At 43.0% G+C, this 143,394-nt stretch overlaps 5 protein-coding genes across 11 annotated transcripts in view; 3 read left to right on the top strand and 2 right to left on the bottom strand.

The window, feature by feature from the left end:
• The first annotated feature begins 22,083 nt into the window (after positions 1–22,083).
• On the top strand, positions 22,084–66,394 carry Nmt2 (N-myristoyltransferase 2). 4 transcript variants are annotated; one of them, XM_028895102.2, is made up of 14 exons: positions 22,084–22,297; positions 42,586–42,721; positions 43,143–43,185; positions 44,737–44,786; positions 47,412–47,556; positions 51,059–51,177; positions 51,270–51,361; positions 51,467–51,583; positions 53,195–53,365; positions 55,013–55,121; positions 61,726–61,896; positions 64,266–64,433; positions 64,696–64,833; positions 65,349–66,394. In XM_028895102.2, the coding sequence occupies exons 1-14, from the start codon at positions 22,188–22,190 to the stop codon at positions 65,367–65,369; spliced, it is 1,590 nt and encodes a 529-aa protein (XP_028750935.1). In that variant the 5' UTR covers positions 22,084–22,187; the 3' UTR covers positions 65,370–66,394. The 4 variants fall into 4 exon arrangements, with proteins under 4 accessions (XP_028750935.1, XP_028750937.1, XP_028750938.1 ...); XM_028895104.2 differs by having other exon boundaries at positions 22,103–22,297; positions 44,737–44,754; XM_028895105.2 differs by lacking the exon at positions 44,737–44,786 and having other exon boundaries at positions 22,103–22,297.
• A 1,304-nt stretch (positions 66,395–67,698) lies between these two features.
• Rpp38 (ribonuclease P/MRP subunit p38) lies at positions 67,699–82,286 on the bottom strand. 3 transcript variants are annotated; one of them, XM_037205979.1, is made up of 2 exons: positions 82,178–82,286; positions 67,699–69,243 (listed from the first exon to the last, which is right to left on the bottom strand). In XM_037205979.1, the coding sequence occupies exons 1-2, from the start codon at positions 82,186–82,188 to the stop codon at positions 68,394–68,396; spliced, it is 861 nt and encodes a 286-aa protein (XP_037061874.1). In that variant the 5' UTR covers positions 82,189–82,286; the 3' UTR covers positions 67,699–68,393. The 3 variants fall into 3 exon arrangements, with proteins under 3 accessions (XP_037061874.1, XP_028750939.2, XP_037061875.1); XM_028895106.2 differs by lacking the exon at positions 82,178–82,286 and adding an exon at positions 72,102–72,306; XM_037205980.1 differs by lacking the exon at positions 82,178–82,286 and adding an exon at positions 72,065–72,089.
• On the top strand, positions 76,872–83,217 carry Acbd7 (acyl-CoA binding domain containing 7). Of its 2 annotated transcripts, none has more exons than XM_028895098.2 (4): positions 76,872–76,997; positions 82,521–82,638; positions 82,742–82,804; positions 82,892–83,217. In XM_028895098.2, exons 1-4 carry the CDS (start codon positions 76,986–76,988, stop codon positions 82,963–82,965), a joined length of 267 nt encoding a protein of 88 aa, XP_028750931.1. In that variant the 5' UTR covers positions 76,872–76,985; the 3' UTR covers positions 82,966–83,217. The 2 variants fall into 2 exon arrangements, with proteins under 2 accessions (XP_028750931.1, XP_028750930.1); XM_028895097.2 differs by having other exon boundaries at positions 82,521–82,641.
• Positions 83,218–84,277: 1,060 nt separating this feature from the next.
• Olah (oleoyl-ACP hydrolase) lies at positions 84,278–109,585 on the bottom strand. Its single transcript, XM_028895099.2, has 8 exons — positions 109,290–109,585; positions 107,688–107,783; positions 103,161–103,291; positions 91,942–92,080; positions 89,617–89,716; positions 88,869–89,038; positions 85,259–85,341; positions 84,278–84,911 (listed from the first exon to the last, which is right to left on the bottom strand). Exons 2-8 carry the CDS (start codon positions 107,717–107,719, stop codon positions 84,769–84,771), a joined length of 798 nt encoding a protein of 265 aa, XP_028750932.1. The 5' UTR covers positions 107,720–107,783; positions 109,290–109,585; the 3' UTR covers positions 84,278–84,768.
• Positions 109,586–141,389: 31,804 nt separating this feature from the next.
• LOC114710814 (protein HIRA-like) overlaps positions 141,390–143,394 on the top strand; it is a 3,066-nt gene continuing 1,061 nt past the window's right edge. Inside the window, exon 1 of the mRNA XM_037205614.1 lies at positions 141,390–143,394. This exon is cut by the window's right edge and continues 1,061 nt beyond it. Within this exon, the coding sequence (XP_037061509.1) occupies positions 141,390–143,394 (2,005 nt within the window).

Below are 143,394 nucleotides of genomic sequence, written 5' to 3'. Positions count from 1 at the left end.
AGTTTTTAATGGATTCTTGTCACGTTGGGCGCCAGATGTTGATGTAACCAACCGTCTTATTAAATAAGAAACACAGAAACAATGTAAAAGAGAAAGCCAAGAGGTCAGAGCTCAGAGCTAAATCTCACCCTTCCTTCTGCTGTCCCAGCTTCGTGAAAAGAGACCTACTTCCTGTCGGTTAGTTTTTTTAAAGTATGTTGTTCTGCCTTCTCATTGGTTGTAAACCCAAACACATGACTGCCTCGTCACTGTCTGAATGTACAGCCCCCTAGGTCTTAAAGGTATATGTCTCCAATGCTGACTGTATCCCTGAACACACAGAGATCTTATGGGATTAAAGGCGTGTGCCACCACCGCCACACTCTTGCTATGGCTCTAATAGCTCTGACCCTGAACACACAGAGATCTTATGGGATTAAAGGCGTGTGCCACCACCGCCACACTCTTGCTATGGCTCTAATAGCTCTGACCCCCAGACAACTTTATTTATTAACATACAATCAAAATAATAATTCAGTACAATTAGATTACCACCACAGTGAGGGATGGAAGGGTAGTGGCCTTTAAGGTTTGAATTTCTTAACATTTAGGGAGCATTACATTTTATCACACTATTTGAATATTTTCCCAAGAGTGAGTCTGGTTTTCAATAATTTTTCTAAGGGGTTACATGGGATGGAACAATGAGTACTTTGTGTTACTCTTTCTTTCTTTCTTTCTTTCTTTCTTTCTTTCTTTCTTTCTTTCTTTCTTTCTTTCTTTTTGTCTTTGTTAAAGAAATATAACATCCTTAGAGTTTTCCCTAAATATATATATAGGAAAATATTGGAGGCCTGTTTGATTTCTAAAAGACGCTTCGTTTTTCCAAACAATAAATAATTCTAGGAGAATTAAGTACAAATTGAAACATAAGCCATAACTGTAGGTGTTACGTGATCCAATACAAGGGATGAAAAAGACACGTTTAGTTGTATAAACACTTCATTTAAAATGTCATTCTGAATATTGAATACAATCCTAAACTCCTACACTACTGCATCCATAATCCATGGGGATAAAAAACGTTTCCTAAGCTGTTTGCCCTTATCATAGCCATAAAAAAATTTCTCTAAAGAAGAGGATTATGTTCTTACTCCCCTCACCTCTATCTTTCTTTTTCCTCTCAATAAATTAATCTTTGTGTTTCAAAATCAAGGTCTTCATGTGCACCCAAGGAAGTAACTCATCTTCTGGTCTCAGTCCCTCAAAGAGCTGAGTTTATTGGTATGTGACACCATGTCCAGATGTTCCCTTCTGTCTTAAATGGATGGTTAAAAGATCAGCACTACTGGTCCAATTAGAAAGGTTACTTTCTGTATCATCTTCTATTAAGACTTTCCAAAGTCCCTGAGAAATTCATCTTGCCAGTGGTTGCTTCACCCAATACTTATTTTATTCCTGTTCTGTGTCTCCAGAGTTGGCCCTGAAGTCTCCTCATTACACCCTAAACCACTGTGAGAGTTAGCTTTGTCAACTGGACACAATCTAAAAATCACCGGGGAAAAGACTTTCAGTGAAGGATTTTCTACATTGTGTTGGCTATGGGCATGACAGCGGAGGCATTGTCTTCATTAGGCTAATTGGTGCAGAAAGACACAGTGCACTGTGGGAGGCACCATTCATTCCCAACACAGGACATCCTGAACTGGATAAGAGCAGAGAAATCAAGTTGAGCACCATCAAGCAAACAATTGAGTACACATGCATTGTGTCTCTCTGTACTTGACTATGGATGTATATGATAAATTATCTCAATTTCCATGCAGTGATAAACTATAACTGGAAATTAGAAGCTGAAATAAATCCTTTTACCCTAAGTTGTTTTTTGTTGAGGTATTTTATTCATAAAATGAAAGCATTCCAATTCTGGAAGCTCAGTGTTACATCTCAAATTCTAACATTTTCTGGCTAGGGCACACTTCCCTCCCCATCCTTCTCTCCCAGTGTTCCCCCCTCCCCCACAAAAAAAACCCCAGCAACTTAGGGCCAGCTCATGTATCATCTCTTCTCACACCCCTTGTCTATTTCCTTTGATGGTCATGACATGATGCTTCAAACCATCGTGTGTTTCCGTTCTCTATCCTGCCATCGTAACCATGCTCACGGAGGGAAGAAATCATCTTATCCCTCCTCTAGTTCCTTATTAGGTGAGCAGCTGCGACTGCCAATATGTGATCCAGTTCCGCATGGCTTAGCTCTTCAACATGAAGGAGCACACAGAGGAACACATGTATCCCAGCAGAGATCTCAGCATGTGATCTCAGCTCCCTCCCTCCTCAGCCAGTCTCCTAAGAAACTAAAAATAAAGTTCTGAGCTGGACCAACTGGCTTATTTCTGTAATACCAGCTCTCAGAAGGCTGAAGCAGAAGGACTGTGTGTGAGAGAGGGACCAGCCTAGGCTACACAATGAGTTCCAGGCCAGCCAGAGAAAAGGGATGAATTTAAGAACAGTAGATCATCACCCACAATTCAGCAGTCGAGACCTCAGACCCTCTCTCTATGAAAAGCTTACAGTTGTTGGAAGGACAAGGATGACCCAGACACCCTGTGATCGGTGACCTCTGGCTTCTTCACCAGGGTGTCACTCCATTTGGCTGTGCTTTTCTCTCAGCCTGTTTCTATTTTCTTCCTCGGCTAAATGAACAACCACCCCCCTGTATTACAAGTACAGCTCTCCAAGAAAGAGAGAATCTAACATGGCTTTCAAACTTTCTTTGAAGAACTGCTTTCTTTCAGGACCTCTAGATGGTGTGGACCCATAGAGACTCTCTCCCTGACTTCCTAGAAGTGACATGTGATGGGGCCCTTCCCATCCAAGAGGGCCACGAGAAACTGAGCAGACTGAGGCACTGCCCTGCCAGTGATGAGCAGAATGTTTCCAGCTGTGAGTAACAGACTAAGACACATAGTGGCCCTAAAGCAAATGCTCATTTTCTTAGAGAACAAGGAGTCTGAAGGTGGATGGTCTTAGATTTCAGCATCTCAGTGACCCTCCCAGGGATATCCTTTGTCTATGCACAGTTTCTGAACAGTGGGTGTAGCAGATGAATGAACACATCATTATCTTAAAATGTCTCCTGAAGCCTTCTGGAGGATATCATTCTGTGTCTACAACCAAGTGAGTCACAGTCCCACTTCCAGTTGCAAGGGGGATAGGGAAACTGAGTTGGTAGAATAGTTTTAGCAATGTCACCAGGGGAAAATGGGCTCTAACGACAAGGTCGCAGTGTCACATTGTGTAGACGAGTCCCTGCCCAGGTAGACAACTGCAACACATTGCTGCAAAGGCGACAGTCACTTGCTAAAGCATTGCTTTGTGTAAGTTCCGTGACCTCTTTGAGGTTCAGATTCCTAAAATGGAAAAAGAAGACTCATGACTGATATTAAAGAATGTATTTTTAAATGATATTTTTTTAAATAATATATTTTAAAACTCAGCTTTTGTACTTGATATATATTAGTATATATAGAGAAACTCACATATATACACATACAACAAATACATATACACTTGATATATATCAAGATTTATATATCAAATATATATGTATTTTATGTATATATATTTGTGATATATATGTGGTACATAAGAAATTATGTCAAGCATCAACATTGTTTATCTGGAGTATTATCCTTTTGACTTTTGTTGTTTCTAAAAGAAGGAATAAAGCGAGGTCAATTTGACATGCAAAGTAAAAGTAAACATGGGAAAATTTAAGGGCAGGCGTGATAGGAATTCACTTATAATACAATCATACTTCATTGTAGCTGGCGAAAAGCTCACAACTGCCCGTCAGCATCTATCACACCCTCCTCTGGGTTCGGCTGATTTAGCCACTGTTGCCCTGGGGCTGGGCACTGTGGGGCAATCTTCCCTTGCTTGCTGGACCTGTAGCAGCGTAAACTCTCCTGTTCTGTGCACTCCCCTAACCCCTCCACTGCAGAGTCCCGGGAACCGCAGCTAGGGTCATTTCTCATTTGAAACAGAACACATCAACTCCAATTTTGCCTCCAGGCTTGCTTTTGTCCAATGGTCCAAAACCGTTTAAGATCCACTTCTCGCACCTGCATCTTTGACAGGATAACGGAGTAAATGTTTCTGTAATGGGTTCAACTTATTCACATTTGATTTCAAAAACTCTATCAGATTATCCCGGAATATATCACAGTCTAGCTCCATTTATGGATCCTTTCCCTGCCAATTATGCAAAAGACCTTTCGTCTCTTTCTTTCTCCTGAAACTTGTCATCACAGGCACCTGCTGTCTGCCCAAGATCCAAGAGTTTTTCCTGTGATTCAAAAGTCCTCTCAGAGCCCACCTCCTCCAGGAAACTTGAATCAGCAGGGTGTGGATTTTGCTTCTGATCCATGAAACAAGACCAGATGAATGTTTGCTCTTGAACAAAGCTGAAAAGCAACAGACTATAATAAACTCTTTTCAATGAACTAGAACCCCTTTCAGGCTTGCTATGAGGTCTAGACTACAGTGGTGTTTGTGTGTGTGTGTGTGTGTGTGTGTGTGTGTGTGTGTGTGTGTGTGTTGCTTGGGAATGAGCTGGACAGCTTTATAGCCATCATGTGATAGAGACAGAAAACATCTCATGTTACAATTAAGATAACTGTCACCCTTATGAAAACAGTCTGTAAGTTACTGCGCATTGCATAATGCCCTGGACCTTTCACTGCAGTCCGGCGCTTCCCATCCAACTTAGCTACTCCACATGGGACACGTGCAGCTCTAGAAATGTCTGCCAAGTGTCTTGTCTCACTGGAGGTGTCGCTGCCTTCTCTCCTACGGGCTCGTTACCTGTGAGGGGTGAGAACCAATACAAATTGTTTTCCTTTCTGCAGAGCCCACTGCAGGGATTTACACTCCCAGATATGTATGGAACAGCACGGTGTGAACTATTACACACGCGTTGTTCCCGGACTGACGTGTATTAGCATAGACTCAGTGGCTTTAAACAGTAGAGCCTGTCTGGACAGCGGAAATCCCAAAGTGAAATGCTGCAGGCCTGCAGGCCTCCTGAGGGCCTGAGACTCTTTCCTGGCCGCTCTCCTCAGCTGGGGGTGTGTAACTCTAACTCTATGCCCCTCCCATCTCACATCTTTTCACAAGCTTCTCTCCCATGTGACTGTGGTTTCTTGTCCTTCATCTGTCTAATTCCCTTCTGTTTTACTCTTATTAAGGCCTATCATTGGACTTAGGGAACACTAGGGTCATTTAGTATGACCTCAACTCAAGATCCTTAACTTAATCATATCTGAAAAGACCCTTTTCCTAAATAATTCAAGCACACACACACACAAACACACACATACATACACATGCACACACATACACACATATACACACACATACATACACACACATTCATGCACACATACACATACACACACACACACACACACACACACACACACACACACACACGAGGGGGGGTACCGCTGTTCATTCAGCTCACTGACGTGAGGATGATGATAGAAAACGCATGGTTTGATTGCTGGTTCTAAAATGACAGGGCTGGAGAAGTATACTAGTTACTTTTTTTCATTGCTGTGACCGAATCCCTGACATAAACAACATAGAAAAGATTTTCCAGGCTCACAGTTTCAGACCGTGGGCCGTCATGGCCGAGATGGCCTGGTGGCTAGAGTGAGTCATAGAGCTTCTCACATCACGTCACGGCAGCAGATGAGAAGCAGAGAGTTCAAGGCAGAATCAGAAGAGGATGCAGCACACGAAGGCTCGCCCCTCTTCACTGACTTCTGCCGGCCAGTTCCCACATCTCAGAGGTCCCACAAACTCTCCAAAACCCACCAGTAGCTGGAGACCGAGTGTGGGAGACGCTTCTCACTCATACACTGGTGAGAGGCAATCCTCATTGGTCACTCCTATTTCTTTCTCTCTCTCTCTCTCTCTCTCTCTCTTTTTTTTTTTTTTTTTTTTTGTTTGTTTTTTTGAGACAGGGTTTCTCTGTGGTGTTTTAGTGCCAGTCCTAGATCTCACTCTGTAGAACAGGCTGGCCTTGAACTCAAAGAGATCCGCCTGGCTCTGCCTCCCGAGTGCTGGGATTAAAGGCGTGCACCACCACCACCTGGTCGGTCACTTCTATTTTTATGTGTTCTGTGAGCAAATCTTGTTTCTCTTTGTTCTGGACCTTTTTTTTTTTTTTAAACGATATTTACATAACAAAACAGCCTTGGAAAACAAGATCATGTCTCCTTTCAAAGTAGTCACAGACATGCTCACTTCCCTTTATAAAGATTTGGTTCCACACAACTTCTGCCTTGCTATAGGGATGTAAGATGGTACAGTCATAATGAAAAACAGTGTGGCAGACCTTTGAAAATTTAACATAGCAATTCCTTCTAAAGGAACCAAAATGGGCTCTAAAGAAATATTTACTCACCAGCATTCATTGTGCCATTGTTAATAAAGGCCAAGAGGTGTATACGGCCACCCAAGGGTCCACTGAGGAGTAAATGGATAAACAGAACTGCTGTATAACTAACACACACTAGAATGTATTCAACATGAAAAGGAAATGAACTTCTGACATGTTACAGTATGGACAGAAGTTAATGATATTGTGCTATGAGAAGTAAGTCAAGCACAGGACAAATAGTCTATCATCCTCTCATAGGAAGCATATGGAGTTCCTAGTAGTCAATTTGACAGAGAGAGCGCTATGCAAAAAACAAATGGAATACACTCTTGCCTGTGCGTTTTGATATGGTGACCAAACCCTGTCCAGGTAAACATTTTTCCATTCAGTTAAGACAGCCGAGCCGGGCGTGGTGGCGCACGCCTTTAATCCCAGCACTCGGGAGGCAGAGCCAGGTGGATCTCTGTGAGTTCGAGGCCAGCCTGGGCTACCAAGTGAGCTCCAGGAAAGGCGCAAAGCTACACAGAGAAACCCTGTCTCGAAAAGAAAAAAAAAAAAAAAAAAAAAAAAAAAAAGACAGCCAACCAAACAACAGAGCTCAAAGGATCCCAGTAAGAGCAGAGAACAGGGGCAGGAATATATAAACACCTCTATTACAGAGATGAACTTTTATGCATGCATGCTCTTCATGTGCCCATTAGACTGTGGGGATAAAATAGTTCATTATAGATTAGCCTTCCTCTAGGATCAAGGGCGGTTTCCATGACCACAAACTAAATCTCTGACAGGAAAGCTTCCAGTTACATGGAGGAAGGGAAGGGCAAGTGAGGGTGATGGATGAAACAGCTGCAACCCATGCCCACTGCAGATTAACTGACAAGAGTGGCCGACCTCCATGGGGTTGGCACAGGCCTGTAATCCCGGCTACTCACAAGAGGAAGAGCATAAGTTCAAGGCCTCCTTGGGCTCCAGTATGAGTTCAAGCTTGAGCTATTATGAGACCCCATCTCAAAAGCTGAAGAGACAGAGCTGGGTCAGGAATCATAGACATGCCTAGAATACAGAAGGCCCTGGGTTCAATCCCCAGTACTACATAAGAAGGAAAAGAAAAATAGGACATTAAGAAATGATGGTGGATAAATGGGTGCGTTTAATGAAAAACCATTATTGAAAATGAATCCCCTTTCACAGTTTCTTGAGAATGTTCAACTTAGAAGTTTTGCAAATTTAACAAGACTGTAACTCCCACCCAAGTTTCCTATGGAGGTTTACACACACACACACACACACACACACACACACACACACACACACACGACTTATTTACCATATATTTAAATGGAGACACTGAATGCCCTGGGGAGTCAGAACTCTCCTACCACAGGAGAGTTCTCATCAGCCCCACACTGCTTTGTAAAGAAAACAAAAAACCCACAGAAACATTTTAGCAGGTAGTTTCTATTTATAAACAAATAAAATAGCATGGTTTTCTTTGCTGTTTGATCGAATAAAATACAATGGCTAAGTTGGGCATGCTGGTGTAGGCCTGTAATCTCAGCACGTGGAAACTAATGCAGGAAAATCCAAAGTTCAGGCCAGCCTGGGCTATATGGTTTTTTTTTTTTTTTTTTTTTTTTTTTTTTTTTTTTTTTTTGGTTTTTCGAGACAGGGTTTCTCTGTGTAGCTTTGCGCCTTTCCTGGGACTCACTTGGTAGCCCAGGCTGGCCTCGAACTCACAGAGATCCGCCTGCCTCTGCCTCCCGAGTGCTGGGATTAAAGGCGTGCGCCACCACCGCCCGGCACGGGCTATATGTTTTTAAACCACTGCTTTTCAACGTGATCTCTCAAGTGTCCCTGGCCCCACCCTTAGGGACATTTTGAACAGATGTTTGTCTTCTCTTCCCTCAGGCTTATTGGTCTCTGAGGTTCTTGTGTGTGTGTGTGTGTGTGTGTGTGTGTGTGTGTGTGTGATACGTATGTACATGTCAGTTGCCTTCTGCAATAGCTGTCTACCTTATTTTTTCAAGACCAGGTTTCTTCACTAATCCTGGAACTCACTGTTTTATTTAGGTTGGCTAGTTTCCACTCCCTCCTTGTGAACTTCTAAGGTTACAGATGCTTGTGGTCACAACTAGATTTTTATACGGGTTCTGCAGATCCGAACTCAGGTCCTCATGCTTGTGCAGACTAAGCCTTTTACCCACTGAACCATCTCCCCAGCCCCTGAGGCTCTTAAAGCCCCCATCACGCTGACTCAGAGGAAGGAAGGCTCACTCTCACCTTCTCACCTTGCACCTTAGTGATCTGGCACTCTAAGCTGGGTGGGGGAGGTGACCATTGGTCTCTGGACTGGTCCTGTCACCTTTTGATTAGGCTTCTAGATATGAATGGTCAGCTTCTGCTCAGCTTTGGTGGTAGAGCCTCAATTCCGAGACAGCTGGCAATCTCTCATTAGCATCTTGTTCTTCAAATACTGCTGCAGCAAATGTCTCTGCATGTCTTTCAGAGTATTGTTGTCTCTCTCACCACAGATTGGTCCTGGGACAGCATCCTGATCTCCTGTAGATACCCAACTCCATGGATGGCAAATCTCTTATAGGAAATGATGTAGCATTTACATATAACCCATAAACACCTACCCTACACTTTAAGTCATCTCTAGATGAGCTGTAATGCCCAGTACAAGGTGAAAGATATCTTCGCCTGTCTAAAACACCTGGTAGTCTAAAAGAACTGAATGCCAATGGCAAGGTAGGAGAGAGGATAGGCAGAGCTGGCAGGCAGAGAGAATTAATAGAAGGAGAAATCTGGGAGGAGAGGAGAGATCTAGAAATGAGAGGAGGAGGACATCAGGGGCCAGCCACCCAGCTACACAACCAGCAACAGAGTAAGAAAGAAAGGTATACAAAGATCGAGAAAGGTGGTCGGGTGGTGGTGGCGCATGTCTTTAATGCCAGCAGTCAGGAGGCAGAGCCAGGCAGATTCCTGTGAGTTCAAGGCCAGCCTGGGATACAGAGTGAGTTCTAGGACAGGCGCAAAGCTACACAGAAAAACCCTGTCTCAAAAAACCAAAAAAAAAAAAATTGAGTAAAAGCCCAGAGGCAAAAGACAGATGAGATAATTTAAGAAAAGCTGGCTAGCAATAAGCCAAGCTAAGGCTGATCATTTATAACTAAGAATAAGCTCTCTGTGTGATTTTTTTTTGGGGGGGAGCTGGGTGGCAGGCCCCCCAAAAGAGCAAAAACAACAAACTATACTGTTTTGGTTAGTAAAAGGTACAGTAAAAGTCAACAAGGTCAGGAAACATAGCCCATTTATATCAGTAGATCCAAGATAATAAATATAATGAGTATGAATGATTTGTTGTTGCCACACTATCACAATAGCCAAGGCATGGAATCCATCAAGAGATGACTAGATAAGGAAAACGTAGTTTACACCATGGTATTTTATTGACCATAAAGAATAATGAAATTGCATCATTTGTAGAAAAATAGATAGAGCTGGAAATAACCATGTTTAGTGAAATAAGCCAGATTCAGAATTATTAATGCGCCATGTTTTCTCTCATATGCAGTTACTGTTCTATTGCTATGAGGAGATACCATGACCAAGGCAACTATAGCAGAAAGCATTTAATTGAGGGCTTTCTTACAGTTCCAGAGGGTTAGTCCATGTGGGAAGCACAGAGGAAGGCAAGCAGGCATGGTGCCAGAGCAGTAGCTCAGCGTTCATATCTGATCCATTAGTCGTAGGCAGAGAGAAAGGGAGAGAGACAGACAGAGACAGAGAGACAGAGAGGGAGGGGGAGGGAGAGGGAGAGAAAGAGGAAAAGAGAGAGAGACTAGGGGGGTCATGGGCTTTTGAAACCTCAAAGCCTACCCCCAATGACACACCTCCTCCAACAAAGCCATGCCTCTTAATTCTTCCTAGCAGTCCACCAACTGGGAACCAAACATTCAAATATATGAGTCTAGGAGGGTCATTCTCAGTCAAACCACAATATGTAGTATTCAGATTGGTGTGTGTGTGTGTGTGTGTTATGATTTGAAAGTAGAAATGGAGCTACATGGGGGGATGAAGGGGCTGAAAGGGAGAGACAAACAAGAACAAAAATGTTAACAAGAGGGAAAGAACAACAAATACATCATGTTCTGCCTATTATGCAGAACCTGTATTTAATATATGAGAATATGTGCTTATATATGACATGAAAGCAGAAAGTGGGCCATGTAGGAACTAGCAGAAAGTGGCAAGGGGAATAAGGAAGAGTGATGGGGGAAAATATGAGCAAAGCACAATGATATGAATATATGAAAAATATTATAAAGAAAACTATTATCTTGTATAACCACTAAAAAATATGATGGCTGGTGTGTTGACACAAGCCTTTAATCCCAGCACTTCAGAGGCAAAGGCAGATTTCTGTGAGTTCAAGGCCAGCCTGGTCTACATAGTGAGTTCCAGGATAGTCAGGGAAGTATAGAGAGAGCCTGTCTCAAACAAACACGCAAACAAAACAACATAATGATGATAAAACAGCTGTGGATAGAATGTGGCCCTGCGGTCAGGATCAAAGTCTATATCTGGTTTCACCAAAGATGAACCTATCTTTATCCTAGATAAGGGATGTAATTTTCCCCAGTTTCAGTTATCACCTATTATGGGAAATGCTAATAACCACATGAGCTATATAAAAAAGGAGCTATAGAAATCAAACAAAAAGAGCAGAAATCCTTTGGAGGAAAAAAAGTACTGTGGTAATATATAATCACAATAGAGTAACATCATAATTCCATATAATTCAATTACCAAAGTAATAATTATATAGATATAATTTATTCACTGCATTACATATAATGTGTATTAATATAATATGTTATTGTGATACAATAATTATACATAGAATAGAATGTAAAACTCTTTTTAGAAGAGGTCTGCTTAATAACATTGAAAGGAACATTTTTCTAGGGACGCTAGAAAATACTAGGCATACAGAAGATGGTAAGGATTTAGGGATACACAGACATGGTTTTGAATCCGCTTCATGCATATCTTGGTTGAGTGTAGCTAATTTTTTTAAATTTCCAAATCAAAGTTTTCCCCCTTTTATTGAAATAGATTCCTTTTTTTCATACAGTTTTCCCTCTCTCCACTCCCCCCAGTTCCTCCCCACCTCCCCTCCCACCCGGATCCACTCCCTTTCTGTCTCCCACTGAGAGAAGAACAGGCTTCTAAGAGATAACAACAAAACATAACAAAGTAAAACATAACAAGATAAAACAAAACCCATCATATCAAAGTTAGACAAGGCAAACCAAGAGGAGGAAAAGAGCCCAGCAGGAATCAGAGACCCACTCGTTCGCACACTCAGGAGTCCCTGAACTAAAAGCAAAAGCCACTAATCTGAAAGCCATGCTGTGTATGCAGAGGACCTGTGCGGACCTGTGCGGGCCCTGTGTGTGCTGCTTCAGGCTCTGGGAGTTCACATGAGCTTGGTTCAGTTGGTTTGGAGCACCTTGTTTTCCTGGGGTCCTCCATCCCCTCTGACTCTCACACTCATTTGGAAGCCTCTTCCTCAGGGTCCCTGAGCCCTGAGGGGAGGGATTTGAAGGAGACATCCCATTTACAGCTGTTTGTTCCATGCTTACACACACACTCTCTCTCCTTTACCCTCTCTCTCTCTGTCTTTCTCTGTGTGTCTCTCTTTCTCTGTCTCTCTCTGTTTCTCTGTCTCTGTCTCTCTGTCTCTATCTCTGTCTCTGTCTCTCTCTCTCTCTCTCGTGTGTGTGTGTGTGTGTGTGTGTGTGTGTGTGTGTGTGTGTGAGAGAGAGAGAGAGAGAGAGAGAGAGAGAGAGAGAGAAGAGAGAGAGAGTGTGTGTGTGTGTTTGTGCATGTGCATATGTATGTGTGCATGTATGTGTCTGGCCGTGGATTTCTGTATTTGTTCCCATCTGCTTCAGAAGGAAGCTTCTCTGACGATGGCTGGGCAAGGCACTCACAATCTATGAGTATAGCAGAATATCACTGAGTCATTTTATCATTACTTTTTTTGTTTTGTTTTGTTTGTTTGTTTGTTTGTTTTTCGAGACAGGGTTTCTCTGTGTAGCTTTGCGCCTTTACTGGATCTCGCTCTGTAGACCAGACTGGCCTCGAACTCACAAAGATCCGCCTGAGTGCTGTGGAGTGGACCTTAAATCAAATCAGACATTGGTTGGTTACTCCCACAAGCTTTGTGCTACCATTGCCCTAGCATATTTTGCAGTTAGGACAGCACTGTAGATCAAAAGTTTTGTGGCCAGGTTGGTTGTCTATGTTTTTGTTTTGGTAGCCTGCAGAGTACTTTCCCATACTGAAGACACTAGAACACAGGCATGAACATTCTATGTAGGCACCAGCTCAACCACTCCATGTTCAATGGGTTGTATGGGTATTGTCTTCAACAATTGGGCCTTGCTGTCACTTGTGGGGAGCAACCTGTTGTCTTAGCCACAGCCCGGGTTGTTCAGGGATTTTCATGGGACCCCTTTGGCCAACAACTCAATTGGATGTAACCCAGTCCCAGTACTGGAAGTTTCATTTTGTGACAAGAGATGGCCAGTTGTGACTCTGTCTCCTCAATTATTTGGAGACTTCATTAGGATTGCCTTATATATTTTAAGAAGTTTCCACTGCACTGTTCCCATACCATCCCTCAAATTCCCATGAATTCTGTTTCTCCCTGCATCCCCACCTCACCCCCACCCCAATTCCAGATCCTCCTGTCCCAGTGCCGCCTGCCTCCAGTCCACCCATAGCATCTACTGTATTTCCCCCTCCCAGGAAGATCCATGTGTTTGCCCTACCCCCAGTCCCTTCCTCTGTACCTAATCCTTCTGGGCCTGCAGATTGTAGCTTGCTTATCATTTATTTAACAGCTAAAACCCACATATAAGTGAATACATACCATTTTATCTTTCTGGGTCTGGGTTACCTCACTCAGGATGATTTTTTTCTAGTTTCATCTATTTGCCTGCAAATTTCATGATGTAGTTTTTTTTTTAAGACAGATGAGTAATACTCCATTGTGTAAATGTACCACATTTTTTTTTAATCCATTCTTCAGCTGTGGGACATCTAGGTTGTTTCTAGTTTCTGGCTATTGTGAATAGAGCAGCAATGAGCAAGTGTCTCTTTAGTAAGATGAAACATCCTTTGGGTATGTGCCCAAGAGTACTATAGCTGTATCTTGAGGTAGATGGATTCCCATCTTCCTGAGAAATTGCCTCACTGATTTCCATAGTGACTGGACAAGATTGCACTAGAGTGTGGGTAAATTCCTTTAACATCTCTTACTCTCCATTTTCTCATTGGAAAATAGTACATGCAAAGTAAATGCAAAACATATTTTCCAACATGTTTAGAGGAAGTTCTAGAGATCTGTTATATAGGACTATACTTAGAGTTAATGATACCTTACTGGGCACTTTAAGATTGATTAAGTGGGAAATCTTATATTGAGTTCTTGTCACAATTAAAATTTCAAGTAGTAATATGTACAAAATAGATGTCTGAGTCACCAAGGACTTTAAAAGTGAGCAGTAGTTAGATATTGTTACTGCTAAATTTTGGTTTTATGGGCTGAGGATGTAGCTGAATTGATGGAGTGCTCGCCTAGCCTGCACAAAGGCCTGGATGTAATACCCCAGCATGGAATAACACCTGCCGTGGTGGTGCACACTTGCAACCAATCGATGGGTGGGGACTCAAAACTTCAAGGTCATCCTTGGCTACAAAGCAAACGGTAAGACCAGTCAGGGATATGTGAGATCCTGTCTCAGGAACAAAACAACCACAAAGAAAGGGTTTTGTTTTGTTTCTTTTGGGTTATCTTTCGATAGAAAACAAGGTCAAGATAGAAAGCAAGGTCAAGATTAGCCAGCAACTCCCGTGGCAGGGATTCTGTTCTAAACTGACACATCAGGAGCTGGTGCTTGTTGCAGGGTCTGCATTTGGCTGTTCTGACTGCAGATGGAAGACCCTTCTTGATCACAGTCACCTTCTAAGCACAGTTTAGATGGGAGGTTTGGCCCAGACGTCCAAGTTGGAGAGCTTCTTCTAGCTTCCCTTGTGGAAGCTGGATGCTGTTGTGTCTGGTTTGGGAAACAGCACCGGTGAGCATGGAATCTGAATTGTTAAAAGGACATTATTTACTCCTCTGTGAGTTCAGGGTCTGGTTAGCTGTCTTTTATGTCCTTAGAAGCACTTTCATAGGGAAAAATCCCAATAAAGGGAAGTAAACTGTGTTGCACAGGAAGCCTCCCTAGACCCACCCGTTACATTGGCTCTGGTGGCTTTATCACATGACTGCCCGCTGCCCCCTCATCCACCCAGGACCAGTGGATTTTTAAAGCACAACAGAAGCAATGTGTTGTTAAATGGTGGAAATCTGGCTTCCACTGGGTGGGAGCCTTGATTTGCAGCAAAGGTTGGTTTCTGTCATTTAGATTGTCACCATCAAGCTACAACACCACATCTTGAACTCACAGTTGGGAAGAGACTGGTGTGTCCTAGCTTTGTGCTGAGTCAGCTTTCGTCCAGCACCATAAAAATTTTTTTTTTTGTGGGTTTTTTTTTTTTTTTTTTTTTTTTTTTTTTTTTTTTTTTTTTAGGAGGGGAGGTGGGAGAGCCTGGCGCCATGCATGCTGGAAAAGTGTTCTACAATTGAGAAGCACCCTGGCTCCCTTTTCCATTCTTAGTTTACAGACATAAGTGTCTCAGATGAAGACAGCTGAGTGTCTTCCATGCCTCTTCCCTCCTTCATAGTGTTCTCCCCTTTAAGACCATCTTCTAGGGACAGCCGAAAGTCCCATTTATTCAGAGTAACTCAAGCAGGTACCATACTCAGTCTCCTTCCCTGGGAATAACAAATCCATCCCATCATTTGCTCCAGAGCTACAAAGACAGCATCCTGTCACACACCAACTGAAGGTCTACCAGGAAGAAGCACCTTTGTCTCTATGGCTTCTTAGACAAGCTTCTTCTCCCTTCCATGCCTCCCATCTCTGGCTCCTGGAGGACTAGACCGGAGAACCGGGTGCTCACGTGTAATTCCTTGGAGAAATCTCCATTTAAGAAATGAATCAAACTGCATCTCTCTTTTCTATCACTGTACCGTGAGCTCACAGGAAAATCCACGGTAAGAGAAATGTGACCTCAATGTCTCTACAACTAGACTATGGAAAGGTTTTGTGCTTACAAACCAGGAGAAATGAGGTGGAAGGTAGAGTCACCCATTCGGCAGCTTTCTAGTACTTCTATCGAGAAAATGTAATGAAACCATGTGCTTTCGAGAAACTGTAATGAAATCAAGTGCTTTGTGTATGTCATATGTATTTATTTTGAAATGCGAGCTTTGGAAACACAGTACCCAGTGATGTGCTGGTGGACAATGTCTGTATTTATAAAGATCAAAGAGAAGTGTGGTTTAAAAGTGGCCTTGTTTACAGAAGGAAGGAACCTCCCAGCTCCAAAATAAAAACATCCTTCCTTCTCCATGGCATCATCTCTGTGTCTTCTAGAATTTTCAGTGAGGTTATGCTTAGGCCTGAAGTTGTCCAATGAAGGTCTAACTAGGAACACACTAGCACTGGGGTTTCATAGTGTAGCTAGTCTGTATTATCTACTGTGGCACTAACAATAAAAATAATATACACAGAATAATAAGCAATATGAGGTAAAAGCCATACTTTGACAAATGTACATCTTCATTTTTCCTTTTTATTTTATTTTATTTTTTTTTTGGTTGTTCGAGACAGGGTTTCTCTGTGTAGCTTTGTGCTTTTCCTGGAACTCACTCTGTAGTCCAGGCTGGCCTCGAACTCACAGAGATCCGCCTGCCACTGCCTCCCAAGTGCTGGGATTAAAGGTGTGCACCACCACTGCCCGGCTTCTTTTTCTTTTTTTGGACAGGGTCTTCTAGCTATTTAGCCCAGGCTGGCCTGGAACTAATAATCTTGCCTCAGTCTCTCTAGTATTGGGATTACAGGTATGTTCTCCAAGGCTCAGGTTAAACACATAATTTGCAGAAGTGCAGATATGGTGTGGAATAACTTTTCAAAAGAGATGAAGAAGGTAGACACAAGTCCAAAGAAGATCAGTTGTCAGGATTGGTCAGTAAACTGTTGATTGGAATGAGTTTTTTAGACATTCTCGGGGATCCAGAGAGCAATCACAGTTAGTAGCAAGAAGTGAGTCATTTAAAAAAGAGTTCCTCTTGGTCTTTGCTTTGACTTAGGATGGCGGGTACTGCTATGTAATAAGATACTCAGAAATTCCATGTCTTAATGCCATGCCTACTTATGTTGACTTCTACTGGTCTCTATCATATACCTGTGGTCAGCTGGTGGACTAATCAAGAACTGGAGACCAGATGTGACTAAGCCAAGCTTTTGTTCATGGTAGGGAAGTACTCTAAGAGACAGAGGAGAAGCGTGCAAGGTCTTAGTCATCCCACCTCTTAATTTCCTTTCAACTTTCATACTCTTATTTCTCTCAATGAATTCTGGACCATTTTCTCACATTCTAGGCTCCAGTTCCCTAAACTTCTCTTCAGGTGTTTTAATATTTCCGGTCTTCTAGAGAAACAAGTTAGTTTGGTTAACCTGTAGGCTCAAGATGCATCTTTAAATTTCTAGTTTTAATCAGATATTTCCTTTGGTCTCTTATTGTCATACCTCTTAATTGGTTCTATATAATCCTAGACACCCCCCCCCCCAAAAAAAAAAAACCCTGCTTCTTGTTCACATAGTTTCAGAGAAGGGAAAAAAGAAGAAAACACTCAAACGTATTTTTGAGCTCCAGCACTATGTAGCATTACAATTAATATGTACTTTTCTCCCATAGATAGATTCGCTTGTATACTTTTTCTCATTGTCATTAATGTCATTTGCGAGGTTAGTTTTTGTTTGTTTTTTGTTTTGTTTTGTTTTACTGCTTTTGGGGGGCCCATCACCCATCTCTCAAATAAATACATGGAGACTTATTCTTACTTATGAATGTCTGGCCTTAGCTTGGCTTATTTCTAGCCACCTTTTCTTAAATTATCCTATCTACCTTTTGCCTCTGAGCTTTTACCTTTTTCTATTCTATATACCTTTTTTTTTTAACTTCTTACTCCACAGCTGGCTATGTGGCTGGGTGACCCTGGTACCCTCTCTCCTTCTTATTTTCTCCCTCCTCCCTCTCTTTCTTTTTATTTATTCTCTCTGCATGCCAGCCCTGCCTATTTCTCTCTCCTGCCTAGCTATTGGCTGTTCAGCTCTCTATTAGATCAATCAGGTGTTTTAGACAGGCACAGTAACACAGCTTCACAGATTAAACAAATGCAACATAAAAGAATATAACACATCTTTGCATCATTAAACAAATATTACACAGCATTGCTGTGGGATGTTCTGTATGTTAAATGAGTTACTCTGATTGGTTAATAAATAAAATACTGATTGGCCAGTAGCCAGGCAGGAAGTATAGGCGGGACAAGGAGAAAAGAGAATTCTGGGAACAGGATTCCTGGTGTCAAGAGGTGAGGCAAACTGAGTCAAGAGATGCTGCCAGCCACCGCCATAAGTACCAACATGTAAGATACTAGTAAGTCACGAGCCATGTGACAAGATATAGATTTATAAAAATGGGTTAATTTGAGATGTAAAAACTACATAGCTAAAATCCTGAGCCATTAGGCCAAACAATTTAAATAATATAAGAGTCTGTGTGTTTATTTTATAAGTGGACTGCGGGACTGCCTGTTCTTGGCAGGACCCCGGAGAGAAAAACTCCAACTACACAGCATAAAAGAATGTAACACATCTTTAACTAATATTCCATAACACATTTGAACATTTCCTATTGAATATTCTCCATGCATTTTATGCATTCTACATGGCATCAAAAACTTATTAGTAGGAGAGATAATCCCAGCCATTAAAACACTTGCCTTCTGGGCATGAGGACCCAAGTATGACCCTCCAAAGCTACATAAAAACATGTTAGGAATGGTAACACGTTCTTACAATTGTAGTGCTAAAGAAGCAGAGAGCAGAGGATCCCTGGGGTTCACTGGCCAGTTAGCCTCGTTTACATAGCTGAATTCCAAGCCCATGAGAGCCCCTGTCTCAAAAAAACTGGTGGATGGCATCTGTGGAACGAGGCCCAAAGTTGTCCTCTGGCCTCCAACTACTCAGGCACACCTGTATGTGCATCTGCATACACGAACACGGACACGTGTACCTAATCTTTATAATTGTTTTGGCTTTAAAATGTACTTTATATCTAAAAGTGTTATATGTCTCTGGTGATGTACATGGAGCAGCTGTTATAGACACCAACGACTGTTCCTCAAAAACTCAAACACCATATGATTCAACAACTTTACTTCTGCTTGTATTATCCAACAGAACTGAAAGCAAGGTCTGGCTTTTACCGTACCAAGAGCATGGGAGAAACCCAATGCCCACCAAAGGATGAACTCATAAAGCAAGTACACAACAGAATATTATTTAGCTTTCCAAAGGAAAGGAAAAGCCAACAAATGCTTTAACATACAAGATGTTGAGGCTGCTCTGGTATGTGAAATAAATCAGTCTAAAGAAAGGTGAAGCATTTACATGACTTTTCTACAGTAATCAAATTTGTAGAAACAGAAAGTAGAACAGTAGCTCCCACAGAAGATGGAAACAGGGAACTGTTTAACGGGATAGAGGTGCAGTTCCACTGTTCTAGACATCATAGTGTGAAGGGAAAGCAAATCATATACTTTAAAATCGGTTGACAGTAAGTTCTATGCTGTGTATTTAATGACACTTAAAAACACACTCAAAAACCAAACAAACCATACCAACTACACAATCGTGGTCTTATACTTCTAACAGAAGATGAGCCAAGCGGAAGGAGAAAGTCCCAAGGGCCACTTTTAACACACTGGCGAACACTCTACAGAAGTGTTTTCCCCTCAGCTAAACCTTGGGTTTCATCCTCCAGAGCCGCCTGTTGGCTTTGACTCCCTGGCCTCCGGGCTGGAGCCAGAGAGAAGTAAATCACTTTGGAGACACTGTTTCTGTACATGACGATAGACTTTAGGACTCCTCCAGGGTTGTCCACCAACTTTTATCTCCTACAAAAGATTAATATTCTGCCAAGAAACGTTTGAATTATATAAGGCTTCAATCTAGCACTGTGCAAGCATCTGGCACGGCTCCTTTCCATTCTGCAGAGCAGATGTTCCCCGCTTGTCATTATTTCCTGATGTTTACTTGTTTCTGATGCCCTCTTTATTTCTCCAGGATTGTTTTCTCAGTCTCCCCCACCCCAGGCAATGTTTCTTGAAAGTGTGCTGTATTTCCTTTGCATTGGAGCTTGAAAAATGCTTGAGAGAACATGTTATAGTAACGGATCTGAGTTCGGAGAACACCTGACTCTTGTGTCCCAGGATAAAAGATTGCACCAGGGACACACGGTTAGAAATAGTTTATTAAGAGGAAAAAAAGGCACTTCCAAGAATACAGTGGGCAAGTGGGCCGAGGAAAAAGCCACCAAGCACTAGGCCACAAGGTACATGGCCCTTTGCAGGACATTTACATAGCACCAGACTCTCACATATTTGAATATAATGTGCTTTTCTATTCCATACTCTGTGAGCTAAGATGAAGAAAGGCTTCCACGTTTTCTCTGCCTGCTGGTTTCCTTTATATGTTAATCTTGATGTTGATTTCCCCAGTCTATTCTGCCACAAACTCCTCCGAAGGGTTAAAATGGCTGATCTCATAGGCTACCTCCTGGTTATGTCTCTGTCAGGTTAGTTATTTAGGTATTTATGGTCATTGAGATGAGGGGCAGGAACTTCACTCATCTGTGCCTGCTTTTATCCTAAAGTCTGAATCTAAAGGCCACATTGACCTTGTCTCAGAAATAGTTGCAATTGTTAAGGGCAAAATTGCATTTTCTCCATGTTTGGGTCCCATTTACACTTTTTCCAAGAACATCAGACAAAATGTTGGACTTTGAAATTGCTCTGCAATTTTTGTCTCTGGGTCATTCTAGCTCATTGCATTTTAACCATATTCTCCCTTATGTGTGTGTAGGGGGGGTGTGGTCCTCTCATTACACTAAAATTTTCAGGTGTCTTTTAAGGACTTTTCCCTCTATAAAACTCTATAAAAAGAGTTTTGGTAACTTTCTCAGCAATTGCCAAGGTAAGACCGCTTCACAGACTTCCGGTGGTCTGGCAGGACCTTTGAATTCTTCCTATCTCTGGAAAGCAAAGGGTTGCTGTGGGACCCATTGAACAGCAGTGCGAGTTTCACCTACAAATAGTCTGGCACACACAGGAGAGCCTTTCCCTATCCCCAACCCTTCATTTTCCCTGAGACAAATCTCTTGCAGCCCAAGCCGTCCTTGAATTGTATTTGTAGTGGATGCTGGCCCCGAAAACTCCTTATTTTTCACCTCCCGGAGTGCTGAGATCACAAGAAACTTGAGCCACCTTGCTTGGCTTCCTTGCTCTCCTGTGTCCTGAGAAGAGGATGATTTCAACACCATCCAAACACGTTTGCTGGGAGGTGTAGGTCATGACCTTCACTTAGGAGAAGGCAGATGGCCTGCCTGAAATTACCCAGCCCCCCAGTTTGGAGGTCTTTACCATTTTTCACAAAATGTTCGTTCCGTTCCCAGCTGAACTCCTCTAGGTAAAATAAAAACGGCTCTGGCAATTTTCTGTTTAGGGGGTCTAAGGTTGCTCGCAACAGGGAGGTGGGGAGGTTGGAGCACTCTTGACTCTGGGCTGGATAAGCAGTAGACAGCGAAACACGAAATGGAAAATTTTCAAGTCCATGTGGGAGAGGAGGCAGGGAGGGCTTCGGGAAGTCGCAGGCCGGAGTGGAAAAAAAAAAAAACAAAAAAACAAAACCCCGGGCCGACGTCGAGAGCGCCGAGGACCACATAGACGTACAGAATCGCGTAAGCAGTGCTTGCAAACGCTGACGCACGGCACTGAGCTGCAACGTGCAGTGAGTGACCTAGAGATCCCAGGTGCAGCCGTGAAACTCCGAGCGCATCCCCATGCAGGCCACGCCCCACCCCCTCCAGCCTGGGGCTGCCGCGCTGCAGACGGCCAGGCACACCCAGACCTCCCGGCTCCAGACCGAGGAAGAAGGGCCGGCCTCGCCTCGCCTGGTCCTCCCGCCGGCCGTGGTGGGCGGGGCCGCGCCGGCCGAAAAGGGCCCGTGCCGGCCGGCCAGCGAGGTGGGCGGGGCCCTGCCGGCCGATTTGGGCCAAAGCGGGATAGGCGGGGCCTCGTTAAACTGAGGCGGAAGCCCGAACGCGAGCGGAGCGGCGCCTCACCCGCTAAGATAGGCGGAAGTAGGAAGGCGAGATAGGCGGGGCCATGGCGGCAAAGGTGGGCGGGAGCGGACGGGAGAGGTGGGCGGGGCCGTGGCTGCCGAGGCGGGCGAACAGATGAGGTGGGCGGGAGCGGGCACGGAAATGTGGGCGGGGCCGACGCTGAGTGAGGCGGGCGGGACGGCCGAGACCGGCGGGAGCCGCAAGCGAGGGGGCGGGGCTGCGCCCGCGGTGGTGGGCGGGGCCAGCGGGATGGGCGGGGCCGCCGGCTCCAAACTCGGAGCCCGAGGGTGGGCGGCACTAGAAGGAGCTGCGGCCGCGCCCGCCCTGTCGCGCCTGGCTTGCCGCTCGGAGCGCCGCCTCCCCAGCCGCTCGGAGCCGCCGCGATGGCGGAGGACAGCGAGTCTGCGGCCAGCCAGCAGAGCCTAGAGCTGGACGACCAGGACACGTGCGGGATAGACGGAGACAATGAGGAGGAGACGGAACACGCCAAAGGGTAGGAGGTGGCGCGCGCCGGCGCGACGGGCAGGGCGGGGACCGCGGGCACCGCAGGGCTCCGGCGGCGCCGGCTCGTGGCGCGCGGGGAGCCCCTCGGCCGCCCCGCTCGGCGGTGGCCTCGTCCCGAGACCCATTGTGAGGTGCAGGTCTCCCGGCTCTCTGGGAGCGCGCGGGGTGGGCGAGGCCCGGGGTGGGCGGGGAGACTGCGACTCGGGCCCGGGGACCCGCGTCTGGGCTGTCACCTGCCGCGCGCCCCCGCCGGCCGGCCGGCCTCACCCAGCCACGGCGTGTAGCTCCGGGGAGGGTGGGAACCCAGCAGGGGCGCAAGGCCCTTCCCTTTGTGGCGGCGGCGCCTCGGGCCGCAGGGGCGAGCGGGATGCAAGTAGTGCCGCTTGCGCCTCGGCATCCTTCTAGTACTTTCTCGCTACCCCCCCCCCCAGGCGCCGCTAACCCCCAGTGGAGACGAAACCCGCCAGGCCGGTCGTGGGGGGTGGGATAGGGATGCGCCCTTGGCGGTCTCGGCGCCGCAGCTGCCGAACTGCGCAAAGTTCTGCCTCCTAGGCCCGGCAAAGGACGCCTAGGGGGATCCAGGTCCCGGCCGCGACGCCCGAGGACATTCAGCCTGGCGGCTTCTGAGCGTGTCCCTAGAGCTTTCTAGAGCAGAGCCGACCCGGGAACGGAGTTCCCGCGGCCCCGACCTTATCCCGACTGCAAACCTGGTGTCTGAGCTCCAAAGCCAAATGGACCAAGTACTTTTAGACACTTGATCTGTTTCTCAATCTGTGCCTGCCCTCTTTTCTGCCCTGCAGACTTGATTTGTTCTTCTGTTGGAGAAAAGACTGCTTCTGGCTAAGGCTGGTGTTGAAGTTGTGTTTTAGAGGCGGGGACTGGGGGATCATTTTAAATGAAGACCCGTGTCCTTTTGTAGGTACTGTTTGCCTCAGCCTTTTACCCTGTTGGATTCAAACTATGCCCTGGCACAGAGCCGTTACTGCTGCCCCTTAGAAGTGAGATTCTGCGAACCATGGTGACTGTGTAGAAGTAGGTCAACCCAAAAACACGATAGGGGAGCCTGAGTCACAGATGGCTTATTTATTCAGTTCATGGAGAATCTTTCCAAGTATTTGTATTTTATTCATCGTTTACTTTAAGCTGTATTTAAGAAAGGAGGCTTTATTGGTCTTGAATATGTTATAAAATATTAAATGACAAATGAAGAAAAAAGCTGACTGTGTATATCTCCCCTTGGCACGTTGCTTTTTAATTTTTTTCAGCGAACAGTTCAGTGGCAGCTGCAAGTACTGAATGTTATCATTCAAGTCTAGATTTTTTTTAAGCCAGAAGAGGAAATTCTACAGAAATCTGAGCCTGAGTTCTGTTTATGAGTAATAGAAATTTGCCTGTGATAGCCAAATATAAAAATGTATTTTTGAAACACTGGCTTTCTTGCCAGAAATGGGTCCAAATGAGCGCCGATAGATAGATACCTCAAGTAGCTTCAGCACCTGTCTTACCTTTCTGGGGAGATCCTGGACTTGTCTCTCCAGTTTCTTATTGTTCTGTGTCTGCTCCATATTCTAGGTTGGGGTTTTAATTAAAGTTTCCTTGCCTACACAGTCGAGGATACCCTTGATACAAAAAATTACCCGTGTGGAAATGGGACTATCTGATACCTTGCTATATAATAGGCTGTTGAAGTTCCCAGAAGAGCATCCAGAGGCATTTTGGGGCCCTCTTCAGAGGTTTCCAGATTTATACATCAGTACATTAATTATATGTTACGATGCTTAATCAAAATTTAGAGCTGCCCAGTGGATTGGGTGGTTTTTAACCAGGGATAGGCAATGTGGTAACAACTTGTAGTTGGAAAAGATTAATATAATAGATTGTTAGCTATTAAAATACAGAAAGATTAGTAAAACTCAAGTTGCCGCTCTTTTCTTGTTGAAATGCTTTTTTTTTTAAATTGCAATTTAGCACAATTTGAGGAAGTCATCTTGTTTTATTTGGCTCACGAATTTGATAGTGCTCTGTAGCAACTCAGAGCTATGTTAAGTAGCTCAAGTTTGTCAGTGTTAAAATATGGAAAACTTTTTCTTCCCCACTTGGTCTCTTCCTTCTCCACTAGTTTAAATAAACAACGAATAATGAGCCTTTAGAGAGTGAGTAGATATAATGTTTTACCTCTAATAGGCAAAGTATTGCTTCTGAGCCAGTAGACAATGGTCAGTACTTGGAGCAGTAATTTGTTCAATAGCTCCCCTGTGGCTTGATAGGATTAATATACACCCAGCATTCAGTGTAGTGCATTTACGAGTTGTTTTAGCTTACTGTGTTGAAACTACAGGTTCAAATAAAGGAAAGCTACCCAATAAGATACTGCTATGCTTTTGATTTTGTAAAAGTTTCTTTATTGACCTTTTTACTTCACTTTATGGGTAATATTGAAATCCCATGAGATTTTATGTTTAAAACAATAGCATAAGTATAAAATACTTGAATGTCACCATTTTTGTGTTTTATTTTTATGGAAAATGTGCTCTTTAACTGTTTGGTTCACCCAAATATGGTAACAGCATATCACTCTAAAAATTACATGAATTCTCAAAGCATTGACAAAGGGAGAGATTGCCATTTTTAACTAGTGAGAGGATAGCTCAGTGTAATTTTAATATTTTCAAATAATTTGGAGAAATTAGAAGTAGGATAATTGAAGATTACCTAAAAAGAGATCTCATTGGTAACTTGCTTTACCATGTGATTTAAAATTGGAGTAAAATAAATAGGTATCAGGAAAGAGCTTGAAAAACTTCTTGAAAACTTCCAGGCAAATTAAAAAGTCCAGATGACTGAAGACTCCATTTCTGTCCTGGGTAGCAGTGGCAGGAAAGAGGTTATCTGCAGCATGACTAGGAATTTGCCAACCCAGGTGTGAGCCTACAGAGGTAATACTCCACTCGTTCTTCTTTTGTTCTCCCTTCTCAATTTCTGAAGGAACTTGGTAAAACAGTTGAAAATGGGGCACAATGTTAAGTCCATTAAAACTCAGGGTCTTGCCCCACTGAGGTATGTTTTCTCCACTTGTAAACTACATCCTAGAGGGTTCCTTAAGCTTCACCCTACACTGAGCACTGTGTTAGCTTTTTAATCACTGTGATAAATACCTGAGAGAAACAGTTTAAGGTTGAAAGATCAATTTTGATTCAAAATTCCATGGCTTTCTGGCCATGGCCTGTTAGTTCAGTATTTTAGGACAGAATGATTTGAAGGAGTCAGAGTTGCTCACCTTGTGGCTATCAGGAATGGGGGTGGCAGGTGTAGGGATTTACCTCGCTGGTAGAGCAATTTCCCACAGTGCATTTTGCTCTGGGTTTGATCCCTGCTACCACAAAAATTTTATCCCAAGTATGGTGGCACATGTCTGTAATCCTAGCCTAAGGAAGCTGAGGAGAACCTTGAGTTTGAGACTAGCCTGGCTTCCATAGCCAGATCTTGTTTAAAAAAAAAAAAAAGTGGGGGGGGATCTTGAAACAAAATAAAACATGGTTTTATGTTGATTTAGAGTTCTTCGAGTATATATTTCCAGGAATGATATAGCTGATTCATAAAGTAGTTCTGTTTCTGTTTTATTATTATTATTTAGGAACCTCTATACTGATTTCCATACTGATTAGGCTAATTTACATACCAACCAGCAACAAATACAGGCTCCCCCCCCCCCATCCTCGCTACCATTTTTTTTTAATTTGCTTTCTTAAATAATAGCCTCTCAGTCTGGGGGTTAGATGAAATTTCAGTGTTTTAATTTCTATTTCCTAATGGCCAAGAATGCTGACTTTTTTTTGAAAAATATTTATTGGCTGTTTGTGTTTCATCTTTTGACAGCTGCCTGTTCATTCCCTTAGCCCATTTATTGACTGACTTGTTTGTTTTCTTGGTGGTCTTTTAAGTTCTTTATGGAGTCTGGATACTTCTGTCAGATGCATAGCTAGCAAAGATTTTCTCTCACTGTAAGCTGTCTCTTCACTTGTATAGAAGCCTTTTAATTTCATTAGTTCCATTTACCAGCTCTTGCTGAGTTACTTTCAGAAAGTCCTGCCTTTGCCAGCACCTTTAAGTACTTTCCTTACGTTTTCCTCTAGCAATTTCAAAGTTCCAATCTTACGTTAAAATTTTTGATTTTTATTTTTTTGGGGGGGTATAAAATGAGAGGTACGGATCTAGTATATTGTTCCTTTACATGTAGATATCCAGTCCATTTGTTGAAGAGGCTGGCTTTTCTTCAAAATAGGCTTTTGGCATCTTTGTTAAAAAATCAAGTGACTGTCATTATGGGTTTTATTCTGTATCCTCTGCCCATTCCACTGATGTCCGAGTTTGTTTTTGTGCTGGTACCATGCTGGTTTTATTATGGCCTGTAGTATATCTTGAAATGAGGTACCACCAGTACTGTTCTTTTTGCTCAGTCTTGATTTGGCTATTCAGTGTCTTTTGTGCTTCCATATGAATTTTTGGATTTTTGTTGTTTTTATGGAGAATGTTGGAATTTTGACACTAACTGCATTCAATCTGTAGGTTGCTTTTGGTAAAACACATTAAAAATTCCTTTATAAAAATAAAAGACCTAATATGTTAGGAAGATCGAATCTTTTGTTGTTTGTTTTTGAGACAGGGTCTCAATGTCAATCCAGGCCAGCCTAGCCTGGAATTTACTGTGTATCACGGACTGAAACCAACCCCCACCCCCCCAGCCTTCCTTCCATACCCCCCAGGTATGTACTGTCACATAACTTGGAATTAAGAAACAAAAACAATAAAACAACCACCCTCAAATTGGGGGAGGGGTTGAAGATAACACAGTGTATCTAGCTGTTGTGGAAACGGACTGTGACTACTTCCCTTGGTCAGCTACATGGAATCAGTGAGAAAATGCAGGAGCATACTGTAACTCCACATTCTCATCATAGGAAATTCAGGGCATAATTGAAAGCTGCTCTTTCTGAAACAGGATCTGCTGTCAAACATATAAATTTAAATGGAAAGATGGATTAACAGCCCTGGTCCAAAGAATTCTTGTTCAAGAAATACTTAAAGCAGTGATCAGGTATCCACTAAGAGTTGCATCTTAGGTGGTGACATCACCTTTGGCCCAGAGCAAACTTTCCCTAGAAGCTGGCTGAAATACAGAGTTTCTAAGGACAGGATGCACACTTTGCCATCTTTATTAATCACTATCAATGCATATCACTTGAACAGGATCAAGCTATTCAAGTTCAAAAATACCACTTGGTTTGTCACGATTCCATTTCAAAATATTTTCATCACTTTTACTGGTTATATGAGTAAAACATGCAGATTAAAATTAAAAATAGAGTATACAGAGAGCAAAATTCCTTGGTTATCCTATTAAGATTGATTTATTTATGTTATGTATATGAGTGCTCTATCTGCATGCATGCCTTTATGCCAGAAGAGGGCATCAGATCCCACTAGAGATGGTCACGAGCCATGTTGCTGGGAATTGAACCCAGGACTTCTGGAAGTGCAGCCAGTGCTCTTAACCACTGAGCCATCTCTCCAGCTCCTATCCTATTTCTTTATACCCAGTTTAATTGACAGTGTAACTGATTCTCATTTTAGTATTTGCCCTATCAACATAAATAAGATCATGTTTTATGTGGTTCATTAGCAGCCTTGTATTTTTTTTTACCGTGAATGTTTGCTAGCATGTTCTGAGGCAGTATAAATGCCCATTGCAGTAGTCATTATTCACATGGCACTGTTGGACACTTGAATGTGCCTTGAGTGACTGAGAAACTAAAATTTCAATTCATTTAAATTAACAAAAAAAGCCTTCCACAGATGGTGACTATTATATTACACAACTCAAATAATATGTACCTTTGAATTTCCTGTCTTTATATACTTAAACATTTATTTCCCTTTCTTTTGCAGAATTTAGCATTTTCAATTTTTCTTTCTTCTAGGAATTCTTTAAATTGTTAACAAGCATGTTTTAACCATATTTCTCTATCATTGTCACATTTTAACCACTCCCAGCTAGGCATAGTGACACATGCCTGCAATCTCAGCACTCAGGAGGTAGAGGCAGAAGGATCCAGAATTAAAGGTCATCTGCACCATAGTAAGTTGGAGGTCAGCCTGAGCTCCATGAAACCTCATCTTAGAAAAATAAAAACAAGATTTAAACCACTATCCAAAACATTCTACCATTTTACTTTTTAGTGTTCCTTTCCTCCTTAAATTTTACATCTTGTATTTACCCTGTTCAGGTTGCTCCTTTGCATCATAAGTCTTCGTTAGAGTTACCACTAATAGCCACAAAACAGAGTCTATACTAGACTGCTTTGAAATTTCCTCTACCAACGGAATTAATCCAAAACATTGTAGCCTCAGGCAGACTTTTCAGTCAAGGGCAAAAAGCAGCCACTTCCTTCACCAAAAGAACACAAGAATGATTTCTAGTCAACGTACTAAAATTCTTTTCCTCTGAAACCTCTTGAGCTCCCCCTAACACCCCCCACCCCCCCACCCCGTTCAAATCATTCTCAGCACCTCTGTCTTCCATGTTCACCAAAGTCCAAATTCCTCCAAACAAAAACATCGGGCCCATCAAAGCAATTCCTCAGTCCCTGGTGCCAACTTCTGTCTTAGGGTTTCACAGTGACCACGTCAACTCTTATAATTAAAACATTTAATTGAGGTGGTATCTTACAGTTCCAGAGGTTCAGTCCATTATCATCATGGTGTGACATGGTGGCGTGCAGGCAGACATGGTCGTGGAGAGGTAGCTGAGAGTTCTACATTGTTTGACTGTCTCAGTGGGAGTAGCTTGAGCATAGGAGACCTCAAAGCCCTCCCCCACGGTGACACACTTCCTCCAACAAGACCACACCTCCTAATAATTTCACTATCTTCAGGGGACATTTTCTTTCAAATTACCACACACTATAACCAAGAGTTTGAATATTTCATTTTCTGGCTCACCATTCTTTTGTTTCATTTTTTAAAGCTAAATAAAATGGCACACACTTAATTAATGAATGATACTTTCTTGTGTACTTAAATTTCCATGGATCTCAAGTCTGTCTGTCCAGGCTGCTACCATCTTTTCTTTTAATGGTATCCTAATGGTTTTGGTTCCTTACCAGCATTTGAATCTATGTGAAACAGTTCTCTTGAATTTTCCCATCAAGGACTCCCTAAAAGGGCTACTGTGTATGGCATTTATTGAAGGTGTTGTGCATAATGGCATGTAGGACTATAGCATATGAAAGAGAACAACTCCCAAGTTCATGGTCAGACATTATTGCTCAGCAGAGAGAATTCATCTGTCTCTGTGACTCCCTATAAGCCCTCATTGCTGCTTCTCCTCCATGTCCTCTCCTTGGGAGAATGAGCACTTATGTTTTTCTACTTCTCAAGATTCAAAGCCATTGCAAATTTGTGTTATGTTACGAAACTTTCCATGGTCATAATGACCTCAAGTGATGGTGCCTGTCAAGGCCCTGGAGCCCTTATGAGATGTAGCCTTTCTGTGTTATCTATCCTCCATTCTCTCCCATGCTATCATCCCCCACATTGTCCGCTCATTCAGGCCCTTGTTTTACCATGCCAAGGTAGCCATGGCTCCTAAAGATAAGTTCCTTGAGCAGGGTCACATAGCTGGTAAGTGGGGTGCAGCATAGTTCCTTTAATGTGTGTCTTACTTGTATAAACTGACTCATGTAAAAGATGATTTTGTTTAAACATAGCAATGTGTGACCCGAAAAGTAGGGCTAGTCTTCATTAGAATTGAGGATCTAAGGTCTCTTTATCTCTGTATCTTTTCCTGTTCTGCCTCTTCAGTTAAGTCCTCACTGCCCAAAGGGTGTTTCTTAACTCATATTCTCCAGAACACACCTCACTGGTTCCTGGGCAGCAGGAAAATTATTCAGGCTAGATCAGTCAAGTCAGATGTGGTGGAGAAACAGCAGGTAAGGGGAGGGCATTGTTGTGTGGCATAGCATGGCTATTCAGAAGCACCTTAGGTAAGATTTGTGTTTATTATAATTGGAATCATGAGCAAACCAAAGGCTCATGTGTTAAAGGATTGGTGACCCTAGGAGTGACACTCCTGGGAAGTTGTAGGAACTTAAGAAGCAGGCCTAGAGGGAGACCTCTAGGTCATCAGGGAATGCTCCTAAAGGGGTTTGGGGAACCAGGCTCCCCTCCTCACTTCCTCTTGATTCTTGGCTTGTGATCTAAGCAGTCTTGGACACATGCCTGCTATGATGAGTTGCACAGGCTCAAAGCAACTGGGCTATTTGGTCATGGGCCGAACCTCCACTAATATGACCCAGAATAATCCTTCCCTCTTTAACAGCTAATTTTCTCAGGTTTTGTTTGTTATGGTAATGAAAAACTAACACAGTGGTCAAGAGTAGTTATTAAAGGATATATGAGAAGACCAGAAACTGGCTTTCGACCAGTTTGTGTCTTTCAAATTAATCTATGGAATCCTAAATCTCTATTACCATAGTGATAAGGGAGGGCCTTTGAAAGGTAATTAAATAATGAGAGGGAAGCTGTCACTTCAGTAGGATTAATGAGAAAGACACAAAGAGCTCTTGTCTGTCTACTGGAACTCAATCATGCTGGCAACCTGGTCCATCCTCATAATGGATTTTAGCTCCTAAAACTATGAGAAACAACATACTACTTAAAACAATATACTATTAAATCTATAAAGCATGAACATGTGTTGGTGGAGTCATAGGCAGACTGTAAGTGTGGAGATAGCACTTTGCACCTTTGAGTCTTAGACTGTCTGGTATCTCATATGCATTAAAAGCTTAATAAAAATTGGTCGAATGGAGTTCAGTATTTTTTAAACAATTAAATTTGTGTGTGTGTGTGTGTGTGTGTGTGTGTGTGTGTGTGTGAGAGAGAGAGAGAGAGAGAGAGAGAGAGAGAGACAGAGAGAGAGAGAGAGAGAGAGAGAGAGAGAGAGAGAGAGAGAGAGAGAATGAATGAATGTGAGAATGTGAATATGTGAATATGTGACTATGTGAAGTGGGAGGAGAGGGCCCGGGTGTTTTGTCAGTGACATCCACATCCATCCACACTTGGATGTAGATTCTGGGGAATGGACTGACGTTGCTAGATTTCATTGGGAAGCACTGTTACCCACAAACCTATCTCCACAGCCTTCCAGTGTATCTTTAACCCCAAATGACAGATTCACTTTAGAGTTGGAAGATGTTTGCCTGTGTGCATTATGAATAGGTGCAGATTTTAAAAAGTTAATTATTTCTAAGACAAGATCTTGATATGTATCTCCATTCCTTACTGGCCTTCAGGAGGTAACTGTGGGCTACTGGCCTTCTGGAACTCAGACTTATCAGTAGCTTGCTGCTATGACCACAGATGGTGTGGCTTTAACAATATTCCCTACACCAGTCCCCAGAGGAGATAAAGCTGCAGAATCCACAGTGAAATCTCACTGAAGATGAGGTCTGTAGATGAGGCTATCACCTAGCCCAGCACCAGCAGCTGGGAGGTTGGCTTCTGCTATAGATTGCGGGTTACCCTAGGGGAACAGAGTGAAGAAATTAATGCTAGAAATGCACAGGTGTGCCACTGACAAAAGCAAACCCACATTACTTTTTCAAGAACCTGAACTGCAAAAGTAAAAAAAAATAAAATAAAATAAAATTCATTTCTGAATTTAGTGCCATGACATAACTTACAAAAATGTCCCTGATTCAGGATGAGTACATATTAGTAGCCTGGACAGATGATCACTTGTTTGAACCTTAGCCGACTTGTCCAGCTGAGTTTCAGTTCTTTTTCATCACCAGGGCAATGTGATACGGTTATCTTTCCTGTTATTCTAAGCTGAATGAGAACCTTGGTTCTCTGCCCTTTTCTTGTAAAGGGATTTGTATACCTATGAGTATACCTATGTATACCTATGAGTACTGGAGATGTACAGTAACCTGACATAAAAAGGTATTCAGAGGTCATGAGTGGAGTCATGAAGAAGATCCAGAAGTCATCAATAAATATCTTAAGAAATAGTCAATAGAAATGCAAAAATAAGGAGCAATACAATATAGTACTGGTGTGGATTCTGAGTGTAGACTGGCTAGATTTAAGTCGTGGCTTCGTCATTACTAAAAGTGTTACTTTCAGTGAGTTACTGAGTGGCCCTATATTTCAGTTTCCTTTGCCATAAAGTAGAAATAATGTGTTCTTATTATGACAGTTCATAAGAGCAGATATAAGGCACTTCATACAGCACCTACTACTAGGCGTTTGCGTTGGGTTCTGTAAATTTTAGCTGTTGTGACAGTGACAGGAGGTTGTTGTAGGTGGTGGTGGTGGTGGTAATTGTAATGCCAGTGATAGTGGTAAAATTGACGGTGGTAGTGATGATATTACAGAGATAGTGATGTAGGTGGGGGGTTGTAATGTTAGTGGCTGTGATAATGATGCTGACGATATGGGTGATGGTGTGATATGATATGCTGTGATGGTGGTGATGATAGTTTTGGTTGTGGTAAAGATGTGTGATGTTGGTAATAGTGATAGTTATTATATTTTATCAGCTTATTTTAAAGTTGATGACAGTGGTAGTGGTAATGATGGTTATGACAAAGATGATGTGTGATGTCAGTGATAACAGTGTCGATACTGGTGGTGGTGGTTACGACGATGACAGGAGCCATGACAGACTTTCCCTGTCAGTGGTTGCACTAGCTTACGTTTACCAGAGGTATGTGAGGGTTGTCTTTTCTCACATACTTCTGATGTTACTGAACTTAAAAATACTCGCCAGATCAGTGGACAAAGTAGAGCACATTTTTTTCAAGAATATTGGCTGCCAGGGCTTTTTCTTTGGTGAAGTGCTTATTCATATCTTCAGCCCATGATTCTGTCAGACTTTTGTCTTTTTCTTAATGATTTTAAAAATTGATTTTTCATTCATCCAGAAAACATTCACTGAGGCTCTTTTGTGTACCAGATACTATTTTAGGTGCAGAAAATTAATGCAAAACCCTGTGTTTATGGTTTTTGTGTCTAGTTGGAGGGAGACAGTACAGTTTGAGCTAGCATTGTGTTACATGAATAAAATAAAAGGAGGACTATCACAATGATAGCTAAGTAGATGCTGAGTGACTTCTGTCCTGCTACTAAGTTAAATTCTTCTATGCATTAGTTCACTTAATCCTTAGGATTTTTCTAATACTGTTTTTTGAAAATGTCATCCTTTTGCAGATGTGTAAACTAAGACAGAGGAGTGAAATAATACACTCAATTTGATTGTGATGTTAGGACTAGAACTCAGTGGCCATATCTGATTGCCAGGGCTGGGAACTTGCTATGGACTCAGAGAGAAGCAGGGTGGGGTTTTGTGGGCAGGCATTCTCTAGGACACACTGAAATGTTTCTGAAGCTCTCTAGTCTAGTGTCTCTTCTAATAAGTCCTACCTAGAGTTGTCATTTACAATCTGCTGGAATAGAAAGTTCAGTATTTGATCTTTCCATGTCAGAGATGGAATGAGCTGGTTCCAGTGGCAGGTTTGAACAAGGCCCAGAATCCCATCCCCACCCCACATTTTTCCAGCTCAAGAAAACAAATTTTAGGACTTGTTTGGATCTTTCATGAGTAATCTCAGAGAAGAGGGACATGGAACTCTTCTTAAAGCTGGAGAGATTTTTGTGAAGGCAACATGATTTCCACATTTGCATTACTGGACTAGGCGATCCACCTCCAACAGGAGTCTAAATCATACTCCACTGGATTTCCATGTGTAACCTTTTCCTAAGACGGTTTCTCTTTTACTGTCCAGGTGCCTGCTCAGCATCTTGCCCACCCAGGCTTGTGACATCTCCTTCTGCCATATGTGTTCTTTCAGAGCCTGTGGCCTTCTGTAGGAAGCAAATTCCAATTAAGCAGCGCTTATGGTTCTGGGTCTGTTCAGGCCTCCCTCATCCTGCTATCCCAGGCATAGGAGTTCACTAGTTAATATTTTTTAAAAGGTTTCATGGAAATAAAATTTATATACCATGCAATTTGTCCATTGAAAGCATACAATTTAGTGGCTTTTATAACATCCGCAGAGTTGTACAACCATCACCACAGTCCGTTTTGGAAGTGATTTTCATTATCCCAGGATAAAACCCATATCCCTCAGCAGTCCATTGTAGTTAAATTTTTCTTTGGGCTACCAGCTCAACAAATAATGACACGGAGACTTCTTAATTATGAAACCTGACCTCAGCTTACTTAGGCTTGTCCCACTAGCTCTTAAAACTTAAATTAATTCATTTTTTTAAAATCTTCATTCTGCAATGTTGCTTGTTACCTCATCTCTCCGTTATAACAAGAAATTCAACGTAATCTGTTTAAAGGGCAAAGAATTTATTAAGGAGAAAAACTCACTGTGCAGAACAGAATTGACACAGGTTCTGGAACGCTGTTCTGGTCACCTGGATTGGTCCCACATCCAAGTCCCACGAGGGAGTGGAGGGAGCTAAGAGAGCGCCATACCTACCTGCATCTCAGGTCTTAAGGGTCATAAGAGGTCACACCCCAGGGGCATGTACTTCAATGTCATAGACAGAACAGCTATCCACTACACTCCATACTGCCCATGCTGCTTCCTCCAACTCTGCCTTCTTCCCAGAGTTCTCTCTCTACCTAGAAGATGTGCCTGGAAGTCCTGCCTGTACCTCCTGCCTAGCTCTTGGCCGTTCTGCTTTTTATTACACCAATCACAGCAGTACAATTTCATACAGTGTACAAATATCCCACAACAGTCCATCCCCTAGGCTCACTCTACTAGTCACTTTCTCCTTTCGACAAAAGCAATTCAAGACAGCTTTTCTTTTTAAAGTTTATGGAAGGTAGTCTATTGTGGTGAGGAAGGGGAGGCAGCAGGAGCAGTTGGAGGCTGGTCACACTGCATCTACAGTCAGGAGATCATTGCATGTTTGTGCTCAGTTTGCTTCTCCTCCTTATGCAATTTAGGACCCCAGTCCATGGAGCAGAGCCACCCACGTTTAGGGTGGGCCTTTTTACCCCATTTAGCCTAATCTATTTAATCCTTCACAAAAAGTCTCAGAGGCTTGTCTTTTTGGTGATCCTAGACCATGTCAAGTTGACAGCATTAGCCATCCTAACTTCCTGCTTTGCTCCTGACAACCACGAATCTGTCTTGTATTTCTTGGGTCTGTTTGTTTAGCTATTTCATATAATGAAGCTATATAATATGTGGGCTTTATGACACTGGCTTCTTACACTGAATTCTTCCTTGTTGTGTGTATAAGTGCTGCCATTTTTTATTTTTGAATAACAATCTATTATGGATATGCCATGTTTTTCTTATCTGTTTATCAGTTGATAGGTATTTGGATTGTTTCCATTTGAGGTCTGGTTGCTGTGAATGTTCATATGCAAATTTCTGTATAGATAAATTGTTTGTTTGTTTAGAAACCTGAGAGTATAATTGCTGAATTACATTAGATTATTGTTGAAAGTTCTGAGGAGGGACTAAAGAGATGGCTTTGTAGCTAACAGTGCCTGCTGCTGAGCAGCCACATAAAAATCCAGGTGTGCCTTGCACATCTTTAACCACAGCTCCCATGGAGGAAGAAACAGGAGGATTTGGGGCTTTTCTGGCTTCTAGCCCTAACGTAGAAAATGTGTACTCCAGGTACAGGGAGAGACCCTGGCCTGAAAGGAATGGGCAGAGAGTTCTAGAGAAGGACATCTTGACACCCTCTTCTGGCCTCTGTGTGTTTAGACAAGAGCACACAGTCACAAACACATACATGCACACTCACACAAATAAATCAGTTCCAAAGAACTCAAAAAATCCCAAAATGGATTATTGTTCTGAATTCTCTACAGTCCAGTTTATCTTTGTCCTTGTATTATTATTATTATTATTATTATTATTATTATTATTATTATTATTGTCATCATCATCATCATCGGTGTGTATGTCTGACTACTTGTCTGTAGGTGCACCACATACATGCAGGTGCCCATGGAAGCCAGAAGAGGGTGTCAGAATTCCTGGAACTGGACTTACAGAAGGTTATGAACTGCCTAGTGTGGGTGCTAGTACCCAAACCTGGGTCTTCTGCAAGGGCTCTTAATGTGCTGAGCTATTTTTCAGCCTCTACTTACTGTCATTGCCAGTCGTCATGTTTTGAGGAGCAGCCTGGCCCCAAACGCATGATTTTTTTCAGCCTTGCCCTCCTGAGTGTTTGCATTACAGGTATGTCACACCATTTTGAGCCCTTCTCTGTATTTTTTATTGTGGTTGTCTTAGTAATATGAGACTGTACCCCTGTCAGCTCTCACTCCCTATCTTACCTAGTTTCTTTAAGGCTTCTGAAAAATAGAATAGTAGCTTGTCTTTAGTAAGGGTTGGGAAGGTTGGAATACAAATTTGGAAGAAGAGATAAAGTATTTGGTGCCATTTTCTTTTCTTTTCTTTTCTTTTTTTTTTTTTTTTTTTTTTTTTTTTTTGTAGTTCCTTGCCAATTTTTTGATGTTCAGATAAGCAAGGGAAGGGAGAATTTTATAAACTAAGCCTAGTAAAAGTTGAGTATATTTTCTTCATTATACCAAAGTACAATTTTAACCTGGGTATGGTAGCATTCTTTAAATCTCAGCACTCAGCATGAGTCTGACCGAGGCAGATATGTCTCTGTAAGTTTGAGGCCATTTTGGTCTCCATTGTGAGTTCAAGGCCAGCCAGGGCTATACAGTAGAGACCTTGTCTTTAAATTAAAAAAGAAGAATTTAAGCAGTAGAGTTCAGGGATGGGGGTTTGGGTGAGTAGTAGTAACTAATTCTCAGAATAATACAAAATTTTATCACATATCTATCCTAGTTTATATTATAGGTGATACAAACTTACTTAAGGAATTTTTGATTAAATAATCTGGTGGTTTTGCTTCTAATGTTTCTATCCTTTCCAATGCCTTAAATATATATTTGCTAGAAAGCCACCAGGACAAAATTTTCTGGATTGTACATTGAAAATAATTTCATTAAGTTCCAAGCATGCCCACCTGTCCTGGCTACTCATTCCCTATCCTGCTATAAGAAAGTGCTTTAGGAATCTGGGCTGTTTCAGACTGGCTTTCCAATGGTTTCTAGAAAGGCTTCTGGCAGGAGAAAGGGGCTTGCCTGTCTTAGGAAGCAAGACTGTGTCCTTAATGACTTCAGCCTCGCTATGAACATAACAGTGTTGAACACTTAAGTACAAATTTAGAGAACATTTGGTATTAGTTAGATTCAGTAATCGTTAGTACGAAGGTAGGGGAAATTACTGCTTTTGAGAGGTGTTTTACTGTCTGGTAGTTTGTGACTAGAGCCACCCTGCGAGCCAAAATTATGCACCTGTCACTCATTCAGAAGGTATTTATTATTCCGTCTTACAGTGAGAGGCATCAGGGACCTTTGGGATGCCAGTATGAATTGATTACTTTCACCCCATGCACATATACATGCATATCTATATGTGACTCCCACATCAGCACAGCACTGTCACCACTTTGTAAGGAAACCTAAAGTATCCTTGTTCCAACTCAGAATATCTCAAACCAGGCTAATCCACAGCATGTTTCTAGTTCCAGTACCTGGCTCTGATAAACTCGGTTCAGCCCAGTTGCCAGTCAGATATTTATGGGCACCCTTAGTCACCAGATGATTTTAAATATAAACATGGTGATTGTACAGTTTGATTCTACTGATGAAAATAAACAGCTCATTTTGGGGTGGGAATGCATTACTATTTTTAGGCCACTAGGTTACCACTTGACAAGGTCTTAATAGATCCTCAGCAGTGAGCACTGCTTTCTATTTTAGGGTTAGGAACAGGGAAACATGAATCTATAGCTGTATATGTTTTTGTATTTTGGACTTATGAAAAAATGAATTGTTCATTTAAAATGTAATGCTTATTACTTTAACACATGAATAACTGATAAAAGAAGGAATCCTTCTATAACCTTGATGTTGGGCATAAAGATTACAGTGTGCTAGGGTATGAAGTAGTAAAGGACAACCTCACAGTTGTTGCTTGCGGCCAGTGAAGGTGTATTTCGCTCACATACCGCACAAAGGCAGAGCCAGCCCTTCAGCTTCTGATTCACCCAGAGACCTTGGCTCTAGGACACAAGGCTGCTTGGCATGGAAGTCAGAACAGCCAAAAGAGAATATATGGTTCTGTTTGTAAGGCACAAGCTGAAAAGCCAGCCTGGGATACATATTAAATTTGAGGTCAGCCCAGCCCAAATACTGAGATCCTGTCTTTAAAACAAAAGGGAAGGAAAGAAAAGGAAGTGGGAAAGTAGAACACACTTCTAGTGTGTCTGAAGGCTCTTACCTAATGGTTGAACCTTTGACTGGTTCCTAAGATGGTGGAGAGGTGCTGATAGGTAGGGGTTGGGACTTGGTTGGAAGAAATTGGTCATATGGCCTGAGGGTATCCTTGTGGATAATATCTTGCCCTGGCTCTTTCCCTATTCTCCCCTCTATGTATGTTTGTGGGCCATTGTAATGTTCTGCAGATATTCCCATCACCATGGTGTTCTGCCTACCTGCATTGCATGGTTGCCAAATAGCCATGAATTGAACCCTCTAAAACCATGAGCCCAAACAAATCTTTACTCCCTTATGATGTTTTCATAACAACACCACAAAAGTAACTATTACAAAGACACAGTTGGAGTCTGACTTGGGGGGGACCCCTGAGCTGGATTTATGTGATTCATTTACATAGCTGGTAGTTATGCTGGACCTGAGCCAGGAACTCAGTTTCCGAGTCAGCCAGAGAGTCAACACGAGCCTCACCATCATGGCAAATTCTTAAAGGAGCCAGGCTTTCGAGAGTGTTATAAAAGAAGAAGGGGTGCATGGCCTTTTGTGACCTAGAGGTCACATAGTGCCACTTCCACTGTGGTCAGAGCAAGTAAAAGGCTATCTAGCTCCAAGGGAAGGGAGAACAAGGTCCAGCTCTCCATGAAAGCTATAAAAAAAATTTGTGGACTTGCTCTAAATCTGCTCCCAGCTGTAGCAGCATCTAGAGACACATGGACTTCATTATGGAGTTGTGGAAGGTGTGAATGAGTGTCAGTGAGTAGAGGTGCCAGATTCTGTTTGTCCGTTACTACCAGTTTTTGGATACTACAGTTTGGTTCCTGGACTAACATGTTCTATTGTATGAGGGCCTCTTGTATTTATAACATTTCCCCCTTGCAGCAGTAGATTTTAAACCCATGGCTCTGTGCATGCTAGACAGGTGCTGTACATTGAGATACTATCAAAAGCCCCTCAGGTGCCTGCCAAGAGGAGATTTCTCCCAGGGTCCTGGGGAAGATGCCTTGAGTGGTGTGGTTACTAATCTGAGGGATAACAAATGAATCTACTTACACGAAACTCTTTAGTCCATTCACTTTATTCTTCTAAGACAAAATTCTATCTACACAGCTTTTTTAATACTGTTCTAGTGCATAGCTCCTCTCTGTCCTCTCACAGTTCTAAGTTCTTTCCATCTTGTTCTCATCTTTGTCTTCATTCCTCTCTCCATCCTTGTTTCTTCCTTTCCTCTCCCTGTGACCGGTCTCCATACACCTACAATCAGCAATACTCTGGCCTTGCAGCTTTCTGGTCTGGCAGGGTAAGTCTGCTGGAGCTAGGAAACCTGCATCATAGCTTGAATCACCTGGTATGAAAAAGCTCTTTTGTTTCTAAGTTGCTTGAGGGGAAGTCTAGAGGTGCCACTTAGGCTGTGAGAGAAAGTGGGGGGGGGGGGGGTCCTGACTTAATTTGCACAAGAAGCAAAGCTATGTACCTAATGTCCATCTGGCCTAGTGAGTGTCTCTGTATGGATATTTATTTACCTTAATTCAGGAGATTAGTGGGTGGTCTGGAAAGCTTATTCTGTCTGCTTGTTTGTCCTTGGATGCTTTTGTCCAGAGCTGGCCCTGACTTTGGATGCTTGCTAAAGGAGATAATTGGAGAAGACAGACATCTGATTCTAACGCTAAAAAGAAGAAATAGAAAGCCTGGAAGCAGGAAGCTTTGCCTATGTGACTGTATCCAAATACCTAAATTGTATATGCCCAAGGAATGAGCAATCCACACTCTTTAGAAGTTCTTAGGAAAAAGAATCAATTGGAGAAGCTATGATAGCGCACATAAAGTTTATAGCAGAAAACAGCTGTTATATTAAAAAAGCCAAATAACACCAATACTCCTTGAGCCTTGGCTTCCTCTGGAAAGTCCTTGACCTTCCAGGTAATAGCTTTTGTCATATTTAGCTGAATTCCTACTACATATTTCTGTGGCCCGCAGCAAGATACATACCCATCTGTAATTTTTTTTTTTTCTTTTGAGATGACCTCTTACTTTTGACTTTGGCATTGAATTTATACTGTAGCTCAGGCATTGAATTGATGCTGTAGCTCAGGCAGGTCTCAAACTTGCTATCTTCTTGCTTCAGCTCCCCTGTGTAGCTGAAATTATAGGCCTATTTCTGTAATGTATTTTGGGGATGTTGAAGACAAAAGTATTTCATGTGTATATATTTGGTCCCAAATGGGTTAGAAAGAGAGACTAGAGTAGGTTTCACAGTTTTATGTTTCTGATCTGTTTTTGTTACTAAATGATATGCAAAATGAAAATATGATTAAAGAATACACTTTTGTAAGTGAATATACCAAAAAAAACCCTACTATCTTTGAGAGCCAGTATCATAAGGCTTTGAGTATACATTAATGGCATTAAATCTTGAAGGATGACTGTATATATGCTAATTAGGTAGAAATCAGGAAAGAAAATAATCAGGGACAAATTGATTTACAACAGTGGAGCAAAATCAGTTGTTGCCATTACTTTCCCTACATAGGCAAAAAAATGATAATCTCTGATGTTAAATTTTAATACACCTATGAAATTTATGGTAGAGTAAGATAGTAAGTGAAAATTTTTAATCTTGTGTCTTTTATTCTTTTTCAGAATACAGGATGGAAAGGGTTCCAAACAAAAATATTTTATCCAGTAATATTTTTGATACTTAAGAATTTTTGAGCCGGGCGGTGGTGGCGCACGCCTTTAATCCCAGCACTCGGGAGGCAGAGCCAGGCGGATCTCTGTGAGTTCGAGGCCAGCCTGGGCTACCAAGTGAGTCCCAGGAAAGGCGCAAAACTACACAGAGAAACCCTGTCTCGAAAAAAACCAAAAAAAAAAAAAAAAAAAAGAATTTTTGAAAATATATTACGTTTTTATTTATTTATTTGGTGGTGATGGTGGGGTGTGTGTGTATGTGTGTGTCCACGCACGCGCACATGCTAGAGTGTGCCTGTGGAAGTCGGGACAACTGGAGGATATCGGTTTCTCTCTTCCACCCTGTGAATCCCAGAGATTGAACTTTAGGCTATCAGGCTTAGTAAGTAGCAGGTGCTTTTACCTACTAAGTCATTTCACTGACACAAACCTTAAAGGTTTGTATTGATTATTGTAAAGTTTAATCAAAAGAAACTTCCTCATGTGGAAATGCAGTTTCTGTTGCTTCAAGGTAAATATTTTGATGGGCTAGGGATATAGCTCAGTAGTAGAGTGCTTGTCTAGTATGTGCAAAACCAAATAAACAAAAAGGGTGAATAGTGTCATCTCAAAGAGATATCTATAATTTATATTTTTATACATGTAGGTCTTTTTTTAAAGATTTATTTTTAATACCTATGAGTGTTTTATATGTTTGTGCACCATATGCATGCCCGGTGCCCTTACTGACCTAAAGAAGACATCGGATCCTCTGGAACTGAGTTACAGGCAGTTGTGAATGCCACGTAGATACTTGGAACCAAACTCAGTTTCTTTGCAAGAGCAGCCTGTGCTCTTAACCTCTGAACCATCTCTAACCCCACATGTATCTCTTAAGGGCTAAGTAAAAAGTGGGTTAGCAGAGTAGGAGGAACTGTGGATGTTCTTTGATTTCAGTTATAAGTGTGGTTTGTATCTACAGTTTTTATGTTTAGAAGGCGTCCGAGCACCAGCCATGTGACAGAGCGAGAATGAGTGTTTGCTCGTAGACATTTCAACCTGACACTCTCATATCCCACACATCCTAGCATAGTTGTCCTTCACTGTGCAGATCACATATGTTTTTCTAAGTAATGGCTTTTATGCAACTCAGTTTTATATAATGATTTTTCTCCCTTTGGTTTGTTTTATCCTCCTTACATTTCCTACAGAAGCCCTGGAGGGGATTTGGGAGCAAAAAAGAAAAAGAAGAAACAGAAGAGAAAAAAGGAGAAGCCGAATTCTGGGGGTACCAAGTCCGACTCTGCATCTGACTCCCAAGAGATTAAAATTCAGCAGTCTTCAAAAGTGAGAGCCTGTTTTCTTGCCACAGTTTTGCTTCCCAATGCAGAAGAGAAGATGGGTTTGGGCAGGGTAGCCCTTTGGGCTAGATGTGTAGCTAGTGATTTGTTTGGCTGTGTGTTGAATGGCACTAAGTAACTGGAGGGTATTTATAGCCTCCCTGAAGCTCACTGTGGCACCCACATAACCAAGAGGTACATACTGGGCTTCTCTGTATGTGTATAGCCACCTCATTTCTCCTTCTCTGTGTAGTAGTCTATAGATCATAGTCATAGAAGAATGTCTCCCTGGGAGCCTGGTAGGAGGTTTTTGTTTTGTTTGGTTTTGGTTTTGGTTTTGGTTTGTTACACTTAATCTGTGATTACTTTTAGTTCAGAAGATATTCACATTTTAATTTTTCTGGGTGTCTGTCTAATTACCTGCATAGCACAACGCCATCTGGCAGCAGATTTCAGCGGGAGCAGCCATGGGTAAGTCTTCTGTTGACTTTGAATCAGCCTGGTCTGCAGTGGCTGTCCCTCATGCCATTGCTAAGGGTGGGGAACACCTCCTCATGTTTTCCCTTAGGACCCCCCTATTTTAGACCAAACTTTTTGTTCTCTGGGTCCCATGTTGGCAGATAGCCTGCTGAACAGAGGGCTAGTTGTGCTGTACATAGGTCTGGTGATACAATTGGCAGTTACCCCTGTTTGTGGAGATTCCTCCTTCCTGTCACACAGGAGAACACAGCCCTGGTGGTACAGGAAACCAGAGCCAATGGAGCTGAATAGAAAATAACAAGATGACTTTGATGGCTGTAGCTTCAAGTAAATCTTTCTGGGCAAGTAGCACCAAGACCTGGCACATGGCCTTAACTCCATTACTCACAGTGTACTGCATCTCTTTGAGCCTATTTCCTTACCCTGGAGAGCCCATTTCCCCCAGTCTGTAGAGCCGTCATGACGTTAAAATGAGATCCTTTTTCATGAAGGTTGCCTTGTTTGCTGAAGGACAGAGCACATGGCAGGAGGCAGCACCTGCAAATGTTGTGGATTTCAGGTTTTTTTTATATGAAGTTTATGTCATATAAATCAGTCTGCGGGTATTTTTTGTTGTTGGTGGTGCCTGCTTTATGTGAAAGGACCAGGAGTTTCTGCGAAGGGTAATGCCTTGCCCCAGTTTTGCCTTGAATGACTAAGGGAGAAAACAAAGTTGAATCTTTCTCCCTAGCTTTCCTCTTGGTCTCAGGTGACAGTGTTCCACTAGACATAACTTCCAAGGTATATCAGGAAACAACCATCAGCTTGCAAATATTTTCCCCATTTCTTGGTGTTGCTTCAGCAGATAAATGCATCACTTACCTGCAGTTGTGGGCAGCTCTTTGCTTCTACCATGCCATTGGCTTTACCCATCCCTTTACCCTCAGGGATTCTTAGCACTTCACCTCCACTCTGGGCACTGAAACTACAGCCAACTGAGTGGGAGGAACTACTGCTAGTGTATATGGTAGAGAGTTTGTTTTTTAAACATTAGAAGCTAATGTTTACTAAAACAGTGTTTTAATGTGGGCTTTCGTCTATTGTATTTTTTTTTTAAGCTGGGGTTTCTCACTCCCACCTCCCCCCCCCCTGTAAATTTATGGCAGCTATACATAATGCCATACTGTTACAGTGGACTATATTTAGAGAATTATCTGGTCTACATTCAAGGATTAAAATTAAAATATTTATCCGGGTTCTTAACAGATTTCTATATGTGGTGCTGGGGATTGAACCCAGGGCCTTGTGCATGCCAGGCAGGCACTTTACCGCCTGAGCCACAACCTCAACACTTTGGTTACAGATATTCTAGTGGCAGAAGACTTGGACAGATTTTTTCCTAAGGTATTCAATATGGAAAATAATAGACAAAGAATGTAGCTGATATTTAGTATTCTTTAGGAAACAGATATGGAAAGAAAGAGGAATTCCTGCCTCTTAGGTAAGAACATAATAGTGGGCAGTTAATTGGGGGCTAATGCAAATTCTCGCCTTTCTCCCCAGGTGGTGATACTATGGAAGGTGAATGGATAGATTTAAGAATGTATCATAAGGTGAGCGTGGTGGCGCCCGCCTGTAATCCCAGCACCCAAGAGGCCTAGGCAGGAGGATTGTGAGTTGGAGGTCAGCCTGAGCTACATAGGGAGACCTTGTCTCAAAAAAGAAAAGATTAATAATCCTAGGGCTGGGGGTGTGGCCCAGTGGTTGAGTATTTGCCAAGCATGATGTGCAAGGTTTTGCATTTATTCCCTGGCATCTCAGAAATGATCAGAAGGCCTAAAAAAAAAAAAAGATTGACTGTGAATTTCCTTACTTTGACATAAGTTTAAAAATTGTACTTACTTGTACCTATTTTTGGAAAGCACTTAAATAGTGAGCATTGGGATATAAATGTGTCACAAATGGCCATTATTTTAGCACATGAGTCAGCTTGGTAACATTGAGTAGGTAGCACATATAAACTACTCTAGGGTCTTCCTGGAGCTGGAATATCATTGGCTCCTTCAGAACCAAGATGCTGCTTCATGATTACTGCAAAATAATTCCCTTTTGGTGTGTCTTGGAAGATTTAACTCAACTGTAAGAAAAGAAAATTCACTGTAACAAAGTCAGTACAGGCTCTGTAGACAGGTTTATTTTTTAAGCTTAGATTCTACTTTGCATTTCCAAGTCAGGTTAAATGTATCTTCAAGCATTATTAGTTGAACTATGTTATAAGCTTGATTAGTTGAACTATGTTATAATCTTGGTTCCTGTTGTAGGTCTCTTAGTAGACTGGTGGAAGTTCAAGTAGTTATTTAATTTCTTGTCTTAGAAATCAGTTACTTATAAAGTGTTGGAAAATAAAACAGACCCAAGTTGTTGTTTTTTTAATGCAAGAAAAGTTTGAATTAAAACTAATTCACATGAGGTTATGGATTTGAAATTAAAACAATTGACATACATCAGCTAAGAATAGCTAGATACATACTATTTTGTGGTTATAAGAGAATTACATTACATTTGAGTATTTGTGCTTAGTAAAATGAAAAACACGACTGAAAAAAACAGGCAGGGCCACGTACTGTGGTTCATGCTTGTAACAGTTCCTATGTTGAGAGGCTGATGCAAGATCTCAAATTCAAGGTCAGCATCAGCAACTTAGTGAAACCTGTCTCAAATTAATTTTTTAAAGGCTGAGACTATAACTCACTGGTAGAGCATTGCATGTCTAACATGTATGTAGCTTTGGGTTCAATTCCTAATACCACTTCCAAAAATGAAAGAAGGGAGGGAGGAAGAGGAGAGAGAGAAGGAATACAATGATTAGAACAGGAAAGTATTCTCTTTAATTTATATGAGTCATTAAGATATATGGCTCTATTTTTTAAAACAGCTTCCAGAATCAGCAGTAATAGAGCTGTACTGGTGGGAGCTGAGTGGAGGCAGTAAGCTGTTGGCCTGCTCCAGTTAGACTTCATAGCTTTGTCTACTAGGTAATGTCAATGTCGAGAACCTGAAGAAACCCAGTAAATAAGACCACCACGGGACAGCCTGTGTTTTGTACTTTAATTAGAGAAGTTTCTCGGGTTATAAAGGGCTTGTTCAGAGCACAGCCTTCAGACTCAAAATTGAGCAGAAGTCCAAAGTTGCTGCTTATAAATCATGGAGAGTCTGTTGTCCCTTTGTTTCATGTTCAGAGTACTGATACATAGCAAAACCTAACGACTCTGAAGTTTCTTAAAATCACAATGGAAAGTATTATTTGAGTGGTATCAAAATCCTTAAACTCAGTTGTTTTACATATGGGTGGGGGGGGGCACTGAGTTCTATATCTAGTCTCAGGTCCAGTGTCTCATTTTGAATGTAGTCCCAGTGTATTATTACAACTGAAGATTAAATAGATGGAGAATCTGCAAGAGAAAACCAGGAATATTGGCTTTGAGAAAGGAATTTTGGAATTTAAAAATATTGCCCACTTTATTGCTAAGAATATGTTTTACCTAAAAATGAGGCTAGTTTCCCACACTTCTGTTGGGAGAACAAGCAGTGGTTGTTAAGGATCATGATTTGCAGAGAAAAGCTTCTCTTCTGCCTTCTGTCTCAGGGTTCCTCTAGTGTGAGAAGGGTTAGGTGTAGTCCAGGAGGGAGCAGTATCCGGGTTAGTGGTTTCTTCTTAACCATTTCCTTCCCAGCGTAGCCCTGAGGTTCTCTTTCTTTCTCTTCCCCTCTTTCCCTTCTAATCATCTCTTGTCTGTCTAGTTTCTGTTCTAGAAATTGTTTCCTCTGCCCCTCCATTGCTGCCGCAGAGCATTAACGCTAACAGCGCAACCGAGGCTCCTGGCTGCCTGGCTGCTGTGTGACAGTAATGCATGTCCTGCATGTCACTCTTTGCCTTCTTTTCCCAAAGGAACAGTGGGACCGGCACAGATGGGCGGGATCCTGAAGCAAAGGGTGCTTCTGTGTACTTAGCATTCCCAACCCTCCAGAGTCCCCTTGACACCACAGCACAGTGATAATCTGCAACAGTGCAGTTGTTTCATCTTCATGTATTCACAGACAGCCTTCAGCAGGCTTCCAGGAGGTGGGGGCAGTGTTTAGGTGTTGCAGCCTCTGAGGCCAGTACACAAAGTTGCCCTGTGTTCGAAAGTGGTGACAGCTTCTTCCTATCATGTGTCTCTGTGTCTCTGCTGTTCTAGAATCCCACCATACCTATTCAGAAGCTACAGGACATCCAGAGAGCAATGGAGCTGCTGTCTGCATGCCAAGGCCCAGCCAGGAACATTGATGAGGCCACAAAGCGCAGATACCAGTTCTGGGACACACAGCCAGTGCCCAAATTGAGTAAGCTCATATGCGTGTTTCCACAACCCAGGGTGAAGAGACCTCACTTAGTCTTGTGTCATACACTCAAAATGGACACAAAAGCTAGTATCTGTCTTCTTAAAGTATAGATACTAGATAGGAACATGTGTTTTCAATAACACTGATTGTAGCCTAATTGCTGTTTCTGTTACATTATCCAGTTTTCCTGAATTTGAAATGTGTATTATATATATTATAATTTCCTATTAAACTTTTCTATGTGTATGTGTGTAATATATACAACAGACCGTATGCTAGGATATGCTGTATATGATACATAACTATATATACTATATTCTTATAGTATGACTAATATATAGTATATATAATATATAACCTACATATACTATACAGAAAGAGATTTGGGTTTTTTCTCTTCATTCCTGTTCTTCGCTTTTGATCTTCATGAAGTTGTTTTTTCCTATGTATTATTGTACTTTTAAGATTTTTTAAAATTTTTATTGGATGCTTAATGACTGTTTAGCTTGCGTGCATGTATGTGAACCATATGTATGATTGGTGTCCATGGAGGCCAGAAGAAGGCAATGGATCCCCTGAAACAGTAGTTAAAGATAGTTGTGAAGTACCATATGGGTACTGAGAACCAAATTTGGGTCCTCTGCAAGAGCAGCCAGTACTCTTAACCTCTGAGCCATCTACTCTAGCAACCCCCTCTGTCTCCCACTACATTATTTTTTTTTTTGCATTTCTTATACCTCAGGTATTCTAAAGGACTCAGAGAAAAAGTTCCCAATAATATCTCACTAAATAGATAATTGTGTACTTCTTCAGGATTCTGAACACACTCTAGGGTGTACTAGTTCAGTATCATATGTGAGTTAGGGTGCCCTTGAAAGTAAAGGCCTTTATGGATCTCTGTTCATGTAAAGAAGTAACGGAGTCTTATTCCTAGCACCAGGCCTGCTCCATCAAATACTACTTAAGACTTTTCCCAGTTAACTTGCTACAGATGTTATTAATTACTTTTCTTTCCCATTTTGCAAAGGTGAGATTATAAATAATATAAAAGTGTTCAAAGTACATGAAAGTATGCTTTGATTTAGAATTGTGCCTGCTTACATTTTGATTATTTAGGTTCCAAACAGCATAGAAAGGGTCACTTACCATCTAAAACTCTAAGCAGCCCAGTTATATACAGATAATCCATTTTATTGTGATAACACAAGAATAATTTTTTCTGAGCATTGAAGTATCAGTCATATGTTTTCCAATCCTTTCCCACATATATCTACCCCAACAGCTAAAAGAGATGGCATCTAAGTAGGAAAGAAAGGAATAAGAGTGGAAAGTGCTAGAGCACTTGCCTAGAATGTGTGAAGCCCTGGATTCACCCCTTGTGGTGGGATGGGGTGGGCATCTTTTTTTTTCTTTCAGTGTCTAGAAATGTGTCTGATAATGGAGGAATATTCTTTAGAATGAATTTACAAAGTCTTTAATGGCACTTAATTAAATGAGTATTAGCTAAAGGATCTAGATTTATTGATTTTGGTGAATGTGGTTCACTAAGCTTTTTGCCCTCCAGAGAAAACACCTAACCACAGGGCTGCTTTTGGGAAAGATTGCTTGGGGTGCATCCTGCTTTCCCTTTTGCTCTAAATCTTTTCAAGGTTCTCGGCATCCTAGAGCTCAGTGCACTTCAGTTCAGTCAAAGACCATATCTGGTGAGGGAGCCATAGAGATGCCTCTCTAGTTCTGTCTGGGGTGTGGCACGGTCCAGGCTAAACACACCCAGCTCTTCCAAGTTACCTGCATGGCTCATCTTGTAAGAACCAAGTGTTGTACAAGTTTCATTGGGGACACTGTATAGGAGTGACCAGGAATTGGGCCATATGGGCTCCTGGGAGAAAGTCTGAGGAGCTAGTGAAAGTTGTGGACTTCTTGTAGAAGGATTCTGTGACCAGATGTACAGATCCTTACTCAGCAGATGGTAAATGCTGGGTACAGCATGGGGTCAAGAAGTGGTGGTGGAAAGCGGGACAGAGGTGGAAGGAGTTGTATAAGGTAATCAAGCACAGCAGAGGGCTTTTAGATCTTTCATAGGAAAAGGCTTTAGTTATTGAAAGATGCTGTGAGAAAATGACTTATGAACTGAGAAATTCCCAGGGACCAACATCTTAATGACCAGAGGACAAGGCCTCAGCAAAAGGGAATGCTCTGAACTAGGACAAACAATACAAAGGCTATAATACTGGGAACAAGGACTGTGGAGGGTATGAGAAGATGCCAGGCAGGCTGGAGCCACAGGGAAACATGCATTTTATTCCAATTCAAGACATTTAATGTAAAGAAAGAATTGGAAAAGAGAAATTAAGGGCTGGGCTTAACTCAGTTTGTAGAGCGCTTGCCTGCAACAAACAAAGGGTTTGATTCGTACCATTTTATCAACCAGATATGGTACATGGCTATAATCCTAGTACCCAATAAGTAGAGACAAGAGGATCAGAAGTTCAAGGTCATCATGGGCTACATAACAAGTTCAAGGCCAACCTGGCATACATGAGACACTACCCCTCCCCCCAAAAGAGTAGGAGAACTCACAAGTTACTAGACATGGACTGTAGTACAGACGTGGCTAGCAGTAAAGGTGGTGTGGTAGTTTGAATGTAATTGGCCCCATAATCTCAGGGAGTGGCATTATTAGGAGGTGTGGCCTTGTTGGAGTAGGTGTGGTCTTGTTGGAGGAAGTATGTCACTGTGGAAGTGGGCTTTGAGGTCTCATAGATGCTCGAGATACTGGGCAGTGTGTCTCAGACCACTTCCTGTTGCTTGTAAGATGTAGAACTCTCAGCTACTTCTCTAGCACTGTGTGTGCCTGCACGGCGCCATGTTCCACTGTGATAATGGACTGAACCTCTGAACTGTGAGCAAGCCATCCCAATTAAATGTTTTCCGTTATAAGAGTTGCCTTGATCATGGTGTCTCTTTAAAGCAATATAAACCCTAACTAAGACAGGTATGGAAAAATAATCAATTTAGAAATTTGTGTTAGGCTTTGCTGCTGGGAGGGTCAGAAGTCAACTATGGCCTCCACACCCTCAATCTCTGGAAATGAAATAAAAAAGAGAGACCATTTCCAAAGCTGTTGTATCAAGCCTCTATCTATCACTTAGAGTTGTGGTAGTGGACTGCAACCTAGGGCTCAGGCTAAGAAATCATTTTATAATGTCACTGGGTGACATTCAGTTCCTCCTCCATTTTAACTGATGAGATAAATAGTCCAAAGGAATCCACAATAATAATGTGTTAGTTATTTCTACATGTGATTATTAATAAAGTTAATGCTATTGTTATATAATAAAGCATATACTAATATAGCTGCTATTACTGTTATTATTATTAACTGGATTATTTTGAGCCCAAATGTCCTAAGTCTGAAAGTGTCCTTTAACCTCTGTTGCTAACTGTGGAATTCTCAGACTACTGTGAAATGTAATATCCTCTCCTTTTCTTTTTTCTCCAGATGAAGTCATAACATCTCATGGTGCAATTGAACCAGACAAGGACAATATCCGCCAGGAACCGTATTCTTTGCCACAAGGTTTTATGTGGGACACTTTAGACTTGAGTAATGCTGAAGTGGTAAGACTTTAATTCAACACCTGCATTTACAAACATTGTGTCTAAGGTGCTTTCTTAGACACCTTAGACAGTACACTTGCTTTTTCTTGTAGCTGAAGGAGTTGTACACATTGCTGAATGAGAATTATGTGGAAGATGATGACAATATGTTCCGCTTCGACTATTCGCCTGAGTTTCTCTTGTGGTATGCCTGGCTGGTCATGGGTCCTTGATGGATTGTTGAATCAGGAGGTTTTGTTTTGTCCCTGTGTTCTTGGATACTGACTGGTGTGTCTTTTCTCTACCTCAGGGCACTGCGTCCCCCAGGGTGGCTTCTGCAATGGCACTGTGGGGTCCGAGTGTCTTCAAATAAAAAGCTAGTAGGTTTCATAAGTGCCATTCCAGCAAACATCCGGATTTATGACAGGTATGGGTTGAAGCCTGTGTGCGCCCTCCAAAATACAATTAAAACAGGCTTTAAAAAAAGACATAGTGCAGAGCTAAGGTGGTGGAGCTCAGTAAAAAGCTGTTGGTATGTAAGCATAAGGACCTGAGGACGGATCCCCACCACCCGTATTAAAAGCCAGGTGCCATGATAGATGCCTGTAATCCTAGAAGTAGGGGAGCAGAGACAAGAGGGTGGGTGGGGGGGTACCAGGAGCTTCTTGATTGGCCAAGTTCCCTGAATCAGCAAGCTCCAAGTTCAGTGCTCAATCCTGCCTCAAAAAAAAATTGTGGAGAGCCATTGAGAAAGACACTAGATGTTTACCTTTGGTGTTTCCAGCTTGTGCTGTGTAGTAAAATTCTGACTCAAAAACCAAAAGACAAAATGTAGCTCAATTGTAGAGTACTTCTCTAACACGTGTGTGGCTTTAGGCCCCCGGTGCCAAAGTGAGTTAAGTCAGTGATAACTCAATGTAGCTGTTGATAGTAAGATTACTTGGGAGAGCTGTTTTGGAGCTTTTTGTACACTGATGCTGTAAAACTTAAAAAATTCTAATAATTAGACTTATTTAGTCCTTCTTTTTTTCTCTTTCTTTCTTTCTTTCTTTCTTTCTTTCTTTCTTTTCTTTCTTTCTTTCTTTCTTTCTTTCTTTCTTTCTTTCTTTCTCTCTTTCTCTCTTTCTCTCTTTCTGTCCTACTATACCTCCCTCCACTTTCCTATCCATCCTGTCCCTCTCTATTTTTCTTTTACTCTCTCTGCCTCTCAGTCTTATACATGCACACACCTGTATTTATGTATATATCATGTACATAGAATAAATAAACCATCAACAGGTATTTGAGGAAAAAATAGCAATTTTAAAGGATATCATAAACTCTCTCCAGAGGATAAGTGTGTTATTTTTTTGCTCTGGGTTGTCAGCTCCAAAAGTCAGCTATCCAGCTTTGAAAGCCAGAGGTCCAATAGCTAATGTGTCTGTTTACCATAGCGGGCTGCCAAGCTGACTGATAAAAGCGTTTACTCTCAACAACACTGTGATTTAAATAAAATGCATGCATACCTAGAGTCAGAATTGAGCTTTGAAGCTCTGGGACGCTTAGGGTAGCTTGAAATAGTGTCATTTCTGGTCTTGGGCAATCTGTGTCATGTTTGGAACAATACTTTGCCATTTCTACACTGGGTTATCCAGGAGTGGGTGGGATACTGTTTAGTTGTGTTTTTGTGTGTGGGGGGTGTTGTTATGGTTTGAGGTTTTTTTGTTTGTTTTTTCCATAGTTTTATGTGTTGCAGGAAAAAACAAATGTAGGAACACTTGAGGCATATCAGATCTAACATCTAAAATTATAATAATAGACCAAAGTTTCAAATTCTAATTGAATTCAAGAGGCCAAGTCTCCCTGGCCTAGAGTTGATCATTTTGACAGTGGGTCTAGAAAATAGTGTCTGGTCTGATTTTGTGAAATGCCTGTACAATGCAGTATTTTTCTTGAATATATGTTTTGGGATGCTTTTTACGATCTTATTCTTTGGAACTTTATGGAAGTATTGCCTTGCTTTTTTAAGTGTGCTCTAATTGTCCTATCTGCTTATCAGTGTGAAGAGGATGGTAGAAATCAACTTTCTTTGTGTCCATAAGAAACTGAGATCAAAACGGGTAGCCCCAGTGTTAATTCGAGAAATAACTAGAAGAGTGAACCTAGAAGGAATCTTTCAGGCTGTGTATACTGCCGGAGTGGTTCTTCCTAAGCCTGTGGCCACATGCAGGTAATAGCACCACACAAACATCAGAAGTTTCCCCTTTGCCAGAGGTGATGAGCTTACTACCATCTTGCTAGAAATGTTCTCCTTTGATACAGTCCACATGGATTGGGCTTGTGAGGATAGGAGGGTTTTATTGTTTTGTTTTGTTTTTTTTGGTTTTTCGAGACAGGGTTTCTCTGTGTAGCTTTGCGCCTTTCCTGGAACTCACTTGGTAGCCCAGGCTGGCCTCGAACTCACAGAGATCCGCCTGGCTCTGCCTCCCGAGTGCTGGGATTAAAGGCGTGCGCCACCACCGCCCGGCCCCGAGGATAGGAGTTTGTTGGTAACTGAGATGTAGACAAAACTAGAACCACTGAGTCCAGTATTTATTGTACCATGTAGCCCTCTTGGGTATTAAAAGTAAAATTTACCCACTAATGATGCTAGGTTTATATTTCTATGTCTGCTCCATTTGATGTCTGTGCATGGGGAAACCTGTGGTGTTGCAGTCTTGAAATGCCCATACACTGTCACACTGTTTCCTTTGAGCATCTAAACTCCGTTCTCTGCTGCTTCACAGCACTGCTGAATGTGATGGGTCGTATCAGTTTAGGAGTCCAGGTGTTCTTGTTGGCTAAGAAAGTTGAAGCTATTTTCATGACTGCTTAACTAACCAGGCTCTCAGAGGTTCCTCTAGAGGGAATGCAATCAGACTATTACTGATTAAACATGCTTTCAAGACTTCAAAAAAGAATCCCTCCACAGTTTCTCTTGACTCGAGCAGGATGAAACTTGAAATGAACATAGTACAAAAATATAAAATTACTATAACTTAATAAATTATTATATTAGTAAATAAACAGAAAAGGGCATCACATGTATATTTCAGGACAAATAATGTATTGTATACCAAAACTGAAATCATAAATTCAAGAATTTTCTCAGAGTAGTTTTCTTTGATGGGTATCTGTTATAACAAATACTGTTTATTTTGCAGGAGTATATTCATGATCTTAAACTTCTTGGTTTGGTTTGCCTCACATAAAATCATGAAGCTCATTAAAAATTCACATACCTCTTATTAAAGAAAATACAAAATATTAAAAATTTAATATTCTGCTAGGCGGTGGTGGTTCACGCCTTTAATCCCAGCACTCGGGAGGCAGAGGCAGGCGGATCTTTGTGAGCTCGAGGCCAGCCTGGTCTACAGAGCGAGATCCAGGAAAGGTGCAAAGCTACACAGAGAAAAACCCTGTCTCGAAAAACCAAAAAAAAAAAAAAAATTAATATTCTTATTTAGGGGAAGAGATGAAAGTTCACAAACTCCAAAGGAACATAACTAGCAATGCAAGTCAATTTTAATCAGTTTTTGTCTTTCTTTTTTTTTTTGGTTTTTCGAGACAGGGTTTCTCTGCGTAGTTTTGCGCCTTTCCTGGAGCTCACTTGGTAGACCAGGCTGGCCTCGAACTCACAGCGATCCGCCTGGCTCTGCCTCTTGAGTGCTGGGATTAAAGGCGTGCGCCACCACCGCCCGTCAGTTTTTGTCTTTCTTTAAAGCTTCAAATTAATGCATAGGAAAGGGTCAGTGCCATTAGTGCTTTTGGTATAGCATAAGTATTAAATAGATGCTTCTGGAACAGCTAAGACAGTGAAACTTCCATTGTTTTCCAGGTATTGGCACCGATCTCTAAACCCCAGGAAACTGGTAGAGGTGAAATTTTCTCACTTGAGTAGAAACATGACCTTACAGAGAACGATGAAGCTGTATAGACTTCCGGATGTAAGTAAGAGGCATGTTCAGCTTTCTGAGTCTGTAACCACTGAAGCTTTGAATGCAGAAGAGCTGTATTGACGTCAGACTGAAGCTATACTTACACCTGGGAAAGGAGAATGCCGTAACAAGAATGGACAATGTGGGACTCCAGAGCTAGGAAAGTGGGGAATTTACTCAGAAAAGCTTTGTTTTTCAGTCCTTTTTAAGTTCGTGGGTTTAGAGTTGTGTGTGACTAAATACAAGCCAAGGGAGTTTGTCATTTTTTTTGAGTGTTGTCCCCTTAATGAGGGAGAAAAGTCCAAGCCGCCCCTGACTTTTTTTTTAATTGTTCTTACTGTTTTTGTTTGTTTGTTTTTGAGACAGGGTTTCTCTGGGTAGCCCTGGCTGTCATGGACCTTGCTCTGTAGATCAGGCTGGCCTCAAACTCAGAGATCCACCTGCCTCTTCCTCCCAAGGGCTGGGATTAAAGGTGTGCGCCACCATGCCCCGCTTTGCCCCATAGAATTCAGAGTTCAAGTTTAAAGAAAAGTTTTGGGCAATGAAAATAATGTATTCATTTACTTCTTTTTTTCTGGTTTAGTAATTTTTTAAAAACTCTCTTTAGACATTCTGTATAGCTCAAAGTGACTTAGAACTGGCTGTGTAGCCTACACTAGACTTAAAATCTTAAAATCTATCTGCTTTAGTGTCTCAGGCTTGGGTCACAGGCATAAGCACCATTCCTGGAAGTTAACTTGTTTTGTTTTGTTTGGTGTATGTAGTGTGCAAACATGTTCATAATGTCTGTGGGTGCCCATGGGGTAAATATGCATGTGAAGTCAGGGACTGATGTCATTGTCTTCCTCTGTCACCCCATTGTATTTATTTAGGGAGTCTCTCACTGAACCCACATTTGGTTAGACTAGCTAGCAAGCTTACCCTAGAGGTTCCTTATCTCTGCCTTCTGAATGCTGGGATTACAAGTGGGCCGTCAGACACATGGGGTGCCGAGGAACCAAACTCCACTTCTCAGATTTGTTCAGCAAGCGCTTTATGCTCTTCCCCTTCATCCTTTTAAGCTACTAGAGTCACAATATTAAAGATTGTCATAGTATAAAAAATTTAACTATAGTTAAATTATATATTGTGTATCATTTTTGCTGATTGTCACAAACTGAGCAGCTACAAACAGTACGGTTTTGTTTGTTTTTCAGAGACAGAGTTTCTCTGTGTAACAGTCCTGGCTGTCCTGGAACTCACTCTGTAGACCAGTAGCCTCAACAGAACTCAACAGAGATCTGCTTGCCTCTGCCTCCTGGGATTAAAGGTGTGCGCCACCACTGCCTGGCTTTTTTTTTAACCAGTTAAGTTTAGGGACTGGAGAGATGGCTCAGAGGTTAAGAGCGCTGGCTGCTCTTCCAGAGGTCCTGAATTCAATGCCCAGCAACCACATGGTGGCTCACAACTATCCATAATGAAATCTGGTGCCCTCTTCTGGCCTGCAGGCATACATGCAGGCAGAACACTATACATAATAAATAAATAAAATCTTTAAAAAAAAAAAAAAGTTAAGTTTAAACCAGTCATAGTGACACATTCCTGTAATCCTAGCACTCAGAAGACTGAGGCAAGAAAATAAGAAGTTGAAGGCCAGCCTGGGTTACATAAAAATATCATGTCTTGGGACTGGAGAGATGGCTTAGTGTTTAAGAGCACTGGCCTCCACATGGTAGCGCATGGCCATCTAACTTCTGGCTTCTGAAGCTGCCGTACACATAGTGCAAAAATAGTGCATGCAGGCAAAACCCTCATGTAAACGATTAATGAAAAAGACTGTCCTGTCTAAACAGAACAGCACGCACATTGATTTTCATGTGTGTCTAAGGAGCAGGCATCATTTAACTGAATCTTCTTCTAACCATCTGGGTGTCAGTCAGCGAGGGCCAGAGTTTTATACACATTGGGGAAAGATCCACTTCTCTCTTGGCTCATAGGATTGTTACAAGGATTGACTCAACCTTCTGGCTGGTGAGCTGAGAGCCATTTTTGCTTGTCAGGTGCCATGGACTGTTCTCAGTTCCTTGCCACGGGGTCTTCTCCATAGTGCACCCCATAGCCTGGCAGCTTATTTATCTCAAAGCCAGTAAGAACAGTTTAGAAAAGGGGGAGTGGGGGCTGCCAGTTAGATGAAAACCAGAACTCTGTGCAGCCAAGTCCTGAAAGAGACCTCCAGTCACTACTATTGATTGGTTAGTAGCAAATCACAAGTCCCTCTGTGCCCAGTAGGAACAGTTCACACCAGGCATGATCTATAGAAGTAGACTGTCCAGACACTGTCAGCTGTGGATAAGCTCTTCGATTTTATGTTTTGCTATATGTGAATTGAAATTAAAACTGCAGCCATACCTGATATTTTTTCACCAGGAAGAAATGTTCCACATTAGTCTCCAGGCCTCTGAATTAGGCACAAAGCAGTCTAGCATATGTGTAAGGAAAATAGTCACTTACATAGAGGCTGCCTAAAATGAAACAAAGGAAAAACAATTCTGTTACCTAGCCCAAGTTTTTTTTTGGGGGGGGGGGCAGGGGGGGCTAGTAAAAATATAAGGTGCTGAAAGTACTTTAGACTAACTTGGCCTTTATATTTTTTTGTACAAAAATGACACAGATAGCAAAGTTTGGTAAATGATGCTGAATCACTAGCGAAGCTTTTGTTCTAAAAGCAGGCTTTGGCATGTTCTTTACAGTTGGCAGGGCTCTTTGTGTAGCAGCCATGTCTTCAAAGGGTTGGCCTTTTTGCCGAGTAAGCTTAGGTTTATAAAATGCTTTTACATACATAAATCAATTTATTCTTACAGCTTCATAAAGTTAGTACTTCTTATTCCTGTCATATACATGAAAAACTGAGGCTTAGGAAGGTTGACATGTAGCCCAGGCCATAAAACCAAAAAGGGTAAGACCGGCGATGTCCCGTCCTTGACTGCATAGATTTCCGTTAGCCCCCTTTCCTCATGCTGCTTGCCCTCACTCACACAGCCTTGTAGGGTGCTATGGACCAGGCCCACAGATGTCCTACTGTGCAGTCAGTACTGTACACATTAGAACAGAAAAGAACAGTCCTCAAGGTCCAGGCAGATCTCTTTGACATACATGGTCTAAGCATCTTTCTTTTTCAGGTATAGGAAAGAGGAATGAAGAGTAGTCTAGTTTCATTCTGTTGCTGCGGAAAAAAAAAAAAAAAATTGACTAGAAAGAGCTTTGGAAGGAAAGGGCTTATTTGCTCAGACTTGCAGGTCACAGCCCATCATTGAGGAAAGTCAGGGCAGGAACTTGAAGCAGGAATGTTGAAGCAAGACTCATAGAAGAATGTTGCTTACTGGCTCATTCTGTGCCTCATGTTCAGTTAGCTTTCTTATACAGCCCAGGCCAGCCTCCCTGGGGATGATGCTGCCCGCAGTTTACTGTGGTCAGGTCCCTCCCACCTCAGTCATCAATCAAAATAATCCCTCAGTTACAGATACAAGCCAACATGATCTGGGCAATTCCTTGATTGAGGTTACCTCATCCCAGGTAACTCTAGCTTGTGACTGGTTGATCATATAAACTAATTAGCATAGTAGTTGGTAGAAAAAGAGGGAAGAGAGCAAAAGAGATAAAAGTACAGATAATAGAAAATTGAAAGATGACAAGGGCAGTTACCCTGGAGCCTCTTGATTAAAGATAGATGGTACAGCTGCTAATAGTCATGCCACTTGTACTGTTCAGCATAAGGGAGCCTTCTGGAATAAAACTGGCTCCATGGCTGTTTCATTTTTACCATTCCCATCACATACCCCCCTCCCCAGACAGGGTTTCTCTGTGTAGCTTTGCGCCGCCCTTCCTGGAACTCACTCTGTAGCACAGGCTGGCCTCAAACTTGCAGAGATCCGCCTGGCTCTGCCTCCCAAGTGCTAGGATTAAAGGCATGTGCCACCACTGCCCTGCTCATGACCATTTTCTTACAGTTCTTGTTTCTGTGTTTTAGGCATAGACTTCCAAACCTAGGTACTGACATTTATCAGGCCAACATTGTGCTAGAGAATGAACATTTATAATCTCATGCAGTTGCCTGAGCAGTCACAGGATGGCAGGTTATTTTCCCTATCATAGAAGTTGACATGGAAATACAAGATTGACATGTGACATGCTTTGTAGGAGCAGAGCCAGCCTGATAACTCATTGTGGCTACTATTCCCCAAAGGCTAGGCTTACCCAAGAAATATATCTTTATATGTTTCCCTGCCCTTTAGTGTGATTGTTTATTTGAAATTGAATATTAACAAAGTTAGAGGGAGGAGGCTTAAAAATAAAGGAATTGGAAGTAGTTAAAAAGCAGGTGTTAATCAACCAGCATGTCTATGCTTTGTGCTATTAAAAGGGATATGCTTGCTAGGGCACAATAAAGCATGTGGCGTGTTGTATGTTTAATAACACCAGATGATCTTAGTACTTAGAAACTCCCTTCTTAATCATATTAGTAACCATAACCATTGCAGCCACCTCTGCTCTAAATCGACATGGCATGTTTGACAGATAACACTTCTGTTTTTCAGTGGAACTCTTGAGTTTTCCTTATACAATTAAACGAGCTGCACATTACATGGAGTTCAAAAAGTAATTGATACTAGTTGACGCTGAGAACATATCTGATTCAGACACAGAATTTGCTTAGGAAATGTAACATGCTCCCATTAACCAGGAAAATTGCTTTATATTGAACCCCCCAAAAACAAGTGTTTTATTCAGTTATACAAAACCATCCTATTTTTAACCTCAATTTGGGTCTCCCCACTTACTCTTGAGGACATCTATAATTGTCTCATCTATGAAGCATCATAGCTGAAAATACTTTGTTTTTCTGTGCCACTGAAGCAGGGCCTTTTTTGTGCTGTTCAAGCCTTCTTACTGAGTGAATAACCTGGCCCAAGAGAAAGGAAATTTAAGTGACTTTGGTCTCAAGGCACACTTTAGATGGTTTTGGTCTTTAACTAGCATTCAGAATTTCCAGGTGGGACTAGATGTTTCTTTTTGCAGTACTAGGATTTAATCCAGGGTCTTATGTGCAAGTTAGGCAAGCACTTGACTGGACTGGATGTTTCTAATAATTTGAGAGTCACAAAAAGTTTCAGATAAGTGTGAGCAGTTTATTCAGTATTGGAAATTTAGTTCTCCAGCTTTAGATAATTAAATGGTGTTTTAGTTGAGGTTCTGTATGTTTATAAGCTGTGTACCCCATCTTTGAACAGTTCATTGTAAATGCTCAGCTGAGAATCCTTGGGCCTGAGTGTAAAGCATGCATTGCTAGCTTCCCTGCCTTCCCCTACTAACCAGTAATCAGTCAACACTGTTGGTCTCAGAGCCTTGGAAACCCCCCCCCCCCAGTAGTAATTGATTGTAGCTGGTTTTCCTTCTTAGACTTCTGCATAGGGTCCTTCAGAAATTATAATGATCTTATTCTAGGAGTTTTATTGTTTAGATTTTTTTTAAATTTACTTTAGAGTATGTGTGTGTGTGTGTGTGTGTGTGCGCGCGCGCGCTCGCAGAGATCAGAGAGCAACTTTGTAGAGTTGGTTACAGATAGACACCACTACGTCTGATTTTTAGGAAAATGTGGGTTCCGGGGATCAAATCCAGGTTGGCAGACTTCTTTGGCAAGTGTTCTTACTGCTGAGTCTTCTCCCAGGCTCGAGGGATTTTTAGTTTAGAAATATTTACAAGTAATTGAGAGCAAAAAAGTGTATTAGCAGTATTATGCTACTTCTTAAAATTATCCAATATTTTTTCAAGGGTCAGCATAAGGTTTGATGCTATTACTCATATCTGTTAAATTCTTGGTATAAGAGCTTGTAATGTTCATTTGGTTTGTTTGGATAAGATGATAGGATGCAAGCTGGGCAGTAGTGGCACATGCCTTTAGACCCAACACCTGGGAGGCAGGCAGATCTCTGAGTTCAAGACCAGCCTGGTCTACAGAGCAAGTTACAGGACAGCCAGGAATACACAGAGAAACCTTGTCTCAAAAAACCAAAACAACAACAACCAAAAAAAGAAGATAGAACACATTGCTTATCAACTTTATCTTTGTGGAAGTGTAGGCTGTCAATCATTTGCCAGGTACACTGGTGGAATTCAGAGGATAATTTGTGAGAGTCACTTCTCCTTCCACCATGTGGGTCCTGGGGGTTGAACTCAGGTGCTCAGAGTTGGCAGTGGGCTTCTTTGCCCCCTTGAACCATCTCACCAGCCCTCATCATCTTACTTTTTATTTTGACAGCCAGACTCATTAAATTGCCCAGACTGGCTTTGAACTCACTGTATATCCCAGTCAGGCCTTGAACTTGCAATCAATTCCCATGCCTCATCCTCTCAAGTAGCTGGGATTCTGTAGGCCCAGCCTTTAGACCAGCTTTGGGTTTTAATGGAGTCATGGTATACTTTAGGTTCTGATTCACTAAAGCCGGTCTGGAGCCTCCAGTTCTTAAAAGTTCCCAAAGGTGCTGCAGGCCTGTGGGCCACACTTTGAGCACAAAGTAACATCATTTTACTGCTCTTCATTGTGCTTGTGTCTTTTCTTTGTTTTTCTTCTAACAAGGTTACAAAGACTTCAGGTTTGAGACCAATGGAACCTAAAGACATCACAGCAGTCCGAGAACTCATTAACAGCTACTTGAAGCAGTTTCATCTAGCTCCAGTGATGGATGATGAGGAAGTGGCCCACTGGTTCCTCCCCAGGGAGCACATCATTGACACATTTGTGGTGGAGGTAAAGATAGCTGATAAAATAGTCCCGAGAACAGGTTAAAGCTTTAAAGCTCACTGTGCTGGTGGCTTTCCTCCATGACTCACTGCCTCTGCTGGCCCTGCACAGCTGCTTTAGTCCAGGATGGAGCATTCACCAGTTGCTACCCGGAAGTTAAGGTGCTCTTCTTTGCTGCGCATTTGTTCTATTTTGAAAAGCAAGTAATTAGTCTGTGCCTCCTCCTAGATAGCTATGTTCCAGAGTTGAATGTTGGGGCTTTTATAGAGCTGGCTGGATCTGAACTGCCATGAGTTGACCGAGTCCCTTAACTTCTGTTGAATATAGGGAAGGAAAAGGAGCCATCTAAATACTCGGACTGTTACTTAGATGGACGTAACATGGTTTTTCAACCTTTTTTACAAAACTTGGACTTGGTTGTTTAGATGATGTCTCACTTGGAAGCCCAGTGGGTTGAAGTGGAGTTGAACTGAGAAAATGGAATTTAATTTGGCAAGCAATTTGAAGACAGTGGAGAAGGCCAATTAGAAGTGACTGTAGGGGTTTGTTTACATTACTTGTAAACAGAACTATTACTTAGCATTGTCAAGCAGTGTCATAACTTAGGATGACAGGTCCAGTTAGGGCAGTCTCGGAGAGACTGACCCATGGTAAGGATGATCCACAAGACGTTTCTGAAGAACCAAATGAGCAGCAGGCAGTTTTAATAGTTATATTTCTAAAAACTCTTTGTACACAAATCTATTTGTACCTGTGTGTCTCCAGAGCCTCATGAACTGTCCAATCTCAGGACTTACTGTCTAAAGAATTACTCAGAACTCAGAGCTTCTACTCAGATGGATTATATCAGTAGCTTTTTACCATACTCAGTAATACAACAATAGTAAATCTGTTGCATGTTACCTAAAGAACATCCATACATGAAAACTAATTTTTCTCAAACCACAAAAATCAGTGAAAGGATAATTTCACATTAAAAATAGTGTGCCCTTTCCTTGGTTTTGCTTTCAATTCATTGTGACATACTGCCTTGATTGAATTACATAAAATCCCATGAAATACTGAAGATTTGAAAATCAGTGAGTAATTTTAACTCTTCAGATAATTGTTGTTTTTTCCCTTGTGAGATGGGGTCTCAGTATGTAGCTAACTGGGGCCAGCTGTGTAGCTCAGGCTGACTTTTAGATTCTTCTTATCTTATGTGTGTAAGTGTTTTGCCTGTGTGCATGTCTGTGCCTTTGAAAGCCAGAGGAGGACATCATATCCCCTGAACTGGAGTTACAAAAGGTGGTGAGCTTCCATGTGGATGCTGAGAAGAAAATCTGGGCCTCTGGCTTTAGACTGTTGATCCTCCTGCCTGAGCTTCCTGGTTGCTGGGATTAGTGATGTGCACTATCACACACAACTCTTTTCAGATCATTATAAATACTGTTGATTATCAGTGAACTTTCTGTTCTCTTGATCCAAAACTCATTGGTATGTCGTCTCCCATCTTTGTCCTCTTCCTCCTCTCTCTGTGTGCCCCCGCTCCCCAGCACAGTTTTTATACACACTAAGCAGATTCCCTACCACTAACTTATGTCTGGTTCTTCGAATGAATTTTATTTACATACAAGGTTGCAACATCATGCATTGGCCACTTGGGAAATACTGACTTACTGGGTTTCACAGAACTTTCAAATATTGACATTTCATTAGATAATATTTAAAAATTACATTCATGGATAAGACCTTTGTCATCAGAAAAATTATAAGGTACCATATGGTAGAGGATATGATGGTTTTTTTTCCTTCTTTAAAACTTCAATGTAGACCCTGAAAGCTGAAGTAAATGTTATTAACAAACAAGTCTTGTCAGTTGTTTCCTAAAGTAACCAGCTCTCATTATTCGCTTTTAAGAAAAGGTGCCAGATACCAAGGCTGAGTGACCATGTGCTTTGAAATGGTGTTCCATTTACCACTGAGTAGCCAGCTCGGCGTACAGCTCTGTCTCCTCCTGTTAGCAGCCCATATATGCTTCAGTGTGAGTGGGGAAGCCAGCCTCTGGTCCGCAGCTAGAGGCTGCAAATCTGTTTCTGTCACTGTCCTGTCAGCATGGGCATGGACTCATCTGTTGGCCTGGAGAGGCTTTTCATTAGGACCTGCTTTGGAAGCTTGCACATCTCCCACTAGCACTTTGCATAAACTTCTGTCCACTTGTTGGTCTCTCCCCAGCATAAAGGGCTCAAACTGGGTTACAGAGAGGAAAATCTCAGTTGTTGCTCCTTATTTGGACAGAAAGTTGGGTGTAAGTCATAAGTCAGCATCAGTTAGCCAAAGAAAGAATGCTTGTTCGAGGAAACACTTACTTGCTGTTGCTTACCTCTGTCCCTCAGAGCCCCAGTGGGAAGCTGACTGATTTCCTGAGCTTCTACACACTCCCCTCCACGGTTATGCACCACCCAGCTCACAAGAGCCTCAAGGCTGCCTATTCCTTCTACAACATTCACACAGAGACACCCCTGCTGGACCTCATGAATGATGCGCTCATTATAGCCAAGTTGGTGAGTGTCATTTCTTTCTCTACTGCATGGTTCTCCCTAAGCAAGTTAACTTACAGAAAGGTCCCCTGCATGAACAGTGTGACTCTAACCATGGAGCCACCTTTCTAGCTCCCTTCCCTAGATGTCTTCATAATAGTCTTCTAAGATGGTTCTTAGTCTGTGGATTTATATATTTAAGTTACTGGAGAGGAATTGAATGTTATACAGGAATATATACACAATACACTAAGCCCTTGGTATTTTAAACTTTTTATATTGGCAGAAAGGGTTTGATGTATTCAATGCACTAGACTTGATGGAAAATAAGACCTTCTTGGAAAAACTCAAGTTTGGTATAGGAGACGGGAACTTACAGTATTATTTGTACAACTGGAGGTGTCCAGGGACAGACTCGGAAAAAGTGAGTAAGCTTATTTTGATAGCCCCATACCAGCTTCCTTCAAGATAAAGGGGCTTTTATATATTTCTAGTGTTTTTAATCTCTCTCTCTGGGTATGTGTCAGGGGTGTGTGTGTGGTGTGTCTGTGTGTATGTGTGTGGGTGTGAGAGACAGATTATAAATGGAATCTGTTAACTCAGACATACTGTAGGATGAAGGGGACTTTTTATTTGTTTTTTATTGTCATTGTTTTGTTGGTGGTGGCTTTTTGTTTTTTTTCTCTGTGTGTATGTATATATAATATGTAGTCACATATGTGCTACAGCATATATGGAGATCAGCGGACAGCTTTGAGGAGTCAGTAAACTCCTTCTACCAGGGCTCCAGGGACTGAACTAAGGTCAAGGCTTGTGTGGCAAGTGCCTTTACCCTCATAACCAGCATCGCAGCCAAGGGGACTTTTAAAAACACAGATATAGTATTGTAACTCAATTTCTTCTTCCATTTGGTCTTATCCCATTTTTTCCTTTCTTTAGGTTGGACTTGTTCTACAGTAGATGGATATGTTACTTCTAGAAGGCTGACATTCTCATTTGTTAATACTCTATTTAGTGAGTCCTGGAACTGCCATTCCAAAGAAGAATAAAAGCACAAGTTGAGTGAAATTGCAGTAGTTGCTAACAATCAGAACAGATGGCCAATAGTATACATTTCTAGTTAGGATGTTGAAGCCAACTCTGCTGTTGACTGATGTGTGGGAGGGATGAAGGTGTCCACAGAGCTCTCATGGTAAAGAGAGGATGTTGTCCTTCCACTCTAGAAGTGAGACTGCTTCTCTATGAACCAAACAGAAGTGATGGCATCTTGTTAAGAAAACCTTTGCTGTTAGGAGAGTCACTGCTGCTTTTCTGTTTGTTAAGTGGTGATATACTCGTATAACAGAACAAGGATCCATATGTATATCACCTTACATGCTACTGGGAATGTTTATAGAATTGACATGTGGTAGATAATTACGTATGGAGCAATATGAAAATGTACCAGTGACTTAGCACATTTATTATTCCATAAGCATAGTAGCCAAATCAGTAAATATGCAGGTTTGTCCTTTGCTCTTCAGCAGGTTAGTGGATTGTTTCAAAAGCAAAGTTGGGGCAAATGTTCAGCATACTCACTGAAGAGTACACACCTGACTGACCAGACCTTGCGGCTGCTTGCAGTCTCATTTCTCAGCAATGACAAGGATGTGTGAGGGAAAGGAAGTAACAGCTCTAAAGTCAGATCTAATGCCCAGAGGAGTGTGGGAGTGCTGTCAGCACACAGATGGTCTGAATGTTTTTATTATGCACAATTGCACATGTTCCTTTATGCTGACTTTAATTTATCATGAAAATTGTCATGCTAATGGAAAATGTCTTACTTGTAAATACGTATTCATAATTTTGTTACTGATGTTGTTTTTACCTAGAATTTGAAAAACAAGTTTCACAGTGTACATATATGTATATGCTGCCACTATCCAAGGGAAAAATAAAATACTAAACAAGGCCATTGTATAGACTGGCCTTTGAGTCAGATGCCACTAAGTAGATACTTCTTCCTGCCTTTACTCCAGTGCCTCTGCTCCAGTCCAGAATGCTACTTCAGACAACATAGCATTTCCTTCCCAGCTAGAAAGGACTCACCAAATGTTACTTTTAGGTCAAGTCTCACCTGTTGGCTGTTCTGTACAACTCACAAGCTGACAGTGGTCGTTAATGTTTTGAATGGTTGGGGGAAATGGCCCAAAGAATGACATTTGTAGCATGCAAATCTTATGAAGTTCAAGTTTTATCAGAATACAGCCACATTTTCATTTATGACCTACCTGTGGCTGCCTCATGCTATGAAAGGAAATCAAGTTGTGACAGACTGGAATGTATTGCCTGCAAAGTTAAAATACTTGCTATCTGGCCTCTACCATGTTTGTGGACTAAGGTCCTAAGAAGTAGGCCACAAATTGTGCCATCCCTGATAGCACCACTAGGGGGGGCACCTGGGCCTCACAAGTGGTGCAGAAGTGGGACCAGTACTGTTCCTAAAGACACATGGCAGATTTCTCATTTCATATGGTCCACGCCCAACTATGTGACATTTGTAACAGAACACCTTCAGGAAATAAAACTACCTATTCATTGGAACACTGTTTAGAAAGACAGCATTAGGTAAGCAAGTTTAGTGAATCTGGATTTACAGCTCTTTGGGAATTGTCTCACTCATTTTTTATCTTATACAAATTGAGTTTTCCGATTTAAGAATTGCCAGTCAGGAATTTTTTTCATGGGCTTCTTTACCTCATGAGGAAAATGTTAAACCATCCCTTTAGAGATTTGTTTACTGCACATTGCAGTTGTTACAGAACTCATCACTTTAAATACACTAGTAGTTCACATTGATGTATTCATAACTTAAGCACATGACCACTCGATATTTTAGAAAATCAGTAACCAGTGCAACTGCTCAGATATAAAATAGCTGTTAAAACCAAATATAAATGCGACAGTCTCCAGAGTTGTTTTTAAGTTACACTGCCCTGTCTTTATATCCAAAATGTGCTATAAGGTTTCTTTTCTTCACAAAATGGAAATTTGTCAGTAAATGAACAAAGGTGGCACAGCCCATGAGTTCAGCCAGAACTTAGTGACAGTGTTTTCATATCCTGTGTACTTGCTCCTAAATTACAGATGACTTTCCAGACACATGGTAGATTTCACATCCAAAGCACTGACAGCTCCATTTCTTAGCCTGAAAAACCAATTGAATCTCTCTTGCTACATTTCACCTAAGTTGCTACTGTAATTTTTGCTGTTAGTTTTGGAGGGTGTTTTTTTTTTTTTGTGTGTGTGTGTGTGTGTGTGTGTGTGTTGTTTTGGTGCTGGGGATCAAGCCAGGGATTGTGTGCTAATAAGTACATGTTCTACCACAGAGCTGTACCCCTACTGTACTTTTGATAATGTTCAATATTGCAAGGAACTTGATGTGCAGGGAGGGAATTCTTATTGAAATAACCCTATCAGGCTTTTTTTTTCTGTATCAGTCAAGCCTTTCTCTATGCCTGTCAATGCTTACCTACAAAGCCAAATTACTACAACGTAAAAATGGTATGCCGCTTTTGAAGACAGTGTGCTGCTTAGCATTTAGTGTCTCTCCCTTACAACTAGGACCTTCTCTAGTTGTTTCATCCACCTTATTAGACCATGTCTGTGGCCCATTTTCCAAGTTTGGTAGAGAAATGTTAAGTGCTGTAGGAAACTGATGTTCTTGCAAGCAAACATTGTACCAGCCTTGAAAGCAGTGAATTTATACACGCATGGACATTAGTCTCAATAAACTTCGGTTTTGTTAATCATTGTTTTTGAGTGTTTTCCCTACTTCATGGTTTTAAGTTTCAGCATATCTGTCCCACCCAGTTAGAAAGACTTGCCATTCTGAAAGAAGACCTCCATGCAGGATCCTAAGAATATACGTAAACATACTCTACTTTATTTGTTTTAAAGCTTATTTAGACCATATCCTTTCATGAAATGACAAGTTCATATAAACTACTTTGAAATGGATTTTTTACTTTTGGGTGGTTTCCTTATCTTATTAGGGTTGGGAATAAGTTTCTTTATTTTAAGGGGTTGTAGTGTTACAGAAGCCTGCCCACCTTCAGCAAGCTTTCTTTTATTAAGTTTTGTAAGGTCATCAAATGATGTGTCCAAAATCTCTTTGTCCTGGCTTTCCAAAGATTCAGTCTCTAAATTGTCTTTGAGATCTTGGGTTCTGTCTTGAAGCCATGGCACATGTAAGCTGGGCACCCTGGGAATGATGGCTCTTACTTCCTCAGCGAAGTCCGTGGTGTTCTTTCTGAAGCCCAAGGCTAGCACACATTTTAAGCCAATGGCAGGAGCAATTCTCTGGCTGAGCTGAGGAACCTGACAAGCAGGAACAGTTCTGCTTATACTCAGCTGAATCAAGTGTGAGGTGATGACGGCAGGCTTGACGGACTTGCACACTAGAACCAGGAGCAGTTCATTCCTCTCCAGGGCTCTAGTGACTTCATTAACGCCAATGACCAGCTGTTTTCTGACATGTATGGGTGTCCAGCCTGACACCTGCAGGTTCCCATCATGCTCCTCTTTCAGATCCTCACTCGTCTCAACATCAGGGCTGCACCTTTGCTTTTTTACCAAAGGTGTTTTTTTCTTTTTCTTATCTTCAATTTTCTGAAGGCCAATCAATTTAAACTTGTCTTCGAGTGTCTGTAATATAAAATGTATGTCCTCTCTCTCCAAGGTGCTCCAGGAAATGACATACGGGTTGTTCAGTGATGTCTTTACAACCAGAGGTCTAGTCTTCCGAATAGATCCCCTCTTTGGTGCTTGAGGGGCTGCGGCCATCTTGAAAACCCTTCAGAAAGAAACAAGATGAAAAATTCTCATGTTAGTTAGCAATGCATGTTCTGAGAATATTTTGGTTATATTCTCTAGTTTTGTCTTTTACTCCTGGTTGATGTGCTACAGCAGGTCTAATTATATATGCCCAACCAGGTAACCATTCACATAACTTCTCTGGTAAAATGAACTGATTTTAATTTTCCCTGTCTTTTCATGATACACAGGCAATGTGAGAATGACTGATGTTAATCTTAAGAGATTTGTTAGCATCTTCTAAACTCTGGACTTCTCATTTTTTAAAAATTAGTAACACAAGGTTTGGGGATCATATATAGAGCACATGTGGAGGTCAGAGTAGGTCTATTGAACTAGGTTCTCTCCTTCCACCATTGGAATCTGGGGTAGAACTCATGTCACAGGCCTGGTGGTAACTGCCTTTACCCTCTGAACCATCTCAAGGGCCCCTCATTCATTCATTAACAGCACATAATCACTTGAGCTCCTCCATTGGGAAGATGGTGTTCTAGGCACAGCTGCTGGTAGGCAACAAGACCCTGTGTCCGCCCGCAGAGCTTACCTGTAGTCTCTGAGATTTAAAATTAACCAGATCAGATTTTCAGAACCAAATCTATGTAATCTCTGTCCATGGCTAAAACTTCTATTTTGTATCCCTTTGTAAGTCTCCTTCCCATGATCCCCAAGTTCTTCCTAAAACATTTTAAACATACAGGCACATTTTCCCTTCACATGATTACAAGAATGACTGCTTTGGTGGGCAATTTCATGAAAACTTAAAATTTTGTGGTGAAATTGAGAGATTAATCCATTAGAGAGAAATAAAAGGGTTGGGCTCCTTCTGAAAGCATATTAGAAGCCAGTGGCCTATTCATAATCTTCCTAGAGACTATGGTATCAATCTTAGACTTACTAGGATGCTCTCGATTGCTCTCTAGTTGGGCATTCTTTCACTTAGATCCAGTTTGTCCTAACCAAAGGCAGCTACATACTTCCTTCTCTCGGTTTTCTCCTTCCTAGAATTCAACTATAACGACCCAGTTGACAAATTTTAAGCAAGTCTCCTCTAATTAAGGTTCCTCTAATTCAGGGCACTTTCTCCACATACCCAATTCCCTAACAAGCCAGGAAACAGACTCACAGCCTAAACTCAGACTTAGTTTTTCTGAAGACTCCTTTTAATCATGGCTCCATCTTAGAAATAATCTGGTAAAAAGATGCCCAGGTGAACTGGGAAAAGAACCAACATTTGGAAATACTGGTGTGGAACAGGTCACTTTTCCAAACTGGACAGCCCTAAGAAATGCTGTTGCAGACTCACTCCTGGACCCTGATCTTTCTAGTCACCTTCCATATAATGCCAGAATTCCAGTGAGAGCTACAACCTTGGTCCCATCAGTGCTGACACTGTCTATGAATACTTCTTCCTTTCCCACACTGGACTGCACTCTTCCAATCCATCCCTCATTACCTCTATGCTCCCCACAAGCTCAGAGATTGAAGAACAGAAGACCATTAAAATCTAGTGAGGTGACTGCCAGAAACTGGTATCTGGCTATAAGTGGCCCAGACAAAATGACCAGGAAGCAAGACAATGGCATGGCACACCACTGTTCTTACTAAACTGCAGATCAGTTTTTGTATCTGCCTAGCCCATTGGTGTAAGAGAGACATTCACACTTGGATGCTCTGCAACCAAGGGGCAGCAAGATTGGGATCACTCCTCTGAGGCAGAACCTGGAAGAGGAGATGAAAAAAGCCAAATCTGCATAAGGTAGCCGCCATGCAGAATGAATTTTTTGTTGTTTTTTTGAGACAGGGTTTCTTTGTGTAGTTTTGGTGCCTGTCCTGGATTTTGCTATGTAGAACAGGCTGGCCTCGAACTCACTGAGATCCGCCTGGCTCTGCCTCCCGAGTGCTGGGATTGAAGGCCTGCGCCGCCACCCTTGCCCGGCTGCAGTATGAATTTTTAAAAATGCTGATTAGTAAGAAATGCTTCACAGACAGTGTGGACTTGCCAAGTGCCTTGCCATCTATGTCTGCAAGCTGCTACTGCCTACAAGATCATCTGCAAACTCAAAGGTTTACCTTTTACCCTCCCACTTCTCAGCCATCACGCATATTATAGACTCGGGCTATCTAATGAAGCCTCTGGTATCAAATGTCCTTATTCACCGTATACCCTGCCTAGGATACTACTCACAGACCACATCGTTTCTTCATCAAATTCTTAGGGATTATCCTTGATGCCCTGGGCCATTGGGCGTTGTGCAAAGTCAAAGCCTCTGCAGGTAATAAAAATGGCTCACTTTACAGACAGTGAGGTATATTAGGGAGCAGAGAGGAGCGGCCTTAGTTGAGAGGGTCAGGAAAAGGCGGCTCTCTGGAGGAAATGAACGCTATGGAAAGAATTCCTTCCCAACGAAGTAGGAAGCGGGCAGCGGGGTATCTCGGAAGAGTATTAAAGCAAGTTGAGTGTCGCTGGGCCAGAGACGCTAGGGTTGGAGTTCCCGGGTAAGGACAGGATGGTGGAGTGGCGCGATTAGAAAGGCATCCCGGAAAGACCTCGATTCTGGGAAGGGCCCTGGGAAAGGCTGTCGGCAGCAGAGAAGCTCCGGTGCTCTCGGGAGACGCAGGGGTGGGTACCCACGTTACCCCACACGAGGCAAACCCCCGGAAGTAGACTGAGAGGAGCCGGGGAGGGCCTCAGGGGGGCCTGGCACTGGGTGGCCGCAGCCCCCTTCCCACCTGGCACCGACCCCGCCCGCGGCGGCCCGGGTGCCCACGGGCTGGGCCTCGGACCGCAGGCGCGCGCCCACCTTTGCAGGAGCGCCCTGCGGAGACCGCGTGACGTACCGATTCAGTCCAGCGACTCCACCACCACGGAGGGTCCGAACGCCGGCTCCACGTGCGCTTGCGCTGCGCCTGCGCAGAAGGCTAGCCCTGCCTGCCTGCCTCCTGCATGACGCCACGCCCACTAAGGGACCTGAGGGGCAGCTTGGTGACAGCGGGAGGTCCCGCTGCAGAATCCCTAAGCGCGGGACAAAGCTCCGGGGCCGCATCGCGCAGGCGTATGGTCTGTCTCGCGAGAGTTTGTGGTTGCCGTAGTAACCAGCCGCTCTCGGCCTGGACTAGTAGTGTAAAGATGCTGTCCTAACCGGTGGTTGGGTTCTGGCTGTGTCTGGTTTTAGCCGAGTGTAGCCCAGTTGCTTCTGGCATGGAACTCTGGCCTGCTCTCTCTTTTCGTTCTCGGATCGCAAAGCTCCAGCCTTTATAGCCATTCCATTCTCTGCACATGTCGCCGCGCCACGAAAATCAAATAAATAGGGGTGGGAGGGTTGGATGTCTTTACAATTTATGTGGAGAATTTTGAGCCAACTCAAAGGGAAACTAAGGGCTGCTTTCAATTCCACAGCAGTATTCCAGAATATTCCAGCGGTATCTGTTGAACCTGCTGCACCAATGCTTATAAAGCCCGGCGGTGGTGGTGCACGCCTTTAATCCCAGCACTCTGTGAGTTCGAGGCCTGTCTGGGCTACAGAAGTGAGTCCCAGGGCAGCTAGGGCTACACAAAGAAAACTTGTCTCGAAAAACCAAAAGGAAAAAAAAAATGTATGAATGGGATCATTGGGGAGTTATGGACAACTGACTAAACAATGGAATAACGTATTGAAGATTAAAGCCTAAATCTGTTGGCTACATTTGACCAAATGTCTTTATCCTTTCTGTCCTTTTCTAATGAATTTGGGAGGAGTCAAGTCCTGTCTTCCTCCTTTTCTCGGTGTCTTCATTGCTCATTTTAGACTCTAAAATTTAGAATCTAGCATTTTCATTATTCACCACCTAGTGGACATAAATTAAAACAAAAAGGATTGCTTGTGGTCCAAGATTGTTGCAGTGTTTACAGGGAAAGCGCGCTGTGGATTTTTATCACAAGTAGATGAACAAGAATGAAGCCAGGACGGGTTCTGAGTGTACCGACAGACTTTTTGTTTAAAAAAATGTTCTTTATAACTTGGAGTCATGTAGCGCTAAAGACAAATTGAAATACTAAAGGTTCACATAAAATCCTGGCACTTGGGAGACTGAGTCGGGAGGATCTAGAATTCAAGGTCAGCCTGGACTGCTTCCTTCCGGCCACCAATCTTAGCTACGGGGACACACACACACACACACACACACACACACACACACACACGCAAACACATACACATACACAAACAACGCACATACACACGGAAGGAGGGAGGGAGAGAGAGAGAGAGAAGGAAAGAAAGAAAACAAAGAAAAGAAAGAAAGAAAGAGAGGGAGGGAGGGAGGGAGGAAGAAAGGAAGAAAGAAAAGGAAACCAAGAAAAATGAGAGAAAAAGAAGAGGGTAAAGGGAAAGAAGGAAATGGCTGCGTGTTGTCTCACTATAGTTCCAGACTTAAAGTTTACCCATGACCTGACCTTTCACCTCCTACATTACAAGGCTTTGGGGCCAGGCTGCTAAGTTCGAACCCTGACCTTCCCAGGGACTAGTGTGCCTACGCCCGGGCAAGTGATGAAGTGACAAAAATAGTGCCTGTCCTGAGGATTAGGAGAGAGTTCTGTCTAAGATGCTTACCACAGTCCTGCCACACAGCAAGTGCCAGGCAGACTGAGCCATGGTGGCCCAGTGACATCTGTGGCAGAATTAAGTTCATAAAAATTAAATATATCCTCTACTATTTTAGTCCTTGTTTACTGCATGAAAGTTGGCAACATTTCCACAAGAATTTTATCCAAAAGAACATTCTAAATCTCAAAGGTAATTTCTTCCATTTGTGTGACACAAACGTTACAACAAAAATAAGTTATTTTAGCTGGGCGGTGGTGGCACTCGCCTTTAATCCCATCTCTGTGAGTTCAAGGCCAGCCTGGGCTACCAAGTGAGTCCCAGGAAAGGCGAAAAGCTACACAGAGAAACCCTGTCTCAAAAAACAAAACAAAACAAAAAAGTTATTTTAAAGTTTTTTAATCCTTTGTGATGATGCAGTCACCCCCACATACTTTTGTTCAGTTATCTACTAACATTTCATATAGATGTGTGCTAAAAACAAAACAAAACAGTAATATCAATTCAGTTTGTGTTCAGAATTTTTTCTACAAAACATTTTCTAGTATGTCTCAAAACATCCTTCCTGTAGTTTTCTTAATTACTATATATTTGGTATCCTATACCAAATGGTCAATTTTACTTTTCAGGGACTTGCTGTTATTTTAAAATAATGGTTAAGTTTATGAACATCTCATAGAAGCTTTTAGTAACTTATAAGGTTTATAGAAGCTTTCTTTTGTGTTAATTCTTGAACTGTTAGATTAAAAGGTTACAACAATATAACATTAGTTTCAGATTCTGGGTAAGAAATTGTAGCAGTAGACTGACAAAAGCCTTATCAATAAAAAAAAAGTGCAACAAGTGAACACCAGATTCTTCTTTTCTTCCATGGAATCCTGACCTTTGTTCTCTATTTGTGTGCTATTGTGATTTTTGTGGTTTCTGCAAAGAAAACTGTTAATAATAATGATTTTATTTTTAGTTTTTTTTTTGTTTATTTCTTTTTGTTTTTGTTTTTTTTTTTTTTTTTTTTTTTTGGTTTTTTGAGACAGGGTTTCTCTGTGTAGCTTTGCACCTTTTCCTGGAACTCACTTGGTAGCCCAGGCTGGCCTCGAACTCACAGAGATCCGCCTGGCTCTGCCTCCCGAGTGCTGGGATTAAAGGCGAGTGCCACCACCGCCCGGCCAATCTTTAGTTTTTTTTTTTTTATTAGTGTGTAGTAATTGTCTAAAATACTGGTTTCATTATGGCTTTTCCTGCATGTCTTCAATTAGTCCAACATTTAAAAATTCATTAACTGAGAATGGACTTTAATGATGTGCTGCCACTTCAAGGAACAGACTTCAAGTCTGTGCTCTCGGAAAGTCCACTGGACACCCCAATGGACATCTGTGTCTGTGGCAGCAATGGGAATGGAAGGTGTCATGTGCAGGCATTTCCCAGGCAATGGTATGGTAGCGGTACCACCCTTCCATGGCTCAGGCCAGAAAGGAGAAAAAGCACCTGATTAGACTGAGACCATCTGTTTATACTCGAGTAAGCACAAAACAAGATGATGTCAGTTCCCTGTACCTCAGCTTCCCAAGGACAATAATATCCTTAATCCCTGAGGTCAGACAACAGGTGTCTCGTGTATTCTCTGTGTTTAAGAACCAATTTTGAACTTCTGCATACAGTGCTTTAATCTTAACGCAGGAACCCACTACGCCCAAGGTGGAACAGACGGCAGGGAAAGGGAAGGGAACAGCCACAGGCCCGACTGAAATTAGAGAAATGGATGAACGGCAGCCTCGGAGAGTCGTGCAGAGCTCTGGCATCTGAGTGGAGGACAGCAGCTAAGAAAGGAGATCTCGAACATTCTGGGGATGCCTATCATCCCAGCACTTGGGAAACTGAGGCAGGAGGATCACAAGGTGGAGGCCAGCCTGAGATGGAATTCAAGGGCAACTTGGGATACATGAGACTCTATCTTAAAAACAGTAAACATTCCAGCATAAAAGAGAGCCGTATGGCTTCCCTTTACTAATGTCTTACAACGACTACAGTGTCAAAAGGTCTCAGCTGAGGCTGCAGATGGACACTTTGAGCAGCCACTACTAGACAGACTAACAGAGCATGCTCACTGTTCTGAAGCTAACCTTTGCTCTTGGATCCCACCATGCACTTCCCATGTGCAAGACCACGTGCTGCCCAGACACTGCTCCAAAACTGCCTTTTGTCCCGTAGTTAGAAATTAATGTCACCACCAAAAACTAATCAGAAAGGGGAAAAAAGCAAGATTCACACGAATGAAGTAGCAAAATTTTTCTAAAATACATTTTACACAAAAACCAAGTTAGAAAGCTTGGGGGCCTTTTATCCTCCATCACCGGTTCTATTGTTCTGTGTTTAAACTCGGTCTCTCTAAAAACGGGGTGTCTTTTCTCCTCTCCACATCTCCACAAATCTGTTTTAATCCGTCAGACACAAAATTCTCCTCCTGAACTGGAATCTTTGTCCAGTTCTCCAGAAGCATAGCAAAATGCGGTTCATAGCTTCATCCCCAGACCTTGCAAACTCCAAGTGATGGTGAATTCGCACCCGGGGAGATCTAGGTCCCACGACACAGGCTGCAGCCTTTGCTGTATTTAAATGCCAGTGGAGATGAGTGCAGCTCGAGTTTAGAACTTATATTTTTGCTTTCGTAAGGTTCACAAGCCCCTGGTCCCTTTTCACTCCTGATGAGTCTGAGAGGTGGTACTTGAGAGATTCCAGTAATCGCCACTCAATCCCCAGATTTCTAAAATCACAGAGGAAGGATCAAGGACTCCCAGGTGAGGTCCAAGTCCTGGGGAGACCTATCTTAGCTTCCTGCAAACAACCTCTTGAGGAAAAAAAAAAATTTTTTTTTTTTTTTTGAAGTTTGAGCCAGGAGCGGAGTGGTAATCTAGCAAACTTCTCCAAGGAGAGACAACCCAGGCAGACTCTCCCAGAGACTGGGCGGGTACAGGCTACCGCCCGGCTCCGCCCTCCAGCTCCCGTGACCAATTAGAGTTGTTCATGCCCAGAGCCTGACCTACAGGAGAGACCGGAGGAGGAGCGCTTCTCTTTAAGAAAGTGGCCAAGCCCTGGGCACTGGGACCCAGAGCCTGAGAGCCACAGCATACCTTACCTCGTCACTATGTCCCTGCAGGTAAGCTAGATCTGGGAAGGCTTTGCCGGCGCGATGCTCCGAGAAGGGAGCGCTCTAATGGGGCGAGAAGAGCCATGATAGCTCCGGGGCAGGGCAGGGGTAAGTGGAGCGCTCCGCAGCGCCCGGCTGCGACCCCGCAGTCACTCCTCACACCTGCGGAAGCGCCTTGCTGTTGCACCGCAGACTGAACCGCATTATCTGTTGACAAAGACCCAGGCTCCCCATAGCAACCCTTCTGGACCCCAGGGATGGTACAAATTACCCAGATCTAAAAAACTGACAAGCTCCTGGCAACCCTCCTTCATCACTCTCTTAACAAGTCAGGGAAGCAGGTGACATCCACTGGGGTCTCCACGTCCCCTTGCTCTTGGGGTCTTGGGAGGTTCTCACAGGCAAGTGTTTTGTTGAATAGCAGAGCTAGTTACTCTATGAAGCTCTGACCTTACCGTTTTATTGATAGAAGTGGAAAAAAATATGAATAAATTAAAAACCAGGAGAACCTCCCCTGGTAGATAACCACATGATAGATCGCTTCCTTATATGTCTTTTTTTCCATATGTATATAATTATAGGTATGTGAGCATAATACATCCGTGATTTGTTTTTATATGTAACAGTTATATTAGGAGCATTTTCTCATTAGATCACCTTCTAAGACACACATCTCTAACGCTTAACATTTTATATCAAGACTATAGCCAACTTCTTTAACTATTTCTTCAGGCAAGATGTTATCATGGGTGAATGACATACCCCAGAGACATGGAGGCTTGCAACTCCCAATTAGTCTGTAGCATGTTGATTTCTCTGTGTGTGCCTCAGCTGTCTTATTTCAGGGTGGAGGAGAGGGGCCTGATGCCTGCTAGCAAACCTGGTAATCTAAGTTCAACTCTCGGCACACACATGATAGATGGAGAGAGCTGACTCTTGCAATTGTTCCCTAACCTCGCATGCTCGCATGCACGCATGCACCCGCACACGCACAATAGTAAATGTAGAGTAAATAAAAGCAGAGGAGAGAGGCCATTAGATGAGCCGCATGGACGGCGTTTAAAACAACAGTGGGTAAGAGTATCTTTGGTTGCCTTAAAAATATTTTCATTGAGGATTTAAAGGTTAAGGAACATCACGAGGGGGCAAGAGACTAAGGCATGTGAATAGTAACCATGACAACAGGGCAGCGCTGGAAAAGTAGTTCAAGGAATCAGAACTGATACAAGGGCATGGGTTTCCAGTATGATCAATGTTAAAATGCAGTAAGCCTATTATTGCTGGGACAAAACTTACTTTCACTTTGCTAAAATAAGATTCTAGTTTTAGCCAGGCAGTGGTGGCACACACCTCTCAGTACTTGGGCAGGCAGATCTCTGTAGGTTGAGGCCAGCCTGGTCTACAGAGTGAGCCAGTGAGGACAGCCAGTATTGTTACACAAAGAAAACCTTGTCTCAAAAAGCCAAAAAAAAAAAAAAAAAAGGATTCTAGTTTTAAAGAACATGCTTGCTTAACTCAGCATCAGTCAGATCAAGGAAGGTTTGACTTATAATCACTGCAATTATTTATACTTAAAGAATAAAGTAGGTGTTACAAATGAAATTTTTCTTGAAACATATGCTTATTATTTCAATTTTAAATTCTTACTAATTAAATAATATAATAAAAATTACAATATATTCTAGAGGGGGATAGTCCAAGCCAGGTATGGCAGTACACACCAGTCATCCCAGCACTCAGGACGTGGAGACAGGAGGATCAGGGGTCCACGGCCATCCTTAGCTATATGGCAGATTCAAAGCAGTACTGTGCTACATGAGGCCCTGTCTCAGAAAAAAACATACCAAAACAAAAAGTAGCTCAAGCAGAGAAGGACAAAGGCAGGTTGGAAGTCCATTTAAGAAACTAAGGGGATTTGCCATGTGCGGACCAGTCAGTAGGGCACTTACTTAGAATGCAGGAATCCTGGATTCACTTGCCACCACTGGAAAAACTGAAGTAGGAGGATCATCTAAGTGTAGCACGAACCTTAAAAGTTCTTATTAATAAAATCAAATCTGAGCCAGGTATTGGAGTGAACTGGAAGATCAGAGAACCAGAACAAGCCACAGCTACCTCACCGCTCTGGATCCTCAGCAGGTCTTGTTTTCTCAGACTGGAGGCCTCTAAGTCTTCATCCAGAATGGGTCTCAGCTGAACTGTTCTGCTCAAAAGCCTGAATGCTTAACCAAGCCAAATGCTTAACCAGGCCAAATGCTCCTAGTTTCTGGTCCTCACGCCTTATATACCTTTCTGCTTTCTACCACCACTCCCTGGGATTAAAGGCTCGCTTTCTGGGATTAAAGGTGTGTCATCATGCCTGGCTGTTTCCATTGTGGCCTTGAACTCACAGAGATCCAGAGGGATTTCTGCCTCTGGAGTGCTAGGATTAAAGGTGTGAGTGCCACCATTTTCTAGCCTTTGTATCTAGTGGCTGTTCTGTCTCTGACCCCAGATAAGTTTATTAGTGTGCACAATATTTTGGGGAACACAATACACATTTAAGCCTGAATATTCCAGGATAGCCTGGACAACATAGTGAAACCCTAACACACACACACACACACACACACACACACACACACACACATCTATTATCGGGGACTATAGGGGTTCAGCCCCTCATAGTCCCCTCCCAGGGTCCAGGAAGAATCTACAACCAGCTGATAATCTTTGGTGAAAAGAAATGAATATATGTACACGAAACTCCTTAGTTCATACACTTTATTATTATTCTGTGATAGTTCTCTCTACACAGCTTCTGTTCTGCTCTCATGCCTAGCTCCTTCCTTGCCTGATTTCTCTGTATTTGTCTACTGTCCCCTCTAGGTTCTATCTTAATTCCTTCATCTAGTTCTGTCCCTTCTAGGTTCTTATCTATCTAGTTCTTTCCCCTATCAGCTCCTCTCCTGTCTCCTTCTCTCTCATCTGGCTCTTCCTCATCTTGTTCTTCCCCATCTGGCTCTTCCTCATCTTCCATCTCGTTCCTCTAGTCCTCTCTTCTAGCCCTTCAGTCTAGTTCTTCCCCATCTCAGTTCTTTCCTCTCAAGTTCTTACCCATCTAGTTCTTCCATTCTCTTTTCTCTTCTCCTCTCTGTGCCCTGGAAGTCCCGGTATATAAAGGGAGGGTCCGAGCTAAATTGTGTAAAGCTATTACTTAACGTCCACCTCTCCTAGGTGGTGTCTCCTTGTGAAATTTACCGTAAGTCAGGAGACTTGCAGGTGGGCTGTTATCATTGTTAGTCCTCGGAAGTTGGGCGCCCACCTGGGTGGTGTTTCCTGTAGTCCTTGAAAGTGGCTAAGGGAGATAATCTGATTCCAGAGAAAGCCTTTCTTGAGGCTGTTCTCCAAATACCTGGAATGTGTATGTCCAGAGAGTGATCAGTCTACACTGTTAGTCCTTCTTAGGAGAAAGTCAATTGGAAAAACTATGAAGGCACACATGATTTTCATAACAGAATACAGCTGATATATAACAAGCCAAGTAACACCAAAAACTCCTTGGAATTTGGCTTCCTCTGGAGGAATTCCCTGATCCCTCCAGGTAGTGACTTTGCCATAACCAGCTGAGTTCTTATGATATATTTCTGCAGCCTGCAGCAATCTATACTGGTGATTCCTTTGCACACTGAGAGAAGTGTAGGTAAGTGCTTGTTACAGAGACTATACCCAGGGAAGCCTGATAGATACAAAAGATGAGGTGTTTTTATGACTTGTACCTGGGTCTAAAATGATTTCAAAAATCAAAATTTTAACTTATAGAAAAACTAAAAAAGTATATTCAAACCTCTTCTCTCTTCAGAATGCAAATGGCATTGGGATGGAAATCATGAACCTCCTGGGTGCTGTTAGTGGCTCACGAGTGGAAGTGACAGGGAGGGCACATTCACCATTGTCCTGGAAGTGAAGACAGAGATGGAACTCCTAATTCAGTTATCTCCCAACTTTATTTGCAAATTGTAATATAGGTCTTTTGTTTTGTTTGGGTTAACTTTTTTTTTTTTTTTAAGGAGTCTTGCTATGTAGCTCAGGCTAGCCTCAAACTTCAGCTGACCCTGCTGCCTCAGACTCTCTCGTGCTAGGACTCCAGGTGTTCACTTTCACACCTGGCCTGACAGTCATCTCACTTAGACCCATTTCCTTGTTAGGTGATGAAGGGACCGCAGTGGACTGGGTGATGGATGTGTCTCTTCCGGGCTGGAGATGCAGCTCAGTGGTAGAATGCGTGCAAGAGGCCCTGGGTTTGATCCCAAAACACCACAGAAAGTGGTGAGGCGGAAGGAGAGGGTGATTTTACAGTCAGAACACACGCGCGCACGCGCGCACACACGCGCGCGCGCACACACACACACACACACACACACACACACACGATTCAAATAATTTCAGTGCCTTGACTGAGGGATTTATCTTCCTAATTCAGTCCTTCAACAAGGAAGAATCGCTCAAAGGGCTTTTGATTATCAAGGTCGTATGTAAGCTGACTGACTGTTCAATTCACTTGCTCCAGAAAGTGAAGGTAAATTGTGAGTCACCCTCAGAGGCCAACTTCAGAGGGGTGAAATTTGAACAGAAGTATCCAGAGGCCCCAAGTCGTTCTTTGAGATGGTGTTCTGTGCTCATTGTGGGTTCTTCCCTGCCACAGGACGAGTGGGAACAGGAGGGCCTTGGAGCACAGTCATGAGCAGGGAAGGCATTGTTCACAAGAAAGAGGGAGATCACAAGGACAAACATCCAACAAGGATGCTGAAAACTCAGTTAGCCAAAACAGAAATGCCTGCCACAGGAGCCCAGCTCTCAGGGCACAGGAATTAGGGAAGGTGGCATTCCTTTGGCCCAGAATGTTTTGAAATTCACTGTCAACGGCTGCACATGTAAAGACGTGCCAACTGTGATAATGTTCTGATCCACCCACCAAGGATATACCTAACGGTCCTTGTTCAGGCTCTTGCCATGGGTCAGTAGACAAGGACTTGACAATAGGGATTAAGGTGACTAGTTATGCCTGCCGTTGATTGTAAATATATGGGGAAAAGAAACCGATGTGATTTGACCCACCCTGTGTGTTCAACACTAGTGAATTCTGCCTGGGTTGTCAGGAGCAGCTTTTCTAGCTTGTGTCTTCCAACTGGATACCTGCACACTCTTACCCAAGATGCATTGCCAATGCCAGCTTCTTGAGGCAGGCTCCTTCTGAGATGCTTCTCTTTAGCTACCGCTCCACCTCTGTGGTCACACCCATGGCTGCTCACCAGCTTTTCTCTTGGTAAAGTGATTTCTCTTCAGCATTTGTTATCCACGGAGGGAGGAGAGGAGAGGGAGAGATTACAACCATTTTCCAGAGTAAGCTAACCAACGTCTCTCTACTGGAAATCAGTTGACATGAGACTTATGATAAAAAAAAAATTAGATTTTATGGGTATGTCTTACTTGCAGGTGTGTGTTCACACCACATGTGTGTGTTTAGTGTGTCCTTGATGTCTTTTGCCCTAGGCTGATTTTGACCAGGCCACACAAGACGTGAGGAAGCTGAAAAGCAGACCTGAAGATGAAGAGCTCAAAGAACTCTATGGGCTCTACAAACAGTCCATCATTGGAGACATCAACATTGGTGGTACCCAATCACTGTTTTAGACAGATCGATATACTTGTTTGCACAGTGTTTGTAGACGGGCACAGTGAGAAGTAACATTAAATCTCTCTCCTTTTGGCAGCATGTCCAGCAATGTTAGATTTGAAGGGCAAGGCCAAGTGGGAAGCATGGAGCCTCCAGAAAGGTTGTTAACCCTTAAATAAGGCTAGAAGAGACCCTTTTCACATCCCACCGTACCCGTCAGTGCGATAACGTGTTTGTCTCTCTCTAGGGTTGTCGAAGGAAGATGCCATGAGTGCCTATATTTCTAAAGCAAGAGAGCTGATTGAGAAATATGGGATTTAGAATTTGACAGGGGAGACAGATCTCCTTTGGAAGCCTTCATACAGCATCATGACATTTAGGGGAAAATGCATTAGTAACTCTAAAAATCATGTGTATTTTTCTTATTAGCATGAATTCTAATACTTAGGACTGTGTCAGCATAGTTACCTAGTTTTACTTGCTTGTGCAAGGTGACTTTTTAAAAGTTCCTTTTCAAAAATTGTTTTGTAGTATGCATATAAACTTGAATAAATATCTGTTCCTTTTTTTGCATTTGTATCTGTGTATGGGTGTTCATATGTGTGTGTTACACGTGTTTGCATGCATGTGGAGGACAGAGAACAACCTTGGGTGGTTTTTCTAAGGCATGCTATTTACTTCCTGTGAGGGAGGGTCTCTCATCGGCTTGGAGCTCAGCAAGTACACTAGACCAACTAGCCCCAGATACCTCTTACCTCTGCCTCCCTAGCAGTGGGATTCCATATGTGTTCCACCATGCTTGGTGGTCTGGGGCTTGAACTCGGGTCTTCATGCTTATGAGGCAAGCACTTAACTGACTGAGCCATCTCCCCAGCCCCAGTATTTGTTTGCTTGACTTAATCTGTTCTTGTACAATGAGTTAGTGCTACTGGGCAACAAGAACAGTTTGTTGAGAATTAATAGCAGCTAGACTATTCCCAGTGCTTCAGGAAGTAAAGCGGGCGGGGGGGGGGGTCATGAGTTTAAGGACAGCCGGGCTACGTGGTGATACCCTGTCTCAAAAAAGAAAAGCCTGAAACGGAAGAACGGAAGGCGAGGGTGAGTGGGCTGGACAGACAGGAACAGTTCAGTTCCTTTGCTACACCATGTAGCTTTGGACCCCCAGGAATGTGGGCACTGTGGAATGCCAGGGAGACTCGCCTCCGGGCCGCTTCCTGACTTCCTATGTGATATGGACAAGTTACCTAATCAGGCTGTGGTTTAGTGGCCCATGGAGAGGCTCTGAGTTCCAGCCAATCACTGCCAGGGCAGCAGGACCACAAGACACCTGGGGTTGTAAGCACCCTGAGGTCTTCCTATCACAGTGGACAGTTGTTTAGCATTGTATTTTGATAAAGCAGCAATTATTCTTTCTTATGAAATAGGTCTAATGTATATTTCTAAAGATTAAACTTTGAGCCACAGTGTGGTATTGGAGAAATGATAATTTCCCTCTGTCAGTCACTCTTGCCATTAAAATAGTGCAAGAGGCTGCCGGTGTAACCCCACCTGGAGGCACTTGGCTGAAAAAGCTTTGTATAAATGTCAATCAAATTAGATTCTAATAAGATAAAGGACTCTAGCAGAAGTTTTCTTCCTTTAACAATATTTTTATTTATCCTTTGAAATTCTCCTAAATGTACACATTATGTTTTGATCACATCCACCCCTCACTTGCCTTCCCAACCCCCCTGACGGATGTCCTCCACCATGTACCCCTCCCAACTTTATACCCTCTTCTCATCTTCTTCTTCTTCTTTTTAAATAGCTCACTAAGTCCAATTAGTGCTGCCTGCATGTGCCACAAGTGTGCAGTGGCATTCACTGGAGCATGAGTAACATACTAGTGGTGACATCCCACCCCCCAAAAAAAACCCTCTCCCTGCTGCACCTATCAACTACAATAGCTCCTCTGCCTCCCTGGCTTTTAGCATTCGTCTCTTCCCCAGATAAAGAAATGTCCCATGAAGACATTCGTTAATATGCATCTTTCCGGTCTCTGAAAACTAAAGAGCTACATCTCCATGACCCCATGATCACAGCTTGTGATCCGTTTGCACGTTGGAAAGACCGAAGAAAGCCCATCTAAAAGCAATCAAGTGACGACAGCTCCAGACACCTGGCTATGTAGTTCTTGATGAATTTCTCGTTGTTGGGTTCAAACAGATAAAAGTGATCACCTGGCAGCGTGTGGACATCAGTCTTCCCACTGGTCATGTCTTCCCAGCCTAAGAAATATACAGAATTTTATTCAGCAATAGATGGCCTCAGCCAATGACAACAAAAGACTTACTTCCAGGTATTATTTCACCAAAAGCTGACACTCAGTGATAGAGTTACTTCCCGGGTCTCAGGTTCTCTGTATCCTGTGTTGTTTAATCTCTTTATGACCTATCAGTTGTCAGTGGTGTGACCTGTATCTTAAATTTTACAGGAGACCAACATCTCTTTGTTTACACCCAGCAAAACCTGGGCTGGTTTTTCTATCTGTTTCAGTGACTACTGGTTGACATTTGCTGAGAACCATCCAATGCCTATTTCAACAAAATTCCCAGAATTATAAAAGCAATTTCACCTTCTATGTCCGTTACCGTATCTTCAGATCCAATAAAACATGTTATGTCCCGAGAAAGAAGGGCTTCTGAGGGTGTGTCGAAGCTGCAAAGTGAACGAGCTCATTTGTCATTTCATCCTTTGCATTCCAGTCTTTTCCTCTCCCTGGCTTCACTGAAATGAAACAGGGTGTATAGCCTTGCTTCTTGTCTGTCTTCCACTAGTCCCCACAAGGAAGATGTTCACAGGGAATGTCTCTCCACTAGAAATGATCTGAGGTTCATGGGGGCCAGACTGTTTTCCAATCATGAAGTGAGTGCTAGACTTGAATGTAACTTTTAGAAATGTATACAGAAAAGGAGAATTTGCTTGGCAGCCTGGTCAACAGACTTGACACAGCTGGAGAGAGAATCAGTGAACTTGAAAATGGTCATATCTCAAAATTCCAAGAGCTGGAGAAGCACCACAGTAGTAGAACACCTACTTAGGCTGCACAAAGCCCTGGGCTCTGTACCTACCATATCAACGACACCTTTTCAGTTGACAAGTGTAACTGACACAGTGTGATATTTTGATAGCTAGGAAGAGTATAGTGATTAAGGGAAGCTATACACTATCTCACATGGTTACTTCTTTTGATGGTGTGAACATTTAGAAGCTGCGGTCCTATTAGCAACTCACCATGATGCCCAATGGATGTCAAAATTGTCTTCTCGACAACCGAAACCCTGCTCTGCCTAGTACCCCCCCCCCATTCCTCCCCTCCCTTCTGGCAAATGGAAACTTCCATTCTGCTCTCTATGTCTATCTGTTGACTTTTATAGATTCCATATATGTAAGGCTGTGTGGTGTTATCAGATGTATAATTTGTAAATATTTTCTCCAAATCTATACATCTCTTTGTTGATTATTTTCTTTGCTCTTTTTTTGGGATCATATAAAAAAATTCATCACCTAGAGAAAGTCAGGAAATTTCCCTTTATATTTCCTTCTAGAAGTTTTATAGCATCAGATCTATGGTTGCCTTTAATTCATTTTGAATTACATATATATAATTCATATGATGATTTTTGTACACATATAAACATATACTCTATATTATTGTATGATGTGTGTGTAAAGTAAAAAAAAATCCAGTTTCCTTCTTTTACTTTGGATATCCAGTTTCTCAAAACTCTTTATTAATTAAAAAGACTGTCCTGGGCCAAAGATGGCTGAGTGGGCCAAGATGCTAGCCACCAAGACGCTTCCGCCAAGCTTCATTACCTGAGTTCAATTTCTGGGACGCACATGGCGGAAGGAAAGAACCAGCTCCCCAAGCTGTCCTCTGACCTCCACTTGAACACTTTAGCATGCTCTACACTCAGCCCCCGCCCCCACTCTAAATAAACAAGGAGAATGTCCTTTTCCCCAGAGTATATTCTTGGCATTTTGCTAGTTAGCATAAATACATGACTGTATTTGTGAGCTCTCTAATTCTATATGTTAGTTGGTATGTCTCTTATTACATCCGCTCTATGCTGTTTCACTCTCTAAAGCTTAGTTTTCAATTAATACATTTTAAGAGTTTTTCTATTCTAAGGAAATCTTAGCATCCAGAGCTGGCTCACGTGCGCCTGCTCCTGGCAGCCTTTGCTATCCCTGAGAACGTGTCTTCTTACGTTACTGCTGGAACTGACGAATAAAAACGGCTAAATGAAGACAGCTGCACACCAACTGGTCTTTTTGTAACAAGAACACTTTAAAACACTTATCTTAGCGACCCTCAAGACTGCGACACATCGCTACCCACCGCAGCTGCCGTTGGCACGGAGTTCCCGCAGATCTGTCTGGCCTGCTTCCTACACAGTTTCAATAATTTTGGTCTTGATCCACCTCTCACTGATTTTTTTCAGACAATGTAGGAAGGACCTAGTTTATTTATCCACATATGGATATCTAGTTTGTCAAAACTCAGATACCTGCAGCTGCGAGGATTCATTTTTAGCCCTCTTTCCATTCCAGGGGTCTGCATCTGTTTTTAAGTTGCTTTCTTTCCTATGGCTCTATAGTATGATTTGAAGTCAGGTGTGGTGATACCACTCGAATTGTTTGGATGTTTGTTTGTTTTTGTTCAGGATTGCTTTGGCAATTTGGTCTTTTGTGCTCCCATATGAATTTTAAGAATTTTTCTTCTATTCCTATGAAGACTATCATTAGAATGTTAATGGGCACTAAATTGATTTTCTTAGATTGTTATTGCATACTAGCTCTTCAAAAATGTGTTCTCTCTCTTCTCTCTCTCTCTCTCTGTCTCTCTGTCTCTCTGTCTCTCTGTCTCTCTCTCTCTCTCTCTCTCTCTCTCTCATTCTGGCCTTTTTCAGAAACACAAAACAGCTTATCCTGGTGAGATGATCAATCAGATAGAAACAGTGAGAAGAGGATGGACCTGGAATATCTGTAGGGGTGGGTGGGTGGGGGATGGGAGGGTGACACTGTGAACTTTGTGGCAGACCGAAGAATGATGGAATTGTGGTGCTTCTCAAGATGACTGCCCCATTTTTATAACTGTCAACTTCCACTGGCAAGTAGCATGACACACACACACACACACACTGTCCCAATGCTAGTTCTGGGCTTTGCATAAGAAACAAATATGGCCAGGCAGTGGTGGCACACGCCTTCAATCCCAGCACTCGGGAGGCAGAGCCAGGCAGATCTCAGTGAATTGGGGGCCAATTTGGTCTACAGAGCGAGATTCAGGACAGAAATCAAAACTACACAGAGAAACCTTGTCTCGAAAAATACCAAAAAAATAAAAAATTAAAAAAAAGAGAGAAACAAATATGCTTTTAAAGGTCCTAGCCCAGGGAAGCCAGGCCTAGCCAGGCATGAGAATGCAGGAGGCTAAATGCTGACCCCAAAGTGATTTCTCTGGGGAAGCTAAGACTAGGAAGCCCCGCCCCCACTTGACTCAGGGTCTCAGGAAGGATTTGGCTTTTTAACATTTCAGTCTGATCAGAAAAACCAAGCATGGAGACAAATGCCCTCCAAGAGAAGGGGATGGAGAGGTGGTGTGGAGTTCTGCAATTCACTCACTGAACAGTGAACCTGGCCAACTTCTGCTCCCTGCTCTGTGCCTTCCACACTTAAGTAGCCCATCCACTCCTGCTGATACCTAGACTGGGAATTGTAATAGTTTATTCAATACATTTTATTATAAATATATATAAATGTATATAAATATATAAATATTTTTAAAGAAAACATCTGCCTGTCATCTTTCACAGATACAATTTCTGTGCCCAAAATCCATTCTAAGCTAGTCAAAATATCACAGGAGGCCTCAGAAGAAATGAACACCTTGCAACCTTTAGAATCTCACATACACAGTCTCTGTGAACTGCCAGTCTATATTTTTCTTTTCTTTTGGGATGGGGTTTTGAGACAGGGTCTTTCTGTGTAGCCCTGTTTGTTCTGGACCTCACTCTGTAGACCAGGCTAGCTTCCAACTCACAGAGATCCACCTGGCCCTGACTGTTGAGTGTTGGGATTAAAGACATGCACCACCACCATCTGGCTAATATTTTTTCTATAAATATCAACACAGAGAGAGAGGGGGGAGGGAGGGAGGGAGGGAGGAAATTACTTACACGAAGTTTTTCAAAACGATAACATCTGCCTTCAGAATGGGAATGTACTGACTGAGAAAATCCTTGTCATCTATGAGATGCTTGGGGGTGCCTCCAAAATTCTTAAGGTAGTATCTGATTTGTTCTTCTGACAGTTTGTTAATTTCAGGAACTTGAGGCCGGGATTTTGACTTGAAACATCAACAAACACAAGGCTGATCATTCATGAGACACGCTAGCCCCCAAACTCAAACCTGCCTCCTTAAATCAAAGAGGGAGAGGAAAGTGCCATAATAACCTTAGCATCAGAATGCCACTCCAATGGCATTCTCGATTTAGAATGCTAGGCCCGTTCCAGTCTGTACAGAGGAAGCAAAGAAGGTCGAAGTTGGCAAGAAGGGACCCGGAATCACGGAACTGGCTTCAAAAGCCACAGCTGATCCAAAAGTTTGGCATCATTTTAAGATTCTTCCCCAGCACTGATTGGTTCCTCTCCTGAAAGTTGATTAAGTTCCCAACTCAGACAACATGCTTAGGACGGAAAGCAGAGAAGGACAGCACCCGCTCAGAGGGGCAGAAACAATGAGCCACTACTCAGAAGCCGAAGTTCATTTCGGAGGGACCACGAGAAATACGGGGAAGGATCTCAGGGGTTTTCAATAGCACATGGTATCCACGTCTTCATCCCAAAGGAGCACAATGACTCAGTCATCAGTACCCCATTTCCCTCTTTTCCATCCCCCCACCCAAAGAAAACCAGAGCACTTACGTGGGGGGCGTATGCACTGGACACGAAGAAGTGCAGCGGCTCCATTTTGTGTTTCTCCTTGAGGCGCAGTGCGGTCAGAAAGGCAATGTAGGATCCCAAACTAAACCAGGGAAGAGGTCAACGTGACAAACAGGGGTGGGCAAACCTCACGGGGACCAGGTGTCACAAGCACAGCGGCGACCGAGGGTCGGGCAAAAGCTAAGTGGCTGATAACTGGCTTGTAAAAAGTATATGTCACATAGTAAGAGTTCCAGGGCCGAGAGACAGCTCAGTCAGGAAAACACTGGCCGCACATATGTGCTGACCCAAGTTCTGATCCCCGGAACCAATGTAAAAAGCTCAGTCCTGCTGCTCAGGCCTGAAATTTCAACAATGCAAAAATGAGGGACAAAAATAAGAAGATCCCTGAAAGATGTTGGGCCTGCTAGCTTGGCGTATGTGGCCAGGTTTCAGGCCACCTGGAGATCCCCACCTTGAACAAAAGATGGATGGGGACTAAGAGCCAACATTCAAGTTCATTCTCCGACTTTCCCGTGTATTTCCTCCACCACATACACCCATCCATTCACACATACACATGTGTACACACATACACATACACACACACACACACACACACACACACACACACACACGGGTCGGGGGCAGGGGACTTGCTCTCTCTTGAAACTGATGGTCAGGTATTTGGCTACAGTAGTGGGCAGTTGACTAACACAAGGAATGGCTTAATTTCTGTTTCTTTTCTCCGCTAAAGCTGCATGTTACTTTGTTCTTACGATACATATCAACAGTTCTCAAACTGTGCTCTGGGGGCACCCAGGGACTCCCAAGACCCCATCTGTGCTGGCTAGTTTTATGTCAATTAGACACAAGCTAATGTCACTTGAGAAGAGGGAACCTTAATTAAGAAAATGCCTCCGTAGGGCATTGATAGGGGAGGGCCCAGCCCGTGGTGGCTGGTGTCTCCCCTGGACGGCTGGTGCTGGGTTCTATAAGAAAGCAGGCTGAGCAAGCCATGGGGGGAAGCCATGTAAGCAGTGCTCCTCCATGGCTTCTGTATCAGCTCCTGTCTCCAGGTTCCTGCCTTGTTTGAGTTCCTGGCCTGGCTACCTTCAGTGATGGACTGTAGTGTGGAAGTGTGAGCGGAATAAACCTTTTCCTTCCCAAGTTGCTTTGGATATGGTGTTTCGTCACAGCAATAGTACTCTAAGACACCATTCGATGACCTATGAAGTCAAAAGTATTTTCCGACCAATACTAACATGTTATCTGTAGCGCCAGTGAGATGGCTCAGCAGATACCAGCACTTGCTACATAAGCCTGATGACCTAATTTGATCTCTGCCTCTCACGGTGGAAGGAAAGAAACAACTTCTGAAGGTTGGCCTCTGACCTCCACATTCACACCACGGCACACGTGTCTTGCACTTACGCACACCACAGTTCTTTGTGATCACTATTCATTTAAAATGTTTATCTGCTTTTAATTATGTGTGTGCACGTGCATCTGTATGGGGGTATGCTCACGTTAAGTGCAGGCGCCTATGGAGACCAGAGGCATCAGATTCCTAGGAGCTGGAGTTACAGGCAGTTGGGAACTGCCTGACAGGAGTGGTGGGAACCCAACTCAAGTCTGAAGCAAGAGCAGTGTGCCCTGTTTACTGCTGAGCTCTCTCTCCAGCCTCGTGATCTCTATTCATTTCATCACCGTAGGTAAGAACTACTCCTTCCAGTTTCATGGAGGTGGAAACTAGTTTAGAAGCCTAAGAAATTTGCCCAAGGTCATGGCCATGTATCTTCGAGGGGGTCTGCAATTAGGTCTATGCCCTTGGGAAGTAAATACTATTTCTGTATTTTTTTTTTTAAAGATTTATTTATTTATTATGTATACAGAAGAGGGCACCAGATCTCATTACAGATGGTTGTGAGCCACCATGTGGTTGCTGGGAATTGAACTCAGGACCTCTGGAAGAGCAGTAGGTGCTCTTAATCTCTGAGCCATCTCTCCAGCCCTTGTATTTTTTAATTAGAAAAGTAAATAGAAGCTTCTGGTAGATTCTTCATTTTAGGAGTAACTCCTACACAAATTAGAGAACTGTAAAAGTTTTGATTGGAGATAATTACTCAACATTCTGTTTAACCAGGAGAAGTTGTATCTCACAAAACACAAAACACACACACACACACACACACACACACACACACACACACGCACACACACACTTGTGGTTAAAGAACCTCTCTAGGGCCGTGCATGTGATAGGCAAGTGCTCTATCATGCCCATCCTAAACCCCACACATGCTGTGTACAACAAAATTGAAATACCTGTGGCCAAAAAATGCAAATGCTTTATCCTGGATGATGGGGAGCAGAGCAGACACAATTTCATCAGCTATCTGGTAGATGTCGCTTGCAAATGGTTCATGAAGTCGAGTTTCTCTTCCAGCCAGCCTTACAGCATGAACTGGAAGTTAAGAGACAAGTCACTCACACACAAAGAAGACCCTGAGATGCTGTAAACAGGTTAACACGGATGGATGAGATGCCTTGCTGTTGTAAAAGACCTTATATTTACATGATGCAACTAATTTCAAAGAAGCAAATAATCGTGGTCAAACTCGCCATGATGGCTGTGAGGTCAAGCTTGGTTGTTACTTGATTGGATCTGGGGTCCACTAAGAGACATACTTCTGATGGGCATGTGACAGTATTTCCTCTGTGGTTCCTGCCTGAATTCCTGTTTGAGTTCTGCCCTGACTTTGCTCAACAATGGACTCTGATCAGGAAGTATAAACTAAATAAACCCTTTTCTCCCCAGGTTGCTTTTTTTGTTTTGTTTTGTTTTTGTTTTTTCAAGACAGGGTTTCTCTGTGTAACTTTGGCGCCTTTCCTGGATCTTGCTCCATAGACCAGGCTGGCCTCAAACTCACAAAGATCCGCCTGCCTCTGTCTCCCGAGTGCTGGGATTAAAGGCGTGCGCTACCACCACCCGGCTCCCAGGGTGCTTTTGATCATGGTCTTTATCACAGAAACAGAAAGCAAACTAAACAGGCCTCATCTCAAATAAATGAGGGTACTTACGACGACGATGTCATTAAAATCCATTCATGCATGGAAATCAGGGGGTTTCTTCTTCTAGTGAATGAACAATTTGAGAGCTGAGGTAAGTATGGCTGGAGCCACAAGAACAGGATTCAGGATTTGTGTGTGTGTGTGTCAGGGGGGAGTTCCAAGATAGGGATTCTCTGTGTAGTCCCAGCTGTCCTGGAACTAGCTCTGTGGACCCGGCTGATCTCAAACTCACAGAGATCCGCCTGCTTCTGCCTTCCGAGTGCTGGGATCAAAGGCATAGGCCACCACTGCCCAGAAGGATTTGAAATTCTTAAGGGGACAGAGAAAAGCTGGGGAGACAGTTCCAAGGAGACACCTTATAAAGAGAAAATGTCTGAAGAAAGGGAACATTCTATAGACACATGAAAATACGAAAGCGTAAGAAGACTATAGAATCAGCAACCAACACAAACCAGGTGCCAATGTTTTCCCTAAGCTGCACTTCACTGTATCAACACAAGAGGGCACTAGCAAAGTACCACCCCATCCCCAGCCCTGCTGTTTAGGAGGAAAACCCAACGTCAAGGGCAACACCTAACACAGAATACAGAAAAGGTAGATCAGACATCTCTGGCCAGTGAACATATTTACTAAGGAACTCATGGAGGAGAAAAAACAATGCTCCCAAGTGAATTAACTCCAGTAAAAAATGGAAAAATAATCACTGCAATTTGAACATTTAAAATGCTGACTAGAAAGAGACAAATAATTGCACAGATTGCCAGAAAAAAAAAATTGAATAAAAAGACAAAAGTTATTCTAAAACTGAAAAAGAAAAATCCTTTCCTTGTGATAAGACAGGGCAAAGCATTTGTGGATGTAGGGAACAGGAATGAAGGAACTAGGAGAAGGAAGGAAAACAAAGGGGCGTAAAGGGGGCTGGAGAGACAGCGCAGCTGTTAAGAGCACCGGCTGCTCTTCCAGAGGACCCAGGCTCGATTCCCAGCACCCGAACAGGGGCTCATAACCATCTGTAACTCCAGTCCTACGGGAGCCAACACCCCGTTCAGACTTCCATGGGTACACAGACACCCATACAAATAAAATAAAAAGACATCTTAAACCAAAAGGAAGATGGAAAAAAAAAGTCATGGAAGTCAGAAAAACTCGTATCATGAGAAATCACGTAAAACTTCTCTGGAATAAGACGGGGACCTTCACAGAGAAGGAACACCCGGGTCCTCAAGATGGCTCAGAGCGTAAAGGCAACTTCTGCCTGATGACTTGAGTTTGACCCCAGAACCCACGTGTTAGGAGAGAAGTGACTCCTGATAATTGTCCTCTGACCGCCACACAAGCTCTGCTGTGGGTGCACTCCCCAAAAATAATTGTTTAAAAAAATTAAAAACAAAAGAAGCCTTCTTCAGTGATTGCCTGGCATCTAAGATCATGCTTCTAGGTACTGAGAAAACTGACTCCTGACAGTTAAGTTACGATGTTAGATCTAGGGGCTAGAAATATAGTTCATTTAGTAAAGTTCTCGGTGTGCTTTGCCAGCCAGGCAGCAACCCAGGATCCATGGGACTCGCTGTCTATTGGCACAGCCTAATCAGTGAACCCCGGGTCCTAATGAGAGACCCTGTCTCAAAAACAAGGGGAACCGTTCTGAGGAACAACCTAAAGGTTGACTTCTGGCCTACACACACACACACACACACACACACACACACACACACACACACGAGCACATGTTGGAATTTAAAGATAGAAAAATTAAAAAAAAAACTCAAATTAATACATCACTTATAAGAGAGAGACAATCAGGGTGGTGTTTGACGTTGCTGACAAATTTGAAGCTGGACAACAGCAAAGCAAACGCTTCAAGGACCTCAGGTAGCACACAGACAGCAGTAACGCATGCCCAGTGTGCGAACGGGTTCTGCAGAGGAAGGCTGTAGCGAGAGTTCGTGCAGAGCTCTGCCACTGGTTTGATTCCAGAGTGTTAGCTCCTGGCTTTGATCTGCCTTTTCCACTGCTGCCTTTTGTGTCAGGTACCTTCCCTTTGAAGTATGTGAATCTTACCTGAGAGTTTCCTAGAGGCTCAAAATCTATGCAAGACTTGGTTGTGAGAGGACTCAGAAAACTGAGATGTCCTGTGACTGAGAATTGCTTTGGCATTTGTCTCTTTGGGGAGCTTAGGATAGGAGGTTTTGGTATGTGGAAATTGACGCAATAAAGGTGTAAATTATGTAACAATAAAAAAAAAGCCTTTTGCGCCGGGTGGTGGTGGCTCACGCCTTTAATCCCAGCACTCGGGAGGCAGAGGCAGGTGGATCTCTGTGAGTTCGAGGCCAGCCTGGTCTACGGGGCGAGAGCCAGGACAGGCACCAAAACTACACAGAGAAACCTTGTCTCAAAAAACAAAACAAAACAACAACAACAAAAAGCCTTTTGCAAAGCTACACTTGGTCAGTTCGCCAGAGGCTGACTCCCCTGTGGCTGTGAAGGCTAAAATTCATCCTAGAGTGACCCAGTTTCTTCCAGGGACTGGCGTGAACTGAACACAACAGCAGGGACCTGACTGGTCTAAGCAGTATACTAAAACAGGCAGCGCCTGCTCAGTTTTCATTCTTTATTTATTTGGAGGGTTATAGTTTCAAGAAAAGACTTTTATTTTAGATGGTGGAATACCACATGACCAAGTTCTATGTTGTAATAGAAGAGTTTCTGCCGGTTGGTGGTGGCACACACCTTCAATCCCAGCACTCAGGAGGCAGAGCCAGGAGGATCTCTGTGAGTTCAAGGCCAGCCTGGTCTACAGAGCGACATCTAGGGAAGGCACCAAAACTACACGGAAAAACCCTGTCTTGAAAAAAAACAAAGAAAAGATCAACAAAAAGTAGAGTCTCACTTGACATGCAGTGATTCTGAAAGAGTTGGGGAAGTCAACCAAAATATAAATGGAGGGTGTGGTAGCTGATTTTGGTTATCAACTTGACGCATCTGAAAAGGGGGACCCTCCACTGAGGATTTGCTTTCATCACACTGGCCCGTGGGTGTCTCTGTGGGACATTTTCTTGATTGCTAATCACTGTAGCATGGCTCAGTCCAGTCTGGACAGTACCATTCCTAGGCATGTGAGCCTGGGCTGTACAAGAAAGGTAGCTAAACCTTGTTCTGGGCCTGGGAATAAGCCAGGAAGTAGCTTCACTCCGGAGGTTTCTGCCTCCAGTACCTGCCTTGGCTTCTCTTGGTAATAGATTATAGAGTCCTATAAGCTAAAATAAGCCCTTTCCTCCCCAAGTTGTTTTTGGTCATTGTGTTTATCATAGCAACAGGGAGCAAAACAGAACAGAAGCTTAATATAAAGATATAGATGGAAATAAGAAGAAATCACGGGTTGTGTTTTAATCTCTGACAAGGTACCATTTGGAGACAGAAAACATCAAACAACCACAATGGACTCAGTGGTTCTAAAGGCTACATGTCACATAGCAATTGCCTCTAGATTAAAATGTTCCATCCTGGAGAAGGTCAGCAACTCACAAGTCTCATAAAGTTCCTTAAACTTGCAAGACTCAGAAGGCCTGTCCCAGAGGTTCTATAAACAGTTACTGTTGCTAGGAAGAAGAGACTTTTAAGCCAGCAGAGTTCCCTGTGAGCCACAGAGGGAGCCCAGATATGCAGCTTTCATCATTTATGTTGCAATGAGTGTTTCGGTAACATGTTATGCATGTTCTAGAAAGTAACCTCTCACACTCATGTAAGTAACTTCCCAAAACTCACTAGCTGATTAAATTAGACTTGGGTGGAATTTTTTATTGGATCTGACATTAGTTTACATCTCTCCAGGAAAAGTCACAAGCCACTAAGATTCTTTTTTTCCCCCCTGAGACAGGGTTTCTCTGTTTATAGCCCTGGCTACCCTGGAACTCTGGCTATAGACCAGGCTGGCCTCTAATTTATAGAGATCCACCTGCCTCTGCCTCCCAAGTGCTGGGGCCAAAGGCGTGCACCATCACCTCCTGGTTGCCACTAAGATTTTTAATGAATAAATAGCCTCAGTTACAAATGTCTATTCACTGCATTCATTTTTGTAACATAGACATACAGGATGTGCAAGAAAAAGAGACAAGTGCACCATTGAGAGTTCACATGTGAAATGGAGAAAAAGATAAACTTGACAATGTAAATCTTGTAGCTATATAATAAAATTTGTACTTGATATAGAGAATGTATATATTCACAGCCACAGAACACCTGTGACCACTCATCATAGTGAGGAGGAAAAAATATCACAGAAAATCCCACAAAGTGGAAGCAGAATCATGAGAAGGAAGCCCAGGCTGAAGTCTCCTGCAGCTGAGAAAGTTAACACTGAGAGTCAATATGTAATTTTGCAAGACTTTCTCGCTTGTTAGAACCCGTTTTATGATTTGGGATGAGCTACAAGTTCCAATGGCAAGAATTTGTCTGTCATTCATTTTATGACTTATTAAGTTGTGAAATTTAAGCAAAGAAGGGCAGGTCGAGTTAGGTGGATGAGTCACTTTAGCAGAAAGATTGGGTCCATGAGATGTGTTGAAGAGGACACACTGGGGATCTTTAAGTGGATTTGTCTTGGGTTTTCTCAGAAGTGCTTGAGGCAGCAGACACAGTGGCCTTGCTACTCCTCCAGAGGACCCAGGTTTGTTAGACAGTACCCACACTGTGCCTGAGGACAATTTGAGATCTGATGCTCTCTTCCAGTCTCCATGAGAACTGTACGTACATGGTGTACATACCTACATGCAGGCAAACACTCATGTACATTTTAAAAATACAATAGTCTTTTAAATTACCTTTAAAATACAAAATTAGAGACCTTGGTCAAAAATAAAGAGATAATCTAGGGCTGGAGAGATGGCTCAGAGGTTAAGAGCACTGCCTGTTCTTCCAGAGGTCCTGATTTCAATTCCCAGCAACCACATGGTGGCTCACAACCATCTGTAATGAGATCTGGTGCCCTCTTCTGGCATGCAGGCATGCATGCAGATAGAACACTGTATACATAAATAAATAAATCTTTTAAAAAAAAGAAAGGAAGTACAGAAATAATCTAAATATGTCAAAATGTAATATGTGAAATGCCTGATAGTTTGTTATATGACCAGCCTTCTGCTTGTGGCCATTGAGGACTTTCTAAAATCTTCATTCTGTCTTCCGAACTGACTGGACTGGACTGGTTTACAGCCCGCCCTCGGTGTAAACAGGTTCCAGCTGTCCCACTCCTGGGTGTGTACCCCACAGGCTCCAAGCGTACCCCTCTCAGGAACACTCACACATTAGTGTATTTTTCAGCGCCATTCACAACAGAAAAACTGTAGAACCAACCCGGGTGTTCAGCAAAAGAGTAACGGAAAATAAAACGTGGTCTGCACACACAGTGGGAACATTTTCCATAAAGTGGGAAGTCGTAATGTTTGTGGGAAAATGAATACACTGGGGATAAGCATGCTCAGTGAATTCAGCTGGCCTCAGAAGACACATAGCGCATGTTTTCTCCCATTTGTGATTCTTTGTTCTGTGTAGATATGGAAAACCACACATGTATCTAAATCATACATGTCTCCACAGCAGCAGTAGAATTTCCTACTGGAACAAAGTAGGAATTTTGTTTGGGGTTGGGGGAGGAACAAAGGTAGAGGATATAAAAGGGAATATGCATGACCTACAAAATAGACTTGCATGAGAGCTTAAAATACCAGTTATTTAAAGAGAAGTACCTTGTAGTATATCAACACTTACCAAAAACAGAAACAAAGGTAGGAATTATGAAGCTACACACACAGGTCAGTGTTCAGACATCTGGGAACAGCGAGGAAGGGAGGGCTGAGAATTCTGTAACGAAGGAACTGAGTTTTTCCAGTTGCCTCCTGGATTAGAGCTGTGTCCGTGATTTTGTACAGTGCAGAATTCTCAATCCTGGCTGAAATGTACTTTCTAAACGTGTGTGTGTGTGTGTGTGTGTGTGTGTGTGTGTGTGTGCGTGCGCGCGCGTGCTGGAGGACCATTTCTGGTGTCATCCTCGGCAGTTTGACCTACCTCCTCTGAGACAGGGTGTCACCTAGACTTTCTTGCTGTGGACCTCAGGGATCCTGCTGTTTCTTCTGCCCCAGCACGGGGATTACCAGTGTGTACCACAAAGCCTGCTATTTTTAGGTGTGTTCTGGGGATAAAACTCAGGTCCTAGTGCTTGCAAGGCAAGTGTGCTCTAACTCAGCCATCTGGCCAGCTCCTGAGACCTACTTTTAAGAGAACAAAAAGCCACATTGTGTGGGCATTCTCACAGAACCAGAGTACAAAATTGCAACACAGAACCGTAAACAATCCTAAATTAGAAGGGCAAGATTGCAGCAAGAACATAAAACTTTCTCACTTGTCTTTTTAAATCATTTGACTACACTAAATATGTCAAGATATTAAGAGGACAGAGGTAATAGCCAGGGGTGGCGGAGGCAGGTGAATTCCAATGAGTTTGGGGCCAGCCTGATCTACATAGTGAGTTGTAGGCCAGCCAAGGCTACATAGTGAGACCTTGTCTCAAAGACAACAGCAAAAGGAGAACAAAGTATAGGTAATCAAGGCATGGTGATTCACATCCGTAATTCTCAGCACTCAGAGGGATGGGAAGGAGGGTCATGAATTAGTAGCTGTCCAGAGTAACATAACAAGACTCCTATCTTTCTATGTATGTATGTATGTATGTATGTATGTATGTATCTATCTATCTATCTATCTATCTATCTATCTATCTATCTATCTATTTTTAGGTAGGAATTTACAGAGAGAGAAGATGGCAGATTCTAGACACCCAGAACATACCCGAATCTCCACAAGTCTGAAAGATAACAAAAAGTGCAGAGCTGTAGGGAGGGATGGGTAACATGGAGTATACAGCACAGGAGTATGACTGTAAACAATACAGACAGACTAGGTGAGACCCAGAAACCTTAGATCTCTACAGTGAACACAGGAGTCTAACATCAGACAGCATGGTAGAGAGGGAAGAGACATTTCCCCAGTGAGACATTAGCGAATAAGAAACAGCATGGGTCACAGTCTGTAAAATGTAGTTTAGCAGAGGTATCTGTGACCCGTGCAACAGGAGCTGCAAAGGTCCCCTGTGCTTCCAGCACGCCCACTGACACTACAATGAAGAACACTCTGAGTCTTTCCAGCAAATCCTTCAGCAGGAGCCCCTGGGTATAGACCTCTCAAGTACCAAAAGCCACTCTTCTCCACTAGGTAAGTGGGTGATAGCCCAAGACTCAGGAGACTGGCTGTGCCCTCCACACCGCCTTGTAGACACTCTGCTTTGGGAAGTGTGGACCAAGCTGAGAGGGGAGTAGAGGGTGCTTACAGCTGGGGACTGAGGCCCTTACCTCCGGGAAGGGGATCAAGGAGAACGGCACACAACATGGAACAAGGGTTGGAGCTGAGACTAGCGCGGCCAGGAACTGAGAGTACAAGTCTGTCCCTGCTCTATCAGCAGAGCCTGATTCAGCTTGATCACTTCTGATCCTCAGACTCCCAGAGATTGCAAGTGGAAACACCGTGCTTGGGCATTTTCCACTCCCGTGACCACAAAGGCAGAGTGTTGATGTCAGGCAAAACCCAAGTAACTGGTCCTCCATGTTGGCTAATAACAACAGCCCAAGGCAGCCCCTACACACCCCTGTAGCTCTGTGGGAATAAATATGGAGAACTCTGACAGGAAGTCAGCCTGGCTGTTACAATAGTGCACACCTCAGCAGGGTGGAGTACAATCTGCAACAGTCCTTTGGCTCTAACTTGTGTGCCTCCTAAACCAAGTAAACTTCAAAGAGATGTTGGCTGTGGGAAGGCATGCCATCCAAACCCTCTTTCTTTTCAGCAAAGGAATAATAATGTGGGGTTTTTTTCTGGCTCTGTATTGTTTCTACTGAGTTTTCCCTTCACTGTTCTTTCTTTAAATTCAGAAATTTCTTTTTTTTTTTAAACTTTTTAAAATTTTTACTTATATTTTATGTGTGAGTGCTTTGCATGCATGCCTGCATGTCAGAAGAGGGCACCAGATCTCATTACAGATGGTTGTGAGCCACCATGTGGTTGCTGGGAATTGAACTTGGGACCTCTGGAAGAGCAGCCAGTGCTCTTAACTCCTGAGCATGCTCTCCAGCCCCTCACTGTTATTTCTTATACCTTCATTTTGTAATCTTTCCCACCTTGATTCCCTTTGTTTCTTTTCCCTCTCTCCATTTCTCTTCTAATTTAATTATTAATGCTTTCACCTTTACTAATTTTTAAACTCCTAGTTCACCTGAGAATTATTCTCACTCTTTTTTCCCTAGTTGCTTGTTGGAGATGTAGCTGATGTCTTTAGTTATTTTTCTATCACATTTAGACATTGGCCTTGTTTCTCAATTGTCATTATTGAGATCGACATTGTCTCCTCTGAATGGCAGTGAGGACTGAGACCTAAAACTGAAAGTAACACACATACCAAAAGATGCCCAATTGCAATGTAGAAATTGAATAAATAGGAAAGGCAAGGCAATCCGACTTTTAAAAAAGCTTGTAACCCTCAGTAATTAAATCAAAATGTATCAAAATAGTTGGAATGTGTGGTGGTTTGAATAGGTATGCCCCTCCCCCATAGACTCATAGATTTACATGCTTGAATGCTTGGCCCATAGGGAATGGCACTATTAGGAGGTGTGGTTTTGTTGGAGGAAGTGTGTCACGGTGGAAGTGGGCTTTGAGGTCTTATGCTCAAGCTACACCCAGTACACAGTTCACTTCCTGTTGCCTGTGGATCAAGATGTAGAACTCTCAGCTACCTCTCCAGCACCATGTCTGCCTGTGTGCGGCCACACTTCTCGCCATGATAACAGACTAAACTTCTGAACTGTAAGGCAGCCCCAGTTGAATGTTTTCTTTTCTAAGAGTTGCCGTGGTCATGGTGTTTCTTCACAGCAGTAGAAACCCTGACTAAGATGGCATGCCAGACAAATACTTCCAAGTCTACTGCAGAAAAATGATCTCAAAGAATACGTACATAAACAGATGAATGGAGCAAGGAAGACAGTTCAAAGGAACACTGGTAATGATGTTGGAACTCTGCATGTGTGTGAAGTTTTGGAAACGAAAAAGGAAAAAACAAATAGAATAAATCAACAACAACAACAACAAAAAAAAACCCTCAGTAGAAAGCATCATCAATGAACATCAGTGATTGGAGACTGAGGTGTCATCCCATTCATTTAAAAATTTAAAAAGCAAACAACCATGATCAGAACTTTAAGAACTTCAGCACACAAGCAGGGGGCCTCTCCTAAGAAACTACGGAACATTTCAAGACCTAGGTTCAGACATGTAACTTTCTTATTTTTTTAATACAGATTTCTTCCTTTCTATTTTATTTTATTTTATTTTGAGACATGGCCTCTATTATGTATCTCTGACTGTCCTCGAACTCACAGAGATCCACCTGTCTCTGCCTCCCAAGTGTTGGGATTAAAGATGTGCACCACCACACCCAGCTTCTAAATATAACTTTCTTAATGCAACTCTAATACCTCCATGAATAACAGGAAATTTGACAAATGGGATTACATTGAAATAAAGTGCCCCTGCACTTCAAGAGTCTCCAGCTCCATACATTCTCCTGTAAATGACGACATTCAGGTGAGATGGCTTATCAGGTAAGGGCATTTGCCACCAAGTCTGATGATCTGAGTTCGATCCCCCACACCCACATGGTGGAAAGAGAGAGCTGAGTTCTGCAAGTTACCCTCTGACCTCTGGTTTCTGCCCATACATAGAGAGACAGAATAGGTTGACTCTCATTTCCTTCGCAGCACAGAAGCACTTCATTTTTTAATGTATTGAGGAAAAGAAGTACCCTACGCTTCCTCTAATATGTGGGATTTAGGATGGGAGATCCCCCACAAAAGCAAGTGGGAACTGTAAATGCTGTGGAAAGAGGGTGGAGGACTAAGAGAGGGTGAGAAGGGGGTGGGACATGATCAAAGAATTGTTCGCATGTAGGGAAGCACTGTAGTGGAGCCACACTGTACAGTTAAATCTAGACCAATTAAAGAAAGAATTGTTTTAGGAAGAAATCACAGGAGGGAAAACAGAACTGAAAGTCACCAAGAAGATGGGGCTGCAAGATAAAATCCACCGAGAACCCTAAGAAGTCAGATCAAGGATTGTGAACGGAAGTGCATGGAGAGGTGGCCCGACACTGAAGAGCATTTATGACCCATGGTGCAACGTCCCATGATATCAAAAATAATAGGGGAGGAAGACAGGTGAAAAATATATTTTTGAAGAAATAATGACTGAAAATTTCCCAGTTTAATAAAGGTTAGATCCACAAATCCAGGAAACCTAATGAACTCAAGTTTCTCTACATGGCTGCTACTGGGCTTCTTAACTTACTTAGATTAGGATGAACGTCAACATACCTTCCAGTAAGTCATTAATTGTTTGACCCCACTTGGCAAAATGAGCAGAGCCGCCTCCAGCCCAGGGAAAGCAAATCAGCCTAAAAACTGCATCGGGCTTTCGATACAAGCAGTTCAAAACATTTTCATTCCTAGGAGGAAAATTCAAATATATTTAGCATTACATGATGATACGGGATAAGAGTTCAAAATTGAATTAGGTGCGTTTTAATGATAATTCTCAATTTACCTACACAGTGCATGTGTTCAAATATGAAGAAATTACTTTCTTTTTCCGAGAAGCAAGGCCCCAAAGGTTTGAATAGTATGTTTTACGATTTGAATTTATAGGGACATAGATGGAACTCCTAGGGACACAGATGGAATGATGAAGTGTCTATGTGTTTTGTGCGTCCAGTAAAAATGATATGGCTATTAACTCAGACATACCTTCTTTCACAGTTGAGGAAATAGTTTTATTCAAACACTTCATAGGCTTCACTCTTAGTGTCTCCATTACTGAGACACTTCTCAAATCATCTACAAATTTTCCACAACATAAACTTTACTCTCTTTTTTTTGTTTTGTTTTGTTTTTTGAGACAGGATTTCTCTGTGTAGTTTTGGTGCCTGTCCTGGATCTCACTCTGTAGACCAGGCTGGCCTTGAACTCACAGAGATCCGCCTGGCTCTACCTCCCGAGTGCTAGGATTAAAGGCATGCACCACCGCTGCCCGGCAAAATTTTACTCTTTTATAAGTGTTTGAAAAACAAATACTTTTGAATCTGTGCATGGTGTCATTAGAAATTTTATACCAAGATCCAGCATTAAAAACAACTGATCTTAGGCCCTCTGAATAGGTGAGACAGTTGATTGGCTTGATCAGTTTGGGAGGCATCTAGGCAGTGGGACCAAGTCCTGTGCTCATTGCATGAGTTGGCTGTCTGAAACCTGGAACTTATGCAGGGACACTTGGCTTAGTCTGGGAGGAAGGGACTGGACCTCCCTGGACTGAGTCTACCAAGTTGATCACAGTCCTCGGGGGAGGACTTGTCCTGGAGGAGGTGGGAATGGAGGGTGGGCTGGGGTTAAGGGGAGGGCGTGGGAGGGGGGAGAATAGGGGAACCCATGGCTGATATGTAGAACTGAATGATATTGTAAAATAAAAAACATATATCACAAGAAAAAACAAAAAAACAACTGATCTTAAAAATTGATATTAGACAGCCATCCTGTATGGATGTATTTGTATTCTCCACAACGTAAACCTCTCTTGGCAAGTTTCCAAATTGATCCTTAAATTTCTTACAAAGATATGGAATTGTCCCAAATGAGAAACCATAAGCCATATGATAATGATTTTAAGTCTGTTTGTCTTCTTAAAAAGTATCAATATTATAGTTTGGGTTATAAGTGTCCCTCACAATTCATGTATTAAAGGCTTGGTCCACAACTGACGGTGTTAGTGGGAGCTGGAGGAACATTTGAGAAGTGGGAACTGGCAGAAGAAAGTGAGGTGACTAGGAGCATTCCACTGAAGGGGGTCTTGGAGTTTCGGCCTGCTCTTTCTCAGCCTTTTTCCTCTTCCTCTTCCTCCCTCCTAAGGGGTCTGTAACTAAACACCTTCACTCTGCCATGCATTCCCTGGCATGTCCACTTTCCTACAGGACCAACACAACAGGACTCAAGGACTATGGATTGAATTTGATATGAATGAATGTTTTCCGTGCATGCGTGTGTGCCACATGCATGCAGTCCCCACAGAGGCCAGGAGAGGGCATCAGAACTACTGGAACTGGAGTCATAGGTTCTGAGCGTTATCTGGGTGCTGAGCACTAAACCTGGCTTCTCTGCAAGAATGACAGTGCCCTTGACTGCTGAGCCACCCCGCCAGGCCCCCACTCAAATCTTTCCTCCTTTAAGTTTATGTTTTGACATTTGATCTTGATAAAAAGCAAAACTACAACAACAAAAAACCCAACCCCCCAAAAAAACACCAAAAACCCCACAACAACAACAATAAAACAAAAACAAAGACAAAACAAACAAACAAAAAAAAAAACAGATTGAGGTCTTTCTTCATACTCTGTTCTCATAAGGAGACTTTTAACTTTATAATAAAATAACTGAGAACATGCATACTGTGAGACACTTAATACATGGTCACGGGTGAAAGTTTCTTTGGGATAAAGATAGTTTTAAAAGAAAAAGAATTTTTTTGTATTGGGACTTGTCAGATATTACACCTAGGACTTCAAACATGCTGGGCAAACTCTCCACTACTGAGCTGCATTCCCAGCCAAGAAACATTGCTTGACTTACAGCTGAGCATTTAAAGTTAGATCAAAGTTTTTCCCTTTGAGAAAGAATGTTTCTTCCTGGAGCTGTGTTCACACTCATCAACCCCATCTGCACCGAACTCACAGAGACTAGCTGGACCCTGAATAGGAATTTCCCGGACACATAGCATCTCAAAAAATCCCAAAGCTGTTCAATCTAGGGATGAAAACCTTCTGTGGAGCCTGCCCTCAACTCAGTTAAAAACTACAGAAGAAAGGGACGACTTTTATGATTTTAATTTTTGGGGGGCTATAGAAGATTCTAGAAGAACTAACTGGGTCTAACAATTCTTTAAATTTTATTTATTTAATTTGGCTTTTTGAGGCAGGGTCTCTCTATGTAGCCCTGCTTGTCCTGGAACTCACTATGCAGACTAGGCTAGTGCTCGATTAAAGACATGCACCACCATGCCCAGCTTAAAAAAATGTTTTAAAGTCAAGATTCCATCTAATGATTTAACTATATATATTCTAATAGACAAAAAAAAATGTGTTAGGACAAGATTATCTGTGAGTTTGAGAGCATTGGGTGGGGGGTCTTTGAAAAATAGTACAACTTTACTAATACAAAATTAGGAACCAAACCTTTGACTCCCTAGTTTTTAAAAGTAAAACCATGATTTCTAGGCCAGCAGTGAGGACAGGGCCTGCCATTACTTGGTTTAAGTCAATGTCAATCTCCAGAATCCACTATGATGAGGCACTAATACCAATAGTGGCCGCATGGCCATTGGTTTAAGTCAATGTCAGTCTCCAGAATCCACTATGATGAGGCACTAATACCAACAGTGGCCTCATGGTCAAGCTCTCATGACAGGGTAGAGCCAATGGCTGGTCGCCGTGTGACTGAGTCTAGACTACAGAAGCATACCCACCCTGAGGAGGTTCTGCCTATGCCCCTCACATCCAGCCTCGTCTTGCCACTTTAAAGAGACACCCAAAGACCACCGACGACTGAATACACCTTCTTTTTCTCTTCCTTCTATGTTTTTATTTAAATCATCTACAACTTTAGAGTTGAGAGTGACCAGAGAAAGTATTTAATCCATTTGTACAGTGTAGTGATCAAGGCAGTAGAGGAAAGAAAGACTCGGATTTCAATCCTAAATACACCTCCTACCGCAGAGGACCATGCCTGAGGTTCCTCACTAGTTAGCTGTGAAAGCAAAGCACTAAGACTCCCACTTATAGTTTTAGGCACTTGTTATCTGTTACGTCTTAACAGCTGACAAAAATGAGACTCAAAGACACTAAGTTAGGCCGGCAGTGGTGGCACTCGGAAGACAGAGGCAGGAGGATCTCTGTGAGTTCAATGACAGCCTGGGCTACAGAACGAGATCCAGGACAGGTGCCAAAGCTACACAGAGAAACCCTGTCTCCAAAAACCAAAAAAAAAAACAAAAAAAAACAAAAAAAAACATTAAGTCACCAAACCAGTTAGTGATAAATCAGAATCAGAGCACGGATTCTGCTCATTAGTAAAGCTCTTTGTCTATTAACCCTTTCCCCACATTCTCCCCATCAACGTCACTAAGTAGCAGGAAGTAGGGCACATATCTGAGAAGCTTTGGATTAGGGATGGGGCAAGAATGGGTACTTTATGTTAGTGTGTTCTTCCAAACCCTGCAGGTTTTTCAGGCAAGCCAGAGATATACAATTTAACTCAAAAAGTGCTGCTGGGCGGTGGAGGCACACACCTTTAATCCCAGTACTCGGGAGGCAGAGGCAGGCAGATCTCTGTGAGTTCGAGGCCAGCCTGGGCTACAGAATGAGTTCCAGGACAGGAACAAAGCTACACAGAGAAACCCTGTCTCGAAAAACAAAAAACAAAACATGCTGCCAAGGGGCCAGCAAGATGGCCCAGTGAGTAAAGGCACCTGACGGCGAGCCGAATGACTTGAGCTTGATCCTCGGGACCCACATGATAGAAGAAAAGCAACGCTTGCCAGTTATCCTCTGACCTCCACATAGTCATAGTGGCACACACAATCATCAATCAATTCATTCATTAAATGTAAATTTTTGAAACTCCAAGTAAGTAGCATTTTATATACAAGTAATTGGTACCATCTTGCACTAAAAGCATTGGGCACCAAACTCAATTTCAGTGAAGAGTCTCTCTAAACTAACAAGGCAATCTGACCAAGTCGGGGTGCTGATGCACTGAAGATGTGGTGAGGGGAGCTAGGAGTTCCCAGAAGTAGCCTACCTGGTTCTCTTGTCATAATTTGCTGTCTCCATGCTGTGAGTTGATTAGAAATTGCTGTTCTCAGCAATCTGCTGTGTCCTTGAATTCAACTTGCCCCTAGGCATAAAAATCTCCAGTAAGCTTTATGTGCACAGAGTGACCAGAATTCCTTTAAACCCGTTGACTATGGTGGTCATTCCAAAACCTGCTTTTAAAAGGCAATGAAGGAGAGGAGGAGGGCAGGAGGAAAAGGAAGAAGTGGAGGAGGAAATGTATGGAGAAGAAGAGGAAGGAAGGGAAGACAGATCAGAGGCAGCACAGTTTATGGCAGCCTGGTGTTAGTGGCCTCTGTGTATCACTGCAAACATGAACCTGACTTTCAGATAATGTCCATGAAGGCAGACACTCATCCTTTTGAACAATTTAAACAGTGCCCAGGTCAGTAGATAGAAAACACTCGGAACCTACTGGGAAGTGGGAACAGAGACACTTGTTTTGAAAATGGATGTCTTAGCTTTCTGGGTATTTACAAAGTTTTGACCTTTTAAATAGTAAGAGAGTATTAGGAATTCTTTTAAAAGGAGTAGGGGGAAATTTATTACTAGATCTGATACTTTGACTACTTGGGTCCCCAAGATAACTAAAAACAAGATTAAAAAACAAAACAACAGCCAGGCTGTGGTGGCTCACACTTTTAATACCAGCACTCGGGAGGTGGATCTCTGTGAGTTCAAGGCTAGTCTGGTCTACAGAGTGAATTCCAGGACAGCCAAAGCTACATACAGAAACCTGGTCTCTAAAAACAAAACGAAGCCAAAACAAAACAAACAAAGACCACCACAACAGAAGACCTGGCGCCTCCACCTTCTCTTTGTGTCTACCTTCTTTCCTTTGGGTCCTACGCCCACCTGGCTGCATAAGCATTTAGCTGTATTAGCCATTCAGAGTGTCCATTTACAATCTGTGGCGAACTAAACCGCTTTATCTCCCTCCCAGGCTGACGGCCGCAAGAGTCATTGTTTGAAACCAGCAGTCTGTGGGTATCAGAACCAGCAAAGCCCACGGGACAGAATGGCAGCCAATCGAGGAGAACTAGATGCCAGTGAGGACTACTGGGAAGCAGCTGCAGCCATCTCAAGGGAGCCAGCTGGTCTGCTCAGCCGAATGCAAGTGACTTCTCGGAACTGTCCAGAAGAACCAGAATGGAGACGGTGAACAAGCACCCTCACCAGAACTCCCTGTTACCATGTCTCCCCTGCCCCAATTCTTCCTTTGTTTACACACCACACTCTGTCCACACCCTGAAGGCAGACATGGGGTCACTGGATCCCTTTGGTCCACATGAGTGGAATCTCCGTCCTCTGCCTTTCAGTGCCACTCAGTTCTCACTGTCGCTTTAGTTGGCACAGTGGTTTTGATAGTACAGCCTAACCTGTCTGGGCTCCTGAAACCCTGGGTTTTATCCTTAAGATTCCAGGAATGCTAGCATAAGACTCAGATAATGCCAGCATATCAAACTTCTAATCTTTTAAGCTTCCCTCATTCAGTAAAGAACATAAAGTTTACTGTAGTTTATCAACATATAAATGACGCATAATTAATAAGGATTTTTAAATGACTTACCTCCTAGGAGTCCCCTGAACCCCTGGCAGTCATGTTAAGCCTATGGTTTAATTCACAGCCTCAGTGGTGATCCTCAGGAATGTTGGGTAGAACTGAGACTCAGCCTTCAGCTAGGCTCCTTACGGCGGACAGGACGGCACTGAGAGAAACAGAGAACCTGCTCGCAGAGGGCAGAGAGCTAGCCTTTTATCTGTAAGGACTCAGAGTCATCCTAAGGTCTCAGATGACTCACCCTGATAATTCACTAGGCAGTCACTGACTCTGTGAGGAAGTTTTTGCTCCTTAGATAACAATATGAAATGCAGCTTGGCATGGTGCCTGCCTGCCATCCCAGCACACAGGAAACTGAAGTATAGTGACTGTGAGTGTGAAGTTAGCCAGAGCTAGAGGGAAAGATTATCTCCAAACAAAAGCAAAAGAGCTTTCTTTGAGGAGATCAAGCGTTCCTCGGGGCTCACATTTATGACTCAACAAATATTTTCCTAAAGTCAAATTCGGATGCATCATTTCTCAAGAGTGTCAGGATCCAAAGGCAAAGCAATAAGGATTCTCTGTAAGGGAAACCCCAGGAAATATTCATTTGCGGCCACAGTGGAGGAACAAAGGCAGGTGGGTTATGCTCAAGAAGCCAGAGCTCGGATTTGACCAGGACCGATACATGACACCAGGCTAAAAGTGAACCGTGCCCAGCAGATTTTAAGGGAGACAAGAAGGAAATCTGCTTACATCTGTACAGCAGGAAAACTGAAGACAAAACCAACAACAGACACTGACAAAGGTAAAGTGAACAGAGGAGGCGAGAACAGGACACAGGGTACAGATGTTATCTTGGAGGAGCAGCAGTTAAGCTGCTAGAATGTAGAAGAGCCATAGAAATAAAAAGTAGTTAATTTTCAAGCAAAAGAGAACCACATGTGTGTGTGTGTGTGTGTGTGTGTGTGTGTGTGTGTGTGTGTGTGTGTGTTAAACCCAGGGCCTTGCTAATGTTACGTGCTTTAGCACTCAGCTACAAAAACATCTCAGATAACATGGAATTCTCAGACCCAGCAAAAATGTCTTTTAAAAACCTGAGTAACTGGTAGGATTCCATTGTTCCCATGCTTGGCCCCACAGCCATGCACATATGGGAAGACTAACAGGACTTAGTGGGTTACAACAAAAAAGACATGAAGTTGGGAGAGGGAGATGTTGGAATATGGGGAGAGGTGAAGAGGGGAAATGATGGGGGCAGATGTGGTCTGCTGTGGAATAATCCTCTTGTACACTGTAAAGATTTGTCACTTGAATTGGTGTGATAAAATGCTGATTGGCCAGTAGTCTGGTGGGTGACCAGACTAAGGATGATGGGAAGGAAAAGGGTGGAGTCAGAGAGTTACTGGTAAATGCAGAGAAGCAAGATGAGAATGTCATACTGAGAAAAGGTACCAAGCCACATGACTAAACATAGATAAGAATTATGGGTTAAATTAAGTGTAAGAGTTAACTAGTAACAAGCCTGAGCTATTGGCTGAGCATTTATAATTAATATAAGCCTCTGTGTTGTAATTTGGGAAGTGGCTGATGGGTATTCAGGAACTGGAGGGTGGGAGAGAATCATCCGTTTATGGTGGTTATATTTCATTGTATATCTATATGAAATTTTAATAATAAAGAAAAAATTTAAAACAAACACATGGAATAGTAAACCATTGTCTACACAAAATAATACTAGTTAAAAATATGATTTATAATTTTCATTGTAGTTTAGAAGAAATTGTGAAGTATTGAAAATTGACTGCAAATGTAACAGAACAGAACACTGGGGGAATTAAAAAAGAAAATTACATTTGTTTGAAAGGATAAACAAACAAACAAAATAAAAAACCCAGCCAATATAGAAACATTTTCACAGCGGTGGAAACTAGACTGTCACTAAGTGGAAGACTGGTCTGAAGGCAAAGTAACTCAGGAACGATGTGAGATGCATGGAGGAATGAAAGACATGAACAGTGGTAAATAACTGAGTGATTGGGGACAGTGATGGCGTAAACTATAATTGTAATGTGTACTGAGTCTAAGTTGCATTTAAAATATCAGATTAAACATGTAAGTCAGTAGTACTTGAAGAAAGAGCCCTCCCTACATTATAAAATACTTGGACTTTGGTAAGTTTGTAAGTTTCCATTTCTAAAGCAAGCCCTCAAAACAACAACAAAAGATGACAAGTCACCAAAAGTTGAAGAGAAAAATATTTAGTCAGTCAAAAGGGAAAGGAAGAAGAAACATAAAGTGGGTAAAAGGGATAGAAAGCCCAAACCAAGATCAGATTTAAACCTGAATTCCATCCCTGGAACTGATGGAAAGGTAAGAGAGGAATGTTCCACAAAGTTGTCCTCTAACCTCTCCATGGCCACCATGGCACACTAAGCCTACATACACACTCATGTGTATACACACACAGTAATAATAACAAGTAAAAGTTAAAAAATGAAAGGAAGTTAATATCAGATTGAGGCACCTCCCCAGGTCATTTAATTGCTTTTAATTACATTTATTTACTTGTGTGTGGGTGTCTGGGGTGGGAGGAGTGTATGTTCAGGTGCCACAACATTTGTGGACCTCACCTTTGGCCTGGTCTCCGTTGTTAATGTGGCCTACTCAGCTGCCACCTGTTTGTCTGTCTGGATCCAGTCCTGCACATCACCTCCACGGTCCTACGGATCTGCTCTCTATGCCTGGGGACTCCACAGTTCTACACTTGGCCTTTTCACCTCAACTCAACCTTGATGCTCAATTCAAACTTGCAACCTCCTGGCTTGGATCTGTAACAGCTGCATTTGCTGACATCTTATCTAGTCCCAGCTCTCTCCCTCTGCTCCACTAAAGCCTCTTTGAATTCTGCTGTGGCCTTCTTAACCTGTTTGTAGTCATTCTGTGACCTACATATACATACATATTACTGCATGTTGTGGATTATGTAGTCCAAGAGTTAATTTTTTTTTTTTTTACTCTTAATGAAAACTAACTCTCCTTCCTCCCAGAAGCCATTAAGTGTCCACAGAGCCTCACTTAGGACTGGGGGCTCTTGAGCTCCTTCTCATTCTATGCTCAAATGGAATCAGCATAATCCCTTCCTTGTGTAAGATGGCCTAAGATTTATGTTGGCCATAAAGATTGTGATAAAATATGACTGCCAACGGCCATTTGGCAGAGAAACCGGGACTGCTTGGCAAGTTGCAGCTAATGAAAACAGCCTACCTTTGAATTCATTGTTACTCAATATGTTCTGACATTTTGGAAAAAGTAAAAATAGCCATCTATGATTCTAACATCAAGAACTCCTGACTGTCAGGAAGCTCCACATCGCACTTGGATGATTTTGTGCTGTGAAACTAGACAGGGGGGAGCAACCAGCTACTCCAAGTAACCATGTTAATGACTCAAGATGGCTACAGACATGTCAACTGAATTCTTATAATAACTTGGAAAGCACATAGTGTTGATACTGACTGATATAATGGTACAGTGTGAGCTTCTGGTTTTTGAATTCTAGAATAAAAAAAAAGGAGTAGAGATAGATAGTTACAGTAGAAGAAGCAAGGGCAACTCATTAGGAAAAAATGTGCTCCCCAGTGAGGAAAATAGGTCATAGCAAAGAGAATAGGGTTAGCTCGAGATGCCCCCCCCCCGGTATACAAAGAATTAGGGCTTTAAAGCTACCTCAGCATAAGCTTGGCTCATTTGTACAGCATGAATTTTTTTTTTGCCTCCTTTGTATAACATGTTTTGTTTTTCTGTGCAAGCTCTGTTACAAGTAGAAGCTCCTGCATCACATGATTCATTAGCGTCTGAAATCTACATTATAGTCTGCATGGTTGGCCTGGGGTGAGTAGGTGTCCATATTTCCTCTTCTTCCTCTTGGCTAACTTGATTTTTTTTTTTTTCACACACTGTGTACGGCTTTACACAAAGCTTTCCAGACCTCACGCTTGGCCCCATTCTCCTCCCTGAACATTAAGAGGTTTGGACTTGATCTTAAGAATGAGAATTCAAGATGGTGAGCACCTGCTGCTCTCCTGTAAGACGGGTGAACTTGGGCGAGCGAGCACTGAGGTTTGGATAAGCAGAAGATGGACATGGCCACAAGGCCAGTCACAAGACCACGACCAGGCTCCAGAAGGAAAAAACAATTTCCAGTTGAAGTTTATTCTAAGTAAACATGGGGAGGGGAAATATATTCCAAGCCATCCATTGGGAGGCCGAAAAAGAAGGGCTATAAGCAAGAGCAGGTAGAATAGACCAAAGAGAGGAGCCTGGGGCCCTCGGGGCCAGTCCTGCTGATGACAGGCTGCCTCCTTTCCTTTCCTCTCCTCTCCTCTCCTCTCCTCTCCTCTCCTCTCCTCTGGGCTGATGGCTCTGCCTCTGTTGTTCCTTGATTATGGCTGATGCTTTCTGTCTTCTCCCTCCCTGTTGTGGCTGACAGTGGCTGCCTCAGACTGCTTTCCCCTGTTTACTCCTCCATCCTCCACCTTGCCTGTGTTCCTCTAGCCTCGGGCTCTTCCTGTTCACTCAACTCTCACCAAGGCCAACTCCAGCTTTGTGGGTGCCTCCTCCTCCTCTTCTAAAAGCTGCCTCTGCCACAGGCGTGTGAGACAAGAATTTTGAATATTTTCTTTCCTTTTCAAGCAAAGATGGAACTGTGTTGTTGTGTTTTAAAACATCTTTGCGGGGGGGGGGGGGCACACACTACTCACAGGAACAGGCCTCTTTCTACTAGCCCTGTTGGTATGAGGTGTCCCATGACCCTGTAAGACTTTGTCATATCAGTTTTAGAAACTTTAGGGACACCTACTTTGTTCCAATCTCCTGGATGTCCTTGTTTAAGCTGAAGATGTCTCTATGGGACCAGAATACCAACCAAATTAATACTAAATTAAGGGGAAAGACCTCATTTGTCCACATGAGCAGAAAGAATGAGGAAACTGCTTACCATGGGAATGTCGCCTTTGGTTCACACAAGCTGCCCTCCTATGAGATTGTACTGACTCCTCTCTTTCATCAGCTTATTTATTCATTTGTTTATCAGAATGACTGCAGACTTATTCAGGAGAAGTAAGAAAGGACTCCTGAGAGTGGGCGCGGGGGGGGGGGGAGTTCTAAGAGGAGAATCCTAGCAGTTCATTTTAAACCCTCAGATCTGAATTGTATTTCCCAGTCAGTCTCCTCCCTTGGTCCAAATACATGATTAACAAAATTCACTTGGGGATGAGCATCATGAGAAGTGTTTTTTTGAACTGCCCAATCTCCAGATGCTGAGTTGCAGAATATAAAGTGGCTTCTGTGCCACACAAATCTTCTGAAAGCCACTAAGGAAGTACAGGAAGGAATTAGGGTCCAGACAAACTGCTTACTCCTGATATTTGGGATCCCACAGGCATCTCAGTTATCACAACCAGTTCTGGAGAAGCCCAAACTACAGTAGGAACTAGATGCAACCTGAAGGACCAATATGGCACTCGAGGGTAGCTGTGAGCTTTATCCCTGATGTTCTTCCAGATGGAAATCAGCTTTCTGTACCAGTGGACACCCCTTTAAGAAGCATCCCAAGGAATTGAGACCTATCTGATGTTTAACCCCTATACCCGCCCCCCAAATTTTATTCTTTTGTGACATCTGAGTCTCTATACTATCTAGAGCACAGTGAAGCATGTTCCCCTAAAGGCAACCTGAACTATAACAGTGCTCTTCAGGGAGATCTTTTCTATAACTGAGATGGAAAATGGTCTGATGTTAAAGTTGAAACCTTCCTTTATGATTAGGAAGAAAGGGGAAGTGCTGAGGGATGTCGTTCTGTATGCTGTGAATATATGTTGCTCTGATTGGTTGATAAATAAAGCTGTTTGGACAATGGTGAGGCAGAATAAGGTTAGGTGGGACATTCCAACTAGAGAGAGAGAGAAAGGAGAACAGCAGAGCTGAGGAGACGCTGCCAGCCGCCATCAGGAAAAGCAAGAAGTAAAAGTATCGGTAAGCCACGAGCCACATGGCAAAGTGTAGATTTATAGAAATGGGTTAACTTAAGATGTAAGAGCTAGCTAGCAAGAAGCCTGAGCCTTCAGCCATATAGTTTGAGAATAATATAAGCCTCTGTGTGTTTATTTGAGTCTGAGTGGCCACAGGTCCGGGTGGGACACAGGAAAACTTTCAGCTACAAGAATAGGCCTCTTATTTCTAGAGACATGGGACCCACACTCCAACCTGTTTGTCAAACAATGTCTTCTAGACTCTAAAGCTATAAAACTTCAGATGATGACGACTTTGGAGTATCAGTCACTGTCTGCTGCTACCAATTTCCTTTTAAAAACAGTGCCCATGAATCATCTAGACTCCACTAACAGGCAACAAAACTGGAAACCTCACACCCCAAGCCTATGACCCATTTCAGGAGGGAAGAGTCACAAAGATATTATTGTGTGACTTCCTGGAGATTTTAGGGTTTCCAGTTCCAGAGAGTAAATGTAAGGTAGAAAATAAGCACGAGGTAAGCTGGTGGGAGACCAACCATGAGATCAGTTATAAGACACTGAGTAGTGTCGAAAGAGGGGAAATGATTTCCAGGGAGCAGAAGGACTGAGAAGAAAGCTTCAGGAAACATAAATGGTAGTTTCAGTTGCAAAGAGAAATGATTGCTATTTTTATTAAAAAGAAGTTTCTAGGATCTTTCCATCTATTGCAGTTTTTTTTTTCAATTTATTGGAATATAAGTTTTAAAAATATTGCTTGATAAGTGGCTTGGCAGAGAGAACCCAAAAGAGCATACCATCCAAGCTATGGCATGGTTATTATTTACTGCTCTTAGTCAGAGCTCCAGTGAGAAAGAGCAGAAGATACGAAAAATACGCTGTTGAGTAAGGAAAGGACTGTAAGTCTAAAGTTGCAGGCAAGGGGGCGGGGGTTCAGAGAGAACAGCTGTATTGTTAATCAGATTGGTACCATTATGGAGAAATCTTATACTCTATAGCAGGACCATATTCAAAGGCATGCTGAAGACAAGATCCTATCAAAAGCTCTAGTTTACACCAGTACACATTCATTTGGGAGGGCATAGTTGAACCGAGAGTGCAGCCACAGGAGTTCCCTGCTCAAAAATGGCTATTTAAAGAAGTGTTTTCCCAGGGTAAATCTCAAAGGCACACAGAATCCTGCAGCTGTAGTCCAAGGGACCAGGGTACATTCTGACTGGCAATAGGATTTGGCAACATCATCCACATGCTACAGGTTTTTCAGGAATAGGAAAATGAAAATGTGAGGGAATCCTGGAGGTTTGCATGAAGATTCTAGAATGCAGCTGAGGACCGTCAATATGTGGTGGAGTGGAATCCCTTGGAAGGAGGCCTAGAGGGGTCATTGTATGAAGCAGTGAAGGTGAAACACCAGCTACAATGGAAACCCCAGGATTCTGGAGACTCTAGGACTATGGGATGTCCACCCATGAAAGCTGCAGTCATGAAGAGCATAACATTTGCTATAAATGGGTCTGCACCTAGATGATAATGCCAAGATGATTCCAACACAAGTCCTTAATACCAGATATGGAACTTCATGGATTTTTGTTTGCCCTGCTGGGTTCCAGTATTTCTTTGGTTTGATCCTTCCTTGATATTTTTCTATTCTTTCTTTTTGGAATAGGAATGCTTATTCTGTGCCCTTGTATAAGTGGGAGTATATAACTTGGGTTTTCATCTTATAGAGGTTCACAGCTAAGAGTTTGCTGGGAGTCTCAGAAGAGACTGAATATGATAAGATAAAAAGGTCAAATTTTGAATTTACTTTTAAAAAGGAACTACTTGTTTTAAATAGGATAAGTAATGAAATTTTTTTGTCTGAGTTTATCAAATGTTACTGGACTGGACATTGTTATATATTAATGGAGTTATTCATCTATATCTGTCAAATGTTAATGGACTCAACATCGTTAATATTCTTGACTATATATTGTATATACTTATTGAATAGTTTTTCTTGTATTAGTTATAAGCTTTTTTAAATTTTAGGGAAAAAAATGGGAAATGTAGTGGTATTGTGTTCCCCAAAATATTGTGCACCCTAATAAACTTTTCTGGGGTCAGAGAATAGAACAGCCACAATATTAAACATAGAGGTTAGGCAGTGGTAGCACACGCCTTTAATCCTAGCATTCCAGAGGCAGAAATCCCTCTGGATCTCTGTGAGTTCAAGGCCACATTGGAAACAGCCAGGCATGGTGACACACGCTTTTAATTCTAAGAAGTGAGCCTTTAATCCCAGGGAGTGATGGCAGATAGCTGAAAGGTATATAAGGCGTGAAGACCAGGAACTAGAAGCATTTGGCTGGTTAAGCTTTCAGGTTTTCGAGCAGCAGTTCAGCTGAGATTCATTCTGGATGAGGACTCAGAGGCATCCAGTTTGAAGAAACAGGATCAGCTGAGGAACTGGCAATGTGAGGTAGCTGTGGCTTGTTCTGCTTCTCTGATCTTCCAGCATTTACCCCAATAACTGGCCTCAGGTTTGATTTTATTAATAAGATTCTCTAAGATTCCTGCTACAAAAGACTCTGGACTTTTGAACAGTTTGGGGACTATTGAAAGACTGGGAGGACTTTTGAAGGTGGACTGAATATATTTTTGCATTATGAGATGGCTGTGAACCTGTGGATATCAGGTTGACAGGGAGTGGACTTGTGATGGTTAATCTTGATTGTCAGGTTGATGGGTTTTAGAATTACCTAGGAGATACAATTCTGGAAATGTCTGTAAGGGCATTACCAGGAAGGTTTAACTGATTAGTAAGATAAACCCTAAATATGGGAGGCACTACTCCATGAGGTGGGGTATTAGACTGAATAAAAAGAAAAAGGAGAAATCACTCTCAGTACTGGAGTTCACCTCTCTCTGTTTCCTGACTCAGATGCAGTATACCAGTCACCATACACCCCTGCTGCTGTGCCTTGTCTGCCATGATGGACTGTACCCTCAAATTGTGAGCCAAAAATAGACCTTTCCTTCTTGACTGCAGTGGATTCTCCCCCCCACTCCGCTCCCCCCACCCCCTCCGACATTGTCATAGCAATGATAAAGTAACTAATAAGAGTTCCAAGTCATGAATAAATGTTTAAGATCTTTGGCCAGTGTGGAAATGTGAATCAAACCTATGCTTACTTAGGTCCATGACATCCCACTCAGAATGGTTGTTAAGAAGAAATAATAAAAAAAAAAAACCCACAAGACAATAACAAATGCTGGTGAGGATAGTGAGGACAAGGAACCTTTATAGACTCTTGGCGGAAATGCAAGAGTACAGACACAATGGAGGTTCTTCAGAACATTAAAAATAGACTCTTTGTATGATCATCCACATCACTTTTGGGTACACAACCAGAAGAATAAAAATGTCAGAGATACCTGCATACCCATATTTATCATGGCACTATTTATGATAGTCAAATTATGGAATTATCCTAGGTGTTCATTAATGAAAAGTGGTACACACACACACACACACACACACACACACACACACACACACACTGGGGCTTCACTCAACCATAAAGAAAAAAATAAATCAAGTTAGTTATAGGAACAATGATTGAAACTGGAGTTCACCATGTTCAGTGAAATGAGCCAGATACAGAAGTCACGAGTTGCAAGGATTTTCTCCTCCTAGGGAACGCCACACATGAAAGTAAAAGGTAGTCACACCAAGGACCTGGACAAGAAAGGGGAGAAGGGGTGAGAAAGGAAAGATGAGAAAGAGTAGTTGAGGGGCTAGATACAGTCAAATATAGTCAACACATAGATCGTGCATGTATGGAACTGACACCTTAGTTTGTAAAGTTAATATGCACTAATTAAAAAATGAACTGCAGGGCTGGAGAGATGGCTCAGAGGTTAAGAGTACTGACTGCTCTTCCAGAGGTCCTGAGTTCAATTCCCAGCACCCACATGGTTGCTCACAACCATCTGTAATGAGATCTGGCGCCCTCTTCTGTGTACATAATAAATAAATAAATAAATAAATCTTTAAAAAAAATAAATAAACTACATACACATCCAAAAAAAAATAATGGGGAGAATCTAGGAGCTGAGGAATATTCTTCTTTGCTAGAATTCTCACCTACCAGTACAAGTCCCTGGATTTTATCCACAGCAATAGGAGTGGGGAGCATAAGAAATCATTGAGAGGTCAATGATAAACAGCTACAAAGTGGAAACAGGTCTGATTTTGTAAGTTTTCTTTGTAAAACTAGGACAAGAAAGCAGAGCAATATAAAAATAATGTACTGAACACTATCTTGTCATTTACCATCATTTCTTTTGAAAACATTAAAGCATGATTGCCTAACTAAGGTTGACCTGTGAGGCCGAGAGAGAGAGAGAGAGAGAGAGAGAGAGAGAGAGAGAGAGAGAGAGAGAGAGAGAGAGAGAGAAGAGCGCAGAAGGGAGCAAAGTTGGAGGAAGTTGAGGGGGAGTTAGGAAAAGAAGGCAGAAGTCTGGCTATTACCTCTGTCTCCTGATATCATGGAAGCTCAAACCACAAATTGATTTTCATTTAATAACTTGGAACCTTAGCATGAGCGACTCTAATTTAACCTTTAATTCAGTCAGTTGGGGACCAGTGCAGGAGCCTAACTTTAAACAATGGCCTGTAATGTTCATTTAACAATTCTAAGAAATCAAATACAACAAGAATTGAAAGTGCTCCATTGTGATGCTGATAAAGAAGGAAGTAGGTTTTAGGTATTAGTCTTTTGCTCACGGGCAAAGCTCCAATAACCTGGAGGCCTGGCTCCCAAACACACCCTCATCTCACATACACACGTGGAAAGGGGTAAGAGGAAGTTTGGGTAGAGCACCAATACTGATTACTATGTCTAAAAGGACCATTTTAGGAGGCTAAGAAGAATAGATCAGACACTTACATGATCAATTAAAAAAAAAAAAACCTACAATAATTTGATGGTCCAGGGAAGGAGAAGGTACTTACAAAAGAGGCAAAGTTAAAGAAAACCATGGTTTGAAAGCAAGAGGAATCAATGGATGAAGAAAAGTCCTTGAATAAAGGGAGGATTTTGTAGTCTCTATTACTATTCTCCCCTGACAGATGGTACACTCTTTGGAGGTAAAGGCCTCTGTGAACTCTTTCACTGTGGTGTTCTTCACTGCGTTCTACCACGGAGTTGTGCGGTCAGTTGACTGAACAATAAAAAGTAGGTTAGGAGGCAGGTTTCCTGGTTATCATGAGAAAAGGACACAGAGGTGATATGGAGACATAGGATATAGATCTGATAGGATAAAAGGATGGATTGTTGAACTTACTTTTAAGGAGCAAATTATTTGAAATGTTTTATATTGGTATAATTTTTAGTTTATTGATACAAATTTAAAGTTAATTTTGTTATACTGTATATATATTTTTCCACTCTTGTTTAAGATATTATGTTTATATAACTCATTTAAATGTAATGTATAGTTGAGAAATACAGATTAACAATTAGTCTTCTATGATTAGACTTCAATTAGTATTCTAGTCAAACTTATAGTCATTTTAAGTTTTCTAGGAATACGTAGATCATTCAGTTTGGTAGGTAATCTTCAAACACTTCAAAGACCTGCAGAATATGGCATTTAAAATGTTTTAAAAACAGCTCTTTCTGAGGGGAGGGATGACAGTGACAGCAAGGGGTAAAAAGGTGGTCTTGGTCTTAGCTCTTGGCGGTGCTCTGACCTCTTGTGCTTTTAACTCTGCATTTGGCTCTGTGTTTCTTATTTAATAAAACTGTTCAGAATTACAAAAAACAAAACAACAAAAAACAAAAAGCAACAGCAACAACAATAACAACAACCACCAAAACCAAAAACCAAATCCAAAACAAAACTTAGACTTTCTGAACAGTGAGACATATCTGCTCCTGGTAGCACTGATTTACTTGAGAGAAAGATGGGCATTGAAGACACTCCATATAGAGTTTATCTTCTTCTTGGCCAAATAGCCATTTGGGCAAGAAACTGTTCTTGCCTGGACTTCTTGAAAAATGTTGTATAAACTAGACATGCAGGACCCAAAGGAAGGTGACCACTGAACTTTACAAGGCAAGATGTTCCTTCAGGTTCCTGCTTCACAGAAGAAACTGCCAAACATTCTACAGGACAGAGGAAGAAGCAACTGAGAGACTCTAGGCCTGTGGGCTGAAGAAAAGATGCCCCAACTTTGCAGAAGAACTTTGGGTGACTGTCCAGGTAGCCAGTTGTCTCTGTCATTCTAGATTTTTGGAAGTTGCTTACAATGCTTTTCCTGTTTACTTAGGTAATATTATATCCTTCTCAGGTCTTTGATGTAGCTGAAGAGTAGATAGTTATAATTTTCCTTGGTTATGATAAAAGATAAATTAGATATGCAACTTTAGACTCACAAATATAGGATAGATAGGATAACTTCTTTAATTTTGCCAAATATAAATAGACTAGCTATTATAACTATAATTCTTGCTTGATAACTGTTTTGTTATATGTAATTTTACTATGTTAAAGTCAAAAACCTTCCTTTTGAATAGAAAAAAGGGGAAATGATAGGAGTGTCTTTTTGTATGCTGTGAAAATATGTTTGTTTGATAAATATCTGATTGGTTGATAAATAAAGCTGTTTGGCCAATGGTGAGACAGAATAGGGTTACACAGGACATTCTAACTAGAGAGGGGAAAGGAGAAAGGCAGAACAGAGAGATGCTGCTAGCCGCCGCCATGAAAAACAAGATGTAAAGGTACTGGTAAGCCATGAGCCATGTGGCAAGGTATAGATTTATAAAAATGGGTTAATTTAAGATGTAAGATCTAGCTAGCAAGAAACCTGAGCCATTAGGCCATGCAGCTTTAATTACTATAAGCCTCTGTGTGTTTATTTGGGTCTGAGTGGCTGCGGGCCCGGGTGGAACTGGAGAAAACTCCAGCTATACAGAGGTCTACTTCTCTAGATAAGAGAGAAGAGAAAATGGAAAGCATGAAACATGGGTCCATTTTGAGGTTGGAGAAAAGAAAGCTAGGGATTAGATTTGTGATCCTTCTCCTCAGTGAAGCTGAAGAAAACACAGGAGCAGTAGAGAGGCTGATGATGAGGGTGAGTTGGGGATGCTAACAACAGCTTCTCTGGTGGGGTACAGGTATTGCTGCTTGTACCCGGAGAATTCCCACCTTAGAGCGTGATCAGGCAAAGCCAGGCCCTGGGCTACATACAACGCAGAAGAGAGCATCAGGCTGTGTTCAACTGAAGCAGCATTAGTGGGTTTATAAAGCAGAGACACGACAGAATATGCTTTAGATTTGTGTGTGAGAGCGAGACAGAGGCAGAGAGGCAGAGAGACAGAGAGAGAACACATTAAGAAAAGGAACACAGTGTACACCACAGCATGGGTACGGGCTAATCAAGAGGAAGACGGTCACACCTTAGTGACTTAGCGAGAGCTTTATGCACAACTTTGTGGCTTTTGAAGTCACACCACTTAAAGGATATAACTTACAATCAGGTTCAAAGATTATGAAAAAAACAAAGGCCCAAGAATAACTTCAAAAGTAAGTATAGAATATACAAACTAGTTCTCTTATCCTAAATAATTTCAGTAAAACTGTCAAGTAGTCTTAGGAAGTACGTCGCTCAGGTTTAGGGATACGAGAGGAGTGGTGATAAAGTTCAGATCATACATATTCTGTTCCTAAGTAAGCACAGTTCATTCGTTTCTAGTTCAATTTCTTTTTTTTTTTAAACTTGTTGACGCTCTCATAATGCGTACAGTGTGTTTTTGTCATTTTATGCCCCCGTTATCCTCTCACCCCCTTCTACCTGCACTGAACCCCTCTTCTCCTCAACAAGCCCCTTCCTGCTTTCATCTCCTTAGTTTGTTTTTGGTTTAGTGTGTGTGTGTGTGTGTGTGTGTGAGAGAGAGAGAGAGAGAGAGAGAGAGAGAGAGAGAGAGAGAGAGAGAGAGAGAGAGCCCGAGTATAATGAGAGTTGCTGGGGGACACGGGTGGGAAGTTATTTACTGGTGTATAGGCAGTTTATCATGGCAGCATCGCTGCGGAATTGTTTGTTCTATTTATTTGTTTGGTGTGTGTGTGTGTGTGTGTGTGTGTGTGTGTGTGTGTGTGTGTACATGATGTGGCATGGGGGAGGGCATCAAAGAACACGTCTGTGAGGTCTTTTCTCTCCTCTCCTCTTTACATGGGTCCCAGGGATGGAACTCAGGCCATCGGGCTTGCACAACCACCACATTTACCAACTGAACTGTCTTGCCAGGCCCATGTGCCATCTCTAGCATCCTTAATTATCTTTAGAAAAATAAGCATCGTCCCTAGCTAGGAAATCTTTACCAATCTTATCAGCTGTGTTGAAATGCTTTTTTTTTTTTTTTTTGGTTTTTCGAGACAGGGTTTCTCTGTGTAGCTTTGCGCCTTTCCTGGAACTCACTTGGTAGCCCAGGCTGGCCTCGAACTCACAGAGATCTGCCTGACTCTGCCTCCTGAAATGCTTTTTAACAGTACTGAGCATTGAACCTAAGACCTTGTGCATGCTGGTCAAAGGCTCACCACCAGCTACACTCACAACAGGGGCCTGAACTCCTTGGTTCTCAGCTGGCTTGAGATGTAACCAGACTCTAGAGGAAGGGACTTCTTTTTCTTCTCACATCCCCCTAAATTTTTCTGTCTTCCTAACATTCTTCACTGAGGGGGACTAAAAGGGCTGAGTTCAGAGTTACCAATACCCTGGAACTACAAGGCTGCATCTCTTACTGATGCTCAGGTTTCTGGAGCTTCTGGAGTAAGAAACAGAATATATATGGAGGCATGAGCCTGAAAACTGGCAGGTCAGAAGGTCAGAGAGCCAAAGAAGAGCAAGAATTAAGGATGTCCTGAGAGGACAGAAAATACCACGGGAGTGTAACTAGAGAATACCAAATGACAGCAAATGGAGTCTGACCATCAGGGGACAGGTCTCAGAGCTGGAACTTGTAATAGAAATAAACAGCAAGTTTCAATAGGAAGGAAGGGAGGGAGGGAGGGAGGGAGGGAGGGAGGGAGGGAGGGAGGGAGGGAGGGAGGGTGAAGAAATTGTCATGAGGCATCTGCAATAATAAGATAAAACCTCAGGTTTTGAGACTTGGAGGTGAGGTCCCTCTAAATATCAATCAAAGCAATCAAAATAATATTGATGGCGCCTTATGAAGCTTTTGAGGTTTGAGGGTTGATCAAAGTGAGTTAAAGACAACAGACAACACATAAACACTGCAGACTCTTAGTTTCTCAAGAGCTAAGGAGTAATTCTGCTAAACACACCATACTAAAGGACACTCTTCTTTCTACAACTCAATGCAAAGTGAGCTTTAAGGCTATGTTTGTTCACCGCTGCAGAGACAGGGGGGCTCTCTCTTCAGGCATTCTCTCCCACACTGACTTACTCTCTAGTATTGCTCTTGGCCAGCTCTTGAATAACTCCCCTTCTTCCTAGACAAAGAACATGCAGGCTGTGTTTTACTCCACTTTCTGTTTGCTAAAACAAAATATCTTGGGCTGAGTAATTTATAAAGAATAGAGGCTTATTTAGCTCATGGGTCTGGAAAAGGTTCTCTCTCACTATCACAGCAAGGAAGACTGTAGCAAGACTGTTGCATGAATCCTAAGTGGTCTTATAATAGAAACCCAGAGCCAGATACCAGGGTGAAAGCTGAAAGATCAGAGAAGCAGAGCAAGCCACAGCCACTTCTCACCTCGCCAACTCCACGAATCCTCAGACTGAATGCCTCTGAGTCCTCAGCTGAAAGGGTCTCTAGTTCCTGTCTCCTCCTGCCTTATATTCCTTTCTCCACCCAGCCATATCACTTCCTGTCTCAACCTTTCTAGTGCTGGGATTAATGGCATGTGCTTCCCAAATACTGGGGTTAAAGGTGTGTGCCACCACTGCCTGGCTCTGTTTCTCTCCTAGACTGGATCAATTTCATGTAGGCCAGCTGGCCTTGAACTCACAGAGATCCAGACGGATCTCTGCCTCTGGAGTGCTAAGATTAAAGGTATGTGCCACCACTGCCTGACTTCTATGTTTAATCTGTCCTCTGCTCTTCAGGCAAACTTTATTAGAGTAAAACAAAATAGGACCATACAGAACCATCACAGGTCATCTCAGGTTTCTCCTGGAGACGTCAACCTGATCAATCTGCTAATGCTAATGACCTCACTAAGTTCTCACCTTAAAAGTGATCAATTTGTGAGTTTAGAGACTTGATTTCATTCAAACCAGAGGTAAGGTCTTTGGCTCTCCACTCTTCAATGGAAGACAATGGTAGGAGAGCTGGTTCATTACTTCAAAAATCACCTATGAAGTTATTCTTATGGGGACATGAGAAAATTCAGCTTTTCTTAATGAGTTGCCATCAATCAAGATGCTGAGGTTAATCCCATGCATTTAGGACAACTGTTTTACCATCCTTTAAATTATTAATGGTCACAGAACCTCCATATGCTCTGTTTCCCATATTCCTCCCCAGTGAGTTTTAACACAACCCACCTTTACTCCTGATATCTCCTACATCTCTTCAGTTGCCCAAGACTCTGACAATGTATTTCCTGATCCATCTGGCAAAGTGCCTAGCCTTTGGCTTTCTATCTTGCCAACACAGAAGATACACTCCACTATATTGGTTTCTGGGTTGAAGTTCTTCCCAAAGATATAAAGAGCGGTGTGTCCAATGATGAGACTACTTGGTTCAATGCCCTCTGTACTCCAAATGTAGAGGATTTGGGTCAATGCAGGATTTCTCATACCATCCTTTGCCCTTCTCAGACACTGTCACCTGTGGGGAGTGCTGTGGGATAATGCTTTTGTACACTGGTTTAATAAAATGCTGATTGGCCAGTAGCCAGGCTGGAAGTATAGGTGGGACAAGCAGACTAAAAGAATTCTGAGAAGAGGAAGGACAGAGTCAGGAGTTGCTAGCCAGACACAGAGGAAGCAAGATGACAAGGCAGAACTGAGAAAAGGTACCAAGCCACGTGGCTAAACTTAAATAAGAATTATGGGCTAATTTAAGTGTAAGAGCTAGTAATAAGCCTGAGATAATGGCCAAACAGTTTTAATTAATACAAGCCTTTATATTTTTACTTGGGGGATTCGAGTGGGCAAGATTTGTCCTGACCGCTGGCCAGCTGGCTGGGACACAGGGAAACTTAGGACCATAGGGGAGCTCATGAAAAAGGCTATGTACAATCTAGGAAGACACTACATATCCGCTCAGCCCATATATAGGCCGTGACCCCAATAGCTGCATTTTCAATGAGTAACTAGTACATCTTACTATCAAAGAGTCATCGAGGGGGCTGGAGAGATGGACCATTGGTTAGAGCACATACTGTTCTTGAAGGGGACCCAATTTTGGATCCCAGCACTCATGTTGGGCAGCTCACCTAGAATTCTAGCTCTGGCTGGACTCAACATTCTCTCCTAACCTCTGAAGGCGCCTGCACATGTATGTACAACCCCACCACTGGCATAAATGTAATTAAAAATCAAAACAAATCTTTTAAAAAGTCATAGAGGACTCAGCTTTCTAGGAAACCATTGTGATCATAATGTAATGTAAGGCAATGACATGATATCCATGTGTACGTAGGCTCTGAGCTGAGGCCTCCCCAGGGCTCCTGTGTAGTTCTTTCTTAGATGGTTTCTCACCGCAGACAGACAGTACTGTGCTTGGATTCTCACCACTTCCAGGGTTGGTGTGAGGCCAGAGGGTGTCAGGCCACAAGAACGGCAACATGTGTGCTATAAACCCTGTGGTTTAGTGACCTTCTGAGGTGGGAAATGGCAAGTCATCCTCTTGCTCCCCTTCCTCGTCTTGGTTAGGGTTTCTATTGCTGTGAAGAGACATCATTTATAAAGGAAATATTTCACTGGAGCCAGCTCATAGTTTAGGGATTTAGTCCATTATCATCATGGTGGGAAGCATGGTGGCATGCAGACAAACACGGTGCTGGAGAGGTGGTTGAGAGTTCTACATTTGAACTGGCAGGCAGCAGGAGAAGAGAGAGAGACTGGGCCTGGCTTGGGGTTCTGAAACCTCAAAGCCCATCCCCAGTGACACACTTCCTCCAACATGACCACACCTCCCAATAGTGCCGCTCCCTATGATCCTATGGGGGCCGTTTTCATTCAAACCACCACACTCCACTCCCTGGCCCCATGCACTTGCAGTCATGTAATAATGCAAAAAGCATTCAACTCCAAATGTCCCCATAGTCTATCCATCTCAACCCCGTTTAAAAGTCCAAAGTTCAAAGTCTCCTTTGCGCCTCATGTCAGTCTCTCAACTCTCACCCAAAAAAACTGCAAGACTAGGGGTTTTCCAAGTGTCTTTGGTCATGTAGGAACTTAGCAGGACTTCTGAAGATTACTTGGCAGAACATGCTATCAGAGTATAAACCTATATTTCTATTATAGGGTATGGAACATATTACATTCCAGAAAATGGGTGCCCAGCCAAGACTTCAAGTGGTGGGAGTGGGAAACCAAACCAGCCACAGAACCTTCCACCTACAGTCTGTCCTGCCTATGGGATGTGCTGGGATTGGTTGGTGCCTAACCCAATTGTCATCAGAGAGGCTTCTTCATCCAGCAACTGATGGAAACAGATGCAGACCCACAGCCAAACATTAAGTGGAACTCAGGGAATCCTGCAGAAGAGGGAGAGGAAGGATTGTAAGAGCCAGAGGGGTCAAGGACACCACAAGAAAACTCACAGAATCAACTAACCGAGGCTCATCACAGCTCAGAGACTGAACCGACAACCAGGGAGCCTGCGTGGGACTGACCTGGGTACTCTGCATATATGTTACAGTTGTGTAGCTTGGTCCTCCTGTGGGACTCCTAACAGTGAAAACAGCGGCTGTCTCTGACTCTGGCTTTTGGGACCCTACTCCTCATACTGAGTTGCCTTACCCAGCCTTAATACATGGGGAGGTGCTTAGTCTTACTGCAACTTGATATGCCATGTTTTGTTGATACTCATGGGAGACCTGCCCTCTCCTAAACAGAAACTGAGGAGGAGTGTGTTGGAGTGGGGAATAGAAGGGGTGGGGGAGAAGGAGGAGAGGAGGGAGGGGGAAACTGATCAGTATGTAAAAAAAAAATAAACTAATTAAAAACATTGACCAAACCCAAGTTTTACATAAAACAGGAATGGACTTTTTTTTTTTTTTTTTTTTTTTTTTTTTTGGTTTTTCGAGACAGGGTTTCTCTGTGTAGCTTTGCGCCTTTTCCTGGAATTCACTTGGTAGCCCAGACTGGCCTCGAACTCACAGAGATCCGCCTGGCTCTGCCTCCCGAGTGCTGGGATTAAAGGTGTGCGCCACCACCGCCCGGCATAGGAATGGACGTATTTTGACCTTGTAACAAAATGGCTTTTAATCTTAAGATGGAGTCAGGTTGGTCCATCATTCTCCCCTTTCAAACCCTTAATAGAGAACATTCATTTCTATCTGTTTTATGGGCTGATAATTTTGGCAGGAGGGCAAGTATTTTTATCACTTTTTATTTGGTGAGGGACAAAATTTGTATCATGGTACCAACATCTGTCTTAGTTAGGATTTCTACTGCTGTGAAGAGACACCATGACCATGGAAACTTTTATAAAGGAAAACATTTCATTGGAGCTGGCTTACAGTTCAGAGGTTTAGGTTATTATCATCAGGTCAGGGTGCATAGTGGCACACAGACAGACATGGTGCTGGAGAGGTAGCTGAGAGTTCTACATTTGGATCGGCAGGCAGCAGGGACAGAGGGTGACACTGGGCCTGGCTTGAGCTTGTGAAACATCAAAGCCTTCCCACAGTGACAAACTTCCTTCAACAAGGCCACACCTCCCAATAGTGCCACCCCCAATGAGTCTATGGGGGCCATTTTCATCAAACCACCACGTTTCTTAAAGGAGAAGTCCTTCTTCTGTATCTCTTCACGGCATCCCAATGCAGCAAAACAGAAAGCATGAAAATCTCTTGGTTCAGAATTATAGCTAAAGCAAAGGGCATAATGTCCTTTGTAGCATTCCAAGGATTGTGAATGCCACAGTTCAGTGTCTGCCTACCTTCTCTATGTTGTGCATTCCTTTTCTCTTTGTTTCCCCATGCTCCTACAGTGCACCTGCCCCACCTCCACTGCTTTCTCTCCTAGGAGGTACAGCTAACAACTCTCATCCCTACCATCTTTAAGGATATTTTATTACATTTTAATTTAGTGGGGGGGGAATGGGAGTCAGAAGACAACTTTCAGAAGTTGATCCTTCTATCATCTAGGTATCCTGGGCATCAAACTTGGGTTGTCAGGCTCAGCAGCAGGGGCTTTTACCCACTAGCAATCTCATTAGTCCTCACCCTCATCATCAGGTTCATTTTGGAAGACTGATCCTATACTCTGGTGCTTCTTTCCAGGCTGTTTAAGATATGTTCTGATTTTAGCAAAAGTCATGGGTACTTAGCATGGGCTTCCAAGGTTATTGTTCTTTAGTTTATTCTGGGATATACATGCTAGAACAAGGTGGCTTCCACCTTCATTACAACCTGCAGATGGCTAGACTTCTCTCACCATCAGCAGCAACCTACTACTAAAACCAAGACCAGTAGGGTCTTGGTCTTCATCTCTCTTACTGCCTTCCCTTTTAGAGTTCCTTGGTTCTTTTTCTTGCCCATCAGAAAAACTCCAAAGATGATGAACTTCATAAAGAACAGAGTCTTCTGCTAGGACATTATTTGGTTTCTATAAAAATGTCCTCATTGATGAGTAACTGTGAAGTGCTCAGCCCTAAGTGAGCCATTGATATTATACCCCTTCCTCACGTGGCTCAGAGAACCTTGAGGAAGACAAGACAAAGGACTGTAAGAGACAGAAATTAAGGAGGACTGATGTAAAACAGAGTCTTCTGAACAAGTCCAGGCTATTGTGCTAGTGAGGTCATAGTGGCTGTGGTTGCCGACACAAGACCTACACAATCTCAAGCCCGGCAACATGCCAGTACAGACTGGAGAGGGAGTCATGGAGTTCCATACTTAGCTGAGAAGTTTTGCACACTGAGGCTTCTGGGATAGGGAGAGACAGTTTTCTTAAAGTGGCTCCTTTTAGGATGCCCATGCTCCAGGGCCACACCTTCCAATAGTGCCACAACTCCCAATAGGGCCACACCTCCCAAGAGTGCCACCCCTATGAGTCTATGGGGGCCATTTTCATCAAACCACCATGTTTCTTAAAAGAGAAGTCCTTTAAGAAACTATGAACACAGGATGCCCTTGTTCATAGTTAAGGGCCCCACAGCTATGAACATAAGTAAGAACAGCAGTGATGGGACTCAGTGAGCTGTGAAAAGAGGTTATGAAGTTGGGAAGGGGATCTAGGAAGAGTAGATAGGGACAGAGGGTTGTGACATAATCAGAATGTGTTGTTCCTATGTCTGAAATTATCAAAGGATGAATTTTTAGAAGTCCTTCACTGTGGGAGGACAGAGCTCCCTGCCCCCACCCACATTAGCTCTATGAATGCCACATGTTTCCTGCTGACCTCTCTCTTCTAACAAAAACACAAAACAATTTCTTTAAAAGTTTCCAGGGGCGATTGCACCTTCTCTCCTCTCAGAGCAAGGAATACTGGGGTAATAAGTTAAAGGGAATTTCTGAGTTCTAAGATAATGTTACAAACTGCAGGAACATAGTAAGAATTCAGGTGAATATAGTAAAACTATTCCTGGAAGAATCAAGGAATTCTTCCAGAGGAAAGGCCAAATCTCAGGGAGTATTTGGTGTTACTTTGCTTTTAATATATCAGCTTGTTTCCTGCTATGAATTTCATGTGTGCTCCCATAGCTCCCCAGGGACTTCTAACAATGTATTTATCTGAAATAGCTCTCAAGCATCCAAGACAAATGGCAGACAGAAGGACCAACTGCTAGTCTCTTGAATTAAAGTAAACACCCTTACAGAGATACCACCTGTCTCCCAGGCCTAGGAGACAGGCAGAATTAGGTGCATAGCTTTGTTTCTTGTGCAAATGAAGCTCAGACCCAGAAGGCATTACAAGCAATTGACTCAGAACAAAAGGTTTTTTTTTTCATATCAGGTGCAGTGAAGCCATGAGGCAGGTTTACTAGCTCCGAGCAGAGTTACCTTGCCAGACCAGAAGGCAGTAGGGCAGAGTTTGCATATAGTAGGGGATTGAGGCCAAGTCACGGGAAGAAGAACGGGAAGGTATTAGGATGGAGAAGAATGAAGATGAAGATGAGGATGGAGACAGAAAAGAACTTGGAGTTATGAGAGAACAGGAGAAAAAAGGACAGAGAGGATCTAAGTATGAGTACAGAATTGAAGCTGTATAGATAGAATCTTGTCTCAAAGGAATAAAGTAAATGGACTATAGAGCTCAGTGCACTTGGATTCATTCCCTCAGATTATTCTCGCCATTGGAAGCATCTCTTCTGGACCCCTGGGAAGGAGACTATAGAGGCTGGACCCAAAAAGTTTCCAATAGGATAAGAATTCAGGTTTCCTAATGGGCCTTGGCAATTTGTGTTCCTGGAGTTGTATCCATGCCAGTGGATGCCCACATGCTCCAGAAGAGAATTTGACATTGCTGCTGCCATTGTTGCTGTTATAGCAGTGGTGGCCACCGCTGCTACTGTTTCTGGGATTACCATTTCATAATTGCTTACTACAGCTAGCACAGTGGAGACCCTGGCAGCAAAAGTAGCTACCACAGTTAGTTAATCTTTCATTCTATTGGGCGCGATAAATTTAATTCAATAGTTATATACATTTTGATTGGCTTTGAAAATTATAAATTTATAAACTCAAGTTCCATTTGCTTTTGTGATACCATCTTACAAGGACTCTAATTTGCAGTAAGGCTCATTAAGGAAAGGAATGATTCAGTTGCCTTTAGCCTACTGACTATAGGTGGGTTAGGACTTCTTTTGGTCTTTTATGTGTTGAACACACAGATTGCAAACTCAACGCCACTTTGAGATCTTTGGCAGCAGTTAACTCTTCAGCTCACACAGGATTGAGCCTGTATGATAATGAGTATTCAGAGATGGGTAATGCCTGGGGGGCACTTACCAACCTAAGACAGAGCGCCCATGTGGCCTGGGCAGGCATCTCGATGACGGGTAAGGTGACCTGCTGATGTCCCATGCAACCTAAGTCAGAAGCTCATTTTTTAGTAAAAGGGGGACCTGTAGGGTCCTGGCCCCCGTTTTGGGTAACGGTTGCCTTGCTTGCTGACCTTGACCTTGATATCCTCCCTATGCTAATTCCCTGCTGGGTTCCACCCTCTTGAATGCTTAAGGAAAGTTCCTTGTCTGTGTATCCTGCATAATAGGCGTTAACAGCTTAGATACAAGATTGTAAAACATTGGTAGCAAACTTCTGCTCTCTAGGGTTCTCCCATTGTGCTGTAAGCCTGTATTTAAGACCTCCTCCCTCCTTCAATAAACGGCATTCGGCATTGAAAAAAAATTCAGGTTTCCTATGTTAATCTTGTAGGTTAGGAGATGACCATCAGTGAGAAGAGTCAAGATAACAAATGATACTATTATAAAGACAGAAAATTTACAAAATTATCAGAAATCCTACTGAAAGTTATGGACCGCTGAAATGTGCAGAAAAACAGAGAGCTGCATTGAAGAGAAATAAGTACAGCAAGGATGGCCTAACAGCAGAGGCCTGTGATTCCTGTTTCACAGGAGGCTGAGGCAGGAGAATTATGAAATCAAGACCTGCCCGGGCTACAGAATAAGTTCAAGGTCAGCCTGAGTAACTTTGGAAGCTTTAGCTTAGTGGCAGAGCTACTGTCTTGCATGTATGAGGTCCTTGGTTCAACCCACAGCATCGAAACCACACACACACACACACACACACACACACACACACACACACACACAGCCCAGCTGTGATTTCCTGATTTGAGGTGGGAGAGAAATATAAGCCCCATCCAGAAGTAACACTGGGTGCTGAGTCCTGAAAGACTCAGCTGTTTAGTAAGAAGATCCTCCAAGAGAACCACCAGAGCTGTCTATCTGGCATATGTACAAAGTGACACACAGAAACACATGAAATGTGAAAAATAAGGCAATATTAAGGTAGGGGAATAGATGGGAGAGCTAAACTCCAGAGGTATCATGATTAATATATAGAAGAAACTGTTGGCAGATTGTTGGCAGAAAGATGATCCTAACCAACCACCCAAACACCACCACCACTGCCATGGCTGCCAGCTCCACCCCTACTGCCACCGCCACTGCCTCCACCACCACCACCAATTCCACCAACACCTCCTCCGCCACCTCCTCCATCACCTCCACTATCACCTCCTCCTCCACCACCACCACCACCACCACCACCTCCGCCGCCACCACCTCCACCAACACCTCATCCACCAACATCTCCTCAACCACCACTTCCTCCACTACCACCACCTCCTCCTCCTCCACCACCACCACCACCACCTCCTCCTCCTCCACCACCACCACCACCACCACCACCACCTCCACCACCTCCACCACCTCCACCACCACCTCCACCACCTCCACCACCACCACCTCCTCCTCCTCCTCCACCACCACCACCACCACCACCACCACCTCCACCACCTCCACCACCTCCACCACCACCACCACCACCTCCACCACCACCTCCACCACCTCCACCACCACCACCACCACCTCCACCACCACCACCACCTCTTCCTAAACCACATCCTCCTCCTCGACAACCACAATGACCTCCACCATGAGCTCCTCTTCCACCACCTCTTACTAAACCACCAACACCTCCACCACTACCACCACTAACTCATCCACCTCTTTCACCACCACCGCCTGTGGTGATGTATTGTGCACCCCAAAAAACTTATCTGGGGATCAGAGGACAGAGCCAGCCACTAGATTAGACATAGAGGCCAGGCAGTGGTGGCACATACCTGTAATCCTATCATTCAGGGAGACAGAAATCCATCGGGATCTCTGTGAGTTCAAGGCCACACCGGGAACAGAGCCAGGCATGGTGACACACACCTTTAATCCCAACACTTGAGGTCTCATGACTTTACTTGAGAAGCACACACGCCTTTAATCCCAGGAAGTAAGATGGCAGGGCAGAAAAAGGTATATAATGTGCGAGGAAACAGGAACTCACTCTCTTGAGGCTGAGGATTTCGTAGAGGTAAGAATGTGGCTAGCTTGTTCTGTTTCTCTGATCTTTGAGCTTTCACCACAATATCTGGCTCTGGGTTTTTTATTAATAAGACCATTTAGCAATTCATGTTACAACCACCTCCACCACCACTACAGACTCCTCCACCTCATTCACCACCACCACTTCCAATTCTACCACATCCTCTACCATCAAACAACCACCTCCACCCCCACCACCTCCTCCACCACAATATCTTCCACCATGCCCACCACCACCACCACAACCTCCTCAAACCCTCCAACAACAACACTACCACCACCTCCAATACCACAGCCTCCTCCTTCACCACCTCCTCCAATACCACCTCCTTCACCACTATGTCCCATTCCAGCAACTCCACCATCACCTCATTTATCACCACCTCCACTACCTCCTCCTCCACTACAACCTCCTCTATATCCATTTCCTCCACCACCACCTCCTCCTCCACTACCTCCTCCTCCACCACCACCTACTGCACCTCCTCCACCACCTCCTCCTCCACCTCTTCCTTCTCCTCAGTCCTAGAGAGGAATTTCCTCCTCCACCACCTCCTTCTCCTCCTCCACCTCTTCCTTCTCCTCAGTCCTAGAGAGGAATTTCCTCCACAGTGGCTGGAAATGTTTGGACCACATTCAATTTGGGGGCCTCTTAGGCCCCCTGAGGCATTTCCCACTGGTAAAGGGTTTAGGGTAAAGGGTATTATTGATCTGCACTCATTGGTCCAATGTCAGCCTTTGCCGCATCTTCTACATAATCCAGAAGGTTGGGGTCTCCTGTTTGGGTTATTTCTAGAAGAAGTATTACTTCTAGAAGCACCCTGTGTACAGTTTTTACTTATATGACCTGGTGTACCACATTTAAAGCATTTGGTACCCAGGGCCCTCTTCCACCTCTGGAAATTGCCTCTTCTATCCAAGGCTCATTACTATGGCTAAGAGACTCAACACTGTTAGTATACTGAATCCATTCTTCCAAAGGAGCTGATCTGACCTTTAATGGCATAAGTATTCTTTTGCATTCTGTATTAGCATTGCCAAACACCAAGGACTCAGTTAATACTTGCCTTAACCCTTTATCTGACACAGCTTTCATTATAGCCTTGGTCAGTCTTTGTAAAAAAAAATTAGTGAAAGGTTCTTTCAGTCCCTGAAATATCTTTGTTGCTTTTCCTGGTTCTGGAATTTTTTCCCAAGCATTTAGAGCTGCTGTATGGCATAGGGATATTGTATGCTCATCATAAGTGGCTTATACATTAGTATCCTTGAAATGTCCCTCACCAAGGATTTGATCTTGGGAGATCTCAAAACCTCTGATTTTACCTTGTTGTTCCAAATTCCTTGCCTCTTCTCTCAACCAGCTTTTCCATGGTAACTGCTGGCTATATTCCAGAACAGCTGAAATTAACTGATTCCAGTCATCTAGTATGATTCTATTTGAGGTAGACCATGAATTTAACATCTGTCTTACAAATGTTGAGTGTATGCCATAAGTGACTACCGGTTCTTTCATAGTTTTAAAAAATATCTCATCAACATAGGTTGTAATGAGCTGGGTGGTGGTGGCACATGACTTTAATCCCAGCTCTCGAGAGGCAGAGCCAGGCGGATCTCTGTGAGTTCGAGGACAGTGTGGGCTACAGAGTAAGTTCCAGGAAAGGCGCAAAGCTACACAGAGAAACCCTGTCTCTAAAAAACAAACAAAAAAAGATTGTAATGTATATTCTACATATGGCTCAGGGTGTGTTCACCTGCTGGCCTCTTGTGGATGATGACAGGATAAGCCACTGTATGAGAAACATCTGGAGATGTTACAACCTATATGGTCTTGCCCTTCTGCTTATTAGGTCCCTTCTCGTCTTTACTGAGAGCTTCTTCCAGGGCTTGCAAACGAGCACCTAGGCTCTGTCCCAGTGAGTGAACCTCCTCTGTTGCAAGGGATTCCAGATTCTTCATGGCATCATGCAATCTTTTATGTTCTTCTGAAATACATGATTCCATAGACCTTATTTTATCAGTTAATGATAATCTTTCTTCCTTATAAAGTGTCTGAGCAGCGACATCACCCTGGAGAGCTATTGTTCTGTCCGACAAGTATTCATAATCATAAAAATAAAATAAAATCTCTTTTTACATTTATTATTAATGGGCTGAAGTTCGTGTAGTAAGTTAGCAGATTCCAAACCAAGGAGCCTGTTATGTAGGTCTCTATTACTACCTTGTAAATCCTGGTTAGCAGATTCCAGAGAAAGAATCTGTTTATTCAAGTCTGTATTGGTACCTTGTAAAAAGAATCTTTTTATGTAAGTCTCTGTTGCCACCTTGCAAAGCCTGTATCAGTCCCAGTAATGACTCACCTTTGTTATTATTATTATTAAACCAGTTTTTCAGTGCTATGTGAATTATTATGGTAAATGCCAGAATGGTGTACGCTAAATATACCCCCATGAAGATCCTATATTTCCTCTAATATTTCATCCATTATATAAGCAAAAAGGTTCTTAAATCTTATGAAGTAATGTTATCCGCCATATTCTGAGAAAAGTTCAAAATTTGTAAAGAAAATTTTATTGATGTGCTTATTAATCAGTTTTAAAGTGTAAAATTATCGAGTACTCTCACCTGCTTGTGATTCCGTCCTCGCGATGGTTTTTTGGGTGTAGTCGTGCAGTTCGGCCAGCAGGTGTTGCTGGTGTGACGCTAAAGCGGGTCCCATCGAAGACTTGGGCCTGTTTTTTTTTATTTTATTTTATTTTATTATTTTACAACACCATTCAGTTCAACACAATAGCCACAGATTCCCCTGTTCTCCCCCTCTCGCCCCCTCCCCTCCCCCCAGCCCACCCCCCATTCCCACCTCCTCCAGATCAAGTCCTCCCCCGAGGACCGGGATCGACCTGGTAGACTCAGTCCAGGCATGTCCATTCCCCCCCTCCCAGACCGAGCCAAGTGTCCCTGCATAAGTCCCAGGATTCAAACAGCCAACTCATGCAACGAGCCCAGGACCCGGCACCAACGCACAGCTGCCTCCCAAACAGATCAAGCCAAATGACTGTCTCACCCGTTCAGGGGGCCTGATCCAGTTGGGGGCCCCTCAGCCTTTGGTTCATAGATCCTGTGCTTCCATTCATTTGGTTATTTGTCCCTGTGCTTTATCCAACCTTGGCTTCAACAATTCTCGCTCATATAAACCCTCTTCTTTCTCACTAATTAGACTCCCAGTGCTCCACCAGGGGCCCAGCCGTGGATGTCTGCATCCAGATTCCTCAGTCCTTGGATGGGGTTTATGGCACAACTATCAGGGCCTGTTTTTGCTTAAATAGGCTACAGAGCAAGTTCAATAATGGGGCAGCTGCAGGTACACGCCAGCAGGCACCCCGTGGTGTGGCGTGGAAGACTGCGCAGCCACGCGGTCAGGCACCCGCGGTGAAGTGGGGGAGATTGCGATCTGTTGGCCAGGGGCCGATCTCACAGCTCACTCCTGGGCAGAATCGCCGGTCTGGGGGCTAAGCTTGCCACAGGACCGGACTCAGCCATTCCCTTGAGTGGCAGGGACACAGCTCTTCCCTTGTAGGGCAAATGGAAACCACACTCGTCAGGGAGATGCTCCCTGGCGCCCTCATGTGCATGTCAACTGGCACACACTCGGTGTAGTCAGTGGCTACATGGAACTGGGGGTGGGGGTGGGCGTCCTGCTACATGCCTGCGAGCCGGGGAGGAGGGAGGCAGGGAAGGAGCAGCGGTACCCACGTGGCTGTAGGCGGACAGGGTAAGCACTGGGTCCTCAGGAGGGGTGGGAGTTTTAAAAGAGATAGGGAAGCATGGAAAGTTTGCCACAGCAGCCAGAGAGGCTGAGGGTGGAGGCCACCCGGGGGGTTTGGAGTTTGCCCCACACAAGCGCCAGTTATAACAACAATTAGTGAGGCAATTCCATGTGGTTTATCTGGTAATTAAAAGAGGTTTATTTCAGGGGTAACTTATAGTCTCTAAGGGGTCAGCTACAGGATCTGGGAGAGATGAGGTGCAGTCCAGCATAGTTCTCTGGAGAACTCTGACTTGGTCTGCAATCACGCCTACAGGTCCATGAAGAGCGAGAGCAAACATGTATGCATCTGGGTTCTTAAAGGGTCTTATCTGGACGGCATCCTAGGGGCAGGTCATAGGCAGGTGTGGCACTTACTTGTTGCTACACTAGGGGGCAGTGTTTCAAGGTCAAAGCTGGAACAGCTACCCACTACACTAGAGGATAACCTAATCTAGATAACCCCCACAGGCATCCTAGAGGATAACCTAATCTAGATAATCCCCCACAGGCATCCTAGAGGATAACCTAATCTAAATAATCCCTCACAGGTATACCCCAAAGCTTGTTTCCTAGGTGATTCTAGATTCTGTCAAGTTGATGATGAATATTAACCATTATCATGGGAAAAAGTTATCTCAATAAAAATAGCATCTATTGAAAAGAGAGGCCAGCTGAGTGGTGGTGACACCTGACTTTAACTCCAGCACGCAGGAGGCAGAGGCAGGTGGATCTCTGTGGTCAGCCTGAGGTCAGCCTGGTCTACAGAGTGAGTTCCAGAACAGCCAAGGCTACTCAGAGAACGCTGTCTCAAAAAAAAAAAAATCAATGAGAGAGAGGGAGGGAGGGAGAAAGAGAGAGAGAGAGAGAGAGAGAGAGAGAGAGAGAGAGAGAGAGAGAGGCTAAATCATCAAGAATTTTCTACAACATGGCCTAATGTTTCCTTACCATCCTAACCCTGTTACATCCCAATCATCCCAGTAGTCAAGCCAAGGAGACAGCTATGTAACTCAACTTCACTGGATTTCTTCACCCCAGACCAAGTACAATGAACTCTATGAATGAGGTTCTTCCATGTGGGTCCCCGATAGCGTTAGACCTGAAAGACATGCTTCACTCCTTTCTACCCTACACTTGGTACTCATTTGCTTTTGACTAGGAGGGCCCAACTACTAGAGTTAGTCAACAATCTACTTGGCCAGTCCTCCCTCAAGGGTTCAGGGGCATATCCCACCCTTTTTCTTGAGCATTAGAAAAGACTCTTAGGCTGGGTGGTGGTGGTGCATGCCTTTAATCTGAGCACTTGGGAGGCAGAGACAAGCGGATCTCTGTGAGTTTGAGGCCAGCCTGGGCTACAGAGTGAGTTCCAGGACAGGCTCCAAAGCTACACAGAGAAACCCTGTCTCGAAAAACAAACAAACAAACAAACAAAAAAAAAAAAAAAAAAAAGAAAAAAAAAAGAAAAGAAAAAGAAAGAAAGAAAGAAAAAAGAAAAAAAGAAAAAGAAAAGGATTTTAGGGAATTGTTTTCCCACAGGAATCATTCTATGATGACAATATATTAATACATATTCCTACTACAGAAATCTCAGACCAAAATACCATCAAAGCCTTAAACTTCCTGACCTCCTGAGGCTGTCAGATTTCTGTCCCCAAAGGTCCAAATAACTTAAAAGGAAATACAATATTTAGGATGTGTCTTGACTCCTGAGGCATGACAATCCTCATCTTGAATCAGGGGCATGATTGAATTAGTTCTACTAAGAACAAAGAGACAACTTCAGTCCTTTACAGGGATGGCTGAATTTTGTTTGAACTTGTATATCTAACTTTTTTTTTTGAGACAGGGTTTCTCTGTGTAGTTTTGGTGCCTGTCCTGAATCTTGCTCTGTAGACCAGGCTGGCCTCAAACTCACAGAGATCCTCCTGGCTCTGCCTCCCAAGTGTTAGGATTAAAGGCGTGCGCCACCACTGCTGGGATGTTTTTCTAATTTTGGATTAAAGGTGAAACCTCTCTATGAGGTCATCAAGGGCAGAGATTCCCAGACTCTCAACTAGAATGCTCAACTGGGGAAAAAAAATCTCTTTATCAAATAAAATAGTCTTTCACAGAAGTACCAGCACTGGGCATGCTCAGTATTTGAGGTCTTATTTCTTATTTGTGGCAGGAGAGCAAGTCCCAGAATTGTTGACTTGGTGTTCAGGTTGATTTATTTCTTAGAGAAACTGAACATGGCAGCATGAGAGTGGCCTTCCTGACAAGAACCATGGCTGTTAAAGTACTGCTAGCTGGAGAAGCTTCTCAAAGGTCTGGGTCAGCCATCAGAGCCTTAGATTCCACCAGGCAAAGGCTGTACTAGAATCCGGGGAGCACCAGTGGTTGACCAGAAGTATGCTAACAAAATATGAAGCAATCATCCCAGACAACTCAGAGGGAACTATCAAAACTTGAGACACGCTAATGTCTGCCTCGTTGTTTCCCATGGAAACGCCTTCTAATTTGGCATGCATGTGTGGTGAGGCCATTTCTCCCATAGGTTTGACCTACGTAACCAGACCCTGGACAACACAGAGGAGAAATCACTTGTTGATGGAAATGGTTCTGTTCTAAGGGGAGAGCATGAGGCTCTCCCAGAAGAGAGTGGCCAGCCCAAAAGAAGAAATTGAGAGCTGGGCGGTGGTGGTGCACGCCTTTAATCTCAGCACTTGGGAGGTAGAGGCAGGCGGATCTCTGAGTTCAAGGTCAGCCTAGGCTATAGAAGTAGTTCCAGGTCAGTCAAGGCTATTTATTACACAGTGAAACCCTGTCTTGAAAAACCAAACCAGGAGGAGGCGCAGGGGATGCGGCTGTAGCGGCAGAGGTGGCCAAGAGCAGGAGGCGGCTGTGGCAGCGTTTGGGGGCGCGGGCTGGCGATGGTGCCCGCGAGGTCCTGAGGGCAAGGGCGGGCCAGAGGGTGGGCGGCGTGGGAGGAAGCAGCTCCACGGCCCAGGCGCACTGAGGGACTCGGCTGTGGCCTCGGGCCCGCGGCGGCCTAACAATGAAGCTCTTGAAGCCAACCTGGGTCAACCACGACGGCAAGCCAATATTTTCAGTTGATATTCACCCTGATGGGACCAAGTTTGCAACTGGAGGACAAGGGCAGGGTTCTGGGAAGGTTGTGATCTGGAATATGTCTCCAGTCCTCCAGGAGGATGACGAGAAGGATGAAAGCATTCCCAAGATTCTTTGCCAGATGGACAATCACTTAGCTTGTGTGAACTGTGTGCGGTGGTCAAACAGCGGGATGTATTTAGCTTCCGGGGGAGATGACAAACTGATTATGGTGTGGAAGCGGGCTCCGTACATGGGGCCCAGCACTGTGTTTGGCTCCAGGGGTGAGCTTGCCAATGTGGAGCAATGGCGGTGTGTCTCCATCCTTCGGAGTCATTCAGGTGATGTGATGGATGTAGCATGGTCTCCCCATGACGCCTGGCTAGCCTCGTGCAGCGTGGATAACACTGTTGTCATTTGGAATGCCGTGAAGTTCCCAGAGATTCTTGCAACTCTGAGGGGTCATTCTGGCTTGGTGAAAGGGTTGACTTGGGACCCTGTTGGTAAATACATTGCCTCTCAAGCTGATGATCGAAGCTTGAAGGTATGGAGAACGCTAGACTGGCAGCTGGAGACCAACATCACCAAACCTTTTGATGAGTGTGGAGGGACGACCCACGTACTCCGGCCTAGTTGGTCACCTGATGGCCATTACCTGGTATCTGCCCATGCCATGAATAACTCTGGCCCCACTGCTCAGATCATCGAACGAGAGGGCTGGAAGACCAACATGGACTTCGTGGGGCACCGGAAAGCTGTGACTGTTGTGAAATTCAACCCCAAAATCTTCAAAAAGAAGCAGAAGGACGGGAGGCCTGCAAAGCCCAGCGGCTCATACTGCTGCTGTGCCGTTGGCAGCAAGGACCGCTCCCTCTCTGTTTGGCTCACGTGTTTCCAGCGGCCTCTGGTTGTCATCCATGAGCTGTTCGACAAGTCCATCGTGGATATTTCCTGGACTCTGAACGGGATGGGTCTCCTGGCATGTTCCATGGACGGCTCTGTGGCATTCCTTGATTTCTCCCAGGATGAACTTGGAGACCCCCTGAGTGAGGAGGAAAAGGGCCGCATTCACCGGTCCACCTACGGCAAGAGCCTGGCAATCAGGACCGAGGCCCAGCTTTCCACAGCTGTAATTGAGAACCCGGAAGTGCTCAAGTACCAGCGGAGACAGCAACAGCAGCAGTCGGACCAGAAGAATGCCACGGCTAGGGAGCCAAGCTCGGCATCCTCAGTCACCGGTGTGGTCCATGGAGAAAGTCTGGGAGATGTCGGGAAGAGCCTTCTGAAGAAACAAGTGGAAACACGGACAGCAGATGGTCGGAGGAGAATCACGCCTCTCTGCATAGCACAGCTGGACACTGGAGACTTCTCCGCGGCATGCTTTAACAGCATCCCACTCTCCAGCTCCCTGGAAGACACCATGCTCTCCTCTCCTAGCGGTCAGCAGCTACTGCCCCTGGACCCCAGTACCCCCTTCTTCGGCGCCTCCAAGCCCTGCACAGAGCCAGTGGCAGCCACTGGCGCCAGGCCTACAGGCGAGTCTGTCCGAGAGGACAGTGTGACCTCTACTCCTGCTGCACGGTCACCCTTCGTGTTCACAACCCCATCCAAGATCGAACCCATGCACGCAGTTGAAGCCCGAGTCACAGAGCGGTCCAAAGCCACACCCGGTGCTCCTCCCTTGACCAGTGCGATCCCAACAGCTATTGAAAGGCTCAAAGAGCAGAACCTTGGGGAAGAGCTGAGACCCCGGGACCTCCTGAAGAGCAGTAGTAGTGACAGTGACAGGAAGGTCCACCTGGCCAAGCCCTCTTCACTACCCAAGCGGAAACTTGAGCTTGATGTAGAGACGGTGGAAAAGAAGAAGAAGAAGAAGAAGAAAGGTCTCCCTCAGAAGGATTCTCGTCTCTTGCCCATGTCTCTGTCTGTCCAGTCTCCAGCTGCCCTGTCTG

Source organism: Peromyscus leucopus, chromosome 5 (assembly GCF_004664715.2).
Source record: "Peromyscus leucopus breed LL Stock chromosome 5, UCI_PerLeu_2.1, whole genome shotgun sequence".
NCBI classification, from domain to species: domain Eukaryota; kingdom Metazoa; phylum Chordata; class Mammalia; order Rodentia; family Cricetidae; genus Peromyscus; species Peromyscus leucopus.
Note: the sequence above shows the minus strand (reverse complement) of the source record. Positions and strands in the feature narration are given on the sequence as shown.

Coding starts and splice junctions, on each gene's coding strand:
- Nmt2 (XM_028895102.2), top strand. CDS start 22,188: ATGGCGGAGGACAGCGAGTCTGCGGCCAGCCAGCAGAGCCTAGAGCTG. Junction 42,722..43,142: donor AAATTCAGCAGTCTTCAAAA/GTGAGAGCCTGT, acceptor TTACCTGCATAG/CACAACGCCATCTGGCAGCA. Junction 53,366..55,012: donor AAGCCTGTGGCCACATGCAG/GTAATAGCACCA, acceptor ATTGTTTTCCAG/GTATTGGCACCGATCTCTAA.
- Acbd7 (XM_028895097.2), top strand. Junction 82,642..82,741: donor TGGAGACATCAACATTGGTG/GTACCCAATCAC, acceptor TCCTTTTGGCAG/CATGTCCAGCAATGTTAGAT. Junction 82,805..82,891: donor AGCATGGAGCCTCCAGAAAG/GTTGTTAACCCT, acceptor GTCTCTCTCTAG/GGTTGTCGAAGGAAGATGCC.
- Olah (XM_028895099.2), bottom strand. CDS start 107,719: ATGGAGACAGCAAATTATGACAAGAGAACCAG. Junction 85,342..88,868: donor ATCGTTTTGAAAAACTTCGT/GTAAGTAATTTC, acceptor TTCACTTTGCAG/CTTCGACACACCCTCAGAAG. Junction 84,912..85,258: donor TACGGTAACGGACATAGAAG/GTGAAATTGCTT, acceptor TATATTTCTTAG/GCTGGGAAGACATGACCAGT.